The sequence below is a fragment of the Vigna angularis genome, chromosome 10, assembly GCF_016808095.1.
Source record: "Vigna angularis cultivar LongXiaoDou No.4 chromosome 10, ASM1680809v1, whole genome shotgun sequence".
NCBI lineage: Eukaryota > Viridiplantae > Streptophyta > Magnoliopsida > Fabales > Fabaceae > Vigna > Vigna angularis.
The window spans coordinates 10,651,323-10,755,120 of record NC_068979.1 but is presented as its reverse complement, the minus strand read 5'-3'; the positions used below and the strand labels follow the sequence as shown (position 1 = coordinate 10,755,120).

Here is a 103,798-nt window from a genome sequence, read left to right as displayed (position 1 = left end):
CTTATTTATTTTTCATTATAATCCAATTTAATCTTAAATCTGTCATATTCATTAAAGTAAGAAATAATTTATTTGATTAAAATGTAAAATATAAAATATATCAATATATAGAGAGAATCTGAAATAGGATAAACATATGTAAAGATGAAAATAACAATATTAGGTCTGAGTAATTATATATTTTTTAAAACTTACAAAAAATTTCTTGAGAATGTTTTTCAAATGGACAAAATATATTTACAAAACTTTGTAAGAATTTCTTGTGAATTTTTAATTCTACTTATTATTCATGACGCAAGTATTTATCTATCAAACAAAATTCGTAGAAAAAATAGTAGGAAAAATTTTTCTTTACAGATTTTTGTAAGAAATTTGCAGAAAAAATTCCATAAAATATAAAAAATTATAATAGTGTATGAAATATAAAATTATGTGAGTGATCAATGCATATACATTAAATAACGTATTATTTTACTCATTAAAATAATTTTCAAATAAATATAAAATATAAGATTAGTTTTGTAGTAATACATATATTTTAAAACAATTTATTATGTTTAAATGATTATATATGTGAGAGTAGATAGATTTAAAGAAAATTGGAGCGGGACATGTGTATGCACTGGATTGAACCGTCTAGTTTTGAGAGTAGTATATAAATGAAAGTTTCAAATTTTAGTTAATCAGTTGTTCTTTGTTCAGGAGGAGTTTAAAAGATCCTTGACCTGAAGGATTTCTTGTCAACCAGTTAATTCAGGTGTTTCAGTTTTCTGGTGCATGCAAGGGAAATTTCGTTGCATGTGTTTATCATCTTCTTCTTCTCAATTCTGATCATGTTCTTGGTCTTTTGGTTGATCCTTTCTTTTAAATTGATGATCTTTAGGTGTTTTTAGATTTTCTTGAAGTTCAAACAATTTTCTGAAGGTGTAAAAGTTTTTTGTTCAGTCAAAGAGGTAAGAGAAACTAGTTTATTTAATTGTGATTTTCTATGTATGAAATTACTGTTTGGATGGTTTCATGTGGGTAACTTGAATGTTTGATTAAATTGTGTTGAATCTGTGAATGTTGGAACATGTGAACTAGTTGAAGTTTCTCTGCATAAGTGTTCGGTCTGTTCTAATCTTAATAAAGTGGGTATGCGAATATGATAGTTTGGGGTTGGGAGTGAAATCTGGTATGAGACTCTTCGGGATGATGTTAGACGATTTTAGGTACCTTTGGATAGGTTTAAAATGGTATATGAATCATGTTTGGAGGATTAGAAGTTAGGAAGTGGTAGAAATTGGTGAAGATAGTGGTTGATCATAACTCTGCTGCTATTATGCAAAATTATGCAGATTGTCGAGTGTCATTCATTGACCGTTCGACTTTCTTCTTGTGTTTGGTCTTAACTGAGTTCTACTTCTGTAGAGCTTTTCAGTTAATGATTGATCGGTCTTGTACTAAGTATTCTGTTTTAGTCATAACGATCGTTCTTAGTGAGGTGTGCGGTCTCTTAGTAGCGATCGATCTTAGTGGGTGTATGGTCTCTTAGTAGCGATCGGTCTTAGTGGGTTGTGTGTTCTCTTAGTAGCGATCGGTCTTAGTGGATTGTGTGGTCTCTTAGTAGCGCTTGTTCTTATACTACTGCTTGACCTCATACTTGTATTCGGTCTTAAATGCGTTCGGCCTAAGTTATAGGTGTTCGACCTAAGCCATAAGCGTTTGGTCTAAACTTAGTATTTGGACTAGTGGTAGTATTCGGTCATGATGTGGTACTCAGAATCCTCTAGTTTTCGGTCATTAATAGCGCTCGATTTTCTCTTCAGCTGTATCTATTATTGACCGTTCGGTCTCCAACATTCACAGGGTGTTCGGTCTTGTTCTTCTATGTTGGTGATTTCTTTTTGGCCTATATTCATAGTTATTCTAGTGTGTTGTTTTAATTAACTGATCCAATTGTTTTGATGGCTTATGTATGTATTATCATAATGGTGTAAAATGGAAAACTATGGTATGATAATTGTAATATGGATGTGAAAGAGAATTCCAAGGAGGAATGTCTCAATGATTTAGTATCAAGGTGGTGGTAAAGTATGAATATGGACAACGAATCCATGGCGTTCATCCTGACATTCTAATGATTACCAAGTCTCAAGTAGAGATGGGTAAGTCATGTCGTGAGAATAGTAGGAGGTCCTAGCCTATAGGGTCTTAGGTGAGTTATAACGGATTAACCCCGGGTGGCAGTTAATGGTTTTCCAGTTACTACACACCCGGGTGCACGAACAACCCAAGCTACATATTCATACAATCTGGATGGTCAAGTCAAGTAGTCGGTCATTGCATGATTATAAGTGTTGGATATTACATGATTATGTATTTGTTGAACTTGCATGATAACTATAATCAATTAAATTACTCTAGCTTACCCTTCATTTCTATCTTGTTCATGTTTTCCGTTCGGTACTCTCCATTTGCGATGATCACCTTGTGGGTGTGAGTAGAGGGAGGTGAGTGTTTATTGAATGAAGCGCTGGACGACGAGGACCCAGTGATGTAGTCTATGACTGTTCAGTCATATATATATATATATATATATATATATATATATATAGTATGTATAGATCGCTCGGTCATGTATATAGTTTTGCAGCTAGGGTAGATTTTTGTAAAGTTTAAATTTTTATAGTTACATTGTAAATAACTGTAAGTTAATTTTATTACTAGAAACTGTTCTATAATAGTATGGTGTGATGAATCTTAATTATATAATTTTGACTATATTTTTGGAATGTTAGAATATATATATATATATATATATATATATATATATATATATATATATATTTAAATACCTACATTCTAACTTTTATTTATTAAAATGAATTTTAAGTAATAAGATATAAATATACGATGGCGCGATCATACAAATATTTAAATGATTACATTTTTAAACTCGTTATGGTTAAATAGTTCATAGAATATGAAATACTCAAAATATTTATATACAATGTATATATAAGAGAAGACCACACAATAGTATTTACAAGTTCTATGAGAAAAATATTATTTAGAGAATTTTAAGTAGATGACACCATTCTTTATATTTAATCAAACAGTCAGCGGATAAAAGAAAATAAACTAACTTACAACATTAATATTCAACGTATATAAAATGATAACGAAATAATCTACCCAATAACTTTTTCCCATAATGTAATGGCCAACCCGTATAAAATTTGGACAGTGGATGTATTAAAATATTATGCCAATTAATAATCATATCAGGAACATCAAATAAAATAAAAAATAATAATTTTTAATACGATGCCAAAGCACCAACTAAATTTTAACTTTCTCTAAAATTAAGTTTGACTGATACTACTAAATCTAGCATAAGGTGAGCATCAGTCAGGTTAAATGGATGAACAATTTAATATATTTAATAATGATTATATAACAAATTATGATTTTATATAATTATTATTAAATAACAAAACAATATGATTTTAAAAATAAAATTTAAAATATAAAAAGTATTTATAAAATTTCAACCTGTTATTCAAACCATAGTTATTCATTTTACTTAATTTTATTTATTCAATATTAATCACTTATTCAATCTAATGTGCCATACCTCTCAAATGAGAGCAATCATTTCGAAAATCTGCATTTATATATATATATATATATATATATATATATATATATATATATATATATATATATATATATATATATAAATAGTGCAAGCTTATCTTAATTAAATATTATTAGAAAAAAATGATGATAATTAACATCAACGAAAGAACACCAAATATGGTATTACTGTTGTGACATCCTTAAAATATACAGCGTGCATATACAATAAAAACGTAACTAGATTATAATAATAGAAAGCAGTTGAAAACATATATCTGAATATTAGGATTACAGTCATTCTTAAAATACTAAGAAATGAAGCAAATGTAAATTTGCCCACATACCATGGGTTTTACATATTATAGTTTTTTTTTTCAAAATGCAAAAGTTAAACTAAGGAGATCCTAATGGTACTAGGATTCAACGTCATCTTCCTCCAATGCTTGTTCTAGGGGCACCTCATTGTCATCTGTTCTCATCCAAATGGATGATCATTGCAAGAGGAAACATACCCAAACATAACACGAACACAACAAGCAAGGGTGAGCTAATTATATAAAAAGCATACAATATGACAATATGCATGCAAGAGTTAACTTCAATCAAGCAAGATAACACATGCATCCTAACATGTTGAATACTAGACTTGACTTGTCCGGACTTTAGATTGATAGTCGAGCTATGGCGGGTCTTACCCTACCCTACCACACTCACGAGGTTAGCCTGTTCCGGGCCTTGAGGCATACTGGAAGCCCCCAAGACTAAGACCTCCTACTACTCCTCATCACATGGTTCAATCCTCTCTACGTCAGAAGAAAGACCATTGGAGTTTTAGGATGACCCCCAAACTAAGCTCCTACTTTCATTCTAAACAACTAAGGGCACCACCATGGATCTTCTCCTTGAAGATCATGAAATTACGTCCATCAACCATACTTTTAAAACCACATACTTTGAATCACCAATCATACCATTGAATCACACACACTTTCACTTTAACAGTATACAACATGTTTGAATCCCATCATACAATATAATTTGCTCCAACACATACTTCACAAACCATACAACATTCAACTCTAAGTGAAACAATATAAAAGAGAAAATAGAGAGTAAAACCCTGAACATTTCGCACAGCGTACCACCCTCGCAAGGCGAAATTGGCGCTATTCGCATAACGCACCCTCCCAACTCGCCTTGCAAATTAAGTCTGAATAAGTGTCAGACTTTGGGTCCCTCGCATAGCGCACCCAGGTCGCTATGCGAGAACCCAGACAAAGACCAAACCCCCTAAAACTCTTGCTATGCGTCCCACTCGCCTTTCGAATTAAATGGGCAGTGGTTCCAGACCACCACCAGTCGCATAGCGACAAGATTCGCCAGGCGAATCCACAAACAAAGAGCAACACCCTCTGGTCATTCGCACAGTGCACCAGCTCGCACAACGAATGACTCAGACAATGAGCACTCTCTATAGGGTCTCGCTATGCGAGAAAGCTCACATAGCGACTCTGCATCATCTGCAGAATGCAAATTCTGTAGAATCACACACTCACAACAGCCCTTACCATTTCTAGTTATTTTCTCCAACTTCTAACACTCCTAATTCGTGTTTTATACTTAATTAAACTCATCTAGATGATTATAAACATTCCCACTCCAATTCTAAAGTGATTAAGACTCAATTCCTACTCTAGAACACCAATTTTTCACAACTTAGGGACTCAAATCCACCTTTACCATTTTTAGCATGTTCTAAACCAATTTTATGTTCCTAGCAAGTCCCATTGGACCTAATCAAATTGTATTAACCCTCCAAACGCACTCTAAACTTCAGATGCTCAGAATCCTTACCCCACTTTCTCTCCAATGACCTAAAATACTTCCTAAGTGTTAAACTGTTTATCTAAATATTACTACAACCGAAATCTTACCCAGAAACACTTCATACAAACTCAATTAACAGTAACTAAGTTCATCCACACGCCATCCATCATAGTTTCATCACGCCCAAATGCTTAAAATTAAGAATACAGTCCAAACATCACATCAGTTCAGAATTCAACATGCATACATATTTATAAAACAGATTCAACCAAAACAAAATTTAAAAGTTATAACTAGCTCCCCTTACCTTGGTGGTTATAAGCATAATACTACTCAGAATAGTAGCTAAACTCCAACAGTGCCTTACACAGCCAACACACAGTAAGACCCTACAATCCACTAAAGTGGAGACAGAAACAACTCTTAGAGCTATAATAGGCAGATAATTAAAAGGGAAAGACTACTAGTTGCATGCAACTAGTAAAGTTACATGCCCTAGGTTCAAGAGAGATGGAGAAACTGACTTACCCGTCCAAAATGGAAACTAATTGGATGGATGGGGAGCTCTCAACTCCGTGAACGAAAGGATATCACTTGTTTGACAATGCAACGGTTGTAATTTGTGAATGGATAGAGAGAAGGTAGAGCAAGAAGAAGAAGACAGAGTTTAAGAGAGAAGGAGAAGTTGGCTAATGAACTCAGATTGGGAAAAGTCCCTTCTAAGGTCATGGTGTCCTTAGTTTTACGGGCCTGGCTGCCTCAATATAAGGCCTAAAAGCCACATATTTTTCAGGCCCTTACATTCTCCCACACATCAAAAATTTCCGACCTCGAAAATTAGACTTACCAGTGAATAGTTGAGGATAAGACTCCCGTATCTCTTCCTCTAACTCCTAGGTAGAGTCACCCGTTCTACTATCCCATATGACTTTGACAAGGCTGATGGTTTTGCCTCTAAGCTGCTTGTTTTGGCTTCCCTCTATTCTAACCGGCTGCACCTCCATAGATAGATCTTCTCGAATATGCATGTCTTCAGCTTCTAGTACATGAGATGGATTTTATACATACTTCCTAAGTTGTGAGATGTGAAAGACTGGATGAAGATTAGCCAGCCGAAATGAAGATTATACCAATGGAAGGGACACATGAATGAATCGAACATACACCGGAATGAGAGGGATCTAGAGACTGTATAGGTACGTGACTATACAGTTGAAGGATAACTTAAAGGGATTGGTTTGGCTACTCATATCACCAAAATGCATTTGTTTTTCGGTAGTCTAACCCATGAGAACTCCATATTTTTTTTATTATTTCAATTTAATATATTTTAACTTTGGATTAAATATATTTTTGTTCTTTAACTTTCAGTGAAAATTGGAATTAAACCATTTTCAAAACTTTGGTCTAATTTAGTCCCCAAGTTTTAGAATTGTGTGAATTTAATTCTTTTAGCTAAATTTTGTTAGGTTTATTTGATGTTTTAAGTGTGTTTTATAATAGCATTTGAGTTATTTATACCATTTGACACATTTTTGTTTCAATGTTAACTGAGAAATGCATTTGAAACATCAAATAAAGTTAAAAAAATTTAGTTAAAAAAACTAAATTCACACATTTTTAAAGTTTAGGAATTAAATTGGTTCAAAGTTCCAAAGAGGAACTCATTCAAATTTTCAATGTTAAAGAACATAAACATATTTAATTCTTTAACTTTTGTGTATTTTTATTTTATTTAATATTTTTAATTATCTAATTTAGAAGCCCACGACTTACACAAAGTGCTCAGTTTGATCACATGTCACTTTAAATGTTTCCACAGCCCTCTTTAAAATTTCTGAGGATAAGATATGGTTTTTCTATGGAATCTGAAGAACCATCTGTGTGCTCAGTTGCATGAGGGTACAGCACCAAAATCTGAATAGATATATCCTATTCTTTATAATATCTCTATCTGAATGGATTAGAAAAAAATAATAAAAAAATATGTTAACATAGATTTTTTTATATAATATTTTGATATTTTTATTAGATTTAAAGTGTATTAATACAATAATAAATTATTAAAAGAATGATATATATATATATATTATAATAAAGTATTATAAAAAATTCTATATCAAAATATATTTTTCTAAACAAATACCAATATTCACAAAAACCAAGACATTGGAATTAAAGCTCAACAACACCATAAACTCTTACAAAGGCAAAACTTGTTCAGTAAAAATAAAATAAAAAAATATGTTCACATTTTGAGTAATGACTGATTAATTTTTTTAAGTGATAATAATTTAGTTAGTAGTTCAAATAGTGACACATATTCAGTAGCTAAATTTTAGTCCTTAAATTAATAACCATTTATATAAAAAAATGGAAATAGTTTTTAGCAACTAAAAAGAATGTTATATCAGTGACATTTAAATTCGGTCGCAAAAATAAATAGTTAATTAAATTATGTATTAACGATCACAAATTGCTTGATTACTAAATATATTTAAGATTTTAATTAGGAATTAATTTTTTTCATTCAATATAATATTTTTAGTGACTGAATTAAAGATAAAAAATATTATTTTGATTATGAATTTAAATCTGTTATTAAAATAAATAGTTTATTTTTATTATTAAATTTGTGATCGAATTAAGTATTATATTAGTAACAAATCGCTAAATATATTTAAAATTTTAATTAACAATAAAAAACTTTTTGTTGCTAAAAATGTTTCGAGTTTTAACATGAAACATGTTTGGCTAAGAAGCATTGGCTTTTGGAATGATGTGAATGCTGCGAATTGTATTATAGATTCGTGTTTCCTAAAGCATACTTAAAAAAAAATTGAGCTTTGAAAGTATTATTTATTATATATACCATAAAACTTCAATTTCAAGATCATTCATGAAGTATTTATCTATATGTAAACATGTGGTTTTTCTCAATTTTATGTTTCCTTATGCTATAACCCTTGTGTTTAAGAATATGGCTAGGTAGCATAAAAGAACTTTCAAGGAACTGGATAACCAGGAGATGGTTTATCAATCTCTCTGCATCTAACTACCACATGTTCAGGAGACACCAAGTTTTCAGCTTATGCTCCAAACAAATTAGTGTTATTAAAATGAGTTGTAACTCGCGGGGTTAACCTGTCATGTTACGGGTTTGAGTTGGGTTGGGTTTGAAAAAAAATGTAATTTTTTTTATGCAAGTTAGTTTTCAACCTGGCTCACTTAGAACCTGATTCACTGCTTATGAACTAAATTGAATGATGTTTGGACTGTGATGAAATGTATTATATGTTGGAAATTTGTGATAAGAAGGTTTATTGATGAGTAGGCGTAGTTTTCATTTGATTTTGGGTGAGTTTTGAGTGTGGTAGTGAAATTTTGATTTGAGGGTTGGGCACTCAAATGGTCAGTTGTAATAGTTTAGGTAAGTCATTTGGGACTTGCTAGAGCCCCTAAGTTGCTTAAAACTGTGCCAAAATTGGTAGAATAGGATTTGGGTCTATAAGTTGAGGTTTTGTAGATTTTGAAGTGTACTTTGTTTAGTAAACGCTTTAGAATGATGTTTATAAGGTTTAGAAACCGTTGTCTAAGTTCAATTAAGTTTATAACACAATTTAGGAGGATTCGAAATTGGGGAAAATATTTGGAATTGGTAAATTCTGGGTAGGTTGGAATTTTTTTTTACAGATTTGTGTTGTAGAATTATGCAGACTGTCTGATGATTCTCACAACGAGCAGGGGCACTGAGCGAGGGGTTGAGGTGTGGGAGAACTGTGAGTTTTATTTGATCAGCGAATGGGGTCGCTGAGCGAGTGAGTTGGGGGTCTGGACCATTGTCTAGAGGATTCGCCTAGCTATTTGGGGCGCTAAGCGAGGGGATTTCTAATGAAAAAAAATGTTTGTAAATTTTGACTTTATATGGAAAAACTAGTTACCAACCTATATTTAATTTAATGTAAATAGAGACAACAAATATTGAAATCATATATAAGACTGTTAAAAGGGTTAAATATGTTTTTAGTTTCTAAACTATCAAGCAATTTTGTTTTTAGTTCTTCTTTCAAACTTTGGTACATTTTGATCCTTTTCCTTAAGGAAACCATAATTTCTTGTCCTCCAAAACCAATGGCATTAAAAAGGTGAGGTGGCTAACGTCTGACCACGTGTGATGATGCTAATGTTTGCCACGTTATTTTTCAATGCAAAGTCAAATCAATTCAATACCTTTGCATGCCAAGGTGAACAAGCTCGTTGATGGTCGAATTAAGAGCAAATTGATCCTCCTTCTTTGCCAACAACTGCACCTCCTGAACAACATGAATCCCCAACCATTCTTCAGATCTAGCGAGCACATGTGTTGAATCGCGTCATTGATCACCTCTATTTCCACAAAACTCACAGATCGAAGATCCTCTGAGAATTGGTGCACCGTTTGTTACTGCAGCTCGCGTGGGTCCACCTCCTCGACTCCCATCACCTTTCGAGACGCCGTGAATAGACATTTCCCGTCGGCCGACACCTCGCCGCCGTGTGAGAGCCGAAAAATGACAAAACTAAGATGGGAGGACGACGACGGAGACGATGACGAGTCCTCTACCTTCTCTGGCGACTTTCAGAGCACGCCTTTGGCGTGGAGCTTTTGGAGGTGGCGTCGCTGCTACTCTTCCAGACCGACGACATCTTCCCAACTGCCGACGAAGGTCGCACCACCAACGCTAGCCGGAACAACGAGATCTACGGCTGTAATTGACTCTGATTTGGGATCCCACCATGGAAGCGCTACCGACGGCGAACCCTGGAATGGTTCAGCGACGGTGGTTGAATCACACAAAAGCTTCCCCATTGTGATAGATGAATGTGTGTGGATACATATTTCGTCTCTTTTTTTATTTTTTTTCTGAGTATTCGAAAACAAAGAATTTGGTTTTTCTTGTGTCTGTGTTCTACGAGAAGAATTAGAGAAGAGAGAGAATGGAAGAGAGAGACTAGGGTTAACGGATACTATATTCTAATAATATTTAATAATACCATAATCACTTGATTATGAAAGAAGGGAGAATCGTGCAAAGTGGGAAGTATGATGAACTTCTCAATGTAGGCTTGAATTTTGGTGCACTTGTGGCTGCTCATGAATCTTTTATAGAGATTGCAGAGTCGAGCGATAAAGGTGGTGATGATTCGATTCAGTCTTCAAAACTGGCTCGACTCCCTTCAAAAGAAAAGGAAAAACCAGGTGAAAAGCAACCTCAAAATTGACGTGAAGATGTAAGGAAGAAGACGGAGGGGAGTAAGAAAGAGGAGCAAGGAAAGATTGATTCAGTGTCAGAGAAAATGAGGTGGCACTCTATTTTAACGGTGTTAGTGTTGGAGGACAAAAATTATAGTTTCTTTAAAGACAAGGATCAAAGTTTGAAAGAGAAACTAAAAACAAAATCGCTTAATAGTTTAGGGACTAAAAACATATTTAACCCCTATTAAAGTCATTTCAATTTTCTTTAATAAACTTTAATCTGTTCTATAAAACACATCTTATAATAATAAATAATTATAGAACATTTTGAAACGATGAATCCAAAATACTTCAAAATTAATATAAACTTTGCATACTAAAATATTACAAAATTATTTTAAATTGTACATTCCAAAATTACCTTTTAATTTGTGGGCATCTTCTACATGTTCAATTTCATATTTAAGAGTGAAATGAATTTAAAGAATCTTGTTACTGTTGTAGACTTCGTTGGTCCTCTTACCATTATTTTCAGAGTGTTTCATCCTACACCTCCAAGATATCATTCTGCACCTCCTAAAATTACATTTTTAACCTTCTAACATCTCATCCTACACCTCCAACTTTTTCAAAATTTTCATTTTCAACTTTAATAAATATTTTTTCATTTTTTTTCTTTTTATTCACCATCTTAATAATAATTTAATTTAATTTAAAATTTAAATATTATTTAATATAATTTTATATTTTAATAATTATTAAAATATGATTTATATTATAATAATAATTGTATTAAAAACTTATAAATAAAATAATAAAAATAAAATTAATAATAATAAAAATAAATATTTATAATAATGTATTTAAATATATTAAATTATGTTAAAATATTAAATTAAATTTAATAATTATTAAAAATTAAAAAAAATAAAATTTTAAGATCTGTTAATCGGATATAGATATCCGATAAGTAATGTTGCGGATATCCATATCAACAATTGTTTTTAGAAATTTACTTTTTATTTAAATTTTCAAAATTATTTAATTTAATTTAATATTTTAATATAATTTAAATATATTTAAATATTTTATTTAATATAATTTTATTTGATTTTAAATAAATAATTATTTTAAAAAATTTGTCTTTTATATAAATTTTAATAATTATTTAATTTATTTTAGTATTTTAATATAATTTAATGTATTTAAATATATTAAATATTTTATTTAATATAATTTTTTATTTATTGTTATTATTTTTATTTTAATTATTTTATTTTTATATTTTTAATATAACTAATATTATAATATAAATCATATTTTAATAATTATTAAAATATAAAATTATATTAAATAATATTTGAATTTTAAATTTAATTATTATTAAGGTAATGTAGAGTGTTTATATTAAAAAAAAAAAAGAAAATAAAAAATATTTTTTAAAGTTAAAAATGAAATTTTTTAAAAAGTTGGAGATATAGGATAAAAATGAAATATTAAAAGGTTAAAAATAAAATTTCTGGAAGTACAAAATGAGATGTTAAAAGTGTAGGATGAAACACTCTTCTTTTCAACGTAATGTCTTATTTGGAATGCAGTTTCGGAATTGCACGACTTGTATACATTTTATAGTGTTTAATAAATTCATAGTGGAACTCATACAAATTTGTAGGTTAAAATAAAATACATTAATTATGACCAACATAAAACTAAGGAATGTTGTCACAGATGCACAATACACATAAGTTGCATTCTTTAACAGCTTAACAAAGAGCTAATACTTAACATGGTATAAAATGCCGAAAACAGTCTACCCTAAGAAAGATCAGTATAGAGAAATATATAACATTAATCATCAAATTAATGCTACTGAGTAGCATCTTCAGAAAACCTCGCATCGAATGGAGCTGAGGGATGGGAAAGAGCTGAATTAGCAGAACTAGCTCCAGAACCATGCTGCAATTCAATGACAAGCCATCGAACTGCTTTACTCATTTGTTCCAACCGAACTGCACTTATGGGAGGAAGACCAGTCATGGTAGCTTGTCCAGGTTTTCCTGCCACAGGCCTTGTTGCCTCATCCACTAGACACTCGGATCCTATTCTTTGCTTCACAGACTCCACAAACTCCTCAGCTTGATCACATGCTACTCTAAACAATTCCCACTTCTGCTTAAAGTTCTCTAGAGCAGTATCTGTAGCTGTTGTTTTAACGGAACCAGCATTTTCTTTGGCCTCTAACACATTGGCAGCAGCAGAAACAAAATCTTGATAGGCATTATTCAGAGAATCAACTACGCTGTCCATTGGGCTGCTTGTGTTAACCAAATAAATTCTAAGATTCTTGTTACTACAGATCCTAAGGAAAAGAAACACCGAAGGAATTACAGCTCAAGAACAGCAGCTACTAATATCTCAAAGCTATTTGTCTCCGATCCTGATATTGTTCACTGCAAATACACCAAATATTCGTATGAAAGACTATAATATCACTATGAAAAAAAAAACGGTATGAATGGTTGAATTATCAAAAAGGGAAGACTGCTATACCAAGCACCCTATAAACATGTACACAGATCCACCAGTTAATTTTTTTCTCACATAGGGGATATAAATATTATAAAGTAAAAAAGTATCTGATCAGAAATAAAAATATAATAAAGTAAAACAAAAATTGCTGGTCATGAATCAAATACAGTAAAACTAAAATCTGCCAAACTCTGATATCATAAATTCAAATCTATCATTGTACCCAATCAAGAACATTTCGATTCAACTTATAATTGTTTTAGGCACAGTGAACATGTTCAGCAATAAGCATTCAACATAAATATTAATTGATTGAGGCAGATTCTAATGACATAAACATTGAACCATATTTCTTCTCAAGAAAGGCATTCAGATTGATACCACTGTTTTGTTTTACAATGATTCTAACTTTAATCCACCGTCCTGAAAAACCTCACCACTTTCATCTCACCCTGTTCATTACCAACTCCTTTCCAGAATGAAGATAACACAGGGCCTCATCCTCATCCACATCTCCTTTTTCTTTTCTAAAAAAGAAAAAAAATCAAAAGAGGATACTGTCGTTAGTTAAAAGAAAATTCAGCACTTTTCTTGGTCTTGGTGCCCTTTTTTTCTGGCTTGCCTTAGTTCATCTGTACCCAAGTTAGAGAGAAACGCAGATTCCCAAGTCCCCACACAAATACAGCGTTGTGTGGTTTGTGGAGCTGTGATTGTACTAAATTCACATGCCCCTATCCTCATGATATGAATTTTGAGTGTCCTTTGAGGTTACCTATTAGTATATTAGAGGCTAAGCCATTCTTGGCACATAACGGAACAGAGAGCTCTCTACTCTCTAGTGTCTACACAACTGCAACTTACACAGTTTGGAACATTGTAACACAGAAAAAAACTCAATAGGCCTATTATAATCCTTTTTCAACCCAAGCTTGCAGCAAAAACATAGAACACACCCAATAGTATAAGAATAAACCAACTGACAGAAACAACAAAACAAAACATGCATGCTCACATACTCCTGATCAATCTCATCTCGTAGCGTCAATTTCAACCAATAAATCAATGTAAACACATTCATACTTGGTTGGACTCAAATGCTTAAGAGAACAGAAAAGCACATTTATTTTACATCATTATCCATTGCAAATAAAGTCAGGTAAATTTGAACCTTGGAAGGGGACAAATCCTTCACTGCTACACCTCCAAAATCTGTCACGAATTAGGGTTCAGATGGGATGATCCGTGAGGCTCGGTCCGGCGACGAAACCGGTGATGAAGGGGTTGAGCGAAGGCGATAAAATCGCCGTAAATGGCAATGCTGCCGTCAGCGGAAAACGAGCAGGAACCTTGTCAAGTTCTCGTCACCGGAACCACCGAGCATACCTGTCCAGCTGCGGCGAACTCGCGATGACCCTATGAAGGGGGTTTGCTCCAATCAGTGAGGCCACTCGACTTAGGGTTGAACGGCGTGTGTGGAATTGGGGAAGAATGAGGAAATTTTATGAGGGAGAGCGACGGGTCAAGGAGAAAAGAGGAATTGATCAATTGAATGAGTTCGTGGTGGTGGGAGGAATGAAGAGCCTGAGCCTGAGTGTAGTGTGAGATGAGATTATGAGATGAGAAACGCAGAGATGAGAGTCTGAGAGATAAACGAGATGAGAATCTGAGAGGAGAAGAAATTAGGCTGTGCTGCAGAGCAAAGCACATGTTTATTTCTTCAACAAAACCGGGCCATGTCCGGACTTGACCCGCGGACTGGCCCAATGGGTTGACAGATTGGGTGGATCTTGTTGATGTGGATTGACGGATTGTCCATTTTTGAAAAAAAAAATATTATTTAAAAAAATAAAAAATCTAAAATATATTAAATTTGGATGTATTTTTTCCAGTAATATTAAAACAATTGATTTTATGAAACAAGTTAACAAAGATATGAATTGATTTTAAGAGCACTAAAAACTAAACAATATAGTACAATATATAAATTAATTATTCAAAGAACTTTCGATTTTTGTAACTTAAAATTAAACTATAATTTTTTAATATAAAATTATTACAAGTTATGAAAAAGTATAGGTATTTTGGATATGTTTTGTGACAAAGTTTTGTATTTTATAGAAGTTTAGGGATGCCAAAGAAAGCAAGGGGTGCAGAAAGCAATCGGAGAGTCGAGAATATCACCCTGGTGGTATCACTTTCAAAATAAATAACACAGCTTGCGGCATCAACAACATGCAACTCAATTCGGAATAAAGGGTCTTCTCGACGAACACCCTGGACGGCGTCGAACACGTGGTCGCAGATCTCGAGCGTCTTCTTGAGGGTCTTCTCAGCCTAACGCCCTCCTCTGCCACGTCCGCATACTCCCGCCTCCCTCCTCTGCCGCGACAACCCAATGAAATGAACGATTTCATCTTCAATTAAATAACAGACCGTGCGATAACAACAAGCTGCAACTCAATTAGGAAATTTCTGATAAACTCTAAAGGCTGATTCGCCGGAACTCTTCGTCCGTTCACCAACAGGCCAGGGCAGTATTCTGTTCTGCTGAATTTAATCTGGTCCGCGGCGAGGAAACCTAATTTGCGGGCTTCGTTTTCTTTAGGGGACGAAGGGAAAAATTGCAGAGTGGAATAGGGTTAGTGAAGTTTAAATAGGGTTTTCGAGGCACAGAAGCACTAGAAGAAGGCAGTAATCGAAATTGATTTTGCTGGAATTGTGTTTTGGAGCTGCTGTGATGAGTTCGTGCTGAATTGGGCTATAATTCGTATAGCTCTGGTCCGACAGCATGGGTTACGATTCGGCTAGCCCCTCGCAGGATGGGAGGGACGAAGGTAAGTGTCTGCAATCAAAATTGGGGAATTGTAGCATGGGAAGTGATAGGAACAGGGGAAAGAAAAAAAAAATGAAAATAAAGGAAAAAAATTGCTTCAATAGGGAAACGGGTTGCGTAATTGGATGTGCAGTCTAGTTGTTCAGTGCTGTAGGATCGGAACATGTTTTTGTTCGCTTGTTCTGGCTGTATGCTATCATATCTGGGGCTAGAATTGGGAGTAGGATTGAAATGGTTATGCTGAATTTTAAGTTAGTGGCTATGTGCTGAAATAGGATATCTGTAAGCTGAAGTTCACGTGATGTTCTAGTATGTTATATGGTTTGTTGTTTGGTATAGTTTTATGACTCCATGTCTGATGGATTTGAAATGATAGATGATGAAGAAGAATATGAGGAGTCTGGCAAGGGTAATCGGTTTCTTGGGTTCATGTTTGGAAATGTAGATAATTCTGGTGATCTCGATGTTGACTATCTTGATGAGGTAATTTTATGCCGCCTTTAATGTTGCATTTGCATTTGGTGGGCAAACCATTTAGAAATTCAGGATTGAGCTGATGCATGCATAAATGTCATGCTTAGATTTCTTTGTAGTAGGTTTTTTTTACTCAATCATAGTGTTTCTGTTATCTTCCTGGATAGTTATACAGCCCAAACGAACTTTCATAGCTATCGTATATTTATAATTGGTAAGTAGAGGTTTTTAATTTACTAAACTTCTATTTTGGAAGATTTAAAGCCACTATATTTGAGATTCGTACTTTGTGGGGAACTTTTACTTGAGTCGTGCTTTGTAAGTTCTAGAAAGCAAAAAGGAGGCATTTTGAAGCTTGTGTTGCTCAGTATGATTGTACAAAGTCTAAATTATCAAATTACATGCAATTCAATTTTGGAGGATTTTAGTATTTCGTGTGCAAACTGCAAAGATTTATTTATTATTTGCTATATGTGTATTTGGTTGCATGTTGGAGAACATCAGAAGTTACTTTGCCTTTTGGAAACGTCATTTCAGTGAAAATGATGTTTGGTGGTTGTTGGATAGGATCAATTTTGCCTCCAGTCCTTGGTTTTGACTAGAAGTGATAAAAAGTGGTTTTTTTTTTGGGTTAACAACTTTACTTTTGAATTTCATATCTCAAACTTGCATTTTAGGTAAAATATCTAAGACAAATTATTCCACTTCAAAATCAATTTTAACAAATCCAAAAAATAAGATTTTTCGTAATTAAATTTATGTACTAGGCTGCTGTCTTTACTTTATGCCTTTAACTATTTTCTATGACATGGGCATGCCAGATTAGGAATGATCCAGGGAATAATAAATTGAAGGTTCTAGGAAAGTTGGTCTTCCTAGAAAACAATTGCACAATTTATGATATGTATACATGTTATGAAAATTAAATTATACCGATTGTTGAATTGCTTCTTGGTTTATTTATGTATATCTGTTTTGGTGAAAAGTTTTAAAGCTGTGCTAAATAAACTTATTTCTTCTTTAGGATGCAAAGGAGCATCTTTCTGCATTAGCCGATAAGTTGGGTCCATCACTGACAGATATAGATGTAAGTAAATCTAAATATCATTACCTGTTTGAGTTTGGAATTCAGAATGTTCTCTCTGGAGGCTCTTAAGAAGTGTCTAATTATCAGATTTTCCTACTGTGTTTCTTTCCTTCAGTTTCTGTTTTGACGATGATAGTAATTTGTTTGCAGTTGTCAGGAAAATCACCACAAACACCACCTGACGTTGTTGAACAAGGTGAAGTCTGCCAGGAAAAAACTATATCATGCAGTTTTTGATATTCTGTTGGTATCATTTTTTTCCCTCATCAACTGAGAGCACTTCACCTGTGTTTTATTTGTACTGAAATTCTTTCCCACACGGCATATGTTTGGTAGAGAATATCATATAGCAGCTCATTGTCTTTCTTTCTGAAAGAAGAAAATTCCGAACATCTTATGAGAAATTCTGCCACTATACTTTCTATCACGCTGTATTGTTGATTGAAATTTGTTGGAAAATCACAAAATTTTGTTTCTCACTTCTTATTGATGACTCTTCCCTAATTTTGTAGTTTATAGTATTGTAAAACTGTTGAGCTGCTGCAATGTGTCATTTCTGTGTACAATTCGGGCCCACTTTTTCCCACTCATGCTCTTGTGCAGAGCACAAACTCATTGCTAGTTTTTAATTAATTTTACCAATAGTCGTGTATGAGCTAAAAAGAATGTTTCACTAGCATTCCTCATCTTGTATGTATATATATGCATGTATGTATATGGTATTGAAGGCTTAGAGTTAACACTTCTTGGTGTAATTCTCCATTCTGGAAAATATTTCATGATTTTTTAGTTGTAAAACTAAAACATCAGTAGTGATGTCCGAAGCTTGGGGCTAACAAGGGCCAGTGGCACAAGTCAATAGAAGTAGATCGATAAAACAAACACATGTGAAGTTTCTCTGATGGGTTGCAACCGGTATTAATTAACTTGAGTGAATAATTGTCATTCATTAGAAGCCATACATTGTTACATATAGATATTGGTTGGAACTTAAAATATGGGTCGGAGCTCCTGGCTTCTGTTTGCTCCAAAAGGATTTTCCTTTGGGGAAGTACATGTTAGTCCAAATGAATTGATATATGAAATACTCTGGGATTTGATCTGTAGAGGATGTTAAGGTTTTATGCAGTGGAGCTCTTTTTATGGTTTGTTGTGTTTTAAAGCAAAATGCAAGAAAATTACAGTGAGTAGCTCCAGCTGTTGAATTTTTATTTGGGTTAAGGATAGTTTCCATGATTTTTTTGTTTTTATGGAATTGTGATCCTTGCATACAAGGTTCTCGCACAACCGAGTGTCAGTTTGGAGAGTCTTCTCCACAAGCTCTCCTAGGAGAGAAAAAAAGAAGAAAAAGTGAAATTAGTTTTTCTGTTAATTAAATTAACTTGTGATTTGACTTGACTAATTTGTATTCACTATTTCCTATTAGCTTTACCAAAATCTGATTTTTAACTTGTGTAAGTTAATTTTATCTCTTAGAGAAAAACTAATTTCATTTTTCCTTATATTTTTCTTAGAGAATTGCTTAGGGAGAAGTTTTCTCTAAACAAGCCCTAGGTCTTCTTGAGTGGCATACCCGAAATTCAGACATGGGGTCCCACAGTAATTTTCCTGCACAGTGCATTATACAAATTTTCCTTTGTCATCCTAAGACATAGTCATGTGACAGCTTTCTCAATTTATTTTGAGTTACTTTGACAGATTTGCAGAGGGATTTGAGAGTATCTCTGCATGATGTACAGTTGATTTTGTTATTGTTGTTTTCTGTTGGGAGGATTTCTGACCCTTCTGCTCCAACATTTCTTATTCCTTGGAAATTTCATTGGATAAAGCTAATGAACATTAAGGACATTTGTTGTCTGGAAAATAGTTTGAATTTGACACAGTGAAGCCTTGTTTAAAAGAGCAATATAAGCATCTCTTTTCCGCTTTTCTGTAAAATAGTTTACTAACTTTGGATTCTTTTAATGTTAGACTGTGATGAAAAAGCTGAAGACGCTGTTGATTATGAAGATATTGATGAAGAGTATGATGGTCCAGAGACAGAGGCTGCCAATGAAGAAGACTATTTATTGCCAAAAAAAGAATTTTTCTCTGCTGAAGCATCTGTATGTATGGAATCCAAAGCTTCTGTATTTGATGATGAAAATTATGATGAAGAATCTGAGAAGGAGCAAGACTTTCTGAATGAAGATTCTAAACCTGATAATATCTCCTTACTTGGTAATAATTTTTTACACGAATTGCACCACCACTTTGTTATTGTTGTTGTATTTTGTCTGGTTTTAACTTAAAACATGAATTTACTTGTTATGTTGGTTTTACTCCACATAAAAGGGCTAGAAAGATTGATTCTTGTAATCTAGCTATGGCATTTTTATGCAGCCCTGTTCAGATGTTGGCTGGAGACAGATTTATGGTGTGTTTGGATTTCAGTTTCAGTTTTCTTTGAACACTGTGCCAACATATATGAACCTTTTTCTTGGATCCAGTCAGAAACAAAGTTCACCTCAAACTTCAATTAGCTTAAAAACTATGATGAGTTGCTTTTTATTTTTTAAAATTCTAGTTGAGTTCAACTCAACTTAATTACCTAATTGAAATCCAAACACATGTACTGTTATCACGAATGAGAGTGCTTCAACTATTTTACTAAAGTTTTTGTGGCTCTCTTTACGTGCACCTTAAATATAGTTCTTTTTCACTTTCACTGATGACAGGTTTTGAAGTATATGTTGTTTGATTGATATATTTTCTTTTAGGCATTTTGTTCACTACCAAGTGATCGTTTAATGACATCCAGTATTCTAGCTAAGCTGTGGATGAGTTTTTGACATTCTGTTTGATGCATGAAATTTAGAAATTGAATGTGCATGAGTGCGACTAGGCACACTTGTGAACAATTTTATATATATTAATTCCTTAGCTTGTGAGCTGATTTTCTGAGAATTAGTTGTTAGATTATGCTATAAATTGTCACTGTAATAAATTTACTTTGGCTCTATACATTATTGCTAGCCAATGTTGGATCTTAATTGTTAAACTATAGGAAATGGAGAGACATTGAGTTAAAATTAACAGAGGTGCTTTATTTGTATTGAGAAAATGAAATCAATACAATAAATAGAAGAGATATGATATGCTCTAATAAAAATATTAATATGACACAGGAATATAACAATATTCCTAATAATATTTTATAACCTAGGTATTCCTGTTTCTAAAAGATTATTGAAGATATTCTTGATTATAAATGATCCCTAGCTTGTTTTTATAATTATAAAATTCCCCCTCAAGCTGGAGCATATAAGTCATGTGCTTATATTGCTGTAAATATGATTAATCCTTGGTGAACATGTCTACCAACTGTTTACTATAATTGACAAATCGAGTGGCAATATTTTCAAACTCCAACTTTTCTCTCATGAAATGATAAATGACCTGAATATGTTTGAAAGATAAAATTTTAAGCAGTGCGTAATTCTGCTTGATTGTGACATAAAAGGTGTATTTGGGAATTTTCTTCAAATTTAAGCTCTTGGACGTGTTGCTTTTGACATATGAGCTTATAATTGTCTAATGCCTTTTCTGTTTCTACACTTGATTTTGCCAGAACAGTTTGTTTCTTACTTTTTTACAATATTAAGTTACCTCCAACAAGAACACGATACCTGAAGCTTCTATACTTGATGACACTGCCAATCAATGTTAGAGTACCAACCAATTTGAGTATTTCCCTCATCTTCATTAATAATGCCTTTAGGATTTAGGGTTTGTACAACTGCAGCTCAATGGTCTTAATAAAGAGAGTTTATAAATTGACTAACTATACTCATTACAAAGGCAATGTTAGGACGTGTCACAATGAGACAATTTAGTTTACTAAGTGTTTGTATCTCTTTGGTCAAACGATGTATTGCATATGAGAAAGAAATCAATATTGATATTGTTTCTTTTATTCCTATTAGAGAAAGAAATGAATAAGACAATTTATGGAATCAAATCTATCCTTTATAAATAAGAAAGGGTTGTGTTATGTGTAATAGTAATGTATGAAATGTATTAATTGTTGTTATAGGGTCCAATTTTTTGCAATAAATGATTAATAAGATCCTTACAGGAGTAAGTTTGACCACTTACTAGAAAGTATTTAAGAAATCAATCCTGGTTTTTTGTGTGTAGACTTTGACTATCAACCAAGTTTTGTATTTGTCATCTGAACCATCAATATTATATGTTAATTTGAAAGCTTGGAAATTTTAGGAAAGAAAAATAAAATTGCTTGTTTTCCCTTAATAAATGGTAGATGTACCTCATATTATATTGGAATCTTGCAGTTCACATATGCTAGCTTTGTTCTTTCAGAGGAGCAGGAAGAGACTTTGGTAGAGGCATCTAAAGAAGAGAGTGCTCTTGAACGTGAATTACATGTTGACTCACTGCAAAGTGAAGAATTGGATGCCGATATACAAAAACCTGAGGAGGTATATTTCAATTTTGCCACCTCTTAAATATTTCTTTTTGGCGTTTGATATTTATTCTTCTTGAAATTATAATAGGGTTTTGGGTATAAAGGGATGGAAACGAAATAAGAGAGACTGAAGGCACCTTGATTGATATTTGACTTGATATAAACAACTATCCTTTATTTATTCTTATACTAAATCATAATCTGAAGTTCCAGCTACGTGAGGAAATAAGTCATAAAACTAATATATGGAAATTAATCCCAAGAGATAAGATATTCTATGATATTATGTAGATATCATTGGATATTCTTCATATATTTTAACAATTCTCATGAATGATATTTAAGTTCTGTACTATTCTGATAATTAAAGGGAATGTATGTACTGTTTTAACTCTGAACCATATTTGACCTTCAAGTTGTATATTGAATATTTTTTATTAGGTTACTTGTAGTCTTGCAGATGAGAATATAAGTGATTCAACTATATAGATAAAAAGATTTGATGGATGGCTTAGTTGATATAGTTTGGAGGGCTGATCTTCTGATTAATAAGCTGGGTAAATAGAAGAACGTTTTCTGTTATTAAGAAAACTGATTGATCCTGATATATCTTTTAAATTCGTTTATACTGGATGCAATCTTAATTAGAAGTAGGAAATACTAAAATTGGTGTACTCATATACGGCCAAACTTGTCCATACAGAGAATTAAAGTCAAACTATATGTAGTACTCAAACTATATTGACACTGAATGATAATCCAGTGTGTTTGTGTATGTTTATATATATGTGTGTGTGTGTGTGTGTGGTTTGAGCCCATGAGCACATGTTAAGGAATTCAGTCCTTTGCCAATGTCACCCTATGATCCTCATTCTTCATAATTTTGTCCCCTTTTGCTTTTGATTAATTTTAGGGAAAGATAGCTCCCTTATAGTGACCTCAAACCCTCCCCAAAATGAAATATGAAAATATTAATCTGTAAAGTTGAATAATAAGTTGTTTCGAATACCAAATAATATTAATTCAAGTGGACAGCAAATTGAAACCTAAAATAATCTTGGGGACATTGTGGTGCTGTTTGCTCCTTTTATTCAACTCTGCCTAGTGGGAAAAGTTGGTTGTTGTAGTGGAGACGTGGGACAAGCAGTGATATAAGCCTGTGCCAAACAGTTTTAAGTTTTTGAAGAGTTGCTACTTGAAATATGCATAATTGCACATAACTCTCGACTTTGTTTTGAAAGGGTGGTGTTACTGGCCTATTTATTATTTTACTTGATGCATTTAAAAAACAGCAAATAGGATGGCATTTCAGTTTGGTGCTTTGTAAAGGGCTAAAGTGGGGTGGTGAAGAGTAAAAGGATTTCTCTGTGATGTATGCATCAAATTGATGACAAGTTGGCAACTTGTGTGTGTATTTGCTATTAACTGTGAAGTATACCGACTGTAGTACCATGCTATAAGCCCAGCCAATTAGTAATGCTTACATTAGCATATTTTTTCTCTAACATTGATGATAATTATTGTTGATAGGATTAAGTTTGACTTTCTATTGACATATTAATTTCTTAATTGATGAAACAAACAGGAAGGGACTGAAGTCCAGAAAAGGTCTATGGCTATGCCTTTGCCTGTTTTATGTGTGGAAGATGGTGTGGCAATTTTACGCTTCTCTGAAATCTTTGGCATTCATGAACCTCTCAGAAAGGGAGAAAAGAGAGAACACCGGCAACCTATTACTAGAGGTAATTGGAGATTGGAAATGTTTACCTGAATTCTCTTTTTATGTGTCAGTCTATTGTATCTTTTAGGAGAGAGATGATTAGAAAATTAAAATTGTTGTTGCACTATTTGTACAGTATGTGAGGGAAATTAAGGGCTGCCAATGGTGAGATTTGAATGGAAAAATGAGTGCTATCTTTTTGCTGTGTTTGTATGTGGGGCTTCTGTTCTAATGGCCATTTTATCTGTCATGTTTGCAGATAGATACAAGTCTTTGGATTTTACTGATGATTTTGTAGAAGAGGATGAAGAGGAATTCCTCAAGGGTTCCTCCCAGAGTCTCTCACAGACTAAACAAGTTTCTGTAGTTCATAATGATGTATCAGAAAGCAACGATGTTGACTTGGAGTTTCCAAAATTTGGGTTTCTTCATACTGAGCCCTCAGTGGCCAGGAAAGATGATCATCAATCAAAGGACTCGTGTCATAGTGCTGAACCAATGAAAGGGGATTTTGAAGAAGACCTTTCCTGGAAAGATCATCCTTTCATATGGACCAACTTTTATCCTCTTGATCAGCAAGACTGGGAAGATGAAATCATTTGGGGCAATTCTCCTGTTCAAAGTAATAATAATATTGAAAGCTGTGAAGTTTCTGGACCTGAGTTGGGAGTTTCTGGTGGCAGTGAAATAGAAATTGAAAGTGGGATCCAGAATATTCAGCTGGAGCCTCACAAGATACTGGAAGATAAAGATCATAATGTCTTACTCAGCTCGCCTGTCTCGTTGGAGGCCTTTGGCTCAAGGGATTCTTCTGAAGCTAAAACCAATCTAATATCTAGAAGTCTTTTTCATCCCCAACTTTTAAGGTTAGAATCCAGATCTGAAGTGGATAGTTCTATTCTTGCAGATGGAAAAGAGGGTGAGATATCTAAACATAATCAAAGTGGTCAAATTACACGTTTTAGCAAGGCTATATCAAAAAATAGAGACATGATGGAGGGTTCCTGGTTAGACGAGATAATATGGGAGGAGCTTGATCAGCCTGTGGTGAAACCAAAGCTTATTTTTGATCTTCAGGATGATCAAATGCACTTCGAAGTTTTGGATAGCAAGGATGGTGCACATCTTCGTCTTCATGCTGGGGCTATAATTTTAACTCGTTCTTCAAAATCAAGCAGTGGGGACTCATCTGAAGTACCAGGACATGGAAGTCAATATGGATGGCGATATGTGTCTAATGACAAACATTATTCAAATCGTAAAACTTCTCAACAATTGAAATCAAATTCCAAAAAACGCTCGGCACATGGTGTCAAAGTTTTCCACTCTCAACCTGCGTTGAAGCTGCAGACAATGAAATTGAAGTTGAGCAAGTAAGTATTTATTTGTTTGGAGGAGGTAGCTTTTTGGTCCGTAGCATGTTTTGGCTTAGAATATTATATTCTTTAAGATGAACTTCAGGTAAAATCTTACATTTAGAGTTACTTGATGATTAGGCTACTATATACCCAATATGGTAAGAGCATCATATCTCCACATGTTTTGGGTTTTCTATCGTTCTTTCCTCTATGCAATATTCTTGAATAATATAACTTCAGTCCACAGTTTTTCTCAAACCACCATCTTTTTGAAAAAAATGTGTTTGTTCATCTGTCTGAGTGTGGGTGAACTTTTGTTGTACACTTAAATGGATAGAGTCCATGATTTGTAGACTGGTTACTTGATGCATTATCTTCTTGTAGGTTTGTTGTTTATAATTTTTTCATAGTATACCATTTAAATGGATCTCATTTTACACGCTGATTCACTTAATATAAATACAAGTTTGCAGTTCATTTCTTTTGTCACTGAACATTTCATGCAACTAAATCCCACTCTGTATACTTAACTGAACCTGTCTCATTCTCCACCATCAAATGGTGCATACATGCACTCTTATCATTTTACTACATAACTTATTTTATGTCCATCAACATAGCTCCTTATCTATTGTCAAACGTCCCTGGTAGCAAAATTTCTGGAGAAATCTCTATCATAGTGCTTTGGATGATTTCCACCAGTTACAGCTTGTGGTGGATAGAAAGATTGATTCTTTACATCTTGACCTTTGCATCAGAAATGCTATTGCAAAACAATAATAGACCTTGACACCCGTGCTTTTATTAGAGAACAACTCATTGAATTTGAAGTTTGAACCTAGCTCACAGTTTCTATATTAGCTCATAATCAGTCACCATTTGACCAGTCCATTTGTTTATCTGTTAGTTGTCTATAACAATGCTGAGATTTCTTATGTTCTTTATCAAGTTCTTGCAAAACCTTTGTTGATTTGTGTATAAGTGAGGCATAAGTTCTATAATTTATATGGGGTTTTAATATCTATTGTCTGCATGTGCATTGTAGATTTTCTGTCATTATAGTCTTACCAACTCTTTTTGCAGTAAAGATATTGCAAATTTTCACCGGCCAAAAGCATTATGGTATCCCCATGACAATGAGGTTGCTGTCAAAGAACAAGGGAAATTGCCAACACAAGGACCCATGAAGATTATTATAAAGAGTTTGGGTGGCAAGGGGAGTAAATTGCATGTGGATACTGATGAAACTCTCTCAACTGTTAAAGCAAAAGCTTCCAAAAAGCTAGGTTGTGAATTTTTCCTTCTATAATAAAATTTCTAATTTCTGTTATGGATTTAAAATCATTATGAGGCTGCAAGTTTGTTTTAGATTTTAGTGTACTTTCTCCCTTCTGTATGGCTGATATGAGATTTTTTGTAGATTTTAAGGCATCGGAAACAGTGAAAATATTTTATTTAGGGAGGGAGCTTGAAGATCAGAAGTCACTTGCTGAACAAAATGTTCAACCAAACTCCTTGTTACATCTTGTTCGTTCAAAGATACATTTGTGGCCAAAAGCACAGAGGGTTCCTGGGGAGAACAAGTCCTTGCGTCCTCCTGGGGCATTCAAGAAAAAATCTGATCTGTCTGTAAAAGACGGTCATGTTTTTCTGATGGAGTAAGTGACTTGAAACTTTTATCCTATGTATTTTGAAGCACTGAATTAATATTAACTTAGATGTATTATAATATATTGATATATTCTATGTATTTGCAAGCTTTTATATTTTATGCAATTTGCAAGAGTTTGTCTTCAAATCATTATGGGTCTATTTCATTTATTGAATTTGCATAATATCCGATTCATTCCCCTTTAAAGCTGTCAAACCTGAGGATCATAAGATTTGAAGGGGATATAAATTTGTGACTCGAAGTTCATAACTTGAGTCATAAGAGTTGAGTATACGAAAAATCATATTTATAGACTGGTGCATGCATTAAAAATAATACAGACAATAAAATAACTCGTAAGGATCCTCAAAGTAGTTAGCTTCAATGCATAACAGAACTAAAAGCGGGTTAACAATTTATAAAATTACTCTCCTGCAAGAACAGAGAAAAGTATTAAGAGGAAAATACAGAGTAGAACACAGTGCAAACTGGAGATGAGGAAGGCAACATCGGCATGATGGTCATGAGTGTTGTGGTAGCTCACAATGGTGAGGCTAGTGTTCGTAGCAGCAGCATTAGTGCTTCGATGGCTATTGATAACGAGACTGATAGTTGTTTGACAACAGTAGCAGAACAAAAGGGCCATGTGATTTGGGCTTCTTTTTCTGGTCAACCTTTAGTCTTTTAACCTAGAAATGCACTGTTTTAACTCTTGAGCCTGTGTGTTCAAACCAAAGCGGAACAATGTGGTGCATGATCCTGCAATTTCATGAGCAACCATGCAATCAGAGTACTGTCTTTGCCTCCTGCAATCTGCAATGGGCATGTGTCCCTCAAACTCGCAGGATTATGTGCGCGTATAACAATCTATTTTCTTTTTTATAATTTTTTTTTTAAGAATCTTATATTCGATAAATTAATTTTCAGTGGGAAAAAAGAGAAGCACAACTATGGGGAGACTAATATTCTCCTAAATAAACAAAATGAAGAAGAACGAGAGCAAATGTCTTAGTATGTGTTAGGAAGTTAAAAGTATATGAGAGAAGAAATAAAAGAGGAGGGAATTAAAGGCGGGAAAAGTGGTTAGTTAGTTAGTAGAGAGAGAGTATAAATAAAACTTAGTTTGCTGAGGAGAGGGTATTATTCATATTTTACTTTTGGGTATAGACTGGATCTCTGTTCCAGTGGAGGGATTTAGGCTTCCTTGAGGGGGTGAATACTTTTATTTTCCATACAGTGAAGATTAATAATACATATACTATACTTTCAATTCTGTGATGTGTGTGTTTTGGTGAGACAAGAGAGATCGACCAGGTTTCTTGAATAAAGAAACCTAACAGTATGCTCTATACTCTTCAAAGCAATATTGATCAGAGTGTATTCATTAGAGAATCTGTATATTATCAACGAGTCCACTGACATGTAGAAATGGGTGACTGAGTTTCTTCTGGCATATTCATTCATGGTCGAGTATCTTGTTCTGTTTTTTTCCACTGTCTGTTTTATATTTGTTAGGTTATTCTAAATTTTTCTTCTTTTCCCTTCCCTCTTGTGTGTTGTTGGTGGTGGGTGGGGGAAGTGTTGAAGGCTAGAAGGAGAATGGTACACGATAATATTTATTATTCACTTGCTGTGAGAAAAGTTTCATTTTTGTAGATTGAGAATAACAAGTTACTAATTTGAGAGGTACAGTGCCATTTTGGTTAATAATTAATAACATCCTTTGCATCTTGAATTCTCCTAAAACATTTTTGTTTTCACATATTACTGATGCTATATGCAATTTTTTTCTTTTGCCTGGTGATATATCCATTTCCATTTGCAAGTTCTGGGGTGTTGACTTTGGCTGACTAAATTTTGGAAGTATCCTTTTTATACCAAACAGCCCTCCAACTTGTTACTTTGCTTGTTGTGTAATTTCATATGTTTATATTTCTTCCTTGATTGAAATTTAGGTAAGACTAGGATGGTACCATGGTGTTAGATAGTAAGAGAAATTAGATATGATTATATAAATAGGGAAAGAATGGTAGAAGTATTCTTTAATTTTGTTAGCATTTTCGTGAATTGGGCATTGGCTCAGTTGTAGAGAGGGAATCACTGGGATAATAAAATTATACCTACTCAGTTTCTGCCTTAACAATTTTGTGTATTAGTGAATACTCATCTGAAAATAAAAATCCTTGCTATTTATATTGTTTTTGCATATCAAGTATGTTCTAATGACTTCAACTCTATTATATTAGGAACAATGTTGCGGTTGACTTTAATGTTTTTTTTTTTAATTTGTTGCCTGGAATTGGGATACACTTTTGTTTCTCTTTGGGACCTAGTTAAATGGATGAGGGTTGAGGATACCCCATTAGGATTCTGGGAATTGCATTTATTTTAGTCTATTTTACAGTTCAGTTTTCAAGTGCACTGTTAGTAGTTAGTTGTTAACATAGCTTTTTGTATCATGTTAGGTGGCTAGTAAGTTACTAATGCCAACTGTTAGTAACTGTTTTTGTAACTAATGTACACATTTTAATTCCAGTTTGTACTCCTTGACCAACACAATATTCTCTCTTTCACACATTTTCTCTTAAGTTTTTATATTTTTAACGGTATTGAATATGTTCTTTTTGTAGGTATTGTGAAGAAAGACCTTTACTTTTGAGCAATGTTGGAATGGGTGCAAGACTTTGTACATACTATCAAAAATGCTCACCAGATGACCAATCTGGCTCTTTATTACGTAACACAGATAGTAGCTTGGGGCACGTTATTTCTCTGGATCCTGCAGATAAATCTCCGTTCCTTGGAGATTTGAAACCTGGTTGCTGTCAGTCATCACTAGAGACAAATATGTATAGAGCACCCGTATTTCCTCATAAAGTTCCACTAACTGACTACCTGCTGGTTCGCTCACCAAAGGGAAAGCTATCATTAAGGCGCATTGATAAAATTAATGTTGTTGGACAGCAGGTTTGTAGGTTTTTGTTTGATACTGCATTGTCTCTGAGAATTCCAGTGCTTTGTCTCTGAGAATATCACAATGGAAGGAATAAAAAATCCAATCTATATTTGTGATTTGTGCTAACTTGTTTCTCTAAATTACTCTTTGCAGGAGCCACTCATGGAGGTATTTTCACCAGGAAGTAAAAATCTTCAGACTTACATGATGAACAGGCTGTTGGTACACATGTGCCGTGAATTCCAAGCAGCAGAGAAGCGGCACTTGCCTCCTCATATCCGTGTTGATGAATTTCTCTCACAGTTTCCTTACCAATCGGAAGCATCATTTCGTAAGAAAATCAAGGAATATGCAAATTTACAGGTACAAGAGTGTCACAAAGCTTACTATTACAATATGAATGCTTAACAGAATTCTTTATGGCTTGTTTGGTTTATTACAATGTGTTCTATTTCCATTTTTTTTTCAAAGATATGTATAGAAACAGTAAAATAACAATTCTTTTCATTGTTTTCTGTACAGATTTTTGAAAACAAGAAAAAAAGTAAAAAAGGTGAAAGTTTTTTGTTATTTACAAAAATAGGAAATGAAAAATAAAAGTAATAATTTTCTCGAATGATACATTTTCATTGTTTTCAAATAAAAAGAGAAAAATGAAAATTTCTGCAAAATAGTTTTCTATTGGAATTACAATCTCAATTTGTTATTTTTATTGTTTTCTGTATTCCTGAATGTTATCTATTACTGCAGAGGGGAGCAAATGGACAGTCGATTTTGGTTAAAAAGAGAAATTTCCGCATTTGGTCAGAGGATGAATTGAGAAAAATGGTTCTGCCGGAGCTTGTGAGTTATATCATATGACATTCGATTTGTTTTTATTTATAATTTAAGACATGTCTTTCTGTTGAAATGTACTATTAATAGTAAAAAAAGTCATTTAAAATTTTTTGTGGAGGTTTGGAGGCTGTTTTCTGAATCTTAATATTTGAATTGCATGATTTGTAGACTTCTTTCTGATTCATACTATGCTTTTGGATTGTAGAAATAATAAGGGTTCATTAAGTAACAATGCATTTTATTGGATGCGCAACATGGTTATGCATTCTCACGTTGTATTGCTTTTATGATTGGGTACTCTATAATCTGCATGTTGCTTAGCTTGGGATAACGGCATGTCAATCTCCGTTCCAAATTTGGGTGCTTTTTCCTTTACTGATTATATATCCTGTTATCTTACTTCATTTAATAAGATTCCTTCGTGTTGTATTTATCTTAAATTGTTTTAGGTTTGTGCCTATGAAAGCATGCAAGCAGGCCTCTACCGACTAAAACATTTAGGAATAACTGAAACACACCCTACAAATATTTCGTCTGCAATGAGTCGGCTTCCTGATGAAGCAATAGCATTGGCTGCTGCATCACACATTGAGAGGGAACTGCAGATTACTCCTTGGAACTTGAGTAGCAATTTTGTTGCTTGTACAAGCCAGGTGATCTATGTTAAACAGTTTATTTGGCACTGGCATCTATCCTGGCTGTGTTAAAAATTTCTACTAAATGCAATGATCTCATACATGTGCACTATTTGTTTATTATTTTCTACAAGAATTTGAAACTTGGAAACATGCTATTGTTTTTCACAGAATCTTTTGAGAGGGTCTGAGAATTCTTGAGCAAAGAATATTTTGAATTAGATTTGACTACACTAAGTGTAGACTGAGTGAATTTTGGTTCCAAGAATTGTTTTTTCCAAGCTCATTAACTCGAGTGTGTTTAAGATGAAGCAGAAGGTATTCTGCTATCAATTTTCTGTTACCAAGTACCTCAAATTCCCATTTTTTACTTGGTAATTGTTTTGAATTATTTTAAATATTTTTTAATTCAAAACACACCAATTAAAACATCAAATTTCACCTAGAATGAATAAAGTCTAATGAAATCCTCAAATCTCACGAGTTTCCTTAAATTTGATCAAAATTTCACTAAATTTATGACTTCTAAACCAATAAAATGATTTCAAATATTGATTATATTACAAGTCGTCAAATGTTCGATTAAAAAGTAATATAAGAATTGATCTTTAACTGAGCTTAATGTTGCCGTGTTAAGACTTTTATTATTTGGATTGAAAATTTACTATTTCAGGGTTTGTGGTAGAAGAAAATTAAAGGCAGGATCAAATTTTCTTAATTTTTGAAGTGGATGAACTTAGTTGACTCAAAAAGATGGAGTAAAATTTCTGGAGTGGTAGCTAAAGAAATAATAGAATACAATTATGTTTTGCAAAAAGATAAACATTTCACTTATCCACTATATTTCCCCATCACTTATAAAAGCAAAAACTTGTTTTTCTAATTTCTTACCTGTAATTTATATTTTGCGACTTAATAATTGAGCCCAAAAATAGAAGTTCGCTGAAGTATGTTATAAAGGTAACCTCTTAAGCTGTGCAAGTGTTATGTTGATAAGATGATCTTTTTGCTTCTTGACATTTGCACAAGTTGACTTGTCCTGAAAGATTTTTTTTTTGCATCCTTAACTTTCCTACAATTACTGCAATTCTTTTATTTGTTTACTGTCATATGAATTCAATAGAATTTGAATACAGATGAAAATATATGTTATACTGGAGTTTAAAACCAGGCAGCAATGGTGTAGTGATAATTTGCTTGTATTCTTAAAATTAATTTTCTGTATGCTATTTATTTTACATTGGTGGGATATTTTTTAGCAGGGTAAGGAAAATATTGAACGAATGGAAATTACTGGTGTTGGTGATCCTTCTGGTCGAGGCATGGGTTTCAGCTATGCTCGGGCACCTCCAAAGGCACCAGTGTCTAGTGCAATGGTGAAGAAGAAAGCAGCTGCTAACCGTGGAGGTTCCACTGTTACTGGTACAGATGCTGATCTGCGTAGATTAAGCATGGAGGCTGCACGAGAGGTGCGTGGTATTTTAGTGATCTGTTCTGAACTGTATATGCTTATGTAAGCTATAGAGCTTGATGTTAAAAAGGCTTTTCTTTCTGGCAGGTGATAGTTTTCTCATATATTGTACTAAATTGTGTTATGAAGAAAGCTGATATTAATAGAGAATCTTGTTTTGTAATAAACTTTTTCAAGCTGCACTTCAAAAATGAAATTTGTTGCAGCAAAGTATGTTTTTTTTTTCTCGTGTTGTATTCAATTGTGCTATGAAGGAAGCTGATACTGATGGAGATATTAATGGTGAATCTTGTTTATGTACTGAACTGATAGACAAGCTGCATCTCAAAAATGAAAGTTACTGCAGAAAAATGTTTTGATATCTGTTGGAGTTCTTACATTTATTAAAAATACGACCAAATTAAGGTATTTAAGTGGAGGGTAACACTTAGCTTGTAAATCGGTTTTGTAAGGTTAATGACCCAAATACAAATTTTAAGACAGCAGCAGTGTCTACCTTAGTGAATTTTGCTAGGCTTGTTTAGTTACTCACTATCTAGCTATTATTAGACTATCCACAGATGTCTGGTCCTGCCAATTGAAATGCATGACATCTTAGATCCCCCACTTTTCTACAGCGTTGTTTAATTAAAGTATATAAGTGAAGTATAACCCTCACTTCCCAAGCCAGATTTAGTGGGTTTAACTGCGCAGATTAGGGCAGATTTTATTCCAAACAGTAGTTTTTGTTCTCTCTCTCTCTATATATATTGGTTTTCTAATCAAAAGATAAATTGCTATCATTACCAAAATCAAAGACAAAGGAGGCTCTGCATCCCCCATTTTCCCTCTCTAAAAATGTATGAATTACTAAATTGTATACCCTTAATAGACTCCACCGCGGTACCATCTCTTTTGTAATTTCCAATGAACCAAAGAACTATTAGACAAAGCTTTTTGCAGCAAACAAAGAATTTGTCTCCACCCAATGAGCTTTCCAATCTTTTTAGGTAGTGATATCAGTAGCCTGAATAACGCCCAAGAGTTTAGCTTCAAAGTTGAATTTGCTTGTAAAACATTTTGCTAGACAGCCCATGTTCTCAACTTTTGAATTTGTAAAAATTCCCCTAAATGCTGCTTTGTTGCCATATGTAGTGTAAGCTCCATCTGTATTCCACGTCCAAACTACATTTTGAGTATATACCAATCTTGTTGAATAATATTGTTTGCTTTCCTTGACCTGCAAGTGATAGTAAAAGAATTTTATACTTAATTAGATTGCATATAACCTGTAGCTATCGCAGTTATGAGAATTTTCTATTCTTAATAAGTATTTGAAGCCCCTCAGATTTTCTATTCTTAATGCATAGATACTGTATTTGAAGCCCCTCAAATTTGATCTGGTTTTTGCCATTCCAAATTTTTGCTGTTGAGTGACAGAGGATAGCATCACTGCTGCCAGCATCTTACTCCAATTCCTATTTGGATGGATATGTGTCTTAATTATTGAAGTGTCCAGCTGCTGATCCATGATGCTTTCAAGCCAAGTCCATAATCTAACTGGAAAAGGACTAGCTAAAAAAGTGATAATTTGCATTTTCAAACCCGAGTATAACAATGAGGACAAAATAAAAATACATTTCCTAAGTAGCTAATCTGTAGGCAGTTTATTATGTAACAATCTCCATGGGATAAATATTTAGAAGGAAGAATGACTTTGCTTCAAATTCTTTTCCCCCTAGAAAACTGTGGTTTAGAATAATTAATATGTAAATAAGCGTCTTCACTGGTTAATTCACCGCTTAGGTCTTCTTCCATCTAATCATATCCTAGGCATTAGCAATGAGAATCACAGTTTGTTTAATTTGTTGTACAAAATCATGTGACACTAATAAAATCCCAACATAACCATAGTTGCTTAAGCAGCAAATTAATTTTCCACAACTCAATTTGTCTGGTTTTGCCTTATTTGTGTCCTACTTGACTTTTGAATGCAATTATAGTGATGGAATAGCGTTTTATGTTTACTATGTACCATTCCTGTTTTTAATCTATGTTCTTCTCTTATCCAGGTTCTTCTTAAGTTCAATGTTCCTGAGGAAGTCATTGCTAAACAAACCAGGTGGCATCGCATTGCTATGATACGTAAACTTTCAAGTGAGCAAGCTGCATCTGGGGTCAAGGTTGATCCGACAACTATCAGCAAATATGCTCGTGGCCAGCGAATGTCCTTTCTTCAGTTACAGCAGCAGACTAGAGAAAAATGCCAGGAGATTTGGGATCGACAAGTTCAGAGTCTGTCGGCTGTAAATGCTGATGAGAATGAGAGTGATTCGGAAGGTAATAGTGATCTGGATTCTTTTGCTGGAGACCTGGAAAATTTACTTGATGCTGAGGAGTTTGAAGAGGGAGAAGAAGGTACAAATGACTTAAAACGTGACAAGGGAGACGGTGTTAAGGGTCTTAAAATGAGAAGACGCTCAACTTTGGCTCAGGCAGAGGAGGAAATAGAAGATGAAGCCGCTGAGGCTGCTGAATTGTGCAGGTTGCTCATGGATGGTATGATTTGTGTTGATCATTGAAGTATTATTACCAGATATTTTTAGCATTGAATGTGCCAAAGCTGATGTTTTTGGGGCTGTTGTAATGCAATGCCTATAGATTGTTAATTGGATCAATATTTTGAAATTGAACTCAGGTGCTACTTGTCATATTTGACCATTTTTGTTTTGGGCGATAATAATGCAGATGATGAAGCTGATAGGAAGAAAAAGAAGAAAACTAAAGTAACTGGGGAAGAAACAAGATTGGTATCAAAGATGCAATCAAAATTTGCCTTCGACAATGCTGAACAAGTTAAGCAAATAACAAATAGTTTACAATTAGATGGAAATATTCCCTTGAAAGAGGACACGATTACAGATCTTAGGGAGGTAGGATGATAATTAGTTTATTTACATTGTCCTGTCGTTTGCATCTTTGTTTAAACTGTTATTTCACAATTTATATGAATATTATGTGAAGACTTAATTTTCTATAAATAAGTCCTAATTTTATTTCATAGTTTTGGCAGGAGGAAAATTTTGGTGCCAAAAAAAGTAAATCACTGAAGGTCAATAAAGCCAAGAAGAATGATATTGCACCTATTTCTCTTCCCAATAAAAAAATCAAATTGAATATGGGAGAAGGAATTAAGGTAAGTGATCGAATTTAATCTGTTTCATCACTCTCCTTTTTCTTCCTCAAAAAACCATTTCAAGTGGTTGAGTTTATGTAAAAAGAAACAGGTATTTTCATGGCCGTAACAAAGTTTTGACTGTTTTTTGTAGATTTTTTCTTAGTCTTTTAGTTGTTTATGTTGTAAAAGTATTTTCTTCTCGTATTTTGAATTGTAACCCTAATTTGAGTGCATTTAAAATTTAAATTTGTCATAAATATCTTTTCTTCTCTTGATCTTAATAACCTTGCATCAACCTTAGACCAGCTGATAAAGGGAGCTTAACCATTAAGGTCAAATCCAAAGTGTACATCATAGTAAATGCATTTCTTTCCATTGCATTATTGATAAATTAGGACTGTCCTTGTTTGCAACTATTCGAAACATTTATCAATAATTGCTAGAATGGAAGTAAATACATGGAACTAGTCTTCTTGATACTTGTTCAGATTGCAATACATTATTGTGTTTTAAAGATGTGCTAAAAGCTTGTTGAACTCTGTATGTGGTTGTCTGAGTTTTTTGTTTGGATTGTTCCAGGGAGATTATATTGCATTCTTTCATCTATATTGTAATAATATTTTCAAATTTTACTCTGCTTCCTGAAATTATCTCTGATTTATGTATGCAGAACCAGGTGTTTAAGGAGAAAAAACCATCAAGGGAAACTTTTGTTTGTGGAGCATGTGGTCAGGTGTGTGTATCTTGAGTTGTCTATATATGTTTCTTAGTATTCCATCTGGGAGAGTCATCCTTATATGAAAACTGTAAACTTGTTTATCGAATATGAAATATATAAGTCTCAATTCTCAATTTAGATTTTTGTCATGTTGAATGTGTGTGTGTGTAATGGTAGCCTCCTGTGTATATGAGTGGATGCTTCATGGTTTGGTTTACAGTCTATTTACTTAAACTTTAAAATTAGTTTATTACATGTTGCTTTAGGTTCGATGCTTTTAATTAAAGGTATTTTTTAAATTCACTTTTGTGGATGTGAGGGTAAACTGTAACTAGGCAAGTGTATTTTGAAAACAAAGTGTGATCAGGAAACCGATGTAGTTCTGTATTTTCAACCTTAATAAAATCTAGAAATTAAAAATCCTTGATTATGTTAAAGTTTTACTCTCCACTGTTCAATATTGTGTTATAATTATTTCGTTTATGACCAGCCTGGGCATATGCGAACAAACAAGAACTGTCCAAAATATGGTGAAGATCTTGAAACTCAACTTGAATCTGCAGATATGGAAAAATCATCTGGGAAACCCATATCTGTGGACCCCTCCAGTCACTCCCAGTCTAAAACCGCCTCCAAAAAGTCAAGTTCGAAAAGCAACTCAAAGATTACTCCTGTTGACAATTCGGCAAAAATTCCACTGAAATTCAAATGTGGCTCCACAGAGAAATCTTCTGATAAACCTGTAACAGAGACCCTGCAGAACTCTGACAAACCAGTCACTTCGGATTCAGAAACTGCAAAGTCTGCTAAGGTTAATAAGATAATTATTCCCAAAAAAGTGAAACCAGATGATACACAGGCTGAATCTCGTAAGCATGCTGTTGTTATAAGGCCTCCTACTGAATCAAGTAGAGGGCTTCCTGCCGATTCAGGTAGAGGGCCTCCTACTGATACAGGCAGAGGTCAGGTTGATTATCACAAGTTACCAATTAAAATACGACCACCAACAGAGGAGCAAAGTCACAAAAGGATTGTTATAAGACGTACGAAGGAGGTTATTGATTTAGAACTGGATAGTCCTGGTGGAAACACTGGACTTCAACACAGAAAGACAAAAAGAATTGTTGAATTGTCAAATTTTGAGAAACAAAAGAAACAGGAGACCGTGTATGGAACTGGAGCTTTTCCAAAATGGAACACTAAAGAGGACAGAAGATGGTGGGAAGAGCAAGAGAAACGAAGAAATGATGCAAGACTTCGAGAAGAAGACAGAGCAAGGAGGCATCACAAAGAAGAAATGAGGATGCTCAAAGAGCAAGAAAGGTTAGATGAAATAAAAAGATTCGAAGAAGATATCAGAAGAGAGAGGGAGGAAGAAGAACGGCAAAAGGCTAAGAAGAAAAAGAAGAAGAAAAAGCCTGATTTAAGAGATGAGTATTTAGATGATCCCAGAGCAAGAAGACATGATAAGAGAATGCCTGAAAGAGACAGGAGTGGAAAAAGGAGATCTGTTGCTGAGTTAGGAAAGCTTAGTGCAGATTATATGCCGCCAACAAAACGCCGAAGAGGGGGAGGGGGAGAGGTACATTTCTATGTTTGTCTTTTTTTTTATTTAGTGGATATTTTATTTTCATGTATTGCATCTTCATACGTATTAAGTAGAAAGCAAATTTGCAATAGATTGTCATTTGTGAATAAAATAGGCCCAGAAGGAAGAATGTCATTTGTGTTTAAGATTTGTTTAAAGTACTCGGTAACAAATAGTTTTGAAGTACTCGGTATGTCTGCGGTGGCAGTCTTTGTTACTATGCTTTTGTAGCGATGTTAGTTTGTTTCACATGGCTTGACTTGTATGTTTAATTCAATTTCTGTCTAAAGGTTGGTTTGGCAAATATCTTGGAGGGCATTGTGGAAACGATGGTTAAAGATAGGTACGAGCTATCTTATCTTTTCGTGAAACCAGTGTCGAAGAAAGAGGCTCCTGACTACCTGGACATTATAGATACGCCTATGGATCTTTCCAGAATCAGGGAGAGAGTACGGAACATGGAGTACAAGAGCCGAGAAGATTTCAGGCATGACGTTTGGCAGATTACTTTTAATGCACACAAATACAACGACGGTAGAAATCCTGGAATTCCTCCCCTTGCAGATATGCTTTTGGAATATTGTGATTATTTGTTGAATGAGAATGATGATAGCCTCACTTCAGCAGAAGCTGGCATTGAAACTAGAGATTCCTAAACCATGTCAAACTCAGATCATTAATCTGGAGGTTTTGGTAGCGTTAAATCATTTTCTAAATATAGTGTAAATTCTGGTTTATAAGGATATACCAAAATGCCTCCTGTATTTTTTTTATCGATATCCAAAGAGGGTTGAAAGTTATGTGGAAACAAGATGATATATCAACCATGTAGCTTGTTAAATTTTCAGCGTGTAACAATGTAGATTGAGGTCACTTAAAGGATGATTTTAGATGTTAAAAGAACAAAATAAAAGCAGAATAGCAGCAGTTATGGACGACATCTGTACTATTAGTAAAGAAAATACTTTAGTAGTGTACTTTTAAGTTTTTTTATAATTAATCTTTCAATTACCCTTTGATTGAATCCGATTATTTAATTTTTGTAATTGCCTCAATTACTTTTTTTTTAACTTTGAACCATGAGTTTTCATTTGTTACTTTAATTTTTTGTAAATTAAGTCATTTGAACGATTAAAGTTCAGAACTTATCAACTAGATTTCTTAGTTAGTTCTTAACCCAACATATAAAACTAAATTCTTCTGTGCAAATAAATAATTGGGTTGTTCAGTGTTAGACTTTTGAAAGAATAAAATTTCTAATTTAATGTATGTATAATTAATGGCAATTAATGGCATCATATTGTGACCGCATATATTTTTTTCTTAAACATTCAGTGCTTCTATTTAGTTAGAAAATCAGTATATAAATGGGGAGTTGCTCCCTCCACCCCACACGTCTCTTCCTCCACCTCCCCAATTTTTTAAAATGCCAATTATATCCTTCTAAAATGACAATTATATCCTCAAAAGTTAAAATTTTTTATTTTTATTATTTTAATATTTTAATTTATTTAAAACTTCTGATTTACTTCCCTCTGCACCTCTTCCTCTCTTCCATTTCCGTTTACCTTTCTCTCTTCTGTCAAGCTTCTTCTCCATTTCTCCATTTCCGTTTATCATTTTCTCTTCAAGCCTCATCAACCTTTCACTTCTATTTCTCCATTTCTTTCTTCTTACCATATATAACATTTAAAATTATAAATTTAAATATAAATTACTGTAAATAAAATAAACAAATAAAATAAAAATGAAACGTAAAAGGAACACTGCCTCTGGACGGATGACATCCTTCAACGGATGTCAACATCCGTTTAAGGCGAAACGGATGTCGACATTCGTTTCGCCTTAAACGGACATCCGTTTCGCCTTAAACGGATGTTGACATCCGTTGAAGGATGTCATCCGTCCAGAGGCAGTGTTCCTTTTAGGTTTCGTTTTTATTTTACTACGTTTTGCTGCTCATGCAAGGATTATAGGCCTGGATATTCAAAGGATTATTGGAAGTATGGGAAGGGTTTAGGGTTTAGAATTATAGGAAGGATTATGACTACGTACCTGGAGAGGAACCACGACAATGACACTACACCATAAACGCACTGCACCACGTATTGCACCGAGAACAAGAGGAAGATTGCTTGATAATTCTTTTCACGATCACCAAGCTTTGCAGAAAAATATTTTACTCATACAAGGAACTACGTAGGTTATCAGTGAAATATGTTATAAATGAATAAAATTAAAAAACAATAATTTTAAAAATAAAATTTTACTGAGGGGCAAAATAGTAAAGGAAAGGTGGAGGAAGGGACAAAAAAGTAAAGGGGAGGTGGAGGAAGAGATGTGTGGAGGTGGAGGGAGCAACTCCCATATAAATGCTCTTAGTTGAAAACTTTATTTTTTACATAATGAATTCTCCGATTTTGGTTTAGTTCGCAGCAGCGCCTGCGAGAGCAAAAGCGTTAGTACCTTCTATTTCAGTTGCCAGACCGCTGCATTACCGGCCTATGGCTTCCTCCTCAACAGTTCCATGGACTTCCATTCGCGCTTCTTTCTCAACAACCTTTTTCAACATTATTAAGAAAATTACAAGTACTTATATATTTTTCTAAAATTAAGTCTATTACTCATGGATAATGGAAGGATTTTAAATAGTTGTGAAATAAAAATAAAATCTGAAAATAAAATATCAACTATCATAAAAATTAAATATGTTTAATTTATCCTAAAATAACATTGTACTTAGATAAACCAAAAATCATAACTACGTATTTTTATTTTATTTCTATCAAAATCAAACTAAATATTACTACATCTAAAATCTAATAAAATAATATTTAATCAAAATTATTAATAAAATCCTAAAATTTAAATTTATTCAAACATCTTTCTGTTTTTGCATCGGTTTCTAGATCATAAATTTTTTTTTCTGTACATAAAATTTGGTAAAGAGAAAAGGTCCATAGACTAACCCTGACCCATAAGGCTTTAGAGGTATTTAACCATGTAGATTTTTTTAATAAATGATTTTTTGGTCCTGTGGACTTTTTTTGGTCTCAACTCACATGGACTAAGACCAAATGTTATCAAATGAGCAAAGTTGACATGTCTAATTGTGAACAATTATTGATATTATCAATATGAATAACCAAAAATAACATGATCTTTTCTTTTTCGTCTTTTGTCTATTAATGTTTTAAGATGAAAATTGAAGTACATAGTATACAAATAACAATTCAAGAGTTGAACAAATAAAAATATTGAACCTAGTTTAAAAAATTAAAGTTATACAAATTGGATTATACGACATAGATAAATTCAATTAATTTTTTACAAAATTAGAATAAACACCATCAAACTGTTTATTTTTTAACAACATTTTATTGTTAAACTTATGTACCTTGTAAATCTCTCGTAACCATAACACTACAAAAATATTGTATTATAGCAGGGTTTTTTTCTCAAGGTTTTTAAAACTGTTTTTAATTACCGACGGTTTTTAAAATAAGGGTTAAATATGTTTATCGTCCCTTAAGTATCACACGATTTTGGTTTTAGTCCCTATTCGAAACTTTGATGGTTTTTAATCCTCGTAGTTTTGAAACTATTAGTATTAGTCCTTAAAAATGTGGCAAACGGCGATGCCCAACTGCGCTCTGCACTCTCTGCCACGTTGCTGGCCAATAAAATGTGGCAAACGCCGTCCATTTTTAAGGACTAATACTAATAGTTTGAAAACTACAAGGATTAAAAACCATCAAAGTTTCGAGTAGGGACTAAAACCAAAATCGTGTGATACTTAAGGGACAAAAAACATATTTAACCCTTAAAATAATTGTCCCTAAGTTTTAATTTTCCTTTTTAAAATTTGTTTCCAGCGGTTTAGTAAACATAATCACATTTAAGTTTTTTATTTTAATTTTTGAGAGTTTTTTTGGCAAACCGTATGTAAGCACTGACATATATTTAACAATCTTTAGTTTTAATCCCTAGTTTTCTCCTTTGCGCTGCGCATCTGTTTTCTTTTCTCATCTTCTGGCTTCGCTCCTTCTTCTCCACCAGTTCCATTCGCTTATAGTTCGCTTTTAGTTCTTCCCTTCTCAGCTTCTCTTCTCCTTATTCAAACTTCTCACCATAACCGTTATTTTCAGTTACCACTATTTCTCTCCTTTTTTATCTTTTTCTAGTTTGTAATCGCTTGTATGTTTTTTCGCACACACGAATTAGATTTGTATGAACTTAATTGATAGGCACAAAAAGCACAACCCTACGTCATGCACGAAACGACCCGCGGAGGTTGAAGCTGCAACAAAGATTCAAATTTTGTGAACTCATGGACTCAGTTCTGCACGAGGCCGCAGCAATGGACCGAATCGACGTGATGGAGTTTATGTTGGAGCATAGCGACGAGAAGTTGGAGGTGGATTCGGTGGACTCAGAGGGGAGAACTCTGATTCACGTGGCGACAAGGGAGGGGCACGCGAGGGTTATCGATTTGTGCGTCTCGATGGGAGGAAACCCTAATCGCGTGGACTGTAAGGGAAAGACCCCGCTCCATTACACGGCGTGGAAGGGACACGTGAAGGTCGTGGAGTGTTTGTTACAATGCTCAGACGTGAAATGCGTGAAGGACAAGGAGGGGAGAACGACGTTTTGTGTTGTGGTGGAGAGTGAAGAGTCCCACGCGCACAGGCGTTTAGTGGATTTGCTGGGGTTGGGCGACGCGTTGATGCGTGCGGCGAGGGTTTACGATGTTTAGGGCGTGAAGAGGTGTTTGGGGAAGGGGAGAGAGTGAACAGGAGGGACTAGAACGGGTGGACCCCACTGCATTGGGCTGCATTTAAGGGTCGAATGAAGAGTGTGAATGTGCTGCTTGAACACGGTGCTGAGGTTGATATTGTGGATGATGCTGGCTACACTCCCCTGCATTGTGCTGCAGAGGCAGGGCATTTGCAACTTGCCCTCTTCTTGATCACTCATGGTGCTTCTCAATCACATCTCAAATCTTTTCCCTATCTTGCAACTTACCCTCTTCACTTGTTCAACTCTTTCCAAAATCAGGTTTCTCTTCCTTCTTAATCTAACACACTCATGTATCACTGAATCCAAATCCCTCTTTTGCGTATGTATAATGTATAGTGTGGAATCGTCCCTGGTGATTGCTTGGTTGATGAAATGAGAAATGAAACTATACAAATCCAATTCAATAATAATGATAAGCGAAATCTCAACAATTATTCTGAAATTGATAATGTAATATCATTCATTTTATGTTTATTTTGGGTTGAGTATTTATACAAGAATTTCATTTGATTAGATTTTCATTTCACTTAATTTATGCATCCGGGAGTCTAATATCTTTATTCATTCCCACCATATCACTACATTGTCGAATAAGCCTTCTATGGTTCTAGCAACTTAAGCCAGTGGCTAATGATCATGGTGATGTGTGCAACGCCATGCAAGGGTGAGGGAGCGATCTTGTATGTATTCTATTGTTGTATGCAGATTAGTCAGCTTCGAGCAGTTGCTCAAAAATATCAGGCAATTACTCAAAATGCGACACCCAATTTATCGGTTCCAGAGTTACAAAGTAATTGCAATATGTGAGTCCGCATTTCATTTATGTTCTTTCTGCTTAGGTCTGAGCTACAGTACTTTATTCATGATCTAATCATGAAATTGTTATATATACTTGTTAAATTGTTCCGGCTCTTGAAACTTGTAATAATTTGTTTCTTAAGTGGTAAGTTTCTGCATCTTGATTTCTTGAATTGTTACTGGATCTTTTATGTCAATCTCATACTGAATGTGTTCATGATGGCTTCTAATAAAATCTTATTTTTGATTTTTTAGTATAATAAGAGAACAAATGTCCTGGCTTATTTAAAGTCTACCTATCCTTGATTTATATTTAATGGGAGAAGCGACAAACATTTGTCTTTTCCATGTCCATAACAGATATCTATCCAGTGGGAGATCGCCTATTGTTTATGGAGATTTAAGAAAACAGAAACCTTTGTTGACTCCTTATAATGTCTGTGGGTACTGAGATTACATATGGTGAATCCATGGTACCCAATGATGGTTGGAAACAGTATTACCCCAAGCTACTGGAAAACGAAGGGCACTTACTTTGGCTAGGAAAGTTCTTGGTCCTAGCCATGAAGAAGTGATGTTCTACATATTTTATGAGAGATGGAGGTGTGTTGAGAATCCTAAGCAGTATATGCACAATTTGAAAGCAGTCTTTGTAAGTGATCTTCTTATTTTTTAGTTGATTTTTCTTTGAACTTTGTGTCTATTCTCAATTCTACAAGTGAAGCAATGGCTAATCACAATTGTTAAAAAGCAATGCTTGCAAAGATGACTACTTTGGATGCTAGCAACACTTGAGAGTTTGTTTTCTTACCTCCTAACAAAACCATCATTAGGAGTCGTTGTGTTTATACTGTGAAGATCACATTTGATGGTACATTTGATTGTTACAAAGGTCACTTGGTGGCTAAGAGTTATACTCATATTTTTGTCCTAGATTATGGTGACACTTTTTTCTCTTATTCAGTAGTTTTTTTCTTGTGTTGTTATTGGTGGACCAGAGGTTGATGCTGGCACATGATTTTCATTATATTTGGTCATTTTTAATTTATTTATTTATTTAACAAAACTTGGTGTATGGCTCGTCCTGGTGCTTCTCAAAATGACTTGTAGAATGCTCTTGATTGGGCTTGTGGACTTGGAATGGCAAATTGCATAGCAATCCAGTAAGGTGGACCATGTTTTGAACCAGACACATGTGTTTCTCATGATTCCTTTCAATAGCTACTATCAGACAAATGGAAATTCTGATATTGCATGCAATTTTGGAGGCACTGCTGCTTTAACCAAACGTGACCATGGTAAGTCAAAATGGATATTCCTAGTTTGTTTTCTTTGAAAAACTTCTACAGGTTTTTGTAACTATGAGATGTGATATTCTTTTAGAAGATACCAAAACACTTACTTTTGAATAAGCAATTTGTCCATCCCTAATTGACATTACTATGATATGTGATTTCAACATTAGTTCAATTTTGAGTTGAAATAATTGTGGTAACAGGAAAATGATGTAATGCGGGTGAGTGAAATAATATGTGATTTCAACATTAGTTCAATTTTGATCTTTCTGAAAAACCCTTGCAAGCAGTGCGGTTTTGCTAAGCCAAGAAATTTCCGGCGGTTTTTCAAAAAACCCCTGCAAATAGCGGCGGTTTTTTGAAAAACCCCCGCAAATATTGTGATGGTGTTTTTCCCAGTGGTTTTTCCAACCCTGGGAAATATATTTACCAAGGGCTAAAACCGTCGGTAATGCGAAAAAAAACCCTTGATAAAATTCTATGTTTTTGTAGTGTAACCTTTAGTTTGGATAAATGGTATTACATAAAGAAGATTCAATGCATTTTTTTTCTTTTCTTTTCACTTTGACAATCCTTTAACATTTATATTTATTTATAAATATAATAAAAGGATTGAATGAAAAAGAAAATATCTATGACTATGATTTATGCTGGACAAAATGAGATCCCAAAAGTTCGTGGCGGTAATTTTAAAATTTGTAGTAACTTTTTTTCATCGTTTAGATTTGAAAAACATGAGTACTTACATAGTTGACATAAACTAGAAAATAGAGGATTAGAGTTAATAGGTATATTAAAATAATTAGACCGAGTATTTTATTATAAAATAATCTTATAATATAAATAGAATTTTCTAAGTTTGTCTCATTATCTAAAATACCGTTTATCTCTCTAAACTTCTTTCCCTTCGTTTCCTCTCACTTCTCTCTACAAATCCTTACTCTTAAATCATCTATTCGATTATCAAAAGGTGTCTAAGCAATCCTGGCATCGAGGTCTACCTATCTTCCCGATCAGTTTATTGATTTGAGCAAGTTAGTTTCATTCACTTTTTCTTAGTTTTTCCCTAATTATGTGATCATGCAAAGAATTTGTTTTTGCATGTGAGAAGAATTCCTCTTTCTTCAATTCTTAGCTCAATTTAGGTTCTAAAGTTTCTCTTCAATCATCAATCGATGATTTGTAGGTGTTTTTAGAAGTTCCTTGAGGTGTAAGCCACGGTCGATGTTTTTTCTTGAGCTATACAAGTTTGATAGAGGTAAGGAAAGTTAGAAAATTTGTTTTTAATTGAAATGTGTGGTGTAAGTTTGATGGTATGTGATTATTAAATTGTTTGGATGTAGAATGTTGTTTTGTGTTAGTAATAATTGAAGTACTTAAATGAAATTGATGCTTTGTATGATGATGGATGTTGTATAACATGTTGAATCTATTGTATGTATGTTGATGATGTTGTATTTGATGTTGATGAAATGAATTGTGTTGATTGAATTGTTGGAAGAAAAAGGGTTAGTCTTGGTTGTAGGTTAATTGGTCAAAAATAGAGATTTAAGGTAGTGAAATGATGAGAAATGATTGGTGAAATGATTGGTGAACTGATTTAATGAAGTTTGGGTTGTTTATCAACTGGTTTAGGTCATGTTCAACATTTTAAATGGTAGAGAATTCAGTTAGGAGTGAGTGATGGTGATTGTGTAGAGTTCAACTTGGTTTAGAACTCAAATTGAGGAAGTGAACTAGTGAAAACTTGAGTTAGAGGTTCTATGCTCAAATGGTCAGCTTGGAGAGTTTTGGTAAGTCATTAAAGACTTGTTAGAGTCCCTAAGTTACTTGATATTGTGCCACAAATGGTAGAATTCAATTTGGGTCTCTAAGTTGAGTTTTTGTAAGTTTTTGGTTTAGGTTTTATAGCTACATGTTTAAAAGGAGTTTATAATGGGTTAGACACACTTGGTTTCGGTTAAGTATAATTAAGTGTTTAACATGATCTAGGAGGACTAGAAGTTCAGAAACATGTATCGAATTGGGTCATTTTAGGTGCATGTTCATAATTCTACAGTTTGGTGTTGCAAAATTATGAAGACTTGTTGAGCGAGTGGAGTCGCTCAGTGAGTGGCTGAGAAGTTGGGCACACTGTCTAGACATTCGCCTAGCGAGCTGTGTCGCTAAGCGAGTGCTTAGAGGGTCTGGACCACTGTCTGGGGAATTCGTCTAGTGAGTTGTGTCGTTGAGCGAGAGGTTGGAGTCTGCGATCATTGACAGTTTTATTCGCCTAGCGAGCTGTGTCGTTGAGCGAGTGTTTTGAGGGTCTGGACCACTGTCTGGGGATTCGCCTAGCGAGTGGTGTCGCTGAGCGAGAGGTTGGGGTTTGGGAGCATTGTTAGTTTTATTTGCTTAGCGAGCTGGGTCGCTGAGCGAGTGGTTTGGAGTCTAGAGGTACTGCCTGTGGATTTGCACAGCGAGATGGGTCGTTGTGCGAGAGAACTCTATGGTCGCTTAGCGAGTGTATGCGCTAAACGACTGGTCCAGGTTTTAGTTTACTCTTTCCTTCTTTGTCCTTGATTGATTTGAGTGATGTTTTGATTCATTGTGAATTATGTATGAATGTGTATTGAGTTATATGAGTATCAAAGTTATGAGTTATGATTCAAAGTGAAAGAAATAATGGTTTCAAAGTAATGAAAGTAAGTTCCAATGTGATTTCTCTTGGTGAGGTTCAAGTATGTTTAGAATGAATGCAGGAGCTCAGTCTTCGGAGTTATCCTGAAACTTCAATGGTCTTTCTTTCTCACGTAGAGAGGATTAATCCATTTCGTGAGGAGTAGCAGGAGGTCTTAGTGTTGGGGGCTTCCAGTATGCTCCAAGGCCCGAAACAGCCTAATCTTGTGAGTGTGGTATGGTGAAACCCATTGGCAATGACTTTGTAAAGCAGTAGAAGCCACCACAAGTGCACAACCCGCCATAGCTCAGCAATTATTATAAGTTTGGACGGTCAATTCATTGTAGTGCCATGCATAAATTGTGTTGTGTTGGTGAATGACTATGTGTGATTGTATGTAATGTAGTTGACGAATATAATGATTGTTCTTCTATTTAAACTAGCCTACCCTGTTGTTTGTGCTTGTGTTTTGTATGTTGCGGTGTTTTCTTCTTTGCAATAATCATCTTGTGGGTGTGAGCAGAGAGAAATGAGGTTTCTGTGGAGCAGGCATGGACGGAGGAGATGCTGCTATTTAGTTAGTTTTCGATTAGCTTTGTCTATAGTTTTGTTAGCCAATTTGTATATAAAGTTTAAAATTTTATGGTTGTTATGGATGACTGTAAGTTTATACTTTATATTTTAGTTTGATAAAGATTCTATCATATCATATTTGTGATAACTTTTTATATAGTATTATACTATATTATTGGGATGTTACAAGTTCTATGTTCTATCTTCACCTAACTATAATTTATTTTCTTAATGTATGACCTACCTTTGAGGGTACGGATTCCATAGGCTAGATTGCGAAGACAGAGAAATTCTTCGACCTCCATAATGTGATGGAGAAGGAGAAAATGAAGCTCGTCTATATATGCATGGAAGGAGGCGCTAACTATTTGTTCCGTTTTTGGCCTAAGAAAACCAAGAATCCCACCTGGAAGTCGTTCATTGACGCTCTGACGTAGAGGTTCGACGAATTAAATCGAGGCACCATTTTTTAGAAACTTACGACGGTGCGACAGAAGGGGAGTGCCAACGAGTACATCCAGGAGTTTAAATTCTTGGTGGCGCAAATCTCGGGAGTTACTTAGGAGTCGTGTTTATACCGACTTTAATACAAATGTTTTTTTATATCTTTCTGTATAGATTTTTTTTATACCTTAGTCGTGCAATTCCACGTTATAGAAATTAATTGATGGCCCAAGTTCACTAGTCCTTATTTTTTGTAAGGATGTTGCTCCCTACACCACCACCCCTTACTTCCTCCACCTCTCCATTACTATTTTGTCCTTTAGTAAAATTTTATTTTTAGGATTAATATTTTTTAATTTATACCTATTCTCAACCCATTTCATTGACATATACCTGGTACCCTACATGCAGTGGCAAACACACAATCTCTTCTTTCTCTTTAACATTGAACTTCTTCCTCTCATTCGTTGTAGAATTTCATTACGTGGTGTGCGTGGGAGGTTGCAAAGGTTGGTGGTGGTGGAAGGAACTGATCCAGTGCCAGGAGTCGGTCTTGGTGGTGTGGTGGTTCTCGAAGGTTGCAGTGGTGCTTCGTCCAGATGCGTAATCAAATAAACCCTAAAATAAAGATTTAAACTTTAAACAGATGTCATCCTTCAGCGGATGTCAACATCCGTTTAAGGTGAAACGGATATCGACATCAGTTTAACCTTAAACGGATGTTGACATCCGCCGAAGGATGACATCCGTCGATGGATGTCGGACATCCCTTGAAGGCCAAACGGATATCCCACATCTATTTTGGCCTTCGCGGCTCTAAGAGACAACTAAGCACAACAATAGCACATGATAAACAGATATACAGATTTAAACTAACCCTGGGATGGAGATGAAAAACCAGATCCACCGCTAGATCTACGCTCCTCCTCTACGCTTCTCCACACCAGGAATCAACACCAACAATGGAAGGAAGCAAAGGGACAAGGAAGTGGGGAAGAGAAGGTTGAAAGAAAAAGAAAGAGAAGGAAGAAGAAAACTTTGAATGGAGATGGGAAGAAAAGAAGAGTGAAAGATGTGGTGTGGGGTGGGGTGCAGCTGCCGCGGGAGTGAAAGTGAAGGTAAATTAGGGTTTTGAAATATGTTAAAAAATTCCAAAAAATAAAAGGTAAAAAAGTTAAAACAGAAGAGTAGTTTTGGAAATATGATAAATTGGGGAGGTGGAGGGAGTAATGGGTAGTGGTGGAGGGAGCAACAACCTTTTTTGTAATTGCTAATCTCTGTTGTATGGGCTGTAACGTCCCGGCAACTCACAGGGACCGTTGACTGCCCCCACAGATCACCACCAGGCTTTCCAGTGTGCTTTGTCCTCACTCGCACACTTTCCAGGAAAACTTCCCGGAAGGTCACCCATCCCAGAATTACTCCAAGCTAAGCACGCTTAACTATGGAGTTCTTATGAGTCAGGCTACCGAAAAGCAAATGCATTTTGGTGATATGAGTAGTCAAATCAATTCCTTTAAGCTATCCTTCAACCGTATAGTCCCATACCTATACAGTCTCCAAATCCCTCTCATTCCGGTGTATGTTCGATTCATCCATGTACCCCTTCCACCCGAAGCTGCCAGGAGCCGCTCCTTGTCTGTGCCCCCTGCACCATGCTTCTTGCACCGGCGTCACTCCCCGCCCTCGTCTCCGTGCCCGGGTGTCACATGCCCACCAGCTTCCGCTCTGGTTCGTCCTCGAACCACACCGTACTGGGAGAGGCTAGGCTCTGATACCATCTGTAACGTCCCGACAACTCACAGGGACCGTTGACTGCCCCCACAGATCACCACCAGGCTTTCCAGTGTGCTTTGTCCTCACTCGCACACTTTCCAGGAAAACTTCCCGGAAGGTCACCCATCCCAGAATTACTCCAAGCTAAGCACGCTTAACTATGGAGTTCTTATGAGTCAGGCTACCAAAATGCATTTGCTTTTCGGTAGCCTGACTCATAAGAACTCCATAGTTAAGCGTGCTTAGCTTGGAGTAATTCTGGGATGGGTGACCTTCCGGGAAGTTTTCCTGGAAAGTGTGCGAGTGAGGACAAAGCACACTGGAAAGCCTGGTGGTGATCTGTGGGGGCAGTCAACGGTCCCTGTGAGTTGCCGGGACGTTACATGGGCCGCCTGTTTGATTGCACCCACACGGGCTATAGTGATTACTCCCCTTTCTTCCTTTTTATTTCTTCTAGATTTTAAGTTGATAGCAAACTGTGTATAATAACTGTGGATAATCGAGTTTTGGACCTCTTTTTGTCTTTTTTTCCTTTAGAAACACTAAACGAAACTCGATAATTTTGAGCTTTTTTTTGTTTTCATTTTTTAAATAGAGGTTGAAGAAAGAAAATAAAATCAATTAAGCATAACGTAAAATAATGTTGAAATATTGTAATAATATTTTGTAATTGTTGTAATTATGAGAAAATGAAATTGCAATATAATTAAATAAGTTAAATTATACTTATTTTTAAGTTGAAAGTTAAAAAAGTAAAAGTTTATCATTATTCCGTTCTAGTTAAAATTAGATAAAAATAATAGTTCATATTTAAAGGTTATTAAAATTAAGGTCCCGCAGAATGGTCTCGTCTTGGTATTTTTTTTTAACTTAATTAGGTCCTTGTTTATGTAAAATCGAGTCAATTGTAACCTTGCCATTAATTTTAGTGAACGACGTTAAATTTATTGTGTCGTAGCATGCTGACCAAGCAATTAATTCTGATGTGGCACACTCAGGATATTAATGACAAGGGGTTTGTAATTTTTAAACGAAAGAAATTTGGGGTCGCGTGGTACTATGTCGTCCTCTGCTCCTTCCCTTCCCTCCGTCAAGCCTTCCATTCTCTCTCCGTCACCCACACACTCGTAGCCCTCAATTTCCATAGTGACAAGGACAATGATGAGTTTCTCAGAGAATCGTTACCTGGGTTCGATGTCCTTGTAGCCGATGAACTTAGGAATTCTGATTACTACCATGGGGAAGATGAATTTGGTAAAGTAAGAGGTCCAGATGAAAGGAACTTAGACTCTTTGAATGAATATGATTTAGGGCATTCTGGTGAATATGGTTTAGTAGCTGATATTGATCGGGAAAGATTTTGTGTGCCTCAAGGTTATGAGTCATATGATCACACGCAGGAACCATATCTCTCGGAGTAGCACATGAAGGCTTCAACCCATGGGAAATCAACTCTTCTAGGCTTTGACTCATGGTTGAAACATCATTGATTGTTGTCAATAAACAAATAAATGGTCTCTGTGTTTGTGTTGTTCGGAAGTGGTGGAACCCTTTCCACTGCTCAGATCAAAGTTGGCACCATGCTTGAAATCACTGCAACTTCAAAAACCCTAACAGGAAGAGGACACCCAAGGAAGAAGACAATGCTTTATTCCGTCTTTTATAATTAAATTTCACCTAATGCATAATTAAATTCCACTTAATGCAATCTTAGTGTGCCACATCAAAATTGATTGCTTGGTCAGCATGCCACGACACAGTAATTTTAATGTCGTCCACTGAAATTAACGATAATGTTTCAATTGACTCAATTTTACAAAAACAAGAACTTAATTGAGATAAAAAAAAATACGAAGACCACAATTCTAAAAAATAAGGACATCCAAAATGATTAAACCTAAAATTAAAGTTAATAATTAAAGAGAAAGAATTTTAGGTATTTCATTTCTGAATTTCCTCATTTTCTTTCCTTCATATATTATTTTACTCTCTAATCTTTATTTTTTTTATAATTTTAAATAAAAAGTTATTTCTTACTTTAATGCATGAATATAATATGTGTAGAATATGACACATATTCAATATCAAAGAATATAAATATGTTATTATTATTATATGAACCCAAATTAAAATAGTATACATATCAAAGTTATTAATATAAAAAAATATAAATTATTATTATTGTTAAAATAATATTATTTTATAAATTAGATGTTTTATTGATAAATAATCAATAAAATATTTTAAAGTATTGGATAATGGTATTTAAGTGATGTATTCATATTATTCAAGTTGAGTCTCGAAGTAATTGATAGGTTATAAACATATTATTTGTCAAAAAAAATAGTAGATTACATTGGACGTAATATTTCTTAACGAATACACTCGTACCACAATAATAACTTGTATTTTTATAAAAGAAATTTGTATAGTCTTGTTGGACACAGTTATGGCTTCACATCATACACTTACCATAACAGTTGTCCATGTGTTGTATCAACGCAAATGTTTGTTTCTGATGTTTATTTGTTGTGATATCAATTCAATAAGCCAACTTTCTTACAAAAACAACTTTCATCTATTTAACACATATTTTGGCTTGCTTTTGAAAATCTTATCTACTCATTTTCAAGCCACTCTTAATAAACAAAAATAACTATTACTTTCTTAATACTATATACTGTCAAATCATTTGAAAGCTACATGTTATATTTTAATTTTAATACCTAAATTATCTGTTGTGTATTACTGTGGCAGTTAAAAGCTTTCATTTTATTATATATTTTATTATATATAGGCAAATAAAAAATCTAGGCTTATAACTATGATAATTTAGAAAGCAATTTTTAACTTCCTAGTAGTTTGGTATAAATTTAGAAAATATTAATAAATTTAATGATTATTTAACTTTAATTTTTTATCTGTATATATATATACTTAGGAGTTAAGTTAAGGTAGGTGGTGGAAGGTGTGAGTTACTGGATTGGTTTTAAACGCAATTGGATTAACAAACATAAACAAGATGTGGCAGTTTTGATTTGATTTTACATGTAATAGGATGTTTTGTTTGCGAAAGTCTGTTTCTTTTCTGTGAGGACGAAAAACAACTTAATAAATTTAACTGTCTTCTTCTTTCATTTTAATCAATAAAATAAATTCAAAAGAGAAAATTAAACCCCATTTCTTTTCTCTTACCAAACAGTACTAAAAAATCAGTCTTTTTCTGTGTTTAATTACAAATTACGATCTCATTTCAAATTTCAAAATCAAAAGTCTCTCTTTTTTCTCTCCCATTGCAAAGCTCTGAAACTCTGCTCTCCCAAACTCCATTGTTCTTCCTTCCATGCTAAACTATGTCTCTTCTCAGCCGATTCTTCTACAAGCGTCCCCCTGATGGCTTACTCGAATTTGCAGACAGAGTCTATGGTAAATTCCTAATTTTCACTTCGTTTCGATTTTGATTTTCGTTTTGTGAAATTTTCCATTTTCCATTTCCTTTTCAGTATTCGATTCCTGCTTCTCCACCGAAGCCCTCCCAGAGGGAATGTACCAGCTCTACCTCCGCCAAATTCTCTCCGACCTCCACGAAGACTTCCCGGAATCTTCCTTCCTCGCACTCAACTTCCGCGACGGTGACTCACGCAGCCGCTTCTCGCGCCTCCTGTGCGAACTCGACGCCACTGTCATCGACTATCCGAAGCAGTACGAGGGCTGCCCCCTCCTCCCCCTCTCCCTCCTCCACCACTTCCTCCGCCTCTGTGACACCTGCCTCGCCGACCCCGCCACCGTGATCTTGTTCCACTGTGAGCGCGGCGGCTGGCCCCTCCTCGCCTTTCTCCTTGCTGCTTTCCTCGTTTTCCGGAAGGCGCAGAGTGGGGAGCGGAAGATTCTGGAGATGGTTCACAGGGAGGCGCCGAAGGGGCTGCTGCAGCTGCTGTCGGCGCTCAACCCGATGCCGTCGCAGCTGCGTTATGTGCAGTATGTGGCTCGGAGGAACATTGGCGCGGAGTGGCCGCCGCCGGAGAGGGCGCTGTCTCTGGACTGTGTAATACTCAGAGGGGTTCCTGGGTTTGATGGGGGGAATGGGTGCAGGCCGTTGTTTAGGATTTTTGGGAGGAATTTGCTTAGTAAAGGCGGCCTTTCCACGCGGATGATTTATAATATGCATAAGAAGAAGAAGACTTTGAGGCACTACAGACAGGTTGTGTGTGTGTGTGTGTGAATGGTTGAGTTTTCTGTGGGACAAAATTGATATATGGTTGCTTAGGTGCTTTGGTGCCGTTCTTCAATCTGTCTGTGGGTGTGTAGTTGGTCGAGTTTTCGCGTAGCAGAACGTGTATACCGTTCTTTTGGTTGTTTTGTTTGTCTATCACTGGAATTGAGTTTTACTTTGGTAATTTGTGTAAGAAAGGTTTGCATCAAAGGTTGAGATAGATTAATGAGGTGAACCTTCAATTCTGATTAGAAAATAAGGATTAAGAGAAAGTATGCAAGTTTTGTTGTTTGTTTTTGGTTGTTGTGTTTGTTTGTGAGGATAGTTGATGCTGGAATGAATGTATTGTGTTTTTATCTCAGGCAGACTGTGATGTGATTAAGATTGATATTCAATGCTTAGTGCAAGGGGATGTGGTTTTGGAGTGCGTGCATTTGGATTTGGATCCGGAGAGGGAGGTGATGATGTTTCGAGTGATGTTCAATACAGCATTCATTCGGTCAAACATTTTGATGCTGAATGCTGAGAACTTGGACATTCTGTGGGATTCGAAGGAGCGGTATCCAAAGGGCTTCCGGGCTGAGGTGAGTATGTGTTAAAATGTACTGTATTTTGAAAAGTTAAGACTTAGGGTTGTAATGGAGTGATTGTTCTGCATTTTTAGGTTATTGGTTTTAATCTGATCTTGAAAAACCTTGAAATTTAGGTATTGTTTGGGGAGGTTGAAAACATAAGTCCTCAAAGGGCTCCCACAAGTATTTTAGATGGTGAGGTGAAAGGTGGATTACCCATTGAGGCATTTTCAAGGGTTCAAGAACTTTTCAGTGGTGCAGAATGGATTGACAGTGGTGATTCTGCTGCTGTATGGCTTCTTAAGCAGCTTACAGTCTTAAACGACGCCAAAGAGTTTTCAAGGTTTCAGGGTAGAGGAAGTTGGTATTCATCTCCTGCTGACTCTGAAGAAGAAAATAATGAGTCGAGCACTGCTGATAGTTCAGACGAGGCCTTTGATGTTATTCCCAGGTCTTATGCTGATCCTTCAAAATTATTTACATCTGACACACCTGATTTGGTCCATTTAACTTTTGAAAACAACGGTGGAGATTATGTAAATCTAACTTCAAGAACACCTGATCAGTCACTAACCGATGATGTTTCATTGCCTCACCATGCTCTAACTAAGGAAACTTCTCCTTGTTTGTCTCCACCGTCACCTTCACATTTTCCCGCTATTCAACCTCTACCGACACTTCCACCTCAATCATCAATACCTATACAGCCAAGTTTAGCTCCTCCCCATCCTCCCCCACCTCCCCCACCTCCGCATCCATTAGTTCAGGATCTGAACAATGCTTCTACATTGCCTTCACCTCCTCCTCCACCCCCTCTCCCTCCTATAGGTGGGGATGCCAATAGCACTCCTGGTTTACCTCCATCTGTACAAACAAGTTCAGCCCCTCCACCACCTCCTCCTCCCCCACTTGCACTTGGACCTGTACAAACAACTTTAGTCCCACCACCTCCTCCTCCTCCACCACCAGGTACTGAGGGAACAAATTCAGTCCCACCACCTCCGCCTCCACCTCCCCCTTCAGGTCCTTTGCGAACAGATTTGGCCCCTCCACCTCCACCACCTCCTCCTCCTCCTTTAGGTCCTATCCAAACAGGTTCAGCCCCACCACCACCACCACCTCCACCTCCACCTCCTTTAGGATCTGATCAAACAGGTTCAGCTCCACCACCACCACCTCCACCTCCTCTAGGTCCTGCACAAACAAGTTCAGTTCCACCTCCACCTCCACCTCCTTCAGGTCCTACAGAATTAGGTTCTTTACCCCCACCACCTCCAGGTCTTGTACAAACAGGTTCTGCTCCACCACCACCTCCACCTCCTCCAGGTCCTATACAAACTGGTTCAGCTCCACCTCCACCTCCACCTCCTCCTCCTCCAGGTCATGTGCAAATAGGTTCAGCTCCACCTCCACCTCCACCTCCTCCAGGTCCTGTACGAACAGGTTCAGCTCCACCACCACCTCCACCTCCCCCAGGTGCTGTACAAACAGGTTCAGCCCCACCACCACCACCACCTCCTCCTCCAGGTCCAGTACGAACAGGTTCAACTCCACCACCACCTCCTCCTCCTCCAGGTCCTGTACGAGCAGGTGCAGGTCCACCACCACCTCCACCTCCTCCAGGTCCTGTACGAACAGGTTCAGCCCCTCCACCACCTCCTCCTCCAGGTCCTATACGAGCAGGTTCAGCTCCATCACCACCACCTCCGCCAAGTGTACAAACAGGTTCAGCTCCTCCACCACCACCACCATTGGCACCAAGGCCCCCAGGTGCTCCTCCTCCTCCTCCACCTGGTCGTGGTGCATCTCCAATGCCACCTGCACTTACAGCCACTAGTGTGGCACCACCTCCTGGCAAAGCTTCAACAACAAATGTTGGTAGAGGTCGTGGTACTGGTGTTACTGCTAATGCTCCAAAGAAAACTTTGCTAAAACCCCTACACTGGGTGAAAGTCGCTCGAGCAGCCAAGGGAAGTCTATGGGCTGATTCACAGAAACAGGACAGTGGAACAAGGTACTGATTACAGAATTTTGATATGGATATCAAACATGATTTTCATTATAATGATACTTCTATAATGACTGGAAATTGTCATTTTTTAAAGCTTTTTGTGGGATCACATTATGTATTGTTGTTGTGGGTAATTTTGTTAATTTCCCTAGTCTCCTTTAGTCAGAGGGAGGGTGGGATTCAATGCCTATTTAGCATTTCTGATTTTAAATAATGAAATGTTTGTTAGGGCCCCTGAGATAGATATATCAGAACTTGAGACCCTGTTTTCAGCAGCATCTACTTCTGATGGGAGTAGTACTAGAGGAGGAGTTCGGCGTGGTCCTAATATTAACAAGCCGGAGAAAGTACAACTGGTAAGCAACTTCTTTTTGGCATAAATTATTTTGTCAACTAAATTGGAGTTTATATGCTTGATTAGAAGACCTATCACGGTAATTAGGAATTACTCTGGTGTTAAAATTGCCATTAAAAGGGGCAATAAACATCAAAATGTTTATCTATGGCAGATTATTTCTGCTCTTGGTAATTGCTTGTTAAATAAGAGAAAAACATCACAAAAATTTATTGCCAAAGAAGTTTTCTATTGGATTGAATTGATGGACAGTTATCTGATGAAACAAATGTTCAATACTGCAGTTTGCTTGGTCTTTACGATATGATATTGTTAGAATATATTATGAGTAGACAATAAATAATCTCTCTATATAAGTGACTATAATACAAAGAGTTTACAAAGAGATGGCCCAAAGGCCCATATATTAGTTACATTTGACAGACATATTTGCTGACAAACTTAAAGATAGATACTGAAGCATTTTTTATTTATAATTTTTTTCTGGTTAGTTGTATTTAGTTACTAAAAGAAATGTATAACTAATATAACCAAACTCTTTTTCCCTTTATTGTCAGGTTGACTTGCGTAGAGCATATAATTGTGAAATAATGCTCTCTAAAATCAAAATTCCTTTGCCAGATATGCTTGTAAGTTTCCCTTGCTCTTTTTTATTCAGTGAAATTACTTATAATTATAAGTTTCCGATGTTTCTCTGTGCTGCTCCATATGGAAAGTCGGGATTTAGTCCTAAACATTTCTTGGACACACATACTTATTGTATTTAGGTAGATACCGATGTAATTGAGTAATCCATGTAGATGGTAAACCATATTGACAAAATTGTAGAGTTATTGCCAAACTTAGTATAAAAGGATACCTCATGGAATTGGGTTTTCATAGGAGGATTCCTTGTGCTTATTCTATGCCATTCTCTGTTCCTTCATTAGATTCTTCTTTTATTTCAAAATAGAATAAAAGTAAAAGGCCTGATGGAGGAGTATGCATTTTGCTTATATTCTTCTCAATTTGTGTTAATGCATCCAGGTATTATAGTTTGGTTCTTTACCAGGACATTTTATAGTGATAGAGGGCATTTATTACAATTTTCTTGAAGGCTATTTGGAGTGCAAACATAGATCAATTTGTTGAATTGATTACTTTATATTGAATCCTCAAGCAAAAATTGAATGTTATCAACTACAGTGGCAGATTGATTTTACTCCTTGTTTTAGTTGAAAGCAAATTCTACGCATAAGTATTGAAATATAGCCACACATGTCATTAATTGATGCTTCTAATTTTCTTCGAGTATGTTGTTTATTCTTTTGGTTTGGTTTGCTTTAGGAGTAATCGTCAAATTCCTACATGCTTCTCTCGTTTACTATATTAAACAAATTCCTTTTGTATGAAAAAACATTCTTTAGGGTTAATTCTTTTTTTTATTTGAAAATTATTTTTGTAACTTCACTTTTATAAAGCCACGCATTATTTTCTCTGGAACAGACTTTCCTAAACGTGCACCTAGTAATGATTATGTTTTATTTTATCCTTGTCTACTTTTGTTAGTTACATTGTAGATTTTAGACAAAAGTCATCTGAGAAGGAGATTATTTCGTTGTTGACAATGTCATGTTTCACTGTTGAATTGTTCAGACTTGAAGTTGTCAGAGTTTAATTGATTTAGACTTTGAAATTTATCAAGTGAGGTTAATAATCATTTTAGTTCAATATTGTATTGAGCAGGTGGATTTTGAGCGCTTTCTCTTCTTATTTTGTTTGATAGAAACTTGCATAATGAGAACATTTATCATAATTATATTTTTCTAATCTAAATTTTAATTCACTAACACTTCCGTCAGTGGTGAGGTTGGTTTTAGATGACATTATTTTTCCTTGTTTTCTCTCAGTAGTTATCATTTTTGTGGGTTTTGTTTTCTATTTCAGAAAGCTGTACTGGCATTGGATTCTTTGGTTCTTGATATTGATCAGGTTGAGAATCTCATCAAGTTCTGTCCAACAAAGGAAGAGATGGAAATGTTAAAGGTACTCCTTCCCTTATCTGAGCAGGAACCCAAAAGAAATGTATGAACTGTATTGTGTGACATTATTTACCATAATAGTATATTGGTTGCAATGTTTTAATTTTCATATTACTTACTTGGTTTCAGCCTCAAAATCTGGAATCATATAATAGTACATTTGTCTGAACACATGGAGGTTGTCTCATCTTAGCTTGATTCAGTGACAATTTGTGAAAGTACATGAAGCATATTTTTCTATGGCTTTGACTTTAATTTATTTCAAATATTATGATTTCTTCATTATATACAAGGAGAGAATTTTCTCCTTTATACCGAGAAAACCCTCTAATAGCACACAGACTGAAGAAAACTACTCTAACTCTTTTCCAAAATCCTCTTCTGCCCCTCTTTCCCTTCTTCCCCATTCTCCCTTGTATAATTTCCTCGTCCATTTTGGTATGATCTTCAAATTCGTTTTACCACTCAGCATGTGACAGCTGTCAGCTGTCCTAGGTGGTACATGTTGCCTTAACCCACATCTATTCAACCTTTTCATGTTTTAATATACAGTGTGTAATGTGCATGTCAAAACATTAATACATTGTTTTAGATTGTTCCATTTTTGTTAAAAGAATGACAGCTGTCATAGAAGCTTTTTATTATTTAGTATGTGCAGAGAGAGGGAGAATTCCAGCTTACAAAATTTTTAAACAAAGTGTCAATCTTCTTAATGATACATAAATTGTGAAAGCCTGGTTCAAATCTTATTGTAAAAGAGATTCTACATTGTCTTTTGAGTTTTTCCTCGCTAAAATCTTTTTTGTTTCCAGAATTATGCAGGAAACAAGGAAATGCTTGGAAAGTGTGAACAGGTCTTTCTCTCTTATACGCTTTAGTCAATTGATCTTTGTACCTTTTATATATATATATATATATATATATATATATATATATATATATATATTAATTTTAATATATTTTCTTTCAGTTTTTTATGGAGCTGATGAAGGTTCCGCGTGTGGAATCTAAATTAAGGGTTTTTGCTTTTAAAATCACCTTTTCTTCTCAGGTAAGTTATCTAGGATATGGATTTATGATTATATGTGTGGTTTCGCTATAATATTTCATCTGTAAAGACTTGTTTTTCTTGCTTCTTCAGGTGAACGATTTGAAGGTAAATTTGAACACAATCAACAATGCAGCCAGAGAGGTATTGTCCAATGGCTCTTAGTTGACAAACATGAAGGCATATTTGGGCTGCTTTTTCATGCTATTACTCGTACTTTCAGGTGAAAGAATCTGGGAAATTGCGTCAAATAATGCAGACTATTCTTACTCTGGGAAATGCCTTGAATCAAGGAACAGCACGGGGTAACCTTTTTGTTAACTCTACTGCTACTTTAGTTTAATTAGAGATGGATTTCTTATTTACATTTCACCTCATTATCATTGACAAAATGAGAAAGTTCCTGCTATGCTTTTTTGAGATTAAACCTTTATGTTTCTCACTTCAGGATCAGCTGTTGGATTCAAATTGGATAGCCTTCTTAAATTATCTGACACTCGTGCAAGAAATAATAAAATGACTTTAATGCATTATTTGTGTAAGGTAGATGTCAAAATCTTCAAATTTTATTTTGTATTTAACCATTGTATCTTTAGGTTAGATTTGTCTTTTCCACCCAGTTGAAATTTTAACTTCACAATATTCATGTTCTAACTCCATTTGTTTGTCATTTATGCTACTTTTGTACGATACCTTACACGTTATTTGTTTTTTCTCTTTAGCTTCTTGCTGAGAAAATGCCAGAACTGCTAGATTTTGATAAGGATCTTGTCCATTTGGAAGCAGCTTCTAAGGTATTATTTGTCAATAACATTTTCATTAAGGTGATCTTATGAGCTTGCTTATGGGGTTGCCTACCCTATGTCCAATAGATTCAACTAAAAGCATTGGCCGAGGAAATGCAAGCTGTGAGTAAAGGTTTAGAGAAAGTTGAGCAAGAACTCGCTGCTTCTGAAAATGATGGTGCCATATCAACAGGATTTCGTAAGGTGACAAATAAAAAATGTTGGCTTATACCTGAATGTGTTATACTTCTCTTATCTAAGATCTTCTCTACTAGAAAGTATTGATGTTTGCTCTATTCATACTAATACTAGCTTCAAGACATGCTTATTTCTTCTTACCCATTCCTCACCATCCACATTTTCAGCACCTGAACCCAAATATACGCATAAGAAAAAAAAAAGAAGCCTCAGCTACAATTCTAGTTTGACTCCATTCAGTTTATGATAATACTAAAGAAAATCATAAGGTTTCAGGGCATCAAATCTTAACTAAATGTTTCCTTTTAGATACTTTGCTACATGATAATATCTTGATCAAAAGGAGTGTTGTGGTCTTCAATAAATTGTAATATGGTTAGCAATTGCTAGCTGTCATGTATGTATGTGATTTTTATGTCTTGTTACATGGATTCTAGGTTATAGATAGATATAGCACAAAACAACTCTCAGAAATAATATAAACTATTCTTAAACATACAATTTGATACAAACTATAATTCATGAATAAAAAATGTTGATTCAAGATTGGGAAACTTTGTTTCTCAGTAATTCTCTGTGACGTTTTTCTTGTTCAGGTGTTGAAGAATTTTCTTGATATTGCTGAAGCTGATGTGAGGTCCCTTATATCATTGTATTCTGAAGTGGTGAGTCCTGTTGTTATAATAATTCTTCTTTTCCTCCTTTTTTTTCTTGGTGTTGCTCTACACTTGGAGATTGCCCAGTCAGTAGATTTTGATGCTTCATCCCAGATAAAAGTCATTAATTTAGGGCTGTGTTTTTGACTAGGTTTGCCAACTACTTATTTTTTGGTTTTGATCAAGTCTTTCTTTTCCAGGGAAGAAGTGCAGACTCTTTGTCCCAATACTTTGGAGAGGATCCAGCTAGATGCCCCTTTGAACAAGGTCTGATGTTCTCTACAGTATAGACTCCACACATGAACAATACTTAATTTTTTTGACGTTTTTTATTGTAATGATTAAATAGAAGGGTATGCCATGGATTTCAGTTTTGCTTTATGTTTTGGGTATGGTTTTATGAAATTCAAAATCTTGCATTGCTTAAGCAGTGTAAACATGCCTTGATAAAGAGAATAACCATTTTTCCTCAATCAGTTTATCATAAATGACAATCTTAGTATTTTTACCAGGCTACATCTGTGTTTGTTATTTTGTCATTTTATTCTTTCTGAATCTTATTTCCTTGTGACGTACGCATGTAGTATCTTTGATTCTTAGCCTTTTAATTAAGTAAAAACTCTGCATAAATCCTCAATTTTGTTGGAGAGTTTCAATGGGCTTTGAGAAATTGGAATAATCATCATGAAGTATGGTGTTTTTAGTGGTGGATCAATGTTTCACTGTGCTTTAATTCCCTTAATATGCCCGTGGTTTTGGTGTCTTGATTGACGCACCTTGGCATCGTTAAATTTCATGGTGCTGTTATTTCTCCAGAGAGAGTCAACCTGGGGTGCACGGTAAGGTTGCTGCCTTGTGACCTAAAGCAAGATATGACCACCACTTTCTTCTTATTGCTCATAAAGCTAAGTTTTGGTTTCTTGTAAATATTTTTTGACTGTATAATATTGTTGTTTTTGCAGTGACACAAATCCTTGTTGTCTTTGTCAAGATGTTCAACAAGTCAAGGGAGGAGAATGAAAGGCAAGCAGATGCTGAAAAGAAGAAATTAGAGAAAGAAGCCTTGAAGGAAAAGGCCGCAAATAATTCACATTCCAAAAGAGACGTGATTCGGTAGAAACTTTGAACATCTAACAACAAAGTTGCAGGGGTACTTTCAATTCTAACACTGCATTTCAAATTTTGGACGGTCTCAAATGCAATTCTTGCATTGCATGCACCATTAGGATTATTCCTTCAATATAGATCATGGTGGCCGTTGGTCGCAAGTGGTTGAGTTCCTGCATTTGGATGAATGTGCATCTTCCATTGTTCTGCACTGCTGCTAAAGGAGACTGGTGGTCTTTTGTAATTATACCACAAGGCAACTGATATAGAAAATTCATGTTTTCTTCCTCTTTAAAGTATAGGGGCCATGTATAAATTTTTGAAGTTCAATTTTTCTTGTGCTTTAGATCATTGCACATACACTTTCTCAATTTGTAATCAAGATACAGATTATTTTTGTAACTAGAAAGCACTTTAGATATATGATAATGAATTCTTTCTGTGTATTATAAAAAATCATTCTCAACACCCAAAAAGTATAAATATATACTTGTTAACTAAAGAATTAAAAATTGTTGATGAGGAGAATATTAAAAAAATATGTAATGAAAAAAAACTGAAAATGTATAATATAAAATAAAAAAATTATAAATATTTTTAGCTTCCCTTTGGAGTCTCAGTTCATGGAATATATATGGTTAACATGTGTAATTGGAGTTATTATTTAGTACTAGGGTGAATTAAGTTATTTATTGAAGAATGATAACAAAATATATTAGAAAAAATTTGAGATGTGAATAAAAAAACAATTAATGGTAGGAGAAAAAAAAAGTGCAGAGGAAGGTAAATTGTTTTATATACTTTTATGTACTAAACTTTTTATTTATATATGTAATTATAGGTTTAATTAATATTTTGATTCGTATATTTAGATATTTAATTCCTTTAGGTTCTTATATATTTATATTTCTACTCAATTAAATTTTTATATTGTTTAAATACGAATACAGTGATCTTTTCATGAAATTAACATTAATATATGAATCCAGTTGTGGCTTTTGAGTTTGTTATCAGAATTCATAAAACACCGTTCTGACAAAAAAAGATCACATTATCTTCATGTAAAAATTTATAAAAACTAAATTACTAATTGTACTTTTTATTGGATTGACACGTGATTATCTTTCAAATCATCTTAACGCTAATTTAACCAAATGATTACATAGACTTTATTTCATAAATATTGAACTCAGTTGAGAAAATAAAAATAAAAATATATGAACTAAAATAATCAAAGGTCTAATAAATATACGAATCAAATTATTTAATAAGTCTATAAATTTAATTGTTAAATATGTCAATGAGAAAGATTGATAATTAAATCTCTTAAACTCTTTCATGCTTTTTTTTACACTTTCATCTTTATTTTCAACAAGTTAATAAGCTACAATATATGTTATTGATGGCACATGTCTAAGTAATATTATTTCTTTCATAAAAAATAAATAAATACACTTCATTATTGATAATTAATTTGAAATTAGTTTAAATATTGTTTTCATCCTGAAACTATTATATAAATTAGTTTTTCATTTCTAAACTAAATTATAAAATATTTAGTTAAGATATTTTATGAAAGTTATATAAAACATCATTTAACTAGATAGAGTGTTTTTCATATGATAAATCGAGTTTTGTATTGGACTATAATATAAAATCAACATGTTGTTTGTAGAAAAGATATTTTTCATATTATACATTAATTTTATAAAATGCAAAAAACAAAAACAAAATACTTTATCATTTAATTTAAAAAATATATATTTAAACCCTTTAAAATTAAATAAAATGCTAAAATACGCTAAATCATTCCACTTAATGAGTACGATAAGTGTTTGAAGACGTACTTTGACCCTATTATTTAGTCTCAAAGTAAAGCAGATTGAAGAGCCGGAATTGAATTGAGTTGAGTTCACATATCATATTCATTTGTTTCTCCTTGTGAGATTACTTAGGCGCCCATTTTACAGACACTTCTGTCGGCATTTCGATCATTGTACATAAACTGTAATATCACAACCTTCATAAGGTTAGGAAAAAAATGCAATGTTTTATTTATGTTGTGTTTGAAACTGATTAGCAGAAAAACAGTCGTATAAATTCTCTTGTGGTTTTAGCAAATATTTTATCTGTTGTAGGATCTTATGCAGGAAGTGAAGAAGAATGTTGCTCCGAGGTTTCTTCTAACTTTTTGGCCTTTCCCTTCTCAAGCAAGTAAAGTCGCTCTGCTTCTGGTATTGCTTGAATAATTGTCTGCAACTTCAAATTTAACTCTTCCACCTTTTCCATTAGTCTGTCATTTGTAAACATCCCCATAATCACACTTTTAATGGTTTCCCAGCTCTCCATTATTGGTAAAACAATTATCACAGCAGACCCAACACTACCCCATGCTATAGCAATCACTGCCCAGAAATAGAAATAGCCCTTACTGAACTCACCTGTGGTAAGCCACAAATGAAACTGTGGTTAGGAAAGAAAAGAAAACCATGTTCAAATGTTTGTTAATGCAATGCAACTCAAAATTACCTGCTGGGAGGGAGAGAATAGGCCAAAGTATGACAATCAAAACAGTGAAACCAATACCCCACTTCACCACCCAAGCTTTAGCTCTGATTAGCTTTTCTTCTTTAAACTCTTCTGCTGGCAGATCAGTCTTTTCCTTTTCCACCACTGTGATTTGTTTGGTGGTGCTCCAGTCATAGTTCTGAGGCCACAACATGCTGCAGATAGCATGAACAACTCCTCCAGTTAGTATAGAGACAAGGTTTCCAACAAGCATTGGTGCATTTCTTCCAGTTGTATCCAGGTTTACCCTGCCATATTGTATTTTTGTGACAGACAGCCATGTGATAATTCCCAGAACACAACCTGTGACTGTTCCAAGAATGGCTCCTGTTGCATTTGCTTTTCTCCATAGAAGCATAAAAGCAATAGGAAGAACTGCTGAGCCAATCAGAACTCCCATTGCAAGGTACATCCATCCTAAAGAAACTCCAGCCATGTTCAGTATGACTGCTAGCAACCCCATCAAACACCCGAAGCCTAGAACAACACCTCTTGACACCTTGAGGATTTGCTTTCCACTTGCATGAGGATTTATGTAAGTTCTGTAGATATCATATGTGCATAATGATGAGACTGCAATTAGTTCTGATGAACCAGCAGAAGTCACTGCCCTGATGAGAGTATCAAAGTTCAAAATCATCAAAAATTTAAACAGAAGGCTGGATAGTTTTGTATCAAGCCTTGTAGCAAATTCTTAATGTGTTTGCTATTTCAAAATATCCAGACAAATTGAAAGTATTTCCAATGGGGATGCTGATTGTAACTTACATAAAAAGCATGGTAAGAAGAAGAATAGATCCTCCTTGCCCCATCAGGGCTACCGCTGTAGCAGGGGGAACAAGTCCACGACCTGCTTCACTTTCATTTATTGGTAAATCAAGGGCTAGAGCTCCTAAACCCAACGATGTAGCCAAAGAAAATGGCACAGCAAACCAGACCAAGCCTCCTAACAAGTAGCCTTTGTGTGTTGATGAAGGTCTTGCTGCGATGGCACTCACCCAGTATCCCTAGTCATTTTTCACCATTTGAAGAATCATTAGCAACAAAACCCAAATAACAAGAAAGAAAAGAGGGCAAGTTATCTTTACATCTATTAATTGATGCTTACATTGTCAACAAACACAGTGCCAAAGTTGCCAACAATGTTTATAATCCCAAACACCAAGCCACCTGAACTCAGCATTGTTAGGTAAGAACCTTGGTGATTCCCACCAACAGGACCACAAGATTGCCCTTTGTGTGATATAGGATCCTGACATGTCCTTGATTTGCTTGCAACCTCTAGTAGGCGATTGTACACCACAGAAGGGCTTCCAAGCTCACTGCTAGCCGTGTAGACAAGGTAGACAAAAATCACCAAAACAATGTGCACTGAAAAGTGTAAACCAACAAATTCCCAGTTTAACAACAAAAGATATGATGAATATAGCAAAATGTAAAACATGATAACATTAAGTAGAAACCTATGACAGAATGGATATAGCTTGCTAAGAATGTGGCTTTCAGTCCACCCGCCAGTGTATACACAATTACTCCAAGTGGTATTAGAAAGCTAGCGGCATAAAGGTTCACTCCTGTTAATGCATTCACAACAGCAGAACCACCAAGGAGCAACATAGCCGTCACAATTATATTCGTCAAGAAGCAGAAAAAGAGGAAAACAACGTGTGCAGAAGTCCCCCAACTGAAATAAAGAAACTTCGTTATCACCATAATGACCAAAACCTTGAATATGGAGCAAAACATAAATTAAAGAACTCTGAATGTCCAAAATCCAAACCAAGTAACATACCGTGCCTTGACAATTTCACAAACAGTATGAGCATGAGGAGCCTTTCTTTTAATCTCTATGGCCATGATTCCAAACAACAATACCTGATCATTTTCAATACATTATAAACTTTCAACTTTGCTTCCTTTTCCATATTCCAATGTATGAAAATTCAGAAGAAAAATTTGCTTTATTCTGAGGAAAAATCATATAAGGTTCATGCCTGAATGGTGGCCCCACTAGCATACCAGAAAGGTCCACTAACTCCATATTCCCATGCAACATTTGAGCTTTGCAGTATTGTAGCAGCCCATGTCCACTGCACAAAAATCATTGTAAGAATAGAGAAATGAAAAATTGAACTTCAGGCTCATCAAGGTACACAATACGAGACTGTTTGAGTTCATTACCTGAGACACAATAACACTAGCAATAAGCCCTGTCTTAACACTTCTGCCTGCTGTGTTAAACCATTCAGACGTGTGACGTGACCCCACATAACGCTTCTCCAGCCACACCTGATCCACAAGAATATATTTGTACCAAATCAATTTATTATGACAATTTGACGAACTATGAAAGTATAAAATAGTGATTATGAGAAAAACATAGCACTGATGTTCTACTTCTAACAAAGGATGAAACTAACTAAAGAGAAAAAAAAAACACATTTGAGGATTACTACTAACCAAGAAAGAAGTGAAGAGAGCAAAGAAAGCACCAAAACCAAGAATGACAGAGTAACCAACTCCCTGATTAAGCACCGGTTTGCCTTCAAAGAAACTGGTCTGCCTCACGCACACACCTCCATTCTGAGACACATGATAGTACTTGCTAGAAAATTCAAATGGTCCACACCCAGATGCAGAAGCCATGAAACTATGACAGAAATTGTCTCAGTTGGTAGCTATTAATTCAATAAAACTAGAATACTATGCAAGTGTCTCCATTTCTTAGGAACCAAAGTGGAGATTTTGAGGCTATCTGTAGATGGACGCAAGAGAGTTAGTAAGTCAAACTAAGAGGGTATCTAATTAATTTAATCCAATGAATCTATGGATCTGATTCCTTCATGGAAGTCTTTTGCTCCAATCGTTGAAATTTTCCATTTTATTTTGTCACCATCTCTTCCGAGTAAGGAGTCTCCCTCATGAGTTGGACATATTGACCAAAGAAAATTAATGGCACACAATCAATTATTGTACATCAATGTAATGTACCAATTAATTTTAACCTATTATATATATATATATATATATATATATATATATATATATATATATATATATATATATATATATAGTGTGAGAGAGAGAGAAAGTGAAATTCTATGATCACTAATTTTTTATTTAATAGTATGTCTTTAATTAATGTATATATATACATGTTTGAAAAATATTATGAATAGTACATGTAAGAAAAAAATCCATTATTTATATGAAATGAATATAACAATCACACAAATAATAACACTTTAATGCATATACACATGTACTAAATTCTATAAATGTTAAGTTTTGATTAATAATTCATTATATATATTCATTTCAGTTTTCATACTCATTGCATCTTTATTTAAATTATTAAAGTATTTATAACTTATAGGTAATATAATATATACTAACAAAAATATTTACATTTTTTTATAATAATAAAAAATTATTATAATTATAAAGTATATATAAATAATTTTTACAATTTTATTGTAGATAATTTTAGTTTTTTTATATAATTTTTATTATTATAAATAGTTATTTTAGTTAAAAAGAATAGCTAACTTTTATATATAAAAAAAGCGATCAAATCAAAGAAAAATCAGTTAAAGTTTTAAAACAAGGTCATTTAAAGGATAAAGGTTATAAAATAGTTAAAAATTAAAATTGGAAACAAAAATGGGTAAGAAAATTCTTTATATAAATAGTATATATATAATTTTTTGTCTTTAGTTTTTTAATTTTTTTTTTCTTTTAACTACACTTTTTTTTTTCTAATTGTGTGACTTACCATAAAATTAATTTACTTATTCAAGATATTTTTTTTCTTTTCAAAATTTTTGTACAGTGTTTAAATAACATATATAAATTAAATATTTCTTATATGAATTTTTTACTCATTTTTAATATTTTTATTTATTATTTATTTTTTCACATAAGAATATTTAATTCTTTAGTTTAAGTGTTCAATAACTAAATTTTTATTTATTAGGTTATATGAAAAAATCATCTTCGTTAAAAAAATTGATTTGATTAAATATTTAAACTTTTTATATTTTTAGACTAAATTATTATTATTCTATATATTTCTTATTAATTAACACAATGATAAATAATGTTATTAGATTGTATAATATCCCAGTTAAATAGTTTAATATACTAATATACTATTCAGAAATTATCACAATAAAAAAATTATCACAAGATCAATAAGATATAAAACAATTAACCAAAAGGAAACATAAAGTATCATTAGAGTTATATAAAGATAACTATAATTAAATTCAATATTTATATAGAAATTCTTAATTCAAAATTATATTCAAAATAATTGTTATAAAAGAAACTACATATATGTTACATTAACCTCCAAAACTTGCTCAACTGAGCCAACATGTTCACATCATCAGATGATCATTTCAATAAGAACCAAACATACACAAATAAACAAACACAAAAACATACAAATATGGTAAGCTAATGTAGAAAGAAACATACTTAGCATATTAAGATTTTCATTATACATCCTATTTCACACAAAGCAAACCAAACCAATCATCTTAATCATGTCATTGACCTAGATAAGACCATCCAGATAGATGTATATATTCAGATGATCATTTCAATAAGAACCAAACATACACAAATAAACAAACACAAAAACATACAAATATGGTAAGCTAATGTAGAAAGAAACATACTTCGCATATTAAGATTTTCATTACATCCTATTTCACACAAAGCAAACCAATCATCTTAATCATGTCATTGACCTAGATAAGACCATCCAGATAGATGTATATATTGATGTTAAACTATGACAAGTTTTTGCACTTGCAGTGGTGGAGTGGAACATCTACCCCTCCCCCAAGCTATCACACAAGGTTAATCTGTCTATAACTTATGGATAAAGAACACTAGACCACAAACTAAGACCTCCTCCTACTCCTCACCACATAATCTCCTTCTCTATATGAGATAGAGCGATTATTGGAGCATCGTGATAACTTCCAAGGCCGAGTCCCTACATTAATTACATGAAACCACCACTAAGAATTTCACCCTAGAAATTCTTTCCAAACCATACTTGAATTCAATCACATTTTCCATACCATCATATAGTTCAAGCTATGTTACTGAGCATAAAATTCATCATCACACCCTTTTATAACATAGAAGAGGAAAGAGTGCAAAACAATCAAAACTGCCTAAACCTATTTGCCCAGTGCCTTAATCCTGGAGCCCAATGAGCATCGAATCCCTCCAACGAGCAAAGATAGTCGCCCAACGAGAGCTCAAACAGAGAATTTCTCAAGCCTAGCGAGCAGGCTCGCCTAGCTCCTAGAACCCACTCCCAAAACACCCATATACTCACCAAGTGAACCACTTGCTTGTTCAGCCACTCTGCATAATTCTACATAACACCAATTTTGTAGAATTTGTACCCTTACATCTAACATGTCCTATCCTAGATACTTCTACCAACTTCTACCACTTTCATTTGTCATCCTAAGCCTCAATTGACCTATCCAAGTGTATATAGAATCCAACACAAACCAAGTTTAACTCATTTTATCCAAAACTTCCAACTCAAAATCAACTAAAACATTACTTTATAGACCATAAATCAATTCTACCAATTTTAACTCATAACTAAGAAACTTAACAGTTTAAACAAGTCCAAAATGACCCCAAAAACAGACCTTAAACCCTCCACTTTGCCTTAGACCTTCTACTTCAAAAACTCAGTACTCAAAACCTCTAAAATGCACCTAAAAGTCATTCCAAACACAACCTATTGTATATCATACATTTATAAATCATTTTTCTGCTAATTCATCACCCAAACAAGTCTTTAATGACCATACAAGAGAGCCTAAATCATCATTTCTCCATTTACACCATTATTTCTAAAATTTACCTACTAAAATCTCCATTTTAGACCAAAATTGACCTATAACCTAGCCTAACCCTTCCTTCTCAATATTTCAACCAAAACAACATCACCAACTTCACAACCACAGAAATTCACAACCAAGATCAAGTCCAAATAGATTCATCGAAGTCTAAATACATCAATCACGACATTAAGCATTAATTAACTATTTAAAATAGTTCAAATCATAATTTATACTAAGGAGGGTATTCCAAATTCAACCATGTTCAATATAACCTAACAACATTAATCAATCATACATATAAATTAAAATAACATTAAAGAGATATCACTAACTTTCCTTACCTTAACAGAAACACTATCAAGCTCTATATATGCAAGACCATTGCTTCAAGCTCAAGGAACTCTAAAAAAACCTACAAATAATAGAAACATGATCAGAGCAAGTCCTTAGGACCTCTGATCAATGAAGAACTAGAAAAGGAACTCAATTGACACATGTAAAGGAACTCCTACACATAGCCTTGACCAAATAATTAAAGAAAAAAGGAACATAAACTTACTTGCTCTACAAGGAAAACTGATCAAATGAGAAGGAAAGATTCACCAATGTGATCGGTTAGACACTTTGTCAAACAGATGATGTAGGAGTCAAAAGTTGTAAAGAGAAGAAAAAAAGAACTTAGAGAAAGAGTTTTAGAGAAATGACGAGTATTTTAGATAATAAAACGAATTTTTAAAATTTTATTTATATTATTAAATTATTTTTAGTTTTAAAATACCCGATATCATTATTTTAAAACATCTATAACTCTAATACTATATTTTCTGCATTTAGTTTGTATAATTTTTATATTTCATATAGAAAATAAAATAAACAAGTTAATTAAATTTTAAATTTAAGTATAAATGAAGTTTTCATTAATGTTTTATCAAATGTTTAAAACTTTTATATTTTTTAATTGGATATTTAATGTTAAATGGATAATATAACCATTTAATTTTATCATCTCAAGATTAAAATAAAAAATATTTATGCACTAATTAATTATCTTTATAAAAATGATATTATAACATCTTAATTGACAATAAAAATTAATTAAAAATATTAACAGAAATTTAATTAAAAGTAATTAAAATTACAATAAACTTAAATCTTAATTAAATAACTGTTTTATTTTTCATTCTACGTAAGCAATGACATCTAAATTTTAAAAAAGCTAACCTCTTTCCTAATATTAAAAGTAAATTATACCATCTTGTTTAAAAAAACAATGTTGCCATATTAAATTATTTCATCTTGATTTTTAAGAGACACTGCCAGAAACTAAAAGAAAAACTCCTCCAAAAGGAAATGATAGTTTGACACGACTTTTTAACAGTACACTCGTTTAACACAAATCTTTAATGATATTATATTAAATAAAATTATTAAATATGATATCATAAATAGTTTGTGTCAAATAAGGGTATTTTTAGAAAGTTGTTTCAAATTATTAATTTTCCTTTCCAAAACGAGTCTCATGCAAAAGATTTTTTGTTCTTTCTAGATCTGTGTGCCACACCTTTTATACTATTGACTTCATACACACGAAAGCTTTTCTTCTTTCAGGATATTTCTATATACTTGCTCTCCAAGAAATAACCAAGTTTTAATAAATCATCAACTATCACTGCTACGACGTACAGATATGCAGTACATGAATCTGATAGTACATGTAAATATGATATAAAATAAATTTTATTAATAAATATTCAAATATCTAATTTCACGTATTTTTAATATTAAAAAAGTAAATTAGATTAAATTTTAGAGAAAATATTAATTTCATATAATTTAGAAATTAATATAAAATCATAACAGATAAAACTTTAAATTTTTTTAAAAATAATGTTTTTAATAATGTTAAGAGAACTTAAGATCCAGACATCGTAATTTTAATTTTTATTCAAAGTTAAAAAAAGCATATTTAATTTTTAAAATAATTAATAATAAATTACTAAACAAAAATAATTTAAAAGTAGGAAAGTGGAATTTTGAAAGGCAATAGGCAGTAATTTAGAAGACTTTAGAAAAATAATGTTAATGACAGTATTCCAGAAAATCCATGCTAACTAATTGTCACTTGTCCAACGTGTCAACGTGTTTCACAAATTGACCATATATTATACATTATAATACACTATTATATATACATCTTCCTTAAACCCTTTTCTTTCATCACCAACAAAAACTACTCATTTTCTCAACTTTCTTTCTGATTTTCTCAACTCACTACATTTCTCTCTTTCGTAATAATTCTATCAGAGTCTAGATTTTGGTGCGTTGGTGATGAGGATGATGATGATTCGCGGCGGCAGCAACCGAGTGGCCAACACTGTCATGTTGGTGGCGAAGGGTTTAAGCGGTGAAGTTGGTGGTGCAAGAGCGTTTTATGGCGGTGGTGTGAGGAGTGAGAGCACTTTGGTTTTACCGGAGAAGGAGAAGATGGAGAAGAAGGTTGGTGCGTCTGGCGGTGGTGAAAACAAAGATCAAAAAGGGACTGTGAGTTATTGGGGCGTTGAACCCTCTAAGATCACCAAACTAGATGGCACAGAGTGGAAGTGGAATTGCTTTAGGGTTTGTATAAATATATATGCATTTCTTTCTATTTTATTTATGAATAAGTTTCTGTATTAGTTTGCTGATTTTTTACAGAAATTTTGAGAGAAGTTATTATCGAAGGTTGTTTGATCTGTGTAAATGTGTATATTTGTTGATGATGGTTTTGTTTTTGTTGAAATGAAGCCATGGGAGACATACAAAGCAGATGTTTCAATTGATCTGAACAAGCACCATGCACCCACCACATTTCTTGACAAAATGGCTCTTTGGACTGTCAAAACTCTCCGATACCCCACTGATCTATTTTTCCAGGTATTTTGGATTTCTCCCCCACACAATAGGAACATAAAAAAGTAAAGAAAATAAAACATTATTTCACTTTTTGGAAAAGTAGAATATCAAATATAAATAATTTTGTTATCTTATTTTATAATATTAAGCATTAAAAACAATTCCTTTTACGCTTCTTTCAATGTGTTTTCTCTCTCTCTATATCAATCTTCTGCATTAGTATTTTATTTCTTGCCGTCTATTTTTCTTTTTTTTCTACTTTCTACGAAAAATAAATGCAGCATATATTCCTTTGGTTTCAGGGAATGTATGTGTCTCTTTCAATTATTTCACCGAATAAAAAAGGATCAGTAATTTAATATAAGACTTTTTCAACGGTTTTAAGGCTTTTAATGTTCGGTAAGAATTCCAAAAATAAAAAATATTGTTTCGTGTATACGTTCAATTTTTGTTTTACCTGATTTGTGTTTTGAAATTACAAGGTTTAATTTTAATTATTATGTATTAAATTCCATTAGGAACGAAATGTATTAATTCTGTTGTCCGTTATTAAATTGAATTTTTTAGATAGAACGGTTTTATACAAAATTTGGACCGGTTCATTTATGCTTTTAAAAATATTTTGTATTCATAAATGCTCAAACATGGTTATAAGCTGTTTAATATATATATATTTTTTTAACATATTAATATTGTGTTATTGGGAATCTTATTGGGTCTCTTTGTTTTTACTTGAAATAAATTTGATGCGCATAGTACATATGATGTTTGCATGTGGTTTGGTTCGGAGCCAGCGGTTTAGGCCAGTTGGATAACAAGCACATCAAAATAACTTTTTTTTTCCTGAAAAAAGGAAACTTAAACTTGTCATTAGTTCATAAAAATAAATGATGCCTTCCAAGTATGTGCTTAAGATGGAACTCAAAAGAGTTTCTGAAACTCAGTTTTGAAAGAAAACTCTTATTTTTGGAGTAATTTGTGTATGAAGTATATTTAATTTGTTAAGCGTGGTGTGTGGAAATGTAACAGAGACGATATGGATGCCGAGCAATGATGCTAGAAACAGTGGCAGCAGTGCCTGGGATGGTAGCAGGCATGCTATTGCATTTGAAATCACTTAGAAGATTTGAGCAGAGTGGGGGTTGGATCAAAGCACTGCTAGAAGAAGCAGAAAATGAACGGATGCACCTAATGACGTTCATGGAAGTGGCAAAGCCAAAGTGGTACGAGCGTGCACTGGTCATAACTGTGCAAGGTGTTTTCTTCAATGCATACTTCTTGGGGTATATGATATCTCCTAAATTTGCACACCGCATGGTGGGTTACCTTGAGGAGGAGGCAATACACTCCTACACGGAGTTCCTCAAGGAATTGGACAAGGGCAACATACAGAATGTGCCAGCTCCAGCCATTGCCATCGACTACTGGCAGCTCCCACCAGACTCCACTTTAAGGGATGTTGTCACGGTTGTCAGAGCTGACGAGGCACACCACCGTGATGTCAACCACTTTGCTTCGGTAATTAACCTTTTATATTATATAGGGAGATAACAAATATTTAATGGTTTTTCCTTCTCCTCATGGTTTTTTTTGTAATGAATTGTAGGACATACACTACCAAGGGCGCGAGTTAAGAGAGATTGCTGCTCCAGTTGGTTATCACTAGAGTCAATTTTTGGCTTCCAGTATGAATACTGGTTTTGGTTACAGAATAAATCTAATGATGCTGTAAATAATGTGAAGCCTTGAATTTTTCAGAATCATATTGAAGCTTTTGTAGTTCTACAGTGCACTCTTCAAAGTAAGTGGAGTTATATGATACATGATATATTTTGCTTACTAATTCGTTGATTTCTTCTTCCATGTGAATATGGATTTTTCTTCCATGTGAATATGGATTTTACTTCCTCTTGGGTTTCTCCTTCTTGGATTTTACAGTATGTATTTTACTGTGTTTGAAAATCATCATAAATATGGCACCAAAACGAAAATGACCGGTATGTAGTAGACATACTAAGACGCAGTCCATGTTAAGGGATTTATTTGACATAGTACAATTTTTTTCCCTACAACTGTAATGAAGAAATTTTAGTTTGCCTACAAGTGCTGTTTTAGTGTGAAATAAGAATTGGAGTGGCAACATGCAGAATTTAGGCCCCCCATGGCCACCTCAATAAATTTGCCACGTGTGAGATTCTTTTTGTTCTCTAATTAAATAAATTGATTTTTTATATAATTTGAATTTGAATTAAGAGTATGAAAAGAATGAATTTTCACTTATATATTATTATTATTACAAAATATTTTTACTTTTATAAAAAATATATATAATCTTCTAAGTAAAAACGCTTCCTTGGACAAAATAGTGTAATTTTATTTCAATTTAGAACTTGTTTGAATAAGTTTTACTCAGAAGAAAAATAGAGAAAAATAAAACAACCTTTTTATGAATAAAAATTAGCCTACAAATAAAGTTATGAGAAAAGATTCATTTCGTTTTTTTATTTTTTATTTTTGAAGTATTTTTAGGAAGAAGTTAATAGTGGAACCATGAAATTGGGCTTTAAAACCACAAATACAATACGATCCTAATGAGATTCGAAGTACAGATATGTGTTTTATTTCTACTGCACGATTCCTTCCACATTTTTATTGTTTAAAGTCCAATCACAGAACAGGCATTCAGGTGAACAGAAAGAAGGAAAGAGCACAGAAATTCAGATGCATAGTTTTTATGTGCATGTTTTGTTGCTGCACTACTCCGCATTATGAACACATTCCAGATAGCTGGTTATTATGGGATTCTTATAACCTCGTATTTATGTGAAATTCGAAGAGGAGATTGCTTTGAAACAGGTCTACTCTCAGACCAAAGCTCCAGGTTGACAGTGCCACAATCCCAGTGAACGAGACACTTGAATACCTCAGTTACACTAAATCGGTTGACCAGTGCCAAGCCAAGACATTTATCAATGAGCTTCCACTCACCTGAAAGAAAATTAAAATTAAAATTTTACACGGCACACCAATCTACTATCCATATTCAGAAAAGATTGACTTGAAAATAAATGACAATATGAAAATAATTAACGAAAAATTCCTAGACGAGCCACCAATAATAAACATTGCCTGTTAAAATGTATGTTGATTTTTTTTCCCCTTCGGTTGGGGCGTGAAGGAAAAGATGAGACTTGCAAGAACAGTATATCACCAATTGTTATTGGTTTGTTCATGGTAGGCTTTGTATGCAATAATGTGTTCAACATGATTTGTGATTTTGCATAAAATAAACAAGTCTAAATGCTGACATCACTTCCTAAACTGAAACCCAGTTATAATTACAATTTTAACAGATAAAAGAATAAACAGGAATACTAGAAGGGCGTTTCAAAACACATTCCTGTTATTTTTTCAATTTTTGGTTTTCGTCCCTTAATCCTTTAAATGTTTGGTTGAATTCCTATAATTTTGAAACCTCATAGAATTGGTCCCCGCTGCCATGCTCACATTTAGGTTTTGGTCTTTAGTCCTTACACCAGGACAAATTCTTTGTAGTTTTGAAAACACTAAGACATATTCTTAGTAGTTTTGAGAACACCATGACTAATTCTTTGTAGATTTGAAAAGACTAATTCTTAGTAGTTTTGCAAATATAGGCACTCAACCAACAGATTCAAGTTTGGAGACCAATACCAAAATTGGGAATAATTATAAAGACTAAAAATGTATGTAAGCCTGAAATTTCAGACCCAGTTTCATGTTTAAAAGCTAAAACACAAGCCAGCAGGCCAGTTTCTTTTCATTTTTATAATTTGATTATAAAAAATTAAATATTTTAAATTTATATAGTTGGTTGAGATGAATAAATTATGGCAATTTAAAGTACTCACCTAAGCCAAACTAATAAATTTATTGTTTCATCCCAGTAGAAGTTCCCACATTCCGTATGGGTAGTAGCGAGTTAGAAAAAAGATGAAATGACCATATTACCATTAGGAATGAGGTTTCCTTCAAAGAATTGCTCCCCGCTATCAGGAAAGACTTCATGCACCGATCCATCCATTGAAGTAAATGAAACAAAAGATTCAGACGGATGCAAAAGAATGAACGTTGGGTGAACTCGTAAGCACACCAACCTACAGAAAAATACAAGGAACCACATAAGTTATAGCATCTGAGACAATTGACAGAAACAATACAGCAGAGAAAATAATAAACATAAAGGATATATTGTTGTTAACATCTAAACTTTACACTTGAATCCTCGTGCACAATATAGTGAAAAACACAAAAAGCAAATTCAGCTTTTTAGTTTACTTTACCCATCTATGTGAATGTTAGAATTCAGATTATTGATGAATATTAATCAATTATGAAACATATTCTGTTAGAAATATAATATAAAACCATTATCTTCACCTAAGAACTCAAGCTTTTGTAAAGTAGGTTCATGATATGGTATCATAACCTGTATGACACCAGTGGATAAGAGGTCAACCCTTGTTAGCCTCATTTTTCTAATATAAAAAGTTTAATTTCAGCACAAGTATGCCTATACATTATCCACACTTTGCCTAAGAGCTGCCCAAGCTTTTAGGACAGTTGGTTCATGGAATTTTTGAAAGAATGATATGTCTCGGGAGATATTCATCCAAAGGTACTTTTGAAAGAGTACATTGCTTGGATACGTAAAAATTGCCAAAATATAGTATATATACGATCATAAAGGGATATAATAGTAATATTTTAAGGAAACAAGAGAAGAGGCTTCCGATATAACCTTGAGAACCCTCCAGAACCAGCTCCAACACTTCGGGCTATTATACTAGAGTCTATCTGGATGATGTTGGCAACATTCTTTGGAACATAGATATGACGTTGAAGAACCAATCCTCCACCAATATCACCCTCTAACACCACCAGCCCAGGTTCTCGACTGAAAAAAAGATTTCCACAACAAAACCGTTAAATATGAAAATGAAAAGGAGAGTAGGACAAGAATAAATACCATCCTAAAAATGTATACTCAGGGGTCTACTGCCTTCAATGATTCCTTGACAATAAATTTTCCTTGATGAAATCATGAAAATGAAACACGTATGAAACTTACTCAAGGACAGAATACTCCTCAGAACACCCAGCAGAACGATACTCCGTACCACTGTACTCCTCATAACCATTGATCTCAATCCTACTATGGAGCCATTGTGTTCCTGAATGCAGATTGCTTATTATCATGAACATTATAGTGCATATTATAAACAACATACATTATTTCATCAGAGTGCCATGGAGAAAATACAAGCAACTAGTATTAAAAAAACAAAATAAATATATTGCAAATGATGATCAACGTACCAGAAGGAATGTGTGTCATGGAGATGATTCTACCCCCAATCCAGGGAACAACTTTAAGATCCCACTCCCCATTTTTCAGTTCAATGGGAGTTTTTAAAAGCTCTGTTCCTTTGGGTCCAGAAACCTCTTCTACATCAGGAATTGCAGTTGCATTTTCTGACAAATAAAAAATAGCAGAATGTAGCACACCTTGATATAGAATTGACACTTATGGGACCCTTGAATGCATGCTCGATAAACGTAAAATATAACTCAATTCTATTCACGGACGGGGTTGAAGAACTAAAAGTCCATACAAAAAGACTAAATTGAGACAGTTATCAACAAAGGGAAAAGTAACCATAAAGCAGATATAAATACATACAAACTACACCACATAAATAGTAAGGAGAACATCTAACCAAGAAATATCTTAAAACAAAATACATATTAGATCTTAAAAGTAGTACACTAAAGAATAAAATGTTATCTGCAGACAAAATAATGGTCAAGAAAATAAGAACTGGTACATATAATATAAATTAGGCTAAATTCTACTTGTAGCCTTTTATCTTATTTTAATATTCAGTTTGGTCTTTTATCTTTTGTAATGTTTAATTTAATCTTCTATATTTTAAAATGATTTAGCTCAGTTCTTTCTTACACGTCTAGATGTAAAAAAAATTGAGGTTGACATTTTATCTTATTTTAATATTCAGTTTGGTCTTTTACCTTTTGCAATGTTCAATTTAATCTTCTATATTTTAAAATGATTTAGTTCAGTTCTTTCTGACACGTCTAGATGTAAAAAAAATGAGCTTGACATTTTAGTTTTTAGCAAGTATGATAAATTTTCCGATGGTTTTAAAACACCATAAATTGCTTTAAGCAGGTGCACTGCTATAAAAACAATTATTTGTCTCAGCAAAGCATAAGATTCAGATCATTGACTAGAGAAATGGGAACATTAGAAAGACAAGTTGTGACCAAGTTGTTAGCACCCAATTTGATTTGTTGCAATCCGAAGCTGGTGAGGGGGCAGAGATATAATCTCTATGGAGTGATTTGTAGAAGAACCACAATAACTCCCATCAAAACCTTGTTCTAAGGAACAGTTCCAGATGGAAACATGAACCATCTTTTATTTGGTCTTTGTTTCTGTTTGGGGCCAGTACAGTTTTGGAAGGATATTATACACTTGCGTTAACATATGAGTGTTCTTAATGGTTGCACTTAGAATGTTAGAGATGGTCATTTGGCATTTCGAGTATGTGTTTTTAAATCCAATGACTAAGTCCATGGAATTACCCACTGGGCAGTTTACATACATTTACTTCGGCAAAGAAGACTCTCTTATGCTGTTTATCTCTTGAGCAAATGTTCGTGTTCATAGTATATGGTCGTTAAACACTGCCAAAATATTGATTTTTCCTGTCCAATAACTATTGGTGGTTTTAAACTGTCAAAAGTCAACCTGAGATGTTATAAGACTGACAGAAAAGAGTCAAATAGAACTTTTAAGAGAAAAAGAATAAAAGATAAAGAAGCAAACTGAATATAAAAAATAATCTAACCTATAAATCAAAATTGATATTCATAAACCAACCGAGGATATTTGAACAAGCACATACCCAAACGGTCCTTGTATTGTTTCTCACTAATAGATACTAGCTTCAACACCTCCTCTTCTGAAGGCAAGATTAGTTGCAGAACTTCTCCATCACTTCCCCATGTTTCAAGCTGCTTATAACACAATTTCATAAATATTCAAACCAAAGTACTAGGTAAAAGATACAATCAAACACAGTTTCTTTCTGAAACAGGTTTCAAATTCTCCATAGTTCCATCTCAGAAAAATACATACCATTGCACCCCCACCCAGCAATAACTGAATATGCAGGCGGCGTTTGGGTCTTTCCCATGATCCTTCAGTTTTGTGTACCCTCAGAGTAACTATCGATGATTTAAGTTCAGCCACATAGTGTGTTAATAAATAATTCCCTTTTGTGAATTCATATCCATCACCGTCATCCTCAAACAGAACACCTTCAGCTTTCCCTGTCAATGATTAAGGGTTCATTTGGGTAAAAACCTTAAACACTTGTTAAATAAGTTCTTGTCTTGTAAGGACTTATTGGAATCATAAACTATTTTAACAAGCTCAAAGAAGCTCTGAAATTCGTTACAACACCCTGCAAATTATCATATTCATATGGCATTTGAGAGAAAGACTCTAATCTGAAGAATACAGACCTCAACAAGCATGCCAAGGGAAGTTTGAATGCATTGACTCACCATATTCATCTAAAGCCACAAGAAGGGTCAAGTCATCTGAGGGATTAGCTTCTCCAACATGCTGAAGAGGGAGGCCCACAGGAATAATTGAGCCACCTTTTAAGTATAAAGCTGGCAAATCCTGACATTCCAAGACAAAACAAAAAACATGAAATAAAATCATTTTTTGCACAAAAATAAATAAAAATGCAAACCAAAAGAGCAGGAAAATCATTTACCGGATGTGCATCATTGAAATGAAAACTCAACCATATTCCCTTAGGCAAAGTAATCTCCATCTTATCCAACCCCTGTCCTTGTAAGGTGCTGAACAATATACAAATAACATGTTAAAGCAGCAAAAATTGTACAGTAACGAGTTATACAACTTTATGGAAGACTTTAAGTTTAACTAAACATGAGATGACCCTGAAAAGGAACATAGATCGTAAGACCACAAATAATTAGAAATGTGGTTTGTTAATTAAGGGACGAAACATTACACATTTTTAATATTACATTTATAATAATAATAATAATAATAAAAAGTGGACTAGGTCAGATAAAGGTGGGAAGAGGAATCAACTGAAATTCAATGAACAAATAAAAGCAAACAGAGCAGATAGCAGTAGTGAATACAATCATTTATGTTTGTTTCTCTTATACAAAAATAGTACCATTCAAATATTCATGTCGTTAATAAATTTAATGTTTTCTGCTTACTAAATTTTTTTTTAATGATATTTTCATGAAATGGCAAATGATAGATGTTTTATAAATTTGATTTTAATGATATTTTCTTAGTGATGTCTAGTATAAGTTTTTTTTAAAAAAAAAAAGATAATGAGATTTACCATGATCAGATCTAACTTAAAATGTACTTTTTTTAATCATTCACCCTTTCTTGATGACTAAAGGCAATACCAAATATGGTAGTGTTATCTCTACAAAATATAGTAGTGTTGTCTACATTACTGATAAATTAATGAAGTCCGAACCTTGCATACACTAAGACTGGACCCAGCAAAAAAGAATTTTCAAGTTTTCTCAGGCTAGGATCTTTTGGATCTGCAAAAGCAAAATCAGTGCATAAATATGTAAAAATTCATGATGTGTTCAAAGTAAGCTCATATATCATGAACCAAAGACAAGAACCCACCGGCAAAGAAAATAGGGGTTGCCACTGGAGTGCCCCTGGTGTGAGCAAAATAGAAAAGAGTGTAGATAAGAGGGATTAGACGGTAGCGCCTCTTCAGTGCCAATCGGCAAACTTCTTCACACTAAAAGTTAGAGCTAAAGTTATAGATGCCCAAACAATTATAAGGGGTGCAAATTGTCCCATCCTCTTGTTCGTCACATAAAGGATTGCATAAAAAATAATTAATGTTGTTTCTAATAAAGAAATATCTAGTCACACAAATATATTCAGAAGCAAACATTAATAACAAATTACTATTAAAAGAATAAAATCCTGATTAAGCCAGTAGCAGAATACAATTGTAATGCTCTAGAGAAGAGTACATGCTAATGAGTGTGCAAAACGGTGGCAGGTCTCAAACTGCAACCTAATGGCAGAAGGAACAGCAGCCGGACGTGCCATCATGAGGCAGAAACACATGGCACATGAATCCCACTTGTGGAGTTAGAAGATGTGCATTGAAGGGTATGAGTGGCTCAATCATTTAATGTGAAAAATTCTTTCTTGCATCAACATCTAAAGGAAGAAATATACATTGAGATTCCTCTAGGTTTTAGGTCTATTGAAGAAGTGAATAAAGTGTCCAGGTTAAAGTAAACCTTGTATGGTTTCAAGCAGTGTCCCCATGCCTGGTTCGGTAGACCCACAATAAAAGCACTTCCTTGGAATAGAGATAGCTATCTCGAAAGAGTTTTTATCTCCTAAAGAAAATATGTACTTTATTTTTTCAAAGTATCGAGTCAGTAGAATCTTTTCTCTCATATAGTTTGATCATTCTCAAGCTACTCCATGTGATATGTAATGATAAAATATTTCAGCATATAATTTATATAAATGAACAGCACATAAGATGAAAACCGCAAGAGGATAGTGATTTTATACAGACAAAGATGACCTAACCTCTTCCCCAAAGGACCACGGTTCATGGTCAGCTGTGGCAGCTTCAGAATGACCTCGGCAAAAGGGAAACATGGAACCTACACCCATCCACCTTCCGAAAAGCTTAGGTGTTGCATTTCCAGCAAATCCACCAATATCAGGACCTGAAAGTGGCTGACCACTAAGTCCCTGAACAGAAGGAAAGCAAACTATGAAGGGAAACATATATATTCAAATTAACAAACAATCACGTGAGCTTAAACTATTACGTGAAGATGAATGAATGATTTTATATTATATCTCTAACACACATCCACAACAAAGCCTTTTCAAACTTTAAGCATGAAAGCTCACAAGTTGTCCTATCATTGTAAAGATCCAACTTTTTATTACAAGAATGGAGGCAGTAAGGTTGAACACTATAACACTTGGTTATAGGCAAGTCTAATAGCATGTCATGAACAAGTACTTCCAAAAGCTTAAACTAATAGGTGAGGTGTTAGGCTCCTGGGTTTGGAACCTAACAAGAACACACTCCAAAGATAGAAACAGTAACGGAAGAATGGTTTTTGCTATTATTCACCGTAAAAGAATCTCTTGACAAGGACTGGGTTTGGGAGCATAACCTCCCTCTAGAGAGCCTAACCTCTCCCCTCAGGATGACAAACCCTATTAGAACTACAATCAAAACAATCCCCCCCCCCCCCCACTACAATTGTTTATTTGCTATTTTTACAACCAATAACCCCACTCTTCCTAACTGCTAAGGCAGTTAGGCATTTAATGTTTTATTCCTTCTCTCGTAAACTCTCCATCCCTAACATTACACCCCGCTACCGAACAACCTTGTCCTCAAGGTTGGAAACGGGAAACTTGTCCGCTCGGTCTCTCCTGCTGATACCGTTCGGTTGTCCCCCGTTACCGTTCGGCTTGATCAGGAGGCTTGGGTGGTGGCAAATCCTCCTCTTCATCGTCTTCCTCATCCTCTGCTAAGAGTACCACCTGCACGCTCCTTTCTGGACAATGGTGACCGGCCGCGAATGGTCCTCCACATCGAAAACATCACCCCTCTTCTTTTCTCTTCAGGAACTCAGGATAGGGCAGGTTCCTCACCGTTCGGCCTCTGTTGTCGCTCCCGCCCATACCGTTCGGTCTAGTGTTGGCACTTGTTGCGACTTCTTCTCTTCTCACTGATCGTACGCTTTATGTCCCGCTCGGTAAACTCGGATTTGGCCGATTGATCTCGTTTGTTGTTTCTGCCCCGATCGCTCGTTCCCAAGATTGCGAATTCTTGGTCGCATTCCAACTTCCCCCTTTCGCCCTGAGCGTCGCGTCCTCCACGTCTCTCGCGATTCTCATCGCCACCGTCAACTCCTGGGGGTCCTGAATTCGCACCTGCCCCTTGATGTCCTCGCGCAAACCGGCGAGGAAATAGCCCAACACCTGTTCTTCCGATACGCCCCTGGTTTGCCCTACCAGTATTTTGAAATCGCGAACGAACTCTTCCACGATACCCTCCTGTCGTAGGGTCGCCAATCGTTCGAACACCGTGCCCCGGAATCCACCTCCAAAACGATTGACCATGGCTGCCTTAAGGCATTTCCAAGAACGGTTCTTGGCCTTTTCTTTCCAAAACTTAAACCAGTAAGCCGCACTGCCCTCCATGCTAATATACCCGAGCTCCACCTTTTCTTCTTCTCCAGTCACTTTCTGTATATCGAAAAATCGCTCCGCCCTATTGATCCAACTAAGGGGTTCCAGCCCTTCGAATGTGGGTAAATCCACCCGTTACCGCCACAGTCTCTGATCTTCCTTGCGGTTGCCGACCCCTCTGCCTCCAACATCCTCCTCTCGTCGTCGTGGATTCTCGTTCACGGAGCTATCGTCTGACTGCCCCTCCGTGTTATTAACTTGCAGCCCCAGTATCCTCATTATCTGTTGTAAGTCCCTTCGTACTGCGGCATACTCCGCCTTCATCCCCTCCATAGTGATCTCCATTGCCTCCAATCGCCCCTCCATACTTCTCTCCATTATCGTTTTCGTGCCCAATTTGGATCCGACAGTTTCTTGATCCTTCACCCCCACTTCGATCCGGCAAGTCGGACCAATTGTTAGGCTCCTGGGTTTGGAACCTAACAAGAACACACTCTAAAGATAGAAACAGTAATGGAAGAATGGTTTTTGCTATTGTTCACCGTAAAAGAATCTCTTGATAAGGACTGGGTTTGGGAGCATAACCTCCCTCTAGAGAGCCTAACCTCCCCCATCAGGATGACAAACCCTATTAGAACTACAATCAAAACAATCCCCCCCCCCCCCCCCCCCCCCCCCACTACAATTGTTTATTTGCTATTTATACAACCAATAACCCCACTCTTCCTAACTGCTAAGGCAGTTAGACATTTAATGTTTTATTCCTTCTCTCGTAAACTCTCCATCCCTAACATGAGGACACATAAATGGTCTTACATATCATCTCGATGCATTTAGCAGTATTGAACTACATAGAATGATACACAAATATAATACCAGTATTGGATACAACACATCTGATATGACAGTTGTCTCATCTTTAAAAACATATGATACAATACATTCAGATACGTTTAAAGTGTACATACATATCTACACACACATATATATAATTCACAAAATAAAATAAATATATTACAACTTTCTTAAAAACCATATTAAAATTGGAAACCATTATTAAATATTTTCTAAATGTATATATAAATAGTGAGTTGGAGTTGTTTCTATCTACATTTGTTGTCACATTGTTTGTTTTTTAATTATGTGGTACTTGTATATAAAATCCTGAAAACGATTTCAAAGAATAAATCAGAAATATTATATATTTTAAAAACTGTGATTGCTATACATATTCGTGGAATGTTATATCTGAGGCTATTTTAGGAAAAAAAGGGTAGTTGGAATATTGGGACGTGTTGTCTTATTCAGCATGGCTAATAAAGTGTTCTAACGTATAACCCAAAGGACGATGCAAATTCATAAAACAGGATTATTAGTTGTACACTAATAAGCAACAGTGCTAACTTCTAAGAAGTCTTTCTATCTATATTGAGCATTTCTTTTATTTTTAATTTAATTGTTGACACTACACAAATACTATCTGTATCAGATATGTCCTCAAAACAGATATGCTGGTCTGATGAATGTATCGTGTATCGCGGACTACATATATAGTACTGTATTAATATATATGTATTATACAGCCCTGTATTTCATTCAAATATAATATTATTTCCGTCCATTCAGGTTTCAAGTTTAAATTTGAAATAAATATTAGATTACAGTAAGACAACAACTTAATTATTCTGGAACTGAACCACATTTTTCAAAAGTTATGAAAAAATTGCTTTCAATGAGAGAACTAAAAAGGATTTCATTCTGACTGCTGACGGTTTTCAAGAAGAAAGTTTAGAAAAATAGTATGCTAATAAATCTTACGAGAATAAAGCATACCACAACTTGAAGAAAACTTGGAACGTCAGTCTGACAATATCTAAAATAACCTTTTAAAAAATGAATACCACTTGCTGTCAGATTCCTTGTCTTAAGAAGGTACTGTCTTGTAGCACCAATTAAAACTGTCATTTGGGTGACTAAAGTTTTCAAAACTTAAGCTAGCAACTATTGGATAATGGTTGTAACGACTAATATCCAGCTAGATGACATATACAATGTGCCCAGAAACTTTCTAGTTGAGATCTCATCTCATATACACTAGCAATACAACCAAGTTAGACCCTTATAGCGTTTGAGAAGTTCTAACCTCACAGACTAGTTTTGTAAGGTTGACTAAACATGCATTCTAAGCTTTGCAAGAAACTGCAGAAGTTAATGGCCCTAAGACAACATCAAATGACAATGTTGATCAAGTGAAGTAGCATCCATGTTGCTGAGAATCTCACCAGCTGAAGTACCATTGAGATACTCATATGAAGATGCTCCCAGGTAGAAAGATTATCTCCAGTCCATGTTGAAGCATACCTTTGGCTGCCAAGAAATCCAGCTCTAGTAAGAACAAAAGGCCTCTTATTTTCATTGGCTAGTTTCATGCCTTCATAAGTTGATCTTGCCATCAGTAGACCATACACCTGTAGAGAACAACTATAATAATTAACAACAATTCATACCTATAAAGTAAAACATCAAAACACTCAACAAAGCTAGGTTATAAACTAACATTAGAGTCAAGATACAGGCAGTGCCCAATAATATAACCAAAGTTATTTGACAAGTTTATGATTGAAAAACATGTGGCTCCAAAATCTTAATAAAGGGAAAAGGTATATTACATTATGATAGAACGAATGATTCTGACAACCCCCTAGTTCACCATCTCCTCTATGAACATTGCTCTCAGGCATTGTTTTTGTAACAACCTAGAAAAGAAATGGGTAAGGAAGATGCAAATGAAACACATCAAGAGCCACAATAATAAGATTTGGATAAAATATTGTGTCATGTTATTCAAAGAAAAGAAACCAGCATGATTATAATTACCTTAAAGATAGCTGGTTCATTCATATCATTCCATATACCATCAACACCATTGGAAATGAAATCTTTAACTAAATTTGCCCACCATGTACGAACTTTTGACTGTGTATAGTCAGGGAAGACACATGGTCCAGGCCACACCTCCCCTGAGAATGTATATATGGTATAATGAATCACAGAAAGAAGAAAAGAAAGGATGAACAGTCATAATTGATGTAAAACACATTGCAGGTCTATTTTGTAAGGTCATGAACAGGCACCACAGAAGTACAGAATATTCATGTCAAAAAGAAAGACGTTACCTACATAAGGAGTTCCATCTGCCTTTTGGACCCAAACTTCATTTTTAGAACCACTATCATATACAAAATAACCATCCTCATGCTTGATTCCAGGATCAAGCATCCAAATAGCTTTAAAACCACTATAATGGAGATCTTTCACTAAAGATGTAGGATCTCGAAAACGCTCCTGAAAAAGATCACATACTTTCTAAGAAACAATATTATCACGTACATTAAAAAGAATAACTCAAAAGAAAACTAAGCATTTTTCAAATTACCAGTGCAGGTTGAACAACAAATGCAAGCCAATAAAGCAAATTTATATTACAAATAATGCAAATACATCCCTTTGAGACATATATTACACTTACTAATCATCATATCAATTCATGTTCATAATTAGAAAGATCTAGAACCGTAACTAAACTGTAAACTGATTATTGGTCCTTTTTCTAGGAGTACAAAACTTACCTTGTCAAAGGTGAAACAACGAAAACCATCCATGTAATCAATATCCATCCATATCACATCACAAGGTATACACTTTTTCCGGAATGTTTTTGCAACCTGCAAAGTTTAATTAAAATTACAACCAAGGAAAAACATGCTTCTGAGAAACTAAAGTTAGAATCTACAAAACTATGTTCATAGCAATGCATATATTATATATTCCTAGCTATTTTGAATGTCTACAAACCTTAATTTATCTGTTATGCATAAAAAATTTGGAAAATCGTGTTTAGCATGAGAGCTGAAAGCTATTAAAGATTCCCTGGATGATTTAATGTCTACTTTTTAATGATTATGAATTTTCTTATTCAATTACAAACAAATAGTTTAAACAGTTTTTACATGCCTAAGAATCCCAGGGATTCTGGATTACCAAATCTACTGAATTTCATGGGTATACCCAATAATGAAGAAACTTCAAATTCTGCCATAAAATCATGTATCATCCCATACAAAACGCCAGATATCTTTTACATATTGAAATACAGATACACAAAATAGAACTAATGATTTTGTTTATTCTTAACCAGAAGGATAGTTCATGCAAAAAGACTACAGGAAAAACTGTCATGGAACACATGTCATATTCAGGTTCTACAGCTTTCTACATATATGAATGCATGTAAATCACCGCTAAGAAGAAAGCAAGTACCTCCAGAACTCTCTGGTCAGATAAATAGCTCCAACGGCATTGATGATAGCCTAATGACCATTTTGGGGGCATAAATACAGTTCCTGAAAAAGAAATGTAAATTTATATATATATATATATATATATATATATATATATATATATATATTAGTAGGATATTAAGTGTACTATGAGAAGTAATTAGAAGATTCTAGAGATCTCTTTGTAATTATTACTTTAGAGTTAGTGTTCTCTATATAGAGGGTGATGTACTGTTTCAAATCAAGTCATATATATATAAGAAAGAAATTTTCAATAAAATGTTGAAGCTGAAAAGTGTTGTACATTGTACTGGTCACATCCTAATACTTACACAAAATTTTAATTTCAGAAAAGTTCATGAACTTTCTACGTAAAGTATAGGAATCACTTACGCAGATTTAAAGGAAGACTATACTAAACACATATTACATGCTTTTTCAATTTGAAGATTACAAGTTGATAATCTTCATATATTTTAGGTATAAATTTCATCAGCCTATTCATGTGTTCTTCTATAGCTACGGAATACTCTCCAAAAATGATGAAAGACTTTAGTTTTTCAAAAAACATAATTGCAGAAAATCTTCTTATTTAGAGTCCTTAGACAAAGGATGGAGAGGCATAATTGCCGCACAGTTACCTAATTATCACTGAATTTTTTAGTAGAAATTACCAATTGCTTTTGATAGGGATATCAACACTTCAGTGGGTGAAGAAAATGGGCCGAATGTAATGACAGGAAATGAGGATGAAGCAACAAACTGTATCGTTGATTCTCTCCTCAGATCAATCTGCTTATGAGCAAATAGATGACCATTAAACAGATCACTGTAATAAGAACACAGACTTCTGTGGAAGGTATTAAATTACAAAAGGCCACATAACACAGTACCTCACAGCGCCTTGTAGTGTCAGCAAGAATTCCAAGTGCCTCACCATTGGGAAGAACCGCTAACACCCATGGATGGGATTGATACAAGGATGTAGTTCCAGGTCCATAACCCCATGCATCTGTGTTCCACGTGAAAACCTGCAAAGGAAACATAACTGATCCGTATGCAGATAATAACTAATTTTTTTTAAAAAAGAAAAGTTCCATAAGATTGACTTACTCTTTTGCCCGTCCTCTCTAGATCTCCACTAGCTTCTCCAGTTCCATAAAGAGAGGAACCTACAGGCAGCTGGTTCGGAAACAAATTCAATCAATTTATGAAGCCCAGGGAAAAGATAGTAGCAAACAAAGCCAGGAAAAAAAAATCGCAAACTAGCACTCACAAATTTAAAAGATAACGAACATTTTTAAAATTACAACCACAAGATCGGATACATGGAGCAAATAAAGTAAGTAACTGACCTCAAGTTTGACAACCTGCTGCTCTAGAAGACACTCAAACGTAGGGATATACAAAGGAACCTTCTGAGTCGAGATAGGTGTGTCTCTATTCCTGCTATTCGCAAAAGAAATACTGGGATACGCTGCACCTCGATCATTCACGGAACAATCAAACCGGAACACTCCATCTTCCAAAATAGGCACAAAAATCATACTCCCTGATCTAACATCGCTGCCACTAGTAACCGTCTGTCCTTCATAGTTAGCCATGTTGGACACAAGCTTCTCACAAAACCTCTTTCTTCTGCTCAACAAAAATGCACTAGTCACAACACAACTTCGTAAGTGTTCAACTCAGTCCTTGTCCAATTTAATAAAAATAAGTAAATAATCACGAAAACACTTTCCTGACACTCAACGAAATTCAGAAATATTAATAATCAATAATCAGGTACAAGTAAAAGCATCAGCAAATCAGAGGTTTGACTAATAAGATACTCAAAATTCCACAATCCAAACCCCGATTGGCCACTGATCATACAAGAACAAATTTGTTAGTTCTCTCTCTCGCGCGTCAAAGGTTTGATTAATAAGATACTCAAAATTCCACAATCCAGACTCCGATTCGCGACTCAACATACAAGAACAAGTTAGTTAGTTCTCTCTTTCCTAATTCAAAGTAAATCACGTGACATTTAGTAAAAAGCTTCTCGAAATTTCCACAACCTAGATAGACGGTAGCATTGCAAGAGAAACTCAGAGTTCGAAAGTGCGATGCGGAAGAACGAAACAGAATCAAGGAAGGAACCTGTGAGCAGTTACAGAAGATGAAAATGGCGCATTCCGAAGAAGACGGTGAAGATGATTGCGATAGCGAAATGGAGACAGTGAGACCGACGGAGATGGAAGAGAACTAACTTTGGAACAGTTACACCGTACTAGTGCTTCCTCGATCATCGCGTCGTGACTTTTGATTTCTATTTATATCATTATTTTATTTTTAATTATATTAGTATTATTATTATATTGGGTTGGTTACGCACGTTTTGTTGTAGTAGACAACGGAGCGTGGAAGAATAAATTCCATGGACATTGAACAGTGGAGTGCGCTTCTCTGTGTTTTCTGGTGAATAGAAATTATTCAACCATTGCTTTATCTGATGAGTTAATGAAACAAAAGGAAACGTGAAAGGTACTGAATAGTTCGTTCGGATACAATTCTTATCGCTAATTATTATGTATAAGATATTGTCTATTTCACCGTTCAAAATTTCTTCACGATTTTATATTGATAATATTTTAGATATAGTAATTAACTTTAAGTTTAATTTGGTTCCTAGTACCTACTTTTCAAAAAGTTTACTGTCTTTCATATTTTGTTAAAAACGATTCAAGTTGGTTCTTTTGGCTTACGGAATTAAAACATAATGGTATAATGATGTGGTAACTGTGATTTATCCATTTTTTTATGACGTGTGATGTGAGAATGTTAATGTAAAAGGATAGAAGGATACTGTGAAACCCTAATTTCCCTAAGACCATAAACCCTTGTGCCACCACCGTGAAACCCTAGCCGTCGTCGTTGTTGCAGAACGAAACCCACCACCACCAAACCCTCAAGCCACCATGTTGTCGTCACCACCATCAACACAGACCTATAATTCGAAGCAGAGAAAAACAAAAGAAAACCCAGAAATCAAACCCTAGCCACCATGAAACCCTAAACCGCGTCGCCAGAATCAAGGCAAAATCTCCACCATTTGTTGCCCCTCACCACCATTAAGCAAGAACCGAATCGAAATCCCTAACCTGCAAACTAGAAATTCCAACCCAAATATGAACAAGAAAATCGCAATCGCGACACCTAAAAACCCAATTCACACCTGTAGCAAACCATAAACATACATAATTGCTACCCATATTGCAGAAACCCTAGTTCGCAAGCAACATCCATGGGCATCAACTTACAAATTGCACAAGCCAGAAACGCAGAAACAATGTGAAGGTGAAGGTTAATGTTTACGTTCAGGTGTTTATATGTAATGTTAAATTTAGTTTCCCCTTTGGTCAAAAAATATGCAATGTGGTCCCCTTTTCAATTTAAAACCGTGTACTTTGGTCCCAAATGGATATTAATGAAAAACACATGAAAGATATTTGGCTTAGTTTCCACCATTAGTTTCCACCTCGAGTCCACCATCTTTGTCCACCTCCTCTCCATCATTACTTTCCACCTCCAGTCCACCATCTCTGTCCACCTCCACTCCACCATTCACTTCCTCTCCACCATTACTTTCCATCTCTAGTCCACCATCTTTGTCCACCTCCACTCCACCATCCACTTCCTCTCTACCATTACTTTCCACCCTCTATTTCCACCTCAAACTCTAACCTTCAAATCCAACAACAACATCAAGTAAGTAGGCTAGGGTTAGCAGCACTTACCTCACGTACGTACGCTCTTCAAATTTGACCTTCAAGGAATCACCATATTGTTAAACCCATAAATCACAATAAGATTCTTAGAAAAGGATAATTTGATTTAACCCATTTCGTTAAACTTAGCTGACGTCATTATATATTTTTTTTAATTTACACATTCAAATATATTATATGTGTCATGTATTGCAAAAACTTTACACGTCATTCAGTTTTGGCCACGGAGGCAACTACACCGTTATGTTTTAGTACAAAAATAGCGTATAACGTCACGCATTCAACGTCGAACCACTCAATAGCCAACGTTAAAAATGACTGGTGGCATTTTTGTAAATAAATACAATTATTAAACGTCGTTTAGAATTATAATTCGACGTAAAAGGATATAAAACGTCGAATACTCCAGCGTTAGACGTCAAAATTAGTGAATTCAATAAATATTTGAGCGGGAGATTGAAAATTCATTCACTTTAACTTAGCGCGCGGACCCTCTTCTCTGCTCAAACTTTTCTCGAACGAAGTTTGACGACCATCACATGTAATATTTCTTTCATTTGAAACAAATGCATGTTAATTTACAACTTTAGGAATGATTTTTGTTTGTTTTGACCGATTATTTTCGTGTTCTTGTCCTTCATAGGCGCATTCTGCTTTCTCTCTCACGTCTAGCAACACTTTATTCCGATGAACCAAGGTTAGTTTTCGTTTTCGTTTTGAAGAACTTATTTGTTGAACTTGTTTCTTGTTATTTTTTGTTGAACTTGTTTCTTGTTATTGTTTGGGTGAACTTGTTTGTTGTTATTGTTTGGGTGAACTTGTTTGTTGTTGTTGTTTGATTGAACTTGTTTGTTGTTTGATTGGACTTGTTTGTTGTTTGTCATTGTTGATACTATATTACACGTTCATAGTTCATGCTTTACAAAATATCAAAAACTGAAATTTGTTGTTTTTCTGCTTTAAAATTCGACGTTAAATTTAACTTCTCTCGATATGATGTTGTTCTCAAATTCGACATGAAAGACCCAAAATATTCGACATTGTACGCTGTTTTTGTACTAGTGCGTAAACCAAAAAGACCATTTTGAACATTTTTTAACAAAATATAGGGCCTAACTGAACATTTTTAAAACGTAGGACGACTTTGAACAAAAACCCTAAAACTAGGGACCAAATGATGCACTAAACCTTAATTTTAATAATGTTATTTTAATATAGTTTATTGAAAAGAGAAGAAAACGAGTGTGATACCTAAAACAAGTTGTGAACAATAAAGACATGCTGAGTGATACTATTGAAATTCACTATATGGAAGAGACCTATTGTTATCGTTCAACTATTGTGAGATTTTTTAAGTTTCTCTTTTATTAATTTTGGTTGATTGTAAGATGGTTTTTTGGTCATTTGAATCACTTAAGCTAGAGCTGTCAAAACGGGTAACCCGGCTCGACCCAGTCCGACCCACCATGGGTTGGTTACTTAGTGAGTCAACCCAACCCGGCTCACTTATTAGCGAACTGAAAAAATTCGAACTCGGCTCGACCCACAACGGGTTGGTGGGTTAAACGGGTTAGCTCACGAGCTCATTTAATTATAAGTTTTTTTTTAAAATAAAAAAATTAATTTTTTTAATTCAAATTTAAATAAATGTCACTCTAAAAAAGGTTAAACTCCAAAGATAATTAAAAAAAAGTATCATACAATCGCGTAATCCAAAAACATGTATAAAAGGAGAAAAAAAATAAGTTTTTAAAATTGTTAATTTTTGTCTCACTTGTTCATTTATAGTATTAGAATGTTAAATAGATAAATTTATAATATTTTTCTCTCTTGAAACATCTTATATTTTATCACTATCTACTATATTATAAAAAAGTGCTAATTAATAATATTGAAACACAATAATAAATAGTTAAATTAAATTAGGTGGGTTGGTGAGCTAACCCGGCTCACCACAGGTTCAACCAGGTGAGCCGGGTTCTAAGTGAACCGGGTTGAATACTAGCCCGCATAAAAAAATTATATTTTTTTCAAACCCAACCCGACTTAAACCTGTAGTGAGCCGGATTGGCTCATGGGTTACAATCCATTTTGACAGTACTAACTTAAGCATTTTGTTCATTTTGTTTAAGTTAACTTGGACAGTTTTCAATTAACTAATTAACCTGTATCTTTCAAAAGGAACTAACTAATTTCTTTAAGTTGTTTTTATTTTTCTACCACTCGTCTATATCAAAATTCCTTAATGAAGTTCAACTTGTATTTTTATTCAATATAAAACTTAGAATTACATTAATAACATAGATTTTTCACTATATTTCAGTGTTTGCTTAATAATATTATCGTTAAAAATATAAATATTGGTATTTCATATAAATGTAAAATATCATTTACTTATTAATCTATTCTATAAAAACGATCACCATCTTTTAGACGGAGGTAGAACTTTCCTTATGGAAATATATATTTTTTAAAATATAATGGGAAGTGGTTATATTAATTGCTCACTCCTTGTCTCTTAATTTTGGTTTCTTTTACTTTCTTTGTGTGAAGTATATTTTGTCAAATATTTGAGTATTTTGTTTTTGTTAATTCTCATAATCCTAATAACATTAATTAGATCTTAAAGCTCTTACAGGTTCATTTATGGGTTATCTTCTCTTAAAAAATGTTCAAATGTTATCATATTTTAAAAGTTGTCATGTTTACATCTTTCTAAATGTCACATTTCATTAAATATAATTTTTTTTGTCAATCTTATTCTTTAGAACGAGAAAACACTTTAAATGGAGAATTTTAATACTAATTGGTATCTAGTTTTTTTAGTTGTGTTTAAAGTGATCCTCCTATTTTTAAGTTATTTAGAGTGGTCTCATATTTTGTAAATGGTTCAAGTTTTTGTTGATGGCATTAAAAATGCTAACAATGTAATGTCCAATTTAAAAATATTGAATGACATATCTAGTTATTTACGTGGCAAGGTAAAGGGAAGACCATATCCTCCTTTCTCTCCTTTGTTTCTGTGTTGACATTATAGGGAACATTTCTTTTTTCTTTCTTCTTGTTCTGGTTTTGTTCGTATTAAGACTCCGAATTGGGGTTCTATTTTTGGGATTTTGATCTCGCAATGTTGGGTTTTCTTCCTTTGATTGAGTTTCTGTTTCATTGTTTTGTTTTCTCTACAGGTTAGTGGCGCAATGGTTTGTTTTTCTTCATGATCTTGAGATTTGGGGATTTTAGGATTTTAGTTTGAGATTGAGAGTTCTGATTTTGAAATTGCTGGTGTCTTGTTTCTCCTCTGCAAATTGTTAATGTGATTTAGGGGTTAGGATTTTCAAATTGTGGTTTTGTTTTCTTATTTCACTTTTTGGGATTGTTTGCAATTGTATTCTGATCATGTACTTTTGGGGTTTTTTGGAATATGTAATCTTGTGTTTTAGGGTTCTTTGAATTTTGTTTCTGAAATAAAGTTTTGATGGTGGATTGCTTCTGACCTAATTGTAAACTTTTAACATTTACACTTCAATTGACCTGAGTTTGCCTGTAATGAATAACTGGACAGGTCATTCACTATTAGATAAGGTGGACATTATATCGTTGGCATTTTTAACGCCGTTAGCTAAAATTTTTGAACCATTTTTACAAAATACGGAACCACTCCGAACAATTCAAAGATAAGAGGATCACTTTAAACACAACTAACAAAATTAGGAACCAAAATTAATATTAAACCTTTTTTATATTACCACATTTGTCTTTTTAGAATAGTTAAAATACAAGTGATGAAGCCACCACAAATAAGATTGAATATACCAATAGTGACGAAGAGAAATTATTTGGTAAAAATTATCAAAGAAAACAACTCACTCTAAATATTATTGAGAATTTATCAATTATGTTGAAAAAGAAAAAAATGGTATGTTAAATATTTTGTTTCTCATTATATCTATATTGATAATCTCTCTAAAAGTTTTATTAGTATATTAATGTGATATAAATTTCTATCTTAATTCAAGAAATCATAACAGATGAACATTGACTTGACTGAAGCTATGATAAGAAAAGAGATGAATGTATTAAAAAGAAACTTATCATAGAAGATTGTTCACAAACTAAGAGATAAAAAGATAATATATGGTGTAAATGGATATTTATATTAAAACGGAAAATAAATGGAACTTTAGATAAGTATAAAACTAACTTGGTTGCAAGAAAACATACTTAAACTTATGAAATTGACTATATGATGATACTTTTTCTACTGTAAAAGATAAGTATAAATCCAGTTATTTCTAACAACTCATCTTAATGGAAATTACATTAGTTGGAAGTGAAGAATATATTTCTTCATGGAGCTTTAGAAGAAGAAATGTATATAGATATTTATCAAAATTGAAAACTCACAATTGAAGAGATAAAGTAATGATTTGAGATATTCATAAAAACAATGATTTTCTTATGTTATAAGCAAAACTAAGGAGATCTACTATATACATAAAGTGTTTATTTACAAGTAAATTTACATTATTCTTGCTCTATGTGAATAATATGATTGTTGAAGGAGATAATGAGATAGATAAAATGATTTAAAAAAAAAGTTGTTGACCTAATCTAAAATGCAAAAGTTGGGAAAACTTATGCATTTTCTTGTAATAGAAGTTGTTTATTAAAAAGAGAACTTTCGCCTCCTAAACAAAATATATACTTATTTATTTATCCGTGTAACTAAGTCAATTTTTTACATTATCTAAGAGAAAGACATGTATGCAAATAACAAAATTCCTTAATACTTGAAGCAAAGTTCAATAAAGAGAATATATTTCAAGAGAGAAGACATTGCAGATTACAAGTTCAATTATTGATAAAAAATCTATGTAGGATATTTATATTTCTTGGAAAAAAACCTACTAACATGAATAAACAAAAAAAAAACATAATAAATAACGTCATTGTAGTGTAGAAGTTAAATTATGAGCTCTTATTCTGTGTAAAAGATTTCAGATGAATAACATGCTTTATAACCTTAAAATAAAGATTGAAAACCTCATGGAATTATACTATGACAACAAATTAGTCATCAACATTGAAATCTACGAATTTCATCACAGATAATTTTAACAAGAGCGTAATGATTATAAATCGTGTCCCTACAAGATTTCAGGCAATAGACATCTTCACTAAGGAGCTTCCTCACGTCAAATTCTAGAATCTTATACATTAGAAATATTTGACATTCAATTACCATGGGAGAATGTTGTAAATTCTCTATAATAATTAAAAAGTATCTTTAAATCTTCCTATTTATTTTTAACATTTTTATATTATTTATTAAAAAATTGATCATTACAAATTGAAATTATTAGAAAGTAATTTATTTGATTATTATAAATAAAAGAATTCTTTATTTTCTTAATACTTCATCTCTCTGGTAAAAGAAAGGACAACAATGCTTCTTTAACATTGATGACATCTTTTTATAATTTATAGGAAGAAAATTCAAGAGGAAATTTAAAACTATTCATGCATATGATTTAACAAACCGAACTAAAATACCTTGAGGTACAGTTCATTATTTTCCAAATCAACAAGTGTTTTAACAATCCTTCAACCACTCAAAGTAACATGTCATTGAGCATTCTGTTTCAAAGTACAAAATCCAGTCAACATCATATGTTTTGTCCTGCAAAAGGATAACAATTATCTGTTAATTATACACTAATGAAACAACCCTGTGAAGAAAGAAACGCAACAAATAAACTTATTGTATACTACAGCATTTCATGGGACAATATATTTGTATCATAATCTGTTTGCAACGAGCAACATAACCCAAGGGATGGAAAAGCCATCATTGAATGATATAGTCCGTTCCTAAACACCAAAAAGGGGGAAATTAGGAATTGGGGCTTCCCAAATCATTTAACTTCAATTGGATTGCATAACAGTTGTGAAGAGGGGTATTTTATCAATGTAATCAAATGTATGGTTGAACCAACCTGCAAAGACTTCCAGAAGACAAAAGCAAGAAAAAAATTAAATTGACTTTTTTTTATAAGTTAGAATTACTTTCTTTACTATTAAATTTGTAAAATTTCTTTCATACTATATTTTTAAAATTGTACTTATTAACTTGTATATTAACTAATTTTAACTTATAGTAAAATCAGTTGTTGTTTTTTTCTTTTCTTTTAGAAGTATTTCATAAAAAGCTCGTCTATAGAGGCCCTGAATGAATAGTTTCAGAATTGACAAAATTTCACACCAAACATCCCTTTCAATCATATAAAGACATAGTAATAAAGTTTTTCTAATCCAACGTTTTCGATTTTCACTAAATATGTGAGTTGTAAGTCTAACTTGTGATTCTCTGTTTTCATATGCATTTGCTCAATCAAACTAATCTAAGTGGACTCCCCCAAAGATTTAAAAATTCTAAACTTACCAAATACTCGTTTTACTCTCTAAAAATAAGACAATCTTCATGTGTGTAGAAAACAACACTGCCTCCCTTTCTCTGTATCTCCTCACCCACACTAGGACTAGAAAGGACGAATCATCCTCTTTTTCTATTGTATGTTCCCACATACCACCCACCCTGTTCCTATCTGGGCATGATCATATCTTAAACAGTGTGTTGCTTGTTAGTGGATATAGCTATGCCTGAATGAATTAGTACCATGCCTTCAAATGTTTGCTTCTGGTGTCCTCCTTCTGTCGTAAGTTTAGATTTTAAATTTTCAATAGAGACTGTCAGGGCGGATGAATGAGGTTGAAACTTGTCCATGGATAGACATAAAGCAGCATTGTCAGATAGACACCTGATACAACTCAATTTTAAATATCATCTTGTTTGAACAGAATATACATACATACATATACATCCATACATACATACATACATACACATATATATACCCCTAAAAGCTAAATAAAATCATAAAATTTCAACCAAATGCCAAACCTACATTGTCATTCTTAATAATATATTGCTATAATATGCTAACTAAATCTAAAAAAAAAATATTCCACACGGGAGGGCATAATTGCATGATACTCCTGCTTCTCATCATGCTTTGTTTAATCCAAAACATTTTTGTTAGGATATTTATCCTGTTTTATCATGATTATATTGTGTCAAGGGTTACCCTATTTATCATCATTATATTATGTCAAGGGTTACCCTATTTATCATGATGTTTAGGGTTACCCTATTTATCATGATTATATTGTGTCTAGGATTACCCTATTTATCATGTACTTCTGTATCAATTTATTCTTATAAATAGAAGATTATGAGAGAGATCAATCAAGCCCTCCAGAATTAGTCAGAGATAGCAGTCCCTGCATTTTTGTCTAGTTGGGGCCTGCAGTGGCCGAAAGCGACAAAACTGCAGGGAATGTCATCTCTGACTAATTGGAGCTTGCAGTAGCTGAAAGCAGGGACTGTTATCTCTGACTAGTTGGGGCCTCTGACTAGTGGCTGGAAACATACTCCCCTCATTGCAGGGACTAAATTGCCATTACTGACTGATGGGGCCTGCAAGGACTAAATTGCCATCATTGACTGATGGAGTCTGTAGGAACTAAAGTGCCATCACTGACTGAGGGGGCCTGTAGTGGCTGGAAACATACATGATAAAACAGGATAAATATCCTAACAATTTTCAAGTTAAACTAATGAGATGAAAGGTCTCAGTAAGTAGGGACACAACATCAAGCATTTCATACATAAATATTATCAAGCTCTAGAGTCAACTCGTAAAATCAGACGAGTTACAAGTTCACTCGTGTGCAAGCTCATTTTCTGGGAGACTCAAATCAGACTCAAAGCAAGCTCATTTAACTTGGAGTAGACTTTTGAGTCAAAGTTTTGAGTAAATGAGTCGAGTTCAACACAAAAGCAACTAGTGTTACATTGAAACAAAACATTTCAGAGAAGCAAGGCTCGGTTCAATCTCTATGTTTGTTGCATGTTCGAATACAACAACTCTGGTTTGATGAGGTTTGTGATCTCCTACTCTACACCCACACATTGCTTGACCACTGTTTCACATCTTACCTGATCGACCACTATGTTGCATCTTCTCCAATCGCCATTGTTTTGTGATATATGCTCTGCACGGTGGTCGTTGCTGTCCTGCATCTTCTCCAGCCTGCATATCGTTTCTACAAAATGGTAAGCTTTCATTTCGTTCCTTTGCTTTTCATTTCATTTCTTCTCCAGCCGCAACATCAGCTCTTATTTTTTCTTCACTTTGCTTCTATTGTGTTTTTATAAAGTTTTTTTCTTAGTTTTGTTGGGTGCAGTTCAGGCCATGCGAAAGAGTTAAAACATCTAGAAACGGAACTAGTTCAAATTCTTGTGATGCCAATGTAGATGCATCATCATGTAGAAACATGGAGTAGATGTTTTAGTTGCGAGAAAAAAGTTAAATGTAATTGCTGCTCAAAGACATTGAATAAAGGAATTTTTCAGATTCAAGAAAGGGAATAAAGAAAAAGTTTATGCTCAAGTGTTGAATTTTACTACACAATTGTCATTTCATACAATGATATTAGAGATACAGCTTCTTCAAAAATGTGAGATAATTAAGAGATATGGTGTTAACTACAAGCCTCCATCTTATCATGATGATAGAAACAATCTTTTAAAACAAAAACAGTGCAAAAAGTTTATCTAATCCTTCAAGAATACCCATGAGTGAAAGAGAACAGATTGCACAATAATAATTTATGGGTGCACAAATAAAAAAAGACATTGAATTTGTAACATTTTGGTAAACAACAATAGAGAGGACAATGTTTCTTTATTCATTATATACCTCAGAAAGCTCAAAACCTACATATAAAGTGTTTAAGATGTTGGATGTTGTGAAATTTGATGGAGAGGACAATTTAGTGCAAGTAGTTACTTATAAGGCTGAAAAATGTTGGTGATCCCACATCAACTAAAGACATAACCAAATTACAATATATAAATAGATGCAAATCTCACATTACAAACCAATTTTGTGAAATTGGTCATTATATAAGAAATTTTAAGGTGGTTGGAGAATTATTGATGTAAAAACGGGAGCATTTGTATTAAAATCCATATGTTGTCCATTGCATTGATTTGATCTTCAAAAATTTTCAGAAGCATTTAAAGGACCTTCAAAATACTATCATGAAGAAACACTTAAGACTAAAATATGAAAAAAAGTGCTTGAGAGATAAATTATCTTTCAGCTGATCTTTGTTATTTATAGAAGAAAAATACATCAGGAATATCTAGGTATTTAATGCTAACAACTCTAGGTATTTAATGAAAACAACTTATAAGTACAACTACTGACCACCTACATTAAATACTTATTCTAACAACTACCTATATTCAATACATATTCTAACAGAACTATTTTCATTAAAAAAAATGAATGACTTGGTTTATGTGATGTATAAATTAAAGCTGAAAATTAAACAAATTAAAAAAAATTGTTGTTCTCTTCCCATTTGATGATATTGAGTGTAATGATGAATGGA

The 103,798-nt window shown here is 34.1% G+C and overlaps 6 protein-coding genes across 13 annotated transcripts; 3 read left to right on the top strand and 3 right to left on the bottom strand.

Moving 5' to 3' along the window:
• Positions 1–12,352: 12,352 nt before the first annotated feature.
• LOC108335055 (mediator of RNA polymerase II transcription subunit 32) lies at positions 12,353–14,909 on the bottom strand. Its single transcript, XM_017570976.2, has 2 exons — positions 14,385–14,909; positions 12,353–13,137 (listed from the first exon to the last, which is right to left on the bottom strand). The coding sequence occupies exon 2, from the start codon at positions 12,992–12,994 to the stop codon at positions 12,554–12,556; it is 441 nt and encodes a 146-aa protein (XP_017426465.1). The 5' UTR covers positions 12,995–13,137; positions 14,385–14,909; the 3' UTR covers positions 12,353–12,553.
• A 446-nt stretch (positions 14,910–15,355) lies between these two features.
• Positions 15,356–39,107, top strand: LOC108335617 (transcription initiation factor TFIID subunit 1). 6 transcript variants are annotated; one of them, XM_052869447.1, is made up of 21 exons: positions 15,356–16,050; positions 16,426–16,532; positions 17,548–17,610; positions 17,761–17,806; positions 19,582–19,830; positions 21,973–22,091; positions 23,664–23,820; positions 24,058–25,171; positions 26,240–26,442; positions 26,577–26,814; positions 29,438–29,774; positions 29,917–30,126; positions 30,514–30,606; positions 31,050–31,253; positions 32,498–32,704; positions 34,758–35,244; positions 35,434–35,540; positions 35,759–35,881; positions 36,534–36,596; positions 37,072–38,163; positions 38,460–39,107. In XM_052869447.1, the coding sequence occupies exons 1-21, from the start codon at positions 16,005–16,007 to the stop codon at positions 38,823–38,825; spliced, it is 5,631 nt and encodes a 1,876-aa protein (XP_052725407.1). In that variant the 5' UTR covers positions 15,356–16,004; the 3' UTR covers positions 38,826–39,107. The 6 variants fall into 6 exon arrangements, with proteins under 6 accessions (XP_052725407.1, XP_017427132.1, XP_017427131.1 ...); XM_017571643.2 differs by having other exon boundaries at positions 35,434–35,618; XM_017571642.2 differs by having other exon boundaries at positions 35,434–35,618; positions 35,750–35,881.
• Positions 39,108–53,725: 14,618 nt separating this feature from the next.
• On the top strand, positions 53,726–63,909 carry LOC108335629 (formin-like protein 14). 2 transcript variants are annotated; one of them, XM_052869270.1, is made up of 17 exons: positions 53,732–53,940; positions 54,018–54,715; positions 55,090–55,311; positions 55,434–57,313; positions 57,540–57,666; positions 58,223–58,294; positions 59,592–59,690; positions 60,499–60,540; positions 60,657–60,737; positions 60,828–60,878; positions 60,958–61,039; positions 61,183–61,277; positions 61,457–61,528; positions 61,607–61,723; positions 62,314–62,382; positions 62,574–62,640; positions 63,336–63,909. In XM_052869270.1, the coding sequence occupies exons 1-17, from the start codon at positions 53,868–53,870 to the stop codon at positions 63,488–63,490; spliced, it is 4,002 nt and encodes a 1,333-aa protein (XP_052725230.1). In that variant the 5' UTR covers positions 53,732–53,867; the 3' UTR covers positions 63,491–63,909. The 2 variants fall into 2 exon arrangements, 1 of the variants encoding a protein (XP_052725230.1); XR_008245586.1 differs by lacking the exons at positions 61,183–61,277; positions 62,314–62,382; positions 62,574–62,640; positions 63,336–63,909 and having other exon boundaries at positions 53,726–53,940; positions 61,607–61,683.
• Positions 63,910–65,381: 1,472 nt separating this feature from the next.
• LOC108334723 (urea-proton symporter DUR3) lies at positions 65,382–68,925 on the bottom strand. The gene is made up of 9 exons (XM_017570648.2): positions 68,509–68,925; positions 68,230–68,337; positions 68,043–68,138; positions 67,841–67,923; positions 67,512–67,732; positions 67,157–67,419; positions 66,817–67,055; positions 66,010–66,659; positions 65,382–65,921 (listed from the first exon to the last, which is right to left on the bottom strand). Exons 1-9 carry the CDS (start codon positions 68,692–68,694, stop codon positions 65,623–65,625), a joined length of 2,145 nt encoding a protein of 714 aa, XP_017426137.1. The 5' UTR covers positions 68,695–68,925; the 3' UTR covers positions 65,382–65,622.
• A 5,216-nt stretch (positions 68,926–74,141) lies between these two features.
• On the top strand, positions 74,142–76,668 carry LOC108335287 (ubiquinol oxidase 1, mitochondrial). The gene is made up of 4 exons (XM_017571267.2): positions 74,142–74,549; positions 74,718–74,846; positions 75,855–76,343; positions 76,432–76,668. Exons 1-4 carry the CDS (start codon positions 74,262–74,264, stop codon positions 76,489–76,491), a joined length of 966 nt encoding a protein of 321 aa, XP_017426756.1. The 5' UTR covers positions 74,142–74,261; the 3' UTR covers positions 76,492–76,668.
• Positions 76,669–77,347: 679 nt separating this feature from the next.
• On the bottom strand, positions 77,348–92,970 carry LOC108335454 (uncharacterized). Of its 2 annotated transcripts, none has more exons than XM_017571475.2 (23): positions 92,649–92,970; positions 91,862–92,162; positions 91,620–91,688; positions 91,400–91,537; positions 91,181–91,298; positions 90,487–90,569; positions 89,796–89,891; positions 89,343–89,511; positions 89,044–89,186; positions 88,836–88,922; positions 88,449–88,634; positions 84,535–84,702; positions 83,596–83,716; positions 83,435–83,504; positions 82,676–82,763; positions 82,458–82,578; positions 82,027–82,220; positions 81,794–81,902; positions 80,184–80,339; positions 79,936–80,038; positions 79,606–79,761; positions 78,816–78,961; positions 77,348–77,813 (listed from the first exon to the last, which is right to left on the bottom strand). In XM_017571475.2, exons 1-23 carry the CDS (start codon positions 92,795–92,797, stop codon positions 77,620–77,622), a joined length of 3,165 nt encoding a protein of 1,054 aa, XP_017426964.1. In that variant the 5' UTR covers positions 92,798–92,970; the 3' UTR covers positions 77,348–77,619. The 2 variants fall into 2 exon arrangements, with proteins under 2 accessions (XP_017426964.1, XP_017426965.1); XM_017571476.2 differs by having other exon boundaries at positions 91,862–92,144; positions 92,649–92,969.
• Positions 92,971–103,798: the final 10,828 nt, after the last annotated feature.

Excerpts from the sequence above, each read along its gene's own strand:
- LOC108335287 (XM_017571267.2), top strand. The coding sequence starts at position 74,262 with ATGAGGATGATGATGATTCGCGGCGGCAGCAACCGAGTGGCCAACACT. Across the intron at positions 74,847-75,854 it reads CCACTGATCTATTTTTCCAG|AGACGATATGGATGCCGAGC; the intron begins GTATTTTGGATT and ends GAAATGTAACAG. Across the intron at positions 76,344-76,431 it reads ATGTCAACCACTTTGCTTCG|GACATACACTACCAAGGGCG; the intron begins GTAATTAACCTT and ends AATGAATTGTAG.
- LOC108335629 (XM_052869270.1), top strand. The coding sequence starts at position 53,868 with ATGTCTCTTCTCAGCCGATTCTTCTACAAGCGTCCCCCTGATGGCTTA. Across the intron at positions 60,879-60,957 it reads TCAACAATGCAGCCAGAGAG|GTGAAAGAATCTGGGAAATT; the intron begins GTATTGTCCAAT and ends TCGTACTTTCAG. Across the intron at positions 62,383-62,573 it reads TATCATTGTATTCTGAAGTG|GGAAGAAGTGCAGACTCTTT; the intron begins GTGAGTCCTGTT and ends TTTCTTTTCCAG.
- LOC108335055 (XM_017570976.2), bottom strand. The coding sequence starts at position 12,994 with ATGGACAGCGTAGTTGATTCTCTGAATAATGCCTATCAAGATTTTGTT.
- LOC108334723 (XM_017570648.2), bottom strand. The coding sequence starts at position 68,694 with ATGGCTTCTGCATCTGGGTGTGGACCATTTGAATTTTCTAGCAAGTAC. Across the intron at positions 68,338-68,508 it reads CTCTCTTCACTTCTTTCTTG|GTGTGGCTGGAGAAGCGTTA; the intron begins GTTAGTAGTAAT and ends CTTGTGGATCAG. Across the intron at positions 66,660-66,816 it reads CTTCTTACCATGCTTTTTAT|GGCAGTGACTTCTGCTGGTT; the intron begins GTAAGTTACAAT and ends TACTCTCATCAG.
- LOC108335617 (XM_017571642.2), top strand. The coding sequence starts at position 16,005 with ATGGGTTACGATTCGGCTAGCCCCTCGCAGGATGGGAGGGACGAAG. Across the intron at positions 22,092-23,663 it reads ATATACAAAAACCTGAGGAG|GAAGGGACTGAAGTCCAGAA; the intron begins GTATATTTCAAT and ends TGAAACAAACAG. Across the intron at positions 38,164-38,459 it reads GAAGAGGGGGAGGGGGAGAG|GTTGGTTTGGCAAATATCTT; the intron begins GTACATTTCTAT and ends TTCTGTCTAAAG.
- LOC108335454 (XM_017571475.2), bottom strand. The coding sequence starts at position 92,797 with ATGATCGAGGAAGCACTAGTACGGTGTAACTGTTCCAAAGTTAGTTCT. Across the intron at positions 82,764-83,434 it reads CCAGTCTTAGTGTATGCAAG|CACCTTACAAGGACAGGGGT; the intron begins GTTCGGACTTCA and ends TATATTGTTCAG. Across the intron at positions 80,039-80,183 it reads CATGACACACATTCCTTCTG|GAACACAATGGCTCCATAGT; the intron begins GTACGTTGATCA and ends ATCTGCATTCAG.